At 47.5% G+C, this 143332-nt stretch overlaps 1 protein-coding gene across 2 annotated transcripts; it reads right to left on the bottom strand.

The window, feature by feature from the left end:
• Positions 1-62558: 62558 nt before the first annotated feature.
• RUNX3 (RUNX family transcription factor 3) lies at positions 62559-105475 on the bottom strand. 2 transcript variants are annotated; one of them, XM_043995294.1, is made up of 6 exons: positions 105203-105475; positions 102447-102603; positions 90358-90462; positions 72867-73006; positions 69183-69184; positions 62559-65804 (listed from the first exon to the last, which is right to left on the bottom strand). In XM_043995294.1, exons 1-6 carry the CDS (start codon positions 105473-105475, stop codon positions 65264-65266), a joined length of 1218 nt encoding a protein of 405 aa, XP_043851229.1. In that variant the 3' UTR covers positions 62559-65263. The 2 variants fall into 2 exon arrangements, with proteins under 2 accessions (XP_043851229.1, XP_043851228.1); XM_043995293.1 differs by lacking the exon at positions 69183-69184 and having other exon boundaries at positions 62559-65787; positions 72854-73006.
• Positions 105476-143332: the final 37857 nt, after the last annotated feature.

Genomic DNA, 143332 nt, shown 5'->3' with positions numbered 1-143332 from the left:
ACTTGAGACTTACGAGCTGTGTGACCCTGGGCAAGTCACTTAGCCCCCATTGCCCCGCAAAAAAAAAAAAAAAAAAAAAAAAAGAGATAATAGGTAGAAGGGAAAAAAGGGGCTGAGAGATGTGGGCAGGACCACTGCCAAGGGAGTGGGCCCGACCCGACCTGTTCGTGAACTGATCGACAGTCAGATCTAATGAGATTTCCTTTTTATGAGATTGGCTTAAGGCCCTAAGGACTGACCCATATGGCAGCCAGTGGTGAATACAGGTTTTGAGTTCAAGTTCAATTAGCCCAAGGTTTATCGAAGGCCTCTAGGCTCTGAGGAGGAGATGCATTTTATTAGAATTATGAAATTTAGGGTTTGAAGGGACATTTGAAATCTTCTTGCTCAATCCCACCTTTAATTCTTTTTTAATTGGTACCTTTCATTTTTACCACACAGACATTTCTGGATAAACATCAATTTCACTCCGTTTTCGGGCCCCATTAAGCCTTCCCTTGTAAGAAAGAAAAACAACAGTTAAGCAAAAGCAAAGGCAATCAACCCATTCGACAGATATGCCACGCTTCACACCCATAGGCCCCAACTCCCAACGCCAACCCCAACTTCTCCTGCAAAAGGAGAGAGCTAAATTGTCTTAGAGTTTAATCTTTGTTTTATTGTTCTTTAGATGTACATTGTTGTAAGTCATTGTGAATGGATGGATGAAAAAGCATTTATTAAGCACTTTTGTGTATGTTGTTTTTTTGGTCATGCACACTTCTTCTGGCTCCATTTTGCACATTTTCCCATTTTTCACTGAATTCCTCATCTTTGCCTTTCTTCCTGGGTGATAAATTCCATTGCTTTCACGGAATGTGATTTTCCTAATGGTTCCCTAATCAATGGACACCCACTCTCTTTCCAGTTCTTTCCTACCATAACAAGTGTTTCCATGAATGTCTTGCTATATATGGGGCCCACTTTTTCATGCTGACCTTCTGGGGGCTCTCTAGGTAAAACTGGTTTAGTCCCTTCCATAGCATTATTCCAAAGTGGTTAAACCACGTCACAGCTCTGTCAACAAGGCCTCCATATTCCCATCTTCCCACAGCCTCTCTGAAATGGACCCTTTCTGTTTTGTGGTCACCTTTGCCAGTTTGCTGGACACGATGTTAAACCCCAGAATAGTTTTAATTTTCATTTCTCTAATTATTAATGATTTAGAGCTGATTTTTGTAAAGCTTCTGATGGCTTATAATTCTTCTTTTGAAAATAGTTTGGTTATCTACTCTGATCCTTATCAACTGTATAATGGCACTTGGTCTTATATATTTGTCCAGCTCCCGCATATTTACAGATAAGGAAATTGAGGCCCACAGAGAGAAAGTGTAATGTCGCTCAGCTGGTAAACTTTTGATCTAGGATATTATTACAAAACACTTTCTTTCCAATAATGTCAGAGCTGGGAGGGGCCTAGAACACAGAATGTCAGAGCTGGGAGGCCCTTAGAACCCAGAATATCAGAGCTGGGAGGTTCTTAGAACAGAGAACGTCAGAGCTGGAAGGACCTTTAGTGAGCATTAAGTCCAACTCTACTCACAGCTGATCAAAAGGTCCAGAGAGTGAAAGTAATGTGCTAGGCTCAGACAGTCATTCAATGTCAATTTGAATTAGAAACCAGGGGTTTGCTGCCTCAGGGGACAGAGAAGACTACTCAGCGCTCAGATCAGAGGCAATTAACCTCAGAAAGACAGCCCGGCATCTACAAGTAGAGACTCAGAAAAGAAAGTGTCTTGGTCATAAGGACTGCCTGGAAAACCAAAGCAGGAGATGAGATGAGAGCTATAATAGAAATACCTGGAAGGGGACCTGGAGAAAACGGGTCCACCGCCATGATGCTGAATTCTGAAATCTTCCTCTCTGAGCAGTCTCCCGGCCTTTCGTTTCTTCCTGTGCCTCCCTCCTCTGAAACCTCTTCTTCCTCCTTATGTCAGCCTTTTGTCCCCGCCATCTGTCCTCATTCTTCCAGGGAGAACACTGCCCGGAGCTCACTTTCATAATCCTGCGGTTCACAAGTCCTCCACCCCTGCATCCCTCATCTCTTGTCCTTCTCCCTTTCACACCCAGTTAATTCTCAACCTCGAGTCACCCCAATCCTCCCCCTTCTCTGCTCCCACTCTCAAGTTTCTGAATGCTATCGCAGGAAGAATTTGTATATCATGTTGACTGGGTTCCGAACAAATTCGTGTTGTTGAACGTTAATCCAGTCCTCAGTGTTGTGATGCAGACATTTTTATTCATCTTTTTATTTATTTATTTATTAGTGAGGCAATTGGGGTTAAGTGACTTGCCCAGGGTCACACAGCCAGTAAGTGTTAAGTGTCTGAGGCCAGATCCGAACCCAGGTACTCCTGACTCTGGCGCGGTGCTCCACCCACTGCGCCATCTAGTTGCCCCTATTCATCTTTTTAAACAGACCATTGATCCTTTAAAAATCTTTTACATCAGCCCCTTCCCAATCCTTCCTCCCATCCCATGGCACTTCCTCACCTACTGTGGCAGGACCCTCCCTTGTAACAGAGCAATTCAGTGAAGCAAATCAAGGCAGTCTATTGGCTTTGGGAGACCTCATCTAGGGGCCACACAATTTATCACCTCTCCCTAAGAAAGGGTACTGTGCTTTACTATCAGTCCTCTGAAGCCAAGAGTGGTCACTGACTTCATGGGTCAGAGTTCCGATGCCTCCCTCCCTCCCTCTTCCTTTTTCTTTCTTTCTTTCTTTCTTTCTTTCTTTCTTTCTTTCTTTCTTTCTTTCTTTCTTTCTTTCTTTCTTTCTTTCTTTCTTTCTTTCTTTCTTTCTTTCTTTCTTTCTTTCTCTCTCTCTCTCTTTCTTTCTTTCTTTCTCTCTCCCTCCCCCTCCCTCCCTCCCTCCCTCTCTTCCTTCCTTTCAAATGGGGGACAGTAAGAGACAGAAGAGAAGGCAGAACATTTCTGGCATAAGAAACAAGTGTAAAAGTGATTGGAAGTGTATGTTTGTGGGATTGATATAAAAAGTGGTGACAAAAGTCAAGGGACTCTAGAAAAATTGGAAGGAGCAAAGATACTTTCAGCTTAGGGATAGGGTTAAGTAAGGCTTTCCTGCATTATGTGGCACCCGAGCTGGGCCTCTCTGCCTTAAAGAAGAGAAAGGTATTGAAACAGATGATGGAGTGAGTTGCATGTATGGGATGGATTGGGTAAATGCAGTGAGCCCAGAGAAGGCAGCATCAGGTGAAGAAAGAGCCCAATTTCCCTAGACTAGAGTGCGGGAAGGGGAGTTGTTTTGAGTAACGTTGGAAAAGCCATTAGAGCTAGAATGTGGGCAAGCTTAAAGGCCAGGCTGAGGAACTCAGATTTTGAGGCAATAGGGATACATTAAAGGTTTATGAGCAGAAGAGTGACGTGGCCAGGCATGCAATAGGAAGATGATTTTGGCACCTGTGTAAAGGGAGAAATTGGAAGCCAGGAGACCAGGTCGGAGGCTGTTGGGATGAATCCGATGAGTGATGTTGAGATTGCCAGGTACCAAAGGGCACCAGCAATAGGCATGGATCATCTAGCTCGCCCCCCTCCTCCCTCCAGTTTCCCCAACCCTTGGAGAAGCTCCCAAGCTTTGGGTAAGTCAGTCTCAATGCAGGGTGAATACAAACCACCCACTAGGCAGGAAAGGTTTCCTCAACCTGCTCCATATGCCTGCTGACTCCCTCATTCCTCCTCTCCCTCCTCAAGATTAATGGCTCTGTTTGGGATTGGGCACTCCTGGGGAAGGTGAGACATTCCTGCCTGTGTTTACCTTGCTGCTCTGGGCTCAGGAGGCCAGGGAGCTTGGAAATCTCCTAGATCGTTTCGATGTCACAGCATGACGTTGTCAGATGGAGCGCTGTGACCCGTTTGCTGCCTCTGGGAAGAATCCCTCACTGCCCCTTGTAGTTATTGGGTCTTGGGGTCAAGGAAGCAGCAAGTTTATCCTGTAGCCTTGCCAAAGCAAGACTGGCTGCTTGCAAAAGAGATATTTAGAAAGGAATAGGCAGGCCTGAACAGAAGAACTTGCTAAGCCTTTTTCATATGTAACCAGGTGGAGGAGGCTTTAGGGGGTGGGGATGGGTTGTGGTTAAGAGACTTTTTTCCTACACATATGGTAGCTTATGGAAATCACTCCTTTTGGAAAGTACTGAGACTGTGTGGCTATGATATTTTTGGAAAGTGTGGGAGAAGACCGCTGAACTTATGAACATTGGTCAAAGCTGAGACTCGGGGTGGGCAATCTAGGCACTTCCTTAGGGACCAGCAGAGGGCGGGGCATGAAATGAGGGATGCTTTAAAAATATCTTTTTCTAAATGGATGTATTTTAATGCCAGAAAATCCTGCTAAGTCCCATGTGCTATAGCAAGGGCTCAAAGTCTCTGTGGTCAATCACTCACAGAAAGTGTGCTGCCTCCCTCCCCTTCTTGTCATTATCTTCAAAGAGAAAAAGAAAATCAAAATTGAAGAGCGTCAGCTCTGATTGCTACAAACACCATTTGGGAAAGAATTCTTCCTTGAACCCCTGGGCCCAGTGCATTTCGGGTGTCAATAATAGAATGTCAGAGCCAGAGAAAGCCTGAGATAATAGCACACTGCGACATCAAATGCCAGGGTTGGAACTGACCAGAGAACACAGCATGTTGGGGCTGGAAGAATCTAGAGATTAGAATCTAGTCCAACCCTTTTACTTTGGAGACAAGGAAACGATGACTAGGACATTGTGAAGGGACTCACTTAAGGTCACACAGCCGGCCAAGGACAGTTTATCTGTTCTTTCGATGACTCCAGTCTAATCCAAGATCCCTTGTGCAGTACTTATTCTCTAAAAGGTCTGGGATGGAATGGAACACTGGCTGCTATTGGAGGTAGAAGATGCAGGTCTGAATGCCATCACTCACAGGAGCCGTTGGACCTTGGGTGAGTCTTGGAGCCAAGGACAACTCCCTGGGACAGAGAAATTGCAAGTCCTCCAGGGTATTTGAACGTATGTTAGTTCTAGAGGAATATTTGAATAATTCATAGTTCTGTTGGGGGGGTGAGGGGGGGGTTGCAGTACTCTTTTTTTTTTTTTTTTTTTAGTGAGGCAATTGGGGTTAAGTGACTTGCCCAGGGTCACACAGCTAGTAAAGTGTTAAGTGTCTGAGGCCGGATTTGAACCTAGGTACTCCTGACTCCAGGGCCGGTGCTCTATCCACTGCGCCACCTAGCCGCCCCTGCAGTACTCTTTTTGCTGATGTAGGTCAAAACTTTTCTGTATCATAAACAATCTTTGGTAGAAAATTTCACTGCCTTATGGACATAAGTAGGCTGGTCTTAAAAAAGCTAACTCCCTTCTTTCCTTGCTTCTTTCCTTCCTTCCTTCCTTCCTTCCTTCCTTCCTTCCTTCCTTCCTTCCTTCCTTCCTTCCTTCCTTCCTTCCTTCCTTCCTTCCTTCCTTCCTTCCTTCCTTCCTTCCTTCCTTCCTTCCTTCCTTCCTTCCTTCCTTCCTTCCTTCCTCCCTAGCTCCCTCCCTCCTTTTCCTCCCTATATGAGAGGCAACAGGGCATGGTAGATAGATAGATAGATATAAAGGAAGATCTGGGTTAAACATTTGCCTCTGACATATACTGGCTGTGTGACCCTGAGCAAGTCACTTAACTTCTTAAGGTTCTAGGCAAGTTGCGGAGGGTATGCATCTTTAGAGCTTGCTTGTATTTAGTTCTTTATATGTGATCTCTCCCATTAGACTACCAGCTTCTCAAGGGCAGGGACTGGCTTTTGCCTTTCTTATATCTTCAGTGATTAGCACATAGTAGGCATGTAATAAATATAAATGTATTGAATGACTGACTGAAAAGCTGTCAACCAGCCTTGACAGGGTAATTTCCTCACCCAAGAATTCCTACATCAGTGAAATCCCAGGTCCAGCACTATCCTTCTATTTTGTATTACATGTGTCTATCCATTTGTTTTTTCTTTTTTTCTTTTTTTTTTTTTTTTGGTGGGGCAATGAGGGTTAAGTGACTTGTCCAGGGTCACACAGCTAGTAAGTGTTAAGTGTCTGAGGTTGGATTTGAACTCAGGTCCTCCTGAATCCAGGGCCAGTGCTTTATCCACTATGCCACCTAGCTGCCCCCCCCCCCCTCCATTTGTTTTTACCCAATACAATGAAAGCTCCTTGAGAGCAGGCACTGTCTCATTTTTGTCATTGTATCCCTGGTGCCTAGCATAGTGTCTGGCATATAGTAGGTGATTAATAAATGCTAGTGGAATGGAACAAGAAGAGATGTTAGAGATGATCTAGTGACACCCTGTTTTTCAGAAAAGGAAAATGAGGCCTAGAGAAGGAGCGATAGACCTAAGTCCCCACAGCTGGGAAGTAGCAGAACCGGGATTTGAACTCAGGACACCTGGCTGTGGCCCTTGGCCTGCTTCCATTCAGTCTGCCGCCTCTCCTTCTATGAAAGGTGCTTTCCACGAGAGCTGCAGAAAAGTGTTCCATTTTTCAGAGACTTGACCACGTGTGGTATGTTTTCTTTCTTTCTTTTTTCATTTCACGTTAAAAAAGGCTCTTTTTGTGCATTTTGGACCCAGTTTATCATATTTCTCCGGGTCTCCACAGACTCCTTCTCACTAGACTTTCCGGAGTCGTCCTTGTTAGTGGGAGCACTGCCTGATTCATTGTGTGAGGGAGATTTAAGACTGCCCATAAACTACTCCTCTCTGCGTTGGGTTTTCTTCTTTTTTTTACCCCCTTCCTTGCTGGGCCCCTCTGAGCCCCCCTGCCCCTCCCTCCCTCCCCTCCACCCCCACTGCCATCCCCTTTGGGCAGATCCATAAAGGAAAGTATATTCACCGTGGAAGAGGAAATGACCATCAGGGCTCTTTTGACCCTTTTATTGGGAGGGGGGGCGCCTTAGAGTTAGTGATGCTTTTAACCTTTCTCAAACCCACCCTTTAAAAAAAGCAACACGTTTTCACCTTCATAACTTTACCCTGGGCTCCGATCTTTGAGAATCAAAGGACATTGGGAGAGGCAAAGGGATTTCACAGAAATCCTTGGGAATTCAAGGATTGGTGTGACTGATGGGTAAACTGAGTCACAACACCCTCCTGGTTAGCTGGACCTTGCAAATAGTGACTCTCTTTCATAGCTGGGGTGAGTCATCGTACATGCCATTAGTGGGTTAGACTAGAGCATGGAGCAAAGGATCCCCAAGGAAGGTCCTCTTCCTTCAAGGGTCCAGAATCACAAAGTATTAGAGCTGGAAGGGGTCTCAGACTCCTAGAAACCTGGGATTTTAAACAGAGAGCTGGGAGGGGACTTAGAGGTCATCTTGTTTTTCTGCAGATGGGGAAAGTTAAGGCCTAGATACTTTAAGTGACTGGTCCAAGGACACAGGCAGGAAGTAAGAAGTGGAAGAGGTGGGATTTGAACTCAGGTCCTTTGATTCCAAATTCAGGGTTCTCTCCAGTTCACTTCCCTTCTTCTCCAAGGGGTGACAAGAATCTGTACTTCTACAGCACGTTAACCTTTACAAACCGCTTTCCTCAAACTGTCTTTTGATGTGTAAGTATGTCAACATTTCACAGACCAGAAGACTGAGGCCCAGTCACCACTGTGTGGCGTTATGTGTCATTACATCTGGTCCCTTTTAGGTTTTTGTTTATAAGGCAGATTTATTTTAAAATGCCCTGTGTTCATAGTAATTCTGCACTTGGAAAGGTAGTGATAAATGATTTCTTGACCATTTGATCAATCCAACTTCCAACTCACCTAAGTTGTCTTCCTAAGGTTCACATCTCACCTACTCACCAACTTCATACATTCCCTATCCCCTTCAGGATCGGTTAAAATCCGCAGTCCAGCATATTGCTTATGCCCCCAGTTAGAGAGCAAAACTCTCCAACAATTGACTGGGGGGAGTGGGAGGAGGCAAGCTCCTGACCTGACCTGTGTTAGAAAGGTCTCCCTCTCTGGTCTGGCTCCTGTCATTGCAAACGAAGGGACGCCAGGGAACCCAAGGACGGGATCAGCCACAGATGATTGTGAGAAATTATATCTTACCGATGTGGTTTTTTTGTTTGTTTGTTTTTTAGGGAGGCAATTGGGGTTAAGTGACTTGCCCAGGGTCACACAGCTAGTGAGTGTTAAGTGTCTGAGGCCAGATTTGAACTCAGGTCCTCCTGACTCCAGGGCCGGTGCTCTATCCACTGTGCCACCTAGGTGCTCCCCGATGTGTTCTTTAATAGAATACCCACAATTAAGAAACGTAAGAATTATTAAATTAATTAAAATAAGAAGCCCACAATTAAGCAGAAATAAGGAAGAGATGGTGTTGGGACTGACTCATTCCTGCTCTCTGGTTTTCTCAATAAAAACATATACACAAAGACACAGGCACACACAAGGTCATGGCCTTTTCCATTTGTCCATTTGAAACCAGTCTTCTGGTTTTGGAGACTCACACTGGGACATCCCCAATACTGCCTTATTCCTTTCCTTGTTCTCTCCCCAAAATCCATCAAAACTCATCAAAACCTGAAAAACCTCCACCTACCCTCCTGTCTGAGAGTTGATGTTAGGTTACTTTCCCTCTTCCTAACCTGGGAAGAATGACTACCCCCAGGGGTAGTTAGTTACATATCGATATCATGTTACATTTGTTGTGGGAAGGGGCAGCTAGGTGGCACAGTGGATAAAGCATCAGCCCTGGATTCAGGAGGACCTGAGTTTAAATCCAGCCTCAGACACTTGACACTCACTAGCTGTGTGACCCTGGGCAAGTCACTTAACCCTCATTGCCCCGCAAAACAAACAAACAAACAAACAAACATTTGTTGTGGGAGCAGGGTTGATCCCTCCTGAACAATAGGGACTTCCTGGATAACTTGTGATTGCAAAATGTAAATAGTAGGATCCTTTCCTAGTCCCCCTTAATGCTAGAGTTTTCCCCCTGAGATTAGCTCCAGTTTATCCTGTATACCTCTTGTTTGTTCATAGTTGTTTCTGTGTTGTCTTCCCTGTTAGATTGTAAGCTCCCTGAGGGCAGGGACTGTCTTATGCCTCTTTTTGCATCTGCCTGCACTTAGTACAGTGCCCAGCATGTTGTAAGCATTTAATAAATGTTTGTTGACTGATTGGAAAAGAGACAAAGAGGTATTCCCCAATTACTTTTCTTCCTTCCTTCCTTCCTTCCTTCCTTCCTTCCTTCCTTCCTTCCTTCCTTCCTTCCTTCCTTCCTTCCTTCCTTCCTTCCTTCCTTCCTTCCTTCCTTCCTTCCTTCCTTCCTTCCTTCCTTCCTTCCTTCCTTCCTTTCTTGTGGGGCAATGAGGGTTAAGTGACTTGCCCAGAACCACACAGCTAATGTCAAGTGTCTAAGGCTGGATTTGAACTCAGGTCCTCCTGAATCCAGGGCTGGCACCTTATCCACCACGTCACCTAGCTGACGTAGACCAAGGAGGTATTGATGTTTTGCCCCTTTTGCATTTTGAGTGAATTCATTTTCCATTTTGTAAGGAGTGCGAGACTTTGTGTGACTTGTACCTGGAGTTGCCTATTCACAGACTGTAAAGGGTACAAATGGCCCCTTTGCAACGTGTAAAGGAATTGCAAAGAAGTGTTTCTACTGTGTTGCTGATTTAGGAGTTTTGAAGAAGTTTCTTTATCCACTGGATGGAATTATAGGGTGGCTAGCTACTGGCTATTTGAAGGATTAGCCACTCCCCTGTGGCCTTTAAAAAGCAACTCAGCCTGTTCTGACAAGACATGCTCCAACTCAGCCATTCTCACTAAAGTCATCGTCTCTGACAGTTGAGAGAGTCATCGCTAGGAGCTGAGAGGAAAGTCACTTATAGAGAAAGAACCCAGCTCTTGAGAGGGAATTAATCTTCAATCTTCCCATCTACCAGAGTGCAATGGAGGTGAGAGTGAGGGGAAGGGAAGGAGTGATCTCCCTGCCCCTCTACCCCCATCCCCATCTCCAAGTTGCAGAAAAACAACTCACCCAGTGGGAGACGCCGTGCCCACTGGTCAAGAGAAGCAGCTGAGGGGTCAAGTTTAACAGGAGCAGGTCCAGGGCTCAGTTTGCCAAGGGAGACCAGAGGAATGACACGGCTAGGGGGAGCAGCATGAGGGCACCAAGGGAACAGAAGAGACAGTGGGGCTCTGACGTGTTAAAGATGAGTTTCGGGGCAGCTAGGTGGAACAGTGGATAAAGCATGGGCCCTGGATTCAGGAGGACCTGAGTTCAAATCCGGTCTCAGCCGCTTGACACTTACTAGCTATGTGACCCTGGGCAAGTCACTTAATCCTCATTGCCCCGCAAAAAAAAAAAAAAAAAAAAAAAAAAAAAAGATGGGAGTTTCTTCGGCCATGGGTATATGCATGCACCTCTCTCATGGTGTGTTCCCTATGTGTGTCTAGGATGTGGATTTGTGGGAGCGAATGCCCCTACTCTAAATCTATGGGGAATGTTTGGTTACTAGTGCCCCTACAAATGCCATCTCTCCCTCCTGACTTCCAGTCTCAAATCTCTAGCTGTTTTTTAGACATTTTTTTTTTTGTGGGGCAATGAGGGTTAAATGACTTGTCCAGGGTTATACAACTAGTAAGTGCCAAGTGTCTAAGGTCCGATTTGAACCCAGATCCTCCTGAATCCAGCGCCAGTGCTTTATCCACTGTGCCACCTCGCTGGCCCAGATATTTCTAACTGGATGTCTCATAGACATGTTAAACTTGACATGTCTAAAACAGAACTCATTGTCTTTCTCTACAAACCCACCTCCTTTCCTAACTTCCTCCCAGGTTCCCAGGCTCCAAACCTCAACCTTTCACTCTCACTCCCTCATAGCTGATCTGTTGCCAACACGGTCAGTTTTACCTTTATGATATTGCTCATATAGCACTCTTCTCTCCTCTGACGCTGCCACCTCCTTGGTGCAGGGTACACCACTTGTCACTTCACACCTAGGCTATTTCTTTTTTTATATATAATTTTTTTTTTAGTGAGGCAGTTGGGGTTAAGTGACTTGCCCAAGGTCACACAGCTAGTAAGTGTTAAGTGTCTGAGGCCGGATTTGAACTCAGGTACTCCTGACTCCAGGGCCGGTGCTCTATCCACTGCGCCACCTAGCTGCCCCACACCTAGGCTATTTCAATAGCCCCTTGGTTGGTCTCTCTGACATGAGTCTGTGCCCACTCCAGTCTATCCCCCACTCAGCTGTCCAAGTCATCTTCATAAAGTTCAGGTCTGATTAATGTTCCTCCCCTACTCAATCAACTTCAGTGGCTCCCTATCATCTTCAAAGCCCTTCATGACGGCCCTTCCTGCCTTTCCAATCTTCTGACACTTTACTCCCCTCCGGGTACTCTGCATTAGTGGCACAGACCTCTGGGCTGTTCTTCCAACAAGATACTCTAATTCCTAACTCTAGGCATTTTCTTTTTTTTTTTTTAATTTCTTTTTTTTTTTTTTTGTGAGGCAATTGGGGTTAAGTGACTTGCCCAGGGTCACACAGCTAGTAAGTGTTAAGTGTCTGAGGCCGGATTTGAACTCAGGTACTCCTGACTCCAGGGCCGGTGCTCTATCCCCTGCGCCATCTAGCTGCCCCTACTCTAGGCATTTTCACTTAGTGTCCCCCTTATGCCTGGAACTCGCTTCATCTCTGCCTCCTAGATTTCCTGGCTTCCTTCATGTCTAAGCTAGAGTCCTCCTCTTTAAGAAATGTTTCCTGGTCCCCCTTAATCTCAGTGTCTTCCCTCTGAGGTCCCCTCCAATTTATCCTATCATTTAGTTTGTTTGTACATAGTTATTTTCCAGTTATTTCCTACATTAGAGTGTGAGCTCCTTGAAGGTCAGGGATTGCTTCTCAACTTTTCTTATATCTCCAGTGCTTAGAGCTGCTCCTGGGACATAGTACGTGCTAATACATGCTAGACAACTGACTGATCTCTGTAAATGCTTTTGTTTTGAGCCAGCTGTATCCTTTGGTTGACTATTGAAGGTAAGTACATCAGTGGGAGTTTGTGAGCCAGACTTTTCTGAGAGCAAAACCACAGAATACCCTGACCTGGGTTAGTTATCTGCCAGGGAACGTAAACCTTTGATATGAATTGGGGGTACCCTGGAGGGAGCACTATGTATTTATTAGCCATAGTTTTTCAGCCATTGCAACCCCTAGATCTTTTTCAAACAAAGTGCTATGTGGAGGGGGCAGCTAGGTGGTACAGTGGATGAAGCACTGGCCCTGAATTCAGGAGGACCTGAGTTCAAACCTGGCCTCAGACACTTAACACTTACTAGCTGTGTGACCCTGGGCAAGTCACTTAAGCCTCATTGCCCACAAAAAAACCAAAAAACAAAAAAAAGTGCTACATTGGTGAGCTTTCCTCATCCTATACCTATGAGGCTGGTTTTTTTCCAACCCAAATATGTGTTTTACAGTTGTTCAAGTGATACTTCATCTTATTCAATTTGGCCTGATGCAAGTCTTTGGATTTCAAGCCCAGTATTTTTTTTTTGTGAGGCAACTGGGGTTAAGTGACTTGCCCAGGGTCACACAGCTAATAAGTGTCAAGTGTCTGAGGCTGGCTTTGAACTCAGGTGCTCCTGAATCCAGGGCCGGTGCTTTGTCCACTGCTCCACCTAGCTGCCCCCGCCCCCAGTATTCATCTTGTTATGTCATGGTGCCTTCCATCTAGAGTTGGTCTAGTGAGCTTTTTTTTAGTGGAAAGAACATTGAACTTGACATCTGGTTTCTATTTAAGGGTTGTCCTTTTCTCTCAGAGGCAGGGTGACATAGTAGATGGAGATCTGGCCCTAAACTTAGGAAAACCCGGGCTGGAACCCTGCCTCTGATGTGTTTGGGTTGTGTGACCATGGGTGGGTCATTCAACTACTTTGGGCTCTCCGCAGCTCTTCAAGCTAGAGAAGGTACCAGTCCACATTTCTATGAGGACTTTCCTCATTCTGTCCCCTCATGGTTCTTTAGGGAGATATGGAGACGTTAGAGAGGGTCCAGAGGAAGGAAGTGAAAATGACTAGAGAAGGAGGCAGCTAGGTGGCACAGTGGATAAAGCACTGGCCCTGGATTCAGGAGGACCTGAGTTCAAAGCCAGACTCAGACACTTGACACTTACTAGCTGTGTGACCCTGGACAAGTCACTTAACCCTCATTGTCCTGCAAAGAAAAAAAAAAGACTTGAGAGAGCTAGAAATGGGATCTTTTGGAAAAGGCAAAAGGAATTGGGTGATTCATTCTAGAAATGAGACTGGGGGAGATAGAAGATCAGCGTTGAAATCTACAAATGTGAACAAAAAATGTCTCCATCTGTATTCCGGGCAGAATGGGAAATGAATTGAAAGTATAGTAGCATCAAGGATATGTTAGGGCTGAGCTGGGGGTTCCAGAATGCTCTTCCAAAACTGTAATAGTCAGGGCAGCTAGGTGGCAACATGGATAAAGCACCAGCCCTGGATTCAGGAGGACCCAAGTTCAAGTCTGGCCTCAGACACTTGACACTAGTTGTGTGACCCTGGGCAAGTCACTTAACACTCATTGCCCTGCAAAAAAACCAAACCAAACCAAACCAAAAACACATACACACACACAAAACAAAACAAACATAAAACAAACAATAGGCACCTTTTACTGAAAGGGCTTGGCTATGCCCACCGAATCATGGGTTCATGGGTGTAGAGCAGAAAGGGAGTTTAAAATCCGTCTCATCCAGCCTGCTCATTCCACAGGTGAAGAAAGCAAGGCCTGTAGGAGGCAGTAATTTGCCTGAGATGACAAAGGTGGCTGAGCCTAAGCAGAAGTGGGATTTAGACCAGATGTTTTTTGAGGTCTTGAACCCTGAGGGGTCCTTGGCCAGTGAAGTATCCGCTAATGGATGCTGAGTGAAATAAGCGGACCTGAGAGAAAAAATTGTACAATATGGTAAAGAAAAAGAACTTTAAAAGTCTTAAGAATGCTGACCAGTCATGAGTCCAAAGGACTGATGCTTGAGCCTGCTCCTCACCTCCTGAAAAAGAGGTGATGGACAGAAGAGAAAGAATGATATGTGACTAACGTAGGAGTATGTTTTCTGGACAACACATACGGATTGGTTTTTTTTTTCCTTTCCCTTCCTTTTTTCTTAATTGGGGAGGATGGGATGGGAGGTAAAGCAAATAAATAATTGTTAATTAAAAATAAAATAATTTTTTAAAAAAGAATGCCTTGAGAGACAGTGAGTTGTTTCCATCCCCAGAGGACATCTTCAAACCAAGGCTACAAGACCATTCGTTGGGTACACTGTAGGGAGGGTTCATTTGGGTTGAATTAAATGACCACTCAGTTCCCTTCTGACTTTAATTTGGTGGACCTCTAATTCTATGGAGAATTATTTTGTAATGCAAAAATCACCCAATCTTTTAAAAAAGATAAACACCTTCATATGTATTGTGGTTACTTAAATAATGGTAAAATAAAAACCATCTGTTAAATCCTTTGTCTGTCAGTCAGTCAACAAGTGTTCATTAAGTGCCCATTTTGTTCCAGGCACAGTGCTAAGTGCTGGGGATACACAAAGAGGCAAAAGACAGCCCCTGCCCTCAAGGAGTTTACAATCTAATGGAGAAGATGACATGCAAACAAATATGTACAAAGCAAGCTGTGTACAGGACAGAGAGGAAATAAGTAACAGAGAGAAGGCACGGGAATTAAAAGGCCTCGGGTGCTGTAGGTTCTGTTAGGAGCCTTAAGTATCTTTTTTTTTGTGTGTGTGAGACAATGAGGGTTAAGTGACTTGCCCAGGGTCACACAGCTAGTAAGTGTCAAGTGTCTGAATCTGGATTTGAACTCAGGTCCTCCGGAATCCTGGTGTTCTATCTACTGCACCACCTAGCCACCCCTCCTTAAGTATCTTTTTATGTAAAATGAGGAAGATCTTCTAAGATCTTTCTCGGCTCGAATATTCAAATTCAAGCACCCATCACCTCCTTCCTGTCTAGACCAAAGCTTCCTTATTAGTCTACCTGCCATCAGTATCTTCCCTTTCCAGTTCCCCCTTGGCCCACCTGCCTAATGCATATTCCTAAAGTGCAGATCTGATCGTATTCCCCATCCTTTCCACCTTAAATAACATTCAGCAGCTCCCATTGTCTCTGGGATAAAATGCCAAGTTCTCAGCCTGGCACTTAAGGCCTTCTGTAGTGTGACTTCCCATCTACCTTTCCAGTATGACTTCCTATCCTCCTATAGGCGTTCTTTGCTCCCTCCAGACTCCTGGACCTTCCCCACCCATGACTTTCCATTTCCCGACCCCAGCCTATGCATCAGCTGTTCCCTCTGACAGGGATGCCCTCCCTCCCTCCTCCCCTTTTCCTCCAAAGCTCCATTCAGATACCAGTTCTTATGTGAGGCTTTTCCTAATTCCCCAGAGCTAGTGTCCCTTTCAAATTACTCTTTATGCAGCTTATCCCATTTACTCACATGTCTTGAGATTGGCTGAGGGAACTGGTCCTGATCCCTTGGGCTAGTCTGAATGGAGTGATGGGGGGGGGGACCGAACCCTTGAGGAGCAACTGCTTGGAGGGGAGGGAGGGGGAGGAGAGTGCCTTGGCCTTGGCCTTGGCCTTCCCTTCCAGTCTTCATCATAGGAGGATCTTGTGGGCTTTGAAGGGTCCAGAAGAATTCTGACTGCCCATCTTCTCATCGACATCCCAGAACAACTGGTAACACTGTTTGCCTGAGGTATTAAAGACAGACTGCACAGAGATTCAAAAGCTACAGTGGAAAAACAATAAATACTCCAAACAAGCAACAAACTGCTCCAAGCTGAAGGGAAACGTGTTAAGGAATCCATCCTGAACCCTAAAAGCTGTGAGTTACACTTTGCCACTGTGATGAAATAATGGGATTTTGCAGATACTCAAAGACCCACCTGGAGATTAATCTAGACTGATTGATCAAGTGAGAGTGATTGACTGCTGATTAAGCCTACTTCAAGTTAACTGGATTGTAATCACACCTGGCTAGCCCTTAAGAAGGTATTGGTCTCAGAAGCTAGACTGTGAACTCAACTTGAGAACACCTTCAAAGCCAATGGATTTGGATGATGCCAACCAATCAGCTTGAAGCAGTGTGTAAGGACCGCCTCTGTTCCAGACCTATAAAAAGCTTCCACAATCAGCTTGCTGGAGAGTTCCTGATTAAAGCAGGCTGGTGGAGGAAGACTCCTTGTGAATACCTCTATGCTTTAATAAATGTTTAATGCCCAAAGACTGGTGCTGAAGCTTCTAATTTAAGGCGACCACAATTTAGATTTTAAACAACACACCACATGTGGTCTCTAAGCTTGAACCCACTTTCCCTACTTGTAGGAGAATGTGTCAAAGACTTTTTTGGGGGGGAGGGGGGGAGGCAATCAGGATCAAGTTATTTGCCCCCGGTCACACAGCTAGTAAGTGGCTGAGAGTGGATTTGAATTCAGGTCCTCCTGATTCCAGGGCCAGTGCTCTATCCACGGTGCCACCTAACTGCCCCTCAGTATGCCAAAGACTTTTGGGGGAATTTTTGTTCTAGCTGTCCTTGCTATGACACCTCAGTAACTAGTCCTTTCTGAAAACTTTGTTGTTGTTGTTTAGCCTTTTTCAGTTGTATCTGACTCTTCATGACCCCATTTGGGGTTCTTGTGGCAAAGGTACTGGAGTGGTTTGCCGTTTTGTTTCCTTCTCTAAACTTTTAAAAACTGAGTCTGGCTAACTAATTGATAAATTGTATCAGGAGGCAAACTGGTTGGGGCTCACTCGTCAGATGTATGTATCATTGTCAAAGCAGCCTCCAGCTCCTTAGGGTTATCCTTCATGGAGGGTGGGGGAGAAAAACATTTCTGTGAAATTTTTTTTAAATAGAGATGTTAGGGGCAGCTGTGTGGTGCAGTGGATAGGGCACCGGTCCTGGAGTCAGGAGGACCTGAGTTCAAATCCGGCCTCAGACACTTGACACTAGTTGTGTGACCCTGGGCAAGTCACTCAACCCTCATGATGCCCTGCCAAAAAAAAAAAAGATTGGTATGTTATATCCATTGTCTCTTTGGATTTCCCCCATCAACCCTCTTGGTACATAAAACAAAATTATCATTATCCCCCTTTGCACAAAGCTGTCCCTCATGCCTGAAATGTCCTCCCTTCTTGCCTGAACCTCCCTCAGCTCAGTTCAGGTGGTTCCCCCTTCAGCAATCTTTGCCTGATCCTTCCTCTCCCCATTTTGTATTTTTTTTTTTTTTGTGGGGCAATGAGGGCTAAATGACTTGCTCAGGGTCATACAGCTAGTAAGTGTCAAGTGTCTGAGGTTGTATTTGAACTCAGGTCCTCCTGAATCCAGGGCTGATGCTTTATCCACTGCACCACCTAGCTGCCACCTTGTGTTTTGTTTTGTTTTGTTTTTGGTTGTTTTGTTTTGTTTTGTTTTTTAGTAAGGCAATTGGGGTTAAGTGACTTGCCCAGGGTCACACAGCTAGTAAGTGTTAAGTGTCTGAGGCCGGATTTGAACTCAGGTCCTCTTGACTCCAGGGCCAGTGCTCTATCCACTGCGCCACCTAGCTGCCCCCTTGTGTTTTTTTTAAAGCTTTGTGCATACTTTGTCTTTACTTATCTCTGTAGAATGCAAGTTCTCTGAGAGCAGGACGGGTTTCACTTTCATCCTTGTGGACAGTTGTCTAGAGGTAGAGTGCCTGAAATGTAGTAAATAGGTGCTTGATGAATCCTTCTTGAATTTGAATTGAATTCCCATTTAACAAATGAGTAGCCGGAGGTTCCGCAGGGCTGAAGAACTTAAGATTCCATTTCTGGAAAGGGACAATCTGGACTTGACATTCCCTCTGCCTTCTTCCTGTCTTCGAACAGACGGAACCCAGGGCTTTTCCCACTGTATCCAAGGCCTGGATAGCTCTTGAATGGAAATGGTTTGGGGAGAGCTGAACTGGGCCAGATCAAAAGCCGCTTTTTTCCCCCCCATGAGCCAAAATCTGTATCTCTGCCACTCCTAACCCAGGGTACTGACCGCTCCTTTGTGATTGTTATTATAGTGCCTTCCATCGACACCCCAAAGGTATGGCACAAGATCCGGGAGGTGGGGACGGTTGAGGCCCTGTGCTCCCACCCCCAAGAGGGATCCAGGCGCCAGGCATATGGGCAGGATGCTTGGCAGCTGGGTAGCATGAGGCTGGGTAGGAGGCCCCCTCCGTGCATTTCCAGGCCCTGGGGCTGGTGCCAGGCACATGGCTGGAAAACAAAGGTGAGCTGGGAGCAGGGGGGAGGAACCTGCTTCCCATTAAGAACACTCATCTGTCTTCCAGAGGCTGAGCCTGGAAGGGCCGGACTGGCACGGTGGGAATCTCACACCTGCCCTTTGCAAAGGAGCCCAGTGTTTCGGAGGCAGGGGGGCCCTGCCTAGCTGGGCCCTGAAGTGCTTTAAGGGCTCCACAAAGTGTGAAGATATTTATATGGAAACAGGGCCTTCCTGCTTTGATGCTGAGTGTAAACAGGCTCTGGGTCTAATGGGCCGGCCTGGAATTCCACCTTGGCATCCTCTCCCGAGCGCTCTGGGCACCCGGGGAAAGCTGTCGTGGCCTTTGCCATGATTTCCCAGTGACACCGTGTCAAGTTTCCCCCCAGAGGCCCCGTAGAACGGGGCCGTTTCCCGTGTTGGTCCCTAACATTCTTTCCTATGCCTGGCGTTTGAGGCCGTTTGGAAGAAGGAGGCTGAGTCTCTCAGCCTCTGCTTCCCCATTGATGAAAAATCTAAAAATAACAAAGCTCAGATGAAAATTAGGAGAAGGAAGCGATCAGGGCAGCCATGCCAGTCATCCCTACCCATCAGCTTTTCTAAACAAATTCAGTTGGTGGGAGTGAGACCTTGGGAGCCCAAGGATGGGGTGGGAGGAGGGGAGGGAGGAAACTGAGGCTGGGGACATTGTGAGGTAGCTCCTGAGGAGGACCCAGCTTTGGATGGGAAGAAGAAGAGCAGCTTGGGCTTGGGGGGAGTTCATGGGGGCAGCTTCTGGGGGTTGGGGGAGCAAGTGAGCAAGAAAGATCAGCAGTTGGGAGCCTCCTGTTTTTTAACTAATTTTGGTTAATTTGGCATAAAATCAGTTGCTTCAGAATAGCTGGAGGAATATGAGTCCTAGAGCTACCCTGGAAATTTAAAACAAACAAACAACCCTGCCCATCCCAGGCTACTTAACGCTCGGAAATCAATATCTGCCAACTTTTTTTTTTTCACCTATCCACCCCTGTCTGCCACATCAGCAATGTTTGTGATCCTTTAAACACTTTATTCCATTAATAATACTAGGAGGGACAGCTAGGTGGCGCAGTGGATAAAGCACCGGCCTGGATTCAGGAGGACCTGCGTTCAAATCCAACCTCAGACACTTGACACTTACTAGCTGTGTGACCCTGGCAAAGTCACTTAACCCCAATTGCCTCACCAAATAATAATAATAATAATAATAATAATAAGTAGTAGTAGTAGTAGTAGTAAAAGAAGAAGAAGAAGAAGAAGAAACATTTTTGTAGAACTTTAAGATTTGTGTATTTTGTTATTCAGCTGCGTCTGACTCTCAGTGACTCCATTTGGGGTTTTCTTGGCAAAAAACGATGGAGTGGTGTGCCACTTCCTGCTCTGGCTCATTTTACAGGTGAGGAAACTGAGGCAAACAGGGCACAATGACCTGCCTAGGGTCACACAGAGGCCAGATTAGAACTCAGGAAGATGAATCTTCTTGATTCCAGTGCTCTACCCCCTAGATAGAGCCAGCCAGCTAATCTTTGTACATTTATTATTTCCTATATCTATTCTGTAGAACTTTGAGATTTCTATGATATAAAACTTTATATATTTATATGCTTATTATATTGCATTTATGTTTCTGTATGATACCTATTAACATAGAACTGTAAGGTTTCTATGATATAAAATTTTACATATTTATGCTTATTATATTTATATGTTTCTATTCTATAGAACTTGAAGATTTGTAGGTTTATTATCCATCCTTACACCAACCCATTTTACAGATAAGGAAACAGAGGCCCAGAGAAGCTGAGTGGCTCGCCCAGAGTTACACAGCTACTGAGTATCTGAAGCAGGATTTGAGCTCAGGTCTTACTGACTCCAAGCCCAGTGCTCTATTCATTTGCCACCATATTATCTCCTTTGAGCCTCAAAATTCTCCCATGAAACACTGTGAAGCAGGGGGTACGAGGGTCACAACGCTCATTTTACAGAGGATGCCCAGAAGTTGAGAGAATGGAAGGGATGGCCCAGGGTCCCACAGCTGGTGAGCTGTGGCCACTCCTCCATGCTGGCTCTCTGCCTCCTCATTTTGGGGGCTTCCTCGACTGCCTCTGGAGTCTCCCCGTTTCCCTTGGGAGTTTTGAACTCCAAATACAGATCCCTAAGTCGATCTGTCCTGGTGGAGAGATGGAGAGGGACTGAACCATAATAGAGATGAAATAGATGTCGTTCCCTTGGGAGCTTTGCTGTTCACACATCTGAAGGAGTGATTTCCTCTCCATACATCTTCCTGCTGCCTGTCCTCTTGTGGAGGAGCTCTCATTGTTACAAAGTTCTTTCTTGAGATAGTTGTAGGCCTATCTGTAAAATGAGAGACTTGGGCCAGACAGCCTCGGAGGCGCCTTCCAGTGCCTTCCAAATCTATGATCTCTAGGATTCAGATTTGGATATTCAGAAGAAAACTGCCTCTCTCTATTCCATCTACTGCTTCTATGTCTGTCTCTGGGGACAGAAGAGCAGGACTAATCCCTTTACCACAGCCTTTCTAAACAAATGAATGAATGAATTGGCATTTATTAAGGGTTTTTTTTTTTTTTTTTGCAGGGCAGTGGGAGTTAAGTGACTTGCCCAGGGTCACACAGCTAGTAAGTGTCAAGTGTCTGAGGCCGGATTTGAACTCAGGTACTCCTGAATTCAGGGCCGGTGCTTTATCTACTGCGCCATCTAGCTGCCCCCATTTATTAAGTTCTTACTATGTAAAAAGCACTTTGTTAACAATAATAGCTAATAATAGATGCCATTAGCTTTGAAAAAATGCTTTACACACGTTATCTTATTTTATCCTCACAGCAACCCTAGGAGGTAGGTATTATTATCATTTCCATTTTACAAATGAGGAAATTTTGGCATAGAGAAATCCTGATAGGCTTATGGAGGTCAAGTGACTTGTCCAGGGTCACCTAGGTAGTCTGTGATTGGAGGCAGGATTTTGAACCCAGGTCCTCTGGCTCCAGAGTTGATGTGTTTACAACTATTTCAAGAAAGAACTTTGTAACAATGAGAGCTACTCCACAAGAGGACAGGCAGCAGGAAGACACATGGAGAGGAAATCACTCCTTCAGATGTGTGTGAAACCTCATTGGGTCCAAAATAAAGGAGGCTGTTGGGTTAGATGATCTCTAAAGTCTCCCTCGGTTCAAAATCTAGCATTCGGCACTGGAGGACACTCAAGACTCCTTTGAGTTTGGAGATTCTGGGAACCTGTGACTGAGAAGAGAAGCTAAACTGAGCTCTGTGTGTGCTTAAGAGGCCAAGGGGGGTAGGGGTGGGGGTGGAGGCCAGAGGAGCTGCAAATGAAACAAATCCTCCTGGTGTTTGCAGAAGGAAATGAGACTGGATTGAGCAGAAGTTCCAGAGTAAAGCAGTAAGTTTAGAAAAATACTTGGAAAGGGCCAGGAGAATGAAGTAAGTTTTCTAAGTTGATGGGGTGGGGGTGGGGGGGGATTAGCAGTGGAATGAAGACATTGAAGGACTCTTTCTGCCACATCTCCTCCTGCCAGCCCTTCTCCAAACAGACAAACAGTCCAGCATTAAGGTATATATGATAGAACTAGGGAAAAATGAGACCTCTAAGGGGCTTGGGCATGACTTGTATGAATTGACTTTGGAAAATTTGAAGGAAATGCATCAAACCCTTGTATCAGAGCCTCCCTCCTGATGAGAGGCCTGGCCATACTTCATAAATCTTTCATTTCTCTGGCAAATTGCTCCTGAGGTGGAATTTGGGCATGCCAAAGGGTAACCACCAGTTCCCCTTATAAGCACACAGGCTCACAAGGCTTAAGGCATAGGTCTGATCCACAAGTTAAAGGGTACAAAAATGACTCATTTCTGAGGTCACAGAGAATCAAGAGTTACCCCCTCCATCCAGTGGACCACTCCTGCCCAGGAACCTGTACAGTCCTGGAACCTGGGTGGGGCCTCAGCTATGGGGAAGGTCAGGGCTCACTCTTCTTCACTGCTGCCTTCATACACTGCTCTTCAGCTGGCACCTGTTCTCTGGTCAATGCTTTACTGCTTTGCTATCGCTATCCTCTACTCATGGCAGATGTTAGAAATAGTTCTTGCAGATAGCCCTGTCCTCAGATCTATTTTATGGCTCCCTTATGTTTGGATCTTCTCCAGAAGGTGGTGCTAGTTACCCCCTTTCCGGGGATCAATTCTCAAGAACCTGGTGCAGGGGAGCAATTCCTGAGGTTTCAGCCAACAGAGTTAGATCTTGGCCGCCTCTGGAATAATCAAACATTTCAAGCTTATTTAAACCTCCCTATATCCAGGTCCCACTGATCACAAAGGGTCTCTTCATGTGGCTATGGGGACACCTCTTTCTTGGACCGTTTAAATGGGTGTCTTTTGTCTGCTCTTGGTCAAACTTCTCATGAATCTATCCAGTTTATATCCTTCTTCCCCCAAAGCCTGGGCTGCATGCCTTCTGCTTGCATCAGCACCTCCCACTGAGTCATTTGGGGGTTTGGAGAGGTGCTCCTGACCTCATTCCATTTGTCTTTCTATCTTCTATCATCCTCTGGGAAAGTGGGGTCAGGTTAAGAAAATAACTGTGGGCTAATTTTTAAGATCTTCTAAAAAGAGAGGAGGGTGTAGGAGTTGATGCCCCAAAGCCGATGTTCCCCCCACCCCAACTTGCTACATGTTTCCCTCTCCAAACCAAACTCAAAACCATTGTTCTCTATAGGTGTTGTTTTCATTAGTGGCAGATGAGGGGCCTCTGGTGATTATGAAGGCCATGGATTCTTCTGATCCACTGCTTTGTCTCTGTCACCCTTAATAATAATAGTTTGCCTTCATTTTTGAATTTTGTAGAAAAATGTTTTTAAGTAAAAAAATAAAAGTTAAAAAATTTTTTTAAGCATTGATACCTTTTGTTTTTACATAATTTTCATTTCCCAATATGTCCCTCTTCTTTCACTTAGAAAGCCATACCTTATAACAAAATATATTTTTAAAAACATAGAAGTTAAAAAGTAGTTCAGCAATCTAATCTGAAAGTATATGTAGTCTTACATATCCATAGTCTTCCACTTCTGCAAAGAAGGAAGGAAACTGAATTCTCATATTCCTTCTTAGAGCCAAGTGTGATCCATTTTAACTATACAATGTCCAATTTATTTTTTGTGGGTTTTATTAATTTCATTTTAAATGGCTGTAGCCACATTGTTTTCCTGATTTGCTCTGCATCAGTTCATATAGCTCTTCTCATGCTTACCCGTAGTCTTCACAGTCATTGGGTTTTGTTTTGGTTTTTTTTTGGCCCAGTAACATCCCCTCACATCCATTCCTTTGGCCCTTCCCCCAAACAGTGGGAAGCTACTTTATTTCCATATCTCTGCACCTACAAAAAGCTCCCCTCTCTATAGCTGGACACTCTATAGAGGGCTCTTCACAAATCTCCAGGGAGGCAGGTCATGTAAATATCACAATCAGAGAGTAGGGAGGGAAATCAGCAGCCACCTAGTCCAACCAGACACAAAAGGAATCTCCACCATAATATACAAAAGCAGTGATCACTCTGCCTCTGCTTGAAGGGAGAAGCCACTGTCTCTCTAGGCAGCACCTTCTGCTTTGGGATAGCTCTGCTTCTTAGGAAATTCCTCCTGGCTCCTGGTCTCAACAGTCTTCTTTGTAACCTCTCCTTTATCACTGCTCCTGGTTCTGCCGTCAGGGCTGCAGAGTATGAGTCTAACCCCTCTTTAATATAACAGCATCTGAGAGAGCACCAGCCCCGAGGATGACTGTCATGTGCTCTCTGAATTCTCTGCAGGTTACACTTGAATCTACAGGTTAAATGTGCCCAGTTCCTTAAAATGACACTCTTATGTTGTAGACTTAAGGCTCTTTAGCATTCTGGTGGCTTTCTTCTAGGACGCTTGTGAAACTGGCAATGTTCTTCTTCAACTGTGGCACCTAGAACTAAACACAGATGGTCTGATAAAGGTGGAGCATGGTGGTGACTCTCACCTCCTAAATCCTGGAAGCCTCAGCCCCAAATCAGAGAAATTTTGAAGGCTTCCATACCTCACTCCTGCTTCAAATTGAGCTTGTGGTCCATTAAGACCCCCAGAGCTTTCTCAGACAAACTGTTGTTTAACCATGATTCCCCTGTGTTATACCTGTGATATTGATTCTTTTTGTACCCAAGTACAAGACTTTACATTTATTTACTATCATTAATATAGCAACATACCCATTTTTTAAATGAACAAAACTGACAGCCAAAGTGCCTTGCCTACAGTAATATAGTCAATACATAGCAAAAGCAAGATTCAAGCTGAGATCTGAGTCCAGTGCTGTTTCCACTATACTAAAAACTTCCTTCCTTTCTTCCTTCCTTTATTCTCCCCTCCCCCCCCCCCCCCCGACTCATTTTCCCCAGGAAAGTCTCTTTCAGGCAGGCCTCTGAGGCCTTAAAAATTTTTATCTCCTCATGGAGTCTTGGCATACATGTCTTTTGGGAGGGGATTTTAGAGAGTCTGTTGTTACTCTGGAAGAGGTCTCTAGGAGCAAGATTTAGGGCCCTAGACATTTTATGGAAGAGCAGAAGTAACAAGTCATCCCAGAAGGCCATCTTACCTCTTTCTGGAGTTCCCCTACCCCTATCCCCACCAGGGAAGAAAATCCTTTACTTCCTTAGAGTCTCAGATTCTTTCCCCACATCTTGCTTTGTGATGGCTTCTTTGTGAAGACTTAATGGCAGGTCATCGAGACACTTCTATTTGACTGGGGGTGGGAGAGCAAGAACAGTTGTTCCTTGACCCATTTGTAGTCTAAACTTGAAGATGATGCCTGATCCCTCTCAGCCTTCTCTGCTTTAGAATGTAAGTTTCTTCAGATATCTCTGATAAAGGCCTCATTTCTCAAAGATGTAGAGAACTGAGTCAAATTTATAAAAATACAAGTCATTCCCTAATTGATAAATGGTCAAAGGACATGAACAGGCAGTTTTCTTTATAGAAATCAAAGCTATCTATAATCATATAAAAATGCTCTAGATCACTATTAATTTTCTTTTGTTAATAATAAACTTTTTATTTATACTTTTGGGTTCCAATTTCCATCTCTCTTTCCCTCCCTGAGGCAGCAAACCATCAGATATGGGTTATACATGTATGATTATGTAAAACATTACCATATTTGTCATTTTGTACAAGCAAACTTGATTAAAAGAAAAAAAAATGAAAGAAAGTGAAAAATAGCTGCTTCAGTCTATTCCATCAATATTAGTTCTTTCTTTGGAGGCGGATAGTATGTTTCATCAATAGTCCTTTGGGATTGTCTTGAATCACTGTTGGGAATAGTCAAGTCTAGATCACTATTGATCAGAGAAATTCAAACAACTCTAAGGTATCACCTCACACCTATCAGAGTGGAGTTGTGAAAAGATCCAATCATTCTGGAGAGCAATTTGGAACTATGCCCAAAGGGCTATAGAACTGTGCATACCCTTCGATCCAGCAATACCACTGCTAGGTTTATATCCCAAAGACATCCCCAAAAGAGAAAAAGATCTATTTGTACAAAAATATTTATAGCAGTTCTTTTTGTGGTGGCTAAGAATTGGAAATCAAAGGAATGCCCATCAATTGGGGAATGGCTAAACAAACTGTGGTATATGATGGTGATAGAATATTATTGTGCTATAAGAAATGACAAGTGGGGTAACTTCGGAAAGGCCTGGAAAGATTTATATGAACTTATGTATAGTGAAGGAAGCAGAACCAAGAGAACATTGTGCATAGAGACAGTAATATTGTTTAATGAAGATGATTTAACTATTCTCAACAGTAAAATGATTCAAGACAATTCCAAAGGACTATTGATGAAACATACTATCTACCTCCAAAGAAAGAACTGATATTGATGGAACACAGACTGAAGCAGGCTCTTTTTCACTGTCATTTTTCTTTTAATCAAGTTTGCTTGTACAAAATGACAAATGTGGTCATGTTTTACATAATCATACATGTATAACCCATATCTGATTGTTTGCTGCCTCAGGGAGTGGGGAGGGGAGGGAGGGAAATAAAAATAAAAATTGGAACTCAAAAGTATAAATAAAAATGTTTATTACAAAAAAAAGAATGTAAGTTTCTTGAGGGCAGGTTTGGTTTCCCTTTATATTTGTATCCCTAGCATCTAGCACAATGGATAACTCATATAGATACTTAATGTTTATTGACTGAATGTTTGATTGCTGGGGCTAAACAAAAGAAATCTAATCTTCTTCCAGGGGCAGCTAGGTGGCATAGTGGATAGAACAGTGAGCCTGGAGTCAAGAAGATCTGAGTTCAAATCTAACCCCAGACATTTAGCTGTGTGACCCTGGGCAAGTCATTTCACCCTGTTTGCCTCAGTTTCCTCATCTGTAAAATGAGCCAGATAAGGAAATGGCAAACCACTCCAGTATCTCTGCCAAGAAAACCTCAAATAGTGTCATGAAGAGTTGGACATGACTGAAAATGACTGAACAAGGGGGCAGGTAGGTGGCACAGTGGGTAAAGCACCAGCCCTGGATTCAGGAGGACTTGAGTTCAAATCTGGCCTCAGACACTTAACACTTATTAGCTATGTAACCCTGGGCAAGTCACTTAACCCTCATTCCCCCCCCCAAAAAAAAAAAGAAAAGAAAAGAAAGAAAATGACTGAACAACAATTTTTAAAAAACCTTATTACAGGATAGAGCACCGGCCCTGGATTCAGGAGTACCTGAGTTCAAATCCGGCCTCAGACACTTAACACTTACTAACTGTGTGACCTTGGGCAAGTCACTTAACCCCAATTGCCTCACTAAAAAACAAAAAACAAAAAAACAAAAAAACCCCACCTTATTACAGATCTTCAAATATTTGATGATGGTCTGTCATGTCACTTTCCCTGATATGAACTGATGGTTTACTCAGCAACCCAGTCACGCTCCTCTAGACATGCTTCATCTTGTCAATGCCCTTCATGAAATGTGGCCTTGAGGACTAAATATGGTCCTCTAGATGTGGTCTGACCAGGGCAGAAGATGGTAGAACTCTTGCCTCACTCATTGCAGACACCAATATGTAGGTCTGTAGCAGGATTGGATTCGAACCTATAACTCTGGACTCCTGAGTCCTCTCCCTGGGTATCTCCTTCCTGACACTTTACCACTAAACTCTCTGACCTTGGTCTAGCAATGGTCACTTCTGGGAGAAGAGAAATTGGCTCAGTTGATCCCACAAATTGTGTAGCTGGTAGAGCATTGGATTTGGAGTCTGGAAGCCCCGAGTTCAGATCTCCATCTCAGACCCTTACTGGCTGTGTAACCCTGAAAAAGTCACTTACCTTTAGAAGCCTCAGTTTCTTTATTTGTACAATTAAGGGGATGGGCTTTCTGGCCTTCTAAGTCTTTTCTATCTCTAAATTTATGATTTAGGATCTTTTCACTTAGGGGATATTCATTGGGTCCATCCTCACACCAGTTCCCACAAACCTCCATCACCTGGAATACTGCCTGAGCTCCCATAAGGCCCCAGATTCCCTCAGGGATCTGATGTCTCTAGAGAACAGGAGCATCCAAATTGAAAGCAGATGTCAGGCCCCCTGTGAGCTGGGGTTGAAAACACATGCTAAAGCCACATTTTCTTCCCCTAGATGTCCCACGGGGGGAGAAGTCATACACCCCCTGATTTTATAAGGAGCTGAGGTTCAGCTTCCTCTTTCATCCCAGGTCCTGGCTTGCCTGTGAAATTCACCAGCCTTCCATGATGAGCTGATAGCGGGAAATGGCCCCGTGGGTGGGCGGGCACATCTCCTCCAAGTCCTGCCCTCCCTTTAACTTCTGTAATTGCTTTCATGCCAGGCTTCTGTTGGCTTCCGCACTCTAGGCTCTTATCTGTACCTGGGGCTCAGGCTGGGCACTCACTCACTGTAGGGTCTCAGGCATGCCTTCTTCTCTACAGGGTTGTGAGTTTCCCCTTTTCAGGTACTCAGCCTTCCAGCTGCCCTGAGGAAAGGGTATTTCACAGAAAGCCAGAGATGCTACTTCCCCGTGTCTATCTGTAGGAGACTCCTTAGGGTCCCATTAGATCCATTAGGTTTCCCACCTGGACCTCAGTTTCCTTCTCTGTGGAATTGGAAGTGTCGACTAAGTGATGTTGGAGATACCTTAGAAACTCTCCCACTATGTGTTCTAGGATTACAGAATATGAGAGCTGGAAGGGGCCTCAGAGTTCACCCAGTCCTGACCAAGCACCATGTCAGCCTGGGGGTCATCCATCCCTTGCACGGAGACCTCCAAGTCTTCCTTCCTCTCCTCCCCCCCTAGGGCATCTGCTTCTGGCCTTTCCCATTCATTCCTTATTTTTGTTGTTGTTGAGTATTTTATTATTTTCCAGTTAGATATAAGGATAGTTTTCAACATTTGTTTTCAAAGGATTTTCTTTTCTTTTCTTTTTTTTGTGTGGGGCAATGGGGGTTAAGTGACTTGCCCAGGGTCATACAGCTAGTAAGTGTCAAGTGTCTGAGGCCAGATTTGAACTCAGGTCCTCCTGAATCCAGGGCTGGTGCTTTATCCACTGTGCCACCTAGCTGCCCCTCAAAGGATTTTTAGTTCCAAATTTTCTCCTACCCTCCCTTCCCTCCCTCCTCCCCAGGATACAAAGCAATATAATATAGATTATAGATGTGCAATCACATTAAACATATTTCTGCATTAGTCATATTGTGACAGAAGAGTCAGAACACAAGGGAAATACCTCACAAAAAGAATTTTTAAAAACCCAGCCCCAAAGTAGAAACAGTATGGTTCAACCTGCATTCCTAAACCACAGTTCTTTTTTTTTTTTTTTTTGGATGTTGAGAACATTTTCTATTATGAAGTTCTTTGAAGTTGTTTTGGACCATTGCATTGCTGAAAAGAGCCAAGTCTGCCACCATTGTTCATCACATGTTATTGTATACAGTGTTCTATTGGTTCTGCTCCTCTCAGTCATCATCAGTTCATGTAAGTCCTTCCAGGTCTTTCTGAGCTCCCCCTGCTCATCATTACTTTTCACATTGATTTTTTAAAACTTTGTGTTCTAAATTTTCTTCTTCCCTCCCTCCTCATCCCTCCCTATAAAATCCAACAATTCAATATGTCATACATGTGCAGTTATGCAAAACATCTTCTCATTAGTCAGGTTGTGAAAGAAAATAGACAAAATACCTTTAGAAAGAGGAACTAACAAATAAAATTATACTTTAATCTGTATTCAGACACCATCAGTTCTATCTCTGTTGATGGTTTGCATTTTTCATACGTCCTTTTGATAGCACCTCGCTCATCATTTCTTTCATGATTACTATTGTTAACTGTATTACCCTCCATCTTAATCCCTCCCCTTGATATTTACTCTATTATCTATCTTCCTTCACCCTATCCCTCCTTGAAAGTGTTTTGCTTCTTATTGCCCCCTCCCTAAATCTGCTCTTCCTTCTATTGCCCCACCCCTTATCCCCTTCCCCTCCCACTTTCCCACAGGGCAAGATATAATACTATCCCCTCTTAAGTGTGTAAATTATTCCCTCTTTGGGCCAATTCTGATGAGAGTTAGGCTCACTCACTTCCCTACTCCTTCCCTATCTTCCCCTCTAATCCCTAGACTTTTTCTTATATCTTTTATGTGAACTACTTTTTCCCCAATCCACCTCTCCCTTTCCCTTTCTTCCAGTGCATTCCTCTTACCCCTTAACTTTATTTTGAAGATGTCATCATGGGTCAGCTAGGTGACACAGTGGACAAAGCACCAGCCCTGGACCCAGGAGGCCCTGAGCCCACACCCATCCCCAGACATAAGCCATCCCACCCTGCCTGCTCCACAGAAAACAAAGATAAACCAAAAAATGCTTTACAGATATCATCCCTTCGTGTTCAATTCACACCTGTGCCCTCTAAGTATATTCCTTTCAGCTGCCTTAATACTGAGAAAGATCTTATGAGTTAGGAATATTATCTTCCCATGTAGGAATGTAAACAGTTTAATCTTTTAATATCCCTCATAAATTCTTTTTCCTATTTACCTTTTTATGCTTCTCTAGGATCTTGTATTCGGAAGTCAAATTTTCTATTCAGTTCAGGTATTTTCATCACAAATGCCTGAAAGTCCTCTTTTCCATTGAAGTCCCACTTTTTCCCCTGAAAGATTACACTCAGTTGTGCTGGGTACGTGATTCTTGGCTGTAGTCCCAGTTCCTTTGCCCTCTGAAATATCATATTCCATGTCCTCCAGTCCTTTAATGTAGATGCTGCTAGATCTTGTTTTATCCTTACTGTAGCTCCACAGTATTTGAATTACTTTTTTCTAGCTGCTTGCAATATTTTCTCCTTGATCTGGGAGTTCTGGAATTTGGCTATACTATTCCTGGAGCTTTTCCTTTTGGTATTTCTTTCAGAAGGAGATTGGTGGATTCTTTCAATTTTTATTTTACCTTCTGCTTCTAGAATATCAGGGTAATTTCCCCTGACAATCTCTTGGAAGATGATGTCTAAACTTTTATTTTGGGTATTGTTTTTCAGGTAGTCCAATGATTTTCAAATTATCTCTCCTGGATCTGTTTTCCAGATCAGCTGTTTTTCCAAAGAGATATTTCCTATAGCCTCTTTTTTTTTTTTTTATTCAGTTGGATTTGCTTTACTGTGTCTTGGTTTCTCATAAAGTCACTAGCTTCCATTTGTTCAATCCTAATTCTTAGGCAATTATTTTCTTGAGAGAGCTTTTCTATTTCCTTTCGCATTTGGCTTTTCAAACTGTTGACTTTTTTCTCATGACTTTCCTGCATCACACTCACTTCTCTTTCCATTCTTTCCTCTGTAAAAAAAAAATAATAATTAGCTAATCTATCCTGGAAAAATTTATATAACTGTACTTACATGAAAAATTATAACTATATGAAAAATTATAGGTTTAGAAAAATTATAATTGGGCCGTAAGTCCTGCTGCGGTCACCATTCAAATGTGAAAATATTTTTGATGACTAGCCTAATTTGAGGGGGCTAATATGACTGGAGGACTAATTCTGAGACTCTTGACTAACTGTCTATCTGACTGCTATTAACTTAGAATGGCCGTTTATAAAGTTCCACCACACTGCTCCACTCCCAAATTGATAAGCAAAAGATTAAGAAGCCTCTCAACTAAATAATCAAAGCAGAGTTTATTTATGAGATACTATTTAAAATTAAGAATACAGGGAAATAAAATGTACAACCTGACTATGTTCCTGTTCCAGTGCTTCCACCTGCTGCCCCTGGAACTTTTTTAATACAATAAGGGTCATAGCCACCTCTTGCCTTATCCTGTCCACCCCCCTGAACCTAACCTCCAGGTCTATATATATCTTTCTTTTCTCCACTCAAATCTCGGGGCTTTTTGCACCCACACACCAAGCTAATCTGCCAGTCAGGGCTGCAGCTGGGGCTGGGGGGGGATGCTCAAGCTAGTGCTCCCTCCCCCCCAGATGTCTGACCTGGCATCTTGTACAGCCCACGGGGCTTTTTGGCTCAGCTGAAGCAGAGGGGGAGGGGCATCAGCACTTCCCACACAGAAGAGACCCTGAGGGCCTAAGGCTTTCTAATCTCAGCCTAAAGGTAGGGTCCCCAAATCAAAATAAATTTCCACACCTCCATCTCTCTAAATCTTCCTTCTATTTCTCCAAAGTCCCTTTTGAGTGCTTCCGTGGCCTGAGACCAATTCATATTTTTCTTGGAAGCTTTGAATGTTGGAGCTTTTACCCTGTTATGATCTTCTTCTGAAGGTGTATTGTGGTCTACCTTTCACCCAAAGAAGTTTTTGATGGTCTGCTACTTTCTCTGCCTGCTCATCTTGGCTGCCTATTTCTCGGCTTTTAACTCCTTCCTAAAGTGTATTGCTGCTTCCAGGACACACTGCTCTGAGCTACAGCATGGTCCAGGGGGTTATTGGCCTTCTTCTCAGCCTTCCTGGCCTGTGCGTAACCATGGTCTGCTTTCTTTTTGACCCAAAAACAGAAGTCTGATTGAAATCTGATCTCAGTGGTCAGAAGCTTGGCGTACCTGTGCCCCTCCCCCACTGGGCCACCACCATGAGCCCACTGGTTCAGAACCAGGGTGCTTCACCCCAACTCCAGCAGAGACTGCCTCCACTTCACCCCAGCCTACCATCGAACCCCCTCACTAGTCTGCAATCTGAGCCTCAGAAGCTGCTGGTGCTAAAGATTCTGAGGCGCTCTGGAAGCACTGTCTGTTCCTGGCTGGGTCTGATCATATGCTGAGCTGTTCAACCTGATCAGCAGGTGATCACAATTGCCCTATTTTGCTGAAAAATAGTCTCACTCTGTTCTTGTATGCATTCGACTGCTCTGGGTTTTTTTTAACAGCATAATTTGAGAGTGAGTGGATGGGCTTATCTGGAGCTTGTGGGAGCCACAGCCTCTCCTCCACCACCTTGGCTCCTCCAGGATGATTCTTTCCATTCATTCCATGTTGGAAGTGCCTGACCAGCTCTCTGGTCTATGTCCAATTAATTAATTAATTAAATGATTAGTTTATTTAATTTTTTGTGGGGCAATGAGGGTTAAGTGACTTGCCCAAGGTTACACAGCTAGTAAATGTCAAGTGTCTGAGGAAGAATTTGAACTCAGTTCCTCCTGAATCCAGGGCCAATGCTTTATAACCTGCACCACCTAGCTGTTCCCCTATGTTTAATTTAATAACTCAATGTCTTAAGTTCAAAAGGTGCTGCTGAGGAGATGGGCGTGCAAAGATTTTGACTCACCTCAGTATCCTATGTTCCTAGAATCATATAGTTAGAATTTAGGGAAATCAGTAGAGAGCATCAAGTCGATTCCACTCCCTTTCTGTATGGGAAGACTCAGGCACAAAGGTATGTGACTTACCTGAGGTCACACAAATAGTAAATAGCATAGCAGGGATGTCAATACAGGTTATCTCACTCCAAATCCATCACCCTTTCTGTGGTAGAGTGGTGCCTATGCTAAGGTTCTTTCTACTCTCTAACATCCTGAGTTCTATGGTTTTTTTCTATCCTCTGACATTTTGTGTAAGGTTCTTTCTACCTTCTGACATTCTCGGTTCTAAGATTATTTCTAGCTTTTGAGATCCTGTGTTCTACGGGTCCTCCCAGGGGTGACATTCCAAATTCTAAGGACCCTCCCAGCTCTGACATTTAAGGCCCCTCTCAGCTCTGGAATTCTCTGTTATGAGAACCCTCCCAACTTTGACATTCTCTGTTCTAAGGTTCCTCCCACATTTGCCATTCTGTTTTCTAAGGACCCTCTCAGTTCTGACAGTCTATACTATAAAATCCCTCCTAGGTTTGACATTCTCTGTTCTAAGGTCTCTTCAGACTATTCTCTGCCCTTCTAGCAGTAACATTCTTTGTCTCTCCAGAATGCCAACCTGTCCTTTTTTGCAGAGAGAAGCTCACTCTCAGGGGAGATTATTTTAAGAGTTTGCAATGACCTGGGCACTTAAAAACATGACACTCAGTTTTGATTGATCTCTTTTGTTTCTATATACTTACATTTCCCAACATCAGCCTCCTCCTCTCTTTCCCAGAGAGCTATGCTTTATAAGAAAAAACAAGACACAGAAACAGTTCTGCAAAATAACCAACATATCAAAAGAGTCAGATGTTATATGCTGTGTCTCAGACCCACAGTCCTCCACTTCTGCAAAGCATTCAGGAGGTCATGGACCCACAGATCTGAAGCTAGAAAGAAACCCAGAGGTCTTCTTGGGCAATCCCCTCATTTTACAAGTGAGGAAAATGAAGTCCAGAGAGGGCACTGATTTGTCCAAGATCCCACAGGTAGGAAGTAAAAGAAAGAGCCAGAATTTGAACCCAGGCCCTCCAACTCTAAAGTTAGGACTCTTTTGCCATATCACTCTTTTCTAGGTAGCCATTCTTGGTCATTATATTTTCATAGCATTTAGCTTAATTGCTATGTTGTTGGTCTTCCCATTTACATTAGTGTAGACATTATGTCTACTGTTTTCAAGGTTCTGCTTTGCATCAGTTCAATTAAGTCTTCACATGCCTCTCTGTATTCTAGGTGGTGCAGTGGATAGTAGAGCACTGGTCCTGAAGTTGAGGACCTGAGTTCAAATCTCACCTCAGACACCTAGCTGTGTGACTCTGGGTAAATCACTTAATCCCAATTGCCTTAAAACATCTGGGACCTGTGGGGGGGGGCAGCTAGGTGGCACAGTGGATGAAGTACCGGTCTTGGATTCAGGAGGACCTGAGTTCAAATCCGACCTCAGACACTTGATACTTACTAGCTGTGTGACCCTGGGCAAGTCACTTAACCCCCATTGCCCCGCAAAAAAAAAACAAAACCCAAAATGAAACAAAACAAAAAAGAAGCAAATTGCACCACAGAGGCAGAGCTAGGCTTAATCATGACAATCTCCCATTTGGGAGAGAATCTTAGGGTAGACCCAGCTTTAGCATTCATATCAATCAATCAATCAATCAATATACTTTGGGGCAGCTAGATGGTGCAGTGGTGAAGCACCAGCCCTGGATTCAGGAGTACCTGAGTTCAAATCCGACCTCAGACACTTGACACTTACTAGCTGTGTGACCCTGGGCAAGTCACTTAACCCTCATTGCCCTGCAAAAAAAACCAAAACCAAAAACCAAAACAAAAAACATCTGGGACCATCTCCAATAGTCCTGGTGTATATATTGCCACTGGACCCAGATGACTCTGAAGGAGAGAGTGAGTTTGCTTACTTTGCACAGCCCTCCTCTTAAATATAATTCACTGCAAGTCATGATATCACTCTGATATCATGGTCCTCTTTGAGAATGAAGGACAAACAGCAACGATATTTCTTATAGCATATCAATATTTCTTTTTATTCATGGACCACAAATTTTTTTAGCCATGACTAATACAAAGCTTTTTAAACTGTGGGTCATGCCAGGTCACGTAACTGAATTTGGGGGTTGTGAAAAATTTGGCAACAGTGAAAGGTTATGTATTTTATGTAGCCAGGGTCATGTAAAAATTTCTTGGGCATAAAGGGGTCAAGAGTAGAAAAAGTTTAAGAAGCCATGCCCTAGTCAGTGAAGTGGGTTTTTTTTTGTTTGTTTGCTTTTTTGTTTCAAGTTCTTTTTTTTTTTACTACAAAAAAGTGCTGCTATATAAATATTTAGTATATTAGAGGCCTTTTTTTTTGATCATTAATCTTTTCTGGATATTTGCCTAGAAAAAGGATCTCTGGATCAAAGGGTATGAACATTTTAATCCACCCCCTTTTTTTGCATTATTTCAAATTACTTTCCTGAATGTTTGGACTGATTCACAGTTCCACCAATGATGCATGAGTGTGCCTGTCTTTTTTTTTTTCTTCAAGATCTGGGTACTTCTGAGTCACAGGCAGGGCTCTGAATCGGGCAGAACTGTCTGTTTGTTCTGCTGTCTGGAGGTTTGTGGAGCCCCTCCAGTGACTCAATTATTTCCACTGGAGAAAGTGAGTACAAAGCCTGTTTCCATCTTGACTTTTCTCTTGCTTGGTTTTGAGGTCCAGGAAAGTAATCAGAATGCCTTTCAACTTCTCTTTTGCTTCTTTTCCCACATTGGTGTGGGGCAGTGGGGTAGGGAACAGTGTCTTCAGATGAGGCATTCACCCAACACACAGGGTTCCTACCTTTTTTAACATTTTTAAGAACCATGAGGGTGGGATGGAAGGAGCTCTGAGCTAGGAGGAGGTGCTAGACAAGGAATTTCACTTCTCTGAGCCTTGATTTCCTCATTTGTAAAATGAATATAATACACCTCTCTCCCAAGTCCCCCCGATCCTCAGCACATCATAGTGTTGTAGAAAGAGCCTTGGACTTTGAGATTGAGAAGACAGGGTCCTTTCTGGTAGAGTGTAAGCTCCCTGAGGGAGCATGTCCTTGGTATTCCCAGCCCCTAACCCAATGCCAGACTTTACTGTAGGGCTTTATAAATGCTTGTTGATTAAGTGGTTAATTAGGCAGTTCATAAACTGTGTTCCCCTGGGCCAATCCCTTCACCTCTTAGACCATGCATTTCCTTATCTGTTAAATGTAGATAAACACTGCAATCCAAGGAGGTTTGGAGAACCAGATGAGTTTGTGGTTAAGCAATATTTTGTAATGTATATCAGTACAGAAAGTACAGTCACAATGGTTATAGGTGCTTGACCCTCCTTCAGATTGGGGAAGCATAGATCAGGGAACTGGATGGGGCTTTGAAATGGTAAAACATTGTCCCCTGAAGTCAGAAAGACTGGGGTTCAAATCTCACTTCTGATGTTGACTGCTGATGTGACTTTAAAGAATTGTGCCTGTCATTTTGAGGGCCTCAGCTTCCTCATATGTAAAATGGGTTGCACCAGATGGCCTCTGAGGTCCTTTCCAGTTCCAGAACCAGGACACAAGAGCATGGAATATTAGAACATGGGATGTCAGAGCTGGGAGGGTCCTTAGAACTTAGAATATTTGTGCTGGAAAAGACCTTAGATATCATATAATCCAGACTGCTCATTATATATAAGAGGTAACTAAGTTCCATTAAATGACATGCCCCATTAAGAGAATGGGTTTATTCTGCCTCCTGACCAGCCCTGACAGTGTTTGAGCAGGCTCCATCTCTCTTGAATGGTGCATCTTTTTGAGATGACAATATCTGTTGCTATGGACAACCTGAAGGCAGTGAGGATCAAGGCAGCCACTCAGGGAATCCAGCTCCTTATACTAGCTTTCAAAGGGAATTAGCCCAGAGGGAGGTTTGGGTTGATGGAATGGCTTGTGTCTGCTGACCTTGTCCTTAGGTGCAGAGGTCAGTGACTACCCAGACTGTGAGCTCCCTGAGGGCAAGCACTAGTTTCATTTTGGCTTTTATATAACCATGTCTGGCACATAATAGATACTTACCAGTTGGCTGATTTGTTGGCTCCAAATTCAGGGCTTCAACTTAAACACACTACCTGGAGATTGTCGGAGAAGTCCCTGCCCTTTTCTGGGCCTCAGTTTCTCCATCTGTAAAATAAGGGAAGATTAGACTAGATACCTCTAAAGTTTCTTCTAGCTCTAAAAAGTCTTATGATCTTACACTAGGCCTTCCCCTCATTTCAGAAAATTTGCTCCTTATCTAATCTCTCCACCACCCCTCCTCCAGCCAGAAATGCATTATTGCCTACTTTTTTGGAAGGGAGACTTTAGCAATTCTCTTTCCTTGGCTGCCTCACCTCCTTTCCCCACCATCTCGCCCCTAGGCCAGGTCAGATTTCTCCTCCCATCAGAGCAGGAACGTTCTTCCGGACCTGGTTTCCAAATACTTTAAAGCCATTGGATTCCTTTCGAGGCCTTGGCTAATGGAGCTGCTGCCTGTGGTCAAGGCAGTTCCATTCTCTGTGGGTGGAGAGGCATCTCTCCATTTCTTGGAAAGTCACAGCGGTGAATCCCCACCCCTTTTTCTCCTCCTCCTTTTTCTTTGAAACATAACTATCTTTCAGCAGAAAGTCGAGGGCACCTGGGGTGGCCAACATTTGTATCAAAGTGCCTGAGTCAGCCCTTCTTGCCTACTTGTCTTCCTCTACTCCCAGGTGGGTCCCACTTGGAATCTTCCTCTGGAAGGGGAGGGGGGAGAGGGAGGCCCACCCAATATCTCTTGGCACCAGATGTCTCATAGTAGCCTAGGGGGGTTATAAATATAACAGCAACTATGTTTGGTGCTTGGGTTGCTGTTTTCTTCCAGAGAGTAGCTCTCAATTCATTGGAAGTCATGTCACTGAATGTCCCCCCACTGCTCCCCAGACACTGGTTATCAAGGAATAATTCTGAGCCAATATCATGGATGAAAGCATAGAGTCTGACCTCCCGACGTTTTGTTATGTCATAGAGCAGGAAGAAAGGAGGAAATAAATCATAGAATCTCAGAAGACGAAGAGACTTCAGAGATAAGATCATAGATTTAGCCTTTTTCTTTTCTTTTTTTTGGTGGGGCAATTTGGTGGGGGTTAAGTGACTTGCCCAGGGTCACACAGCTAGTTAGTGTCAAGTGTCTGAGGTCAGATTTGAACTCAGGTCCTCCTGAAGAATCCAAGGCCGGTGCTCTATCCACTGCACCACCTAGCTGACCCCAAGATCATAGATTTAGAACCAGGAGAAACCTTAGGTTTCATCCAGTTCAACCCTCTCATTGTTTTTTGTTTGTTTTTTGTTTTTTTAATAGATGAAGAAACTAAGGCCCACAGATGGTAAGTGATTTGCCTCTGGTCACATAGGTTAAGTAAATCACCAAGCTAGGAGGAGAACCCGAGTGCCCTCTTTCCAAATCTAGTGCTTTTTCCATTGAGCTCTGCTCATCTAGTCCATCCCTTACTGGATTCTCTTCTCTCACAAACCCTCTAAGGGGTCACTGGGTCTCTGCTTGGGGACCACCAGTGACCAAGTCAGAGAAAGCACAGGGTGGCTAAGCTTCGTTTTGTGTTGATGTTCATTTTCCAGGTGAGCTTTTAGAAGCCTAGCAATGAGGTGGCCACCATTAGATGGGGCTATCCAGATGGCAGCGGGGGACATTTTATTTCCCATGTCATACCTGCTGTTCTCTGCTTTCCCTGGGTATTTTTCTTCCTTCCCTCCAGTTTCTTCCTGACCCTCATTAAATGCCCTTTATCCATAGGCAAGAGCCCTTCATTCAGTTAAATTTAATAGAATTCAATGAAGCACCTACTATATGTCAGGCACTGTGCTAAACTGGGGCTACAAATAAGAAAAAAAGGCAATCCTTGCCATCTAATGGGGAAGACAACATGTAAAAAGAAGCTGAAAGGGTGGAAAAGTGGGCATCAGAGGTGCCCCAAGAGGGGTAGGGAGTATATGTTGTTCCAAATTCCAAGCAGAGCTGCTGATGGCAATGGAAAGTTGCCCATATCTTACCCGATGGCCCAGATTCCTCTCTTGGACATTTTGAAAAACTTTTAGCCAGATCTTCACTTTCCATATTCTTCTTTACCTTCCGAAACTCTATCTTCAGTTGGCAATGGAGATGAAGACACCTACGTCTCTCAATTTCCTGCCAGGTCTTGGTAATTTCTGGAGCAGGGACTCTAAACATGGGGCCTGTGAATGTGTTCTGAAAAATAATTTGATAGTGGCATTTCAATATAATTGATTCCTGTGGGTTTTATTGTATGAATTTAAAAACAATTCTGAGAAGTAGGGCGGTGTCCCTAGGCTTCACTGGACTGGCCAAGGGGGCCAGGTTTCTCCCGCAAAAGTGAAGAATTTCTTTCCTAGAATCTCTTTTCAGAGTCCTTTTGAAGGTGATGTTCATTCCCGCATGGATCTCCAGAAGGGGATAAAAAGCACTAAACACAGTGCTTGGCACATAGTAGGTGCTATAGGAATACTTATTCCCTTCCCCTTCTCTCCCTTCCCTTTTCCTTCCTCCTTCTTTTTCTTTTTTCTTCCCCCTCCCTTTCCCTCCCCTCCTTCTCCACTACCTCTCCCCCTTTCCTTCCCCCTTAGTCTCCCTTCCCCCTTTTCTCTCTCCCTTCCCCCTTCCCTGTCTTCTCCACCACCCCTCCCTCTTTCCTTCTTCCTTGGGCTCCTCCTTGTCCTTGTCCCTACCCTCTCCCTTCTTTTCCTCTTCCCCCTCCCTTTCCCTCCTCTTCATCAGGTTTGTCATGCTCAAGATATTCTTTGCAATATCTTGAAAATCACCCTGGGAAGGCAATTTACCTCTTGACTATCTATTATGACAGTAGAAGGAAGGTGATCTTCAAGGAGAAGGGACTAGCAGTTGCTGGCACAGGCTTCTTCCAGAAGCATTTGAATTGTCTTTTATTTTGTGGGGCAATGAGGGTTAAGTGACTTGCCCAGGGTCACACAGCTAGTAAGTGTTAAGTGTCTGAGGCCAGATTTGAACTCAGGTCCTCCTGACTCCAGGGCCGGTGCTCTATCCACTGCACCATCTAGCTGCCCCAATAAACATTTTTTAATTTAAAGTTTTGAGTTCTGAATTCTATCCCTCCTTCCCTCTCTCCCCTCCCCCCTCCCCGAGGTGGTAAGCAATCAGATACAGGTCATACATGTATGATTATGTAAAACATGACCATATTAGTCATTTTGTATAAGAAAACTTGAATAAAAGAAAAAAAAATGAAAGAAAGTGAGAAATAGCCTGCTTCAGTCTGTGTTCAATCAATAGCAGTTCTCTCTTTGGAGGTGGATAGTATGCTTTATCATTAGTCCTTTGGGATTGTCTTGGATCATTGCATTGCTGAGAATAGTTGTCATTCACAGTTCTTCATCGAACAGTAGTATTGTCACTGTGCACATTTTCCTGGTTCTGCTCACTTCACTATGCATCAGTTGAACTGAGTCTTTTTTTTTTTTTTTTTTGCGTGGGGAAACAGGGGTTAAGTGACTTGCCCAGGGTCACACAGCTAGTAAGTGTCAAGTGTCTGAGGCTGGATTTGAACTCAGGTCTTCCTGAATCCAGGGCCGGTGCTTTATTCACTGCACCACCTAGCTGCCCCCAGTCACACCCAGTTTTAAAGGAAGCCAGGGTTATCAAGAGGTGGAGGTAAGGAGGAAGAACATTGATGGGAGGGAACTGAGCATCAGAGAGGTGAAGGGATTTGCCCAGAGTCACACAGCTAGCTAATAATGGAGCAAAATCTCAAACCCAGAGTTTCTGGCTTTGAGTCCAAAACTCTCTCCGCTAGACCACACTGCCCCTTGTACAGAATACATTTATTATAAGTTCGAGAACCCAGAGTCTGTGCAAAGGGGCCAGGTCCCTTGCCCTCCCACAGCTGTGGTCCAGCCCTGGCTGCTTCCCCTCCCTTCTCCCTGCATCCTGGCTCTGGGTGTCTGCTCCTGCCATCTCTACCTGTGGTTTGGCAACGGCCGTGGCTTCTAAGCTGTGGATTAATAGTAATAGGAGCCACTCAGGGCCACAGAAGCACTGAGCTCCTACACTGGGCTGGGCTGGGTCTCAAAGGAACCTTTAACAGTTGTCCATTCTAGGCCCTGGGCCTCAGGCAGCCTCATATAAACATGTGGATAAAAGGTTCATCACTGTGTCCTCACAAGCTATGGAGCTTGTGACCATTTGGATGGGATCTTGATGAGCTGATCTTTGTACCAGGTGCAAAGAAATGGATGGTTGAGAACATGAGTGATGGAATGGGTCAGAGACGAGTTTACCCAAATTGTCTTCCATAGAATAGGATTGGGTATCTCAAGCTGGACGCAAACCCAGAGATCACCTAATCAATTCTCCTTGTTTTAACAAGGAGGAGGCTAGAGGTCAGAGAGGGTAGGTGATGTCATTCAAGGTCAGGAAGTAAGTGGAAGAGGCAGGACTTGAACTCAGACCCTCTGACTCCAGAGCCAGCACTCTGTCCACTGTGTCCACACAGAAGCCCTTCCCAGAAGAGTCATTCACAGCATCGTCATCATATAAATCTTTATTTCTCTGGATCTCTCAGGCTTACAAGCACCTTCTTTGTGACTATCCTGGGAGGAAAGGAGGGGATGTGATTCCGTTGCTTGTACAGATTTGTTCTTATGCCAGTCACAGTATCTGGTACCTAGCAGTCATTTCATAAAGCCTTTTTGAATGAATGAGTAAAGACTCAGATGATCAGAGACTGGCCTGGGTTAATATACCTCCCACTAGGCCTCACTACCTCTCATAATTCTGACCCCGAGTTACAGAGAAAAGGTTACTTAATATTCAGATTTTCTCTGCATTAGAGGGAAAGGGTGTAGACATGTTTCCATCCAGAATGGCTAAACTATTTTGGAAAAGATAGGCATCCTCAGCTATCCAGAATGACTCATTGTCCAGTGAGTACAGATAGTTGAGGATTTCTGGTTTTAAGTATTTTTCCATTTAAAAATATAGTTGCGGGGCAGCTAGATGGCGCAGTGGATAAAGCACCGGCCCTGGATTCAGGAGTATCTGAGTTCAAATCCGGCCTCAGACACTTGACACTTACTGGCTGTGTGACCTTGGGCAAGTCACTTAACCCCCATTGCCCCACAAAAATTAAAAAACAACAACAACAACAAAAAAATATAGTTGCACAAAGTCTCTACACTTAAACAGAGTCTCTGCACTTAAAAAAATAGTTGCTTTTCCCCCATAACTTTTTTTTGGGGGGTGGGGAAATGAGGGTTAAGTGACTTGCCCAGGATCACACAGCTAGTAAGTGTCAAGTGTCTGAGGTTGGATTTGAACTCAGGTCCTCCTGAATACAGGGCCAGTGCTTTATCCACTGCACTACCTAGCTGCCCCTCCCTCATAACTTTTTTTGGGGGCAGGGTGAGGCAACTGGGGTTAAGTGACTTGCCCAGGGTCACACAGCTAGTAAGTGTTGAGTGTCTGAGGCTGGATTTGAACTCAGGTCCTCCTGAATCCAGGGCTGGTGCTCTATCCACTACAGCACCACCTAGCTGCCCCTCCCCTGTAACCTTTTGAAATTTTTTGAGGTTACTTTAAAGTGGATGATGAAGAATGAAGAGAGAAGGCAGAATCAAAAGAACAATGCCTTCAGTGACCACCCAAGTGTCTATGAAGTCGGTCGGGAGAATCAAGTTCAACAGCCAACATTAGGGCCTTAGGTTAAAGCTGCTTTCTTGTCCACTCTCTGACCAGGGGGTTATGCTTGATAATTGGGTTTGTTGTGTCTGTTGTATCAAAACAAAATTTTAAACAGTAAAGAAAGTGAAAACCAATTCTGTGAGACAATAAATCTATAAAATGGAGGCTTGGGATTAGATGATGTCAGAGGTACTTTCCAGTTCTGACAGTCTGTATTATAACATTCTGTGTTCTAAGGGCCCTCCCAGCTCTGACATCCTGTGTTCTAAGGGCCCTCCCAGCTCTGACAGCCTGTGTTCTAAAGGCTCTCCCAGCTCTGACATCCTGTGTTCTAAGGGCCCTCCCAGCTCTGACATTCTCTCTTCTAAGCATCTTCCCAGCTCTGACATCCTGGGTTCTAAGGGCCCTCCTGGCTCTAATGTTCTATGTTCTAAGGCCCCTCCCACCTCTGACATTCTCTGTTCTAAGGATCTTCCCAGTTCTGACATTCTATGTTTTAAGGGCCCTCTCAGCTCTAATGATCTGTGTTCTACCATTTTGTGTTCTGAGAAGAGGGTTAGTGCAGTAGAAAACCCTACTTGCAGAGGTGAAGGGGCACATCTAAGGTCCCCTTTGACCTGCCCTTTCTGGATCCCATGAAATCCTCGCTGGCCCTGCCAACCCCTCATTGGCCCAAGGTCCCAGATGGGGTTGACCCAGGCCGCAAGAAAACATCATAATGTTTTTAATAAAACCTCAGAGTCAATAAAGGTAACCGTTCCCCTTTGCTTCTCACACCCAACCTTGCTGTTGACTTTACAGCTTATGTGGAACCAAGTGGTTGAGCTGGTTATCTCACTCCCATGGAGCCTGGGGAGATAGAAGATAGAGAGGCGGGGGCTGTTTTATACGAAACAACAACAAAAAAAGAAACACACGCGCATGCACACACACCCATGCACACACACTCATACACGCCATCAAAAGCACACACCAGCCCCTGGAAAGATTCCACCATCAGGCAGAATCAAAGCCCCATTCAAAGTGACAGAACTCCTTACATTCACTGTTTAATGAAAACCAAATTTCTCTTGCCTCTGAGTATTTCCAGGGGGACGCTACTGAAACAGACCGATTTAGAGAAATTGGCTGCCCTGGCCTGCCACCAATAGGGCCTTACTGTGCTCAGATAGTTTTATGATAATATGGGCCCCGTAGTTTTATAATTTTAGGCCTTGGTGATTTGGGCCCAAGTTATTTTCATTGAACAAGAAACGAGAGACGGGAAAGGGAATGAAAGTGCTACCTCGGCAGTTATTCCCACCATGTCTATATATCCAGGCATGTGTTGATGTAACGATTGGCAAGCAGGAGGGTGGGTTACAGTATCCACCTTTGTACCTACATCCATTCGTCAAGGTGGCTGTGCCCCGATGGGGGGATTCTTGGGAAGGAAGCATCCATTTATCATGAACAAGGAAAGGCCAGGACTAATAAGGAACCTGAGAGAAAATATGGGGGAGGGCTTCCTAACCTGCAGCTCCTGGACTTGTTTGTAAAATATTGTGATAACTTCCCAACCTTTTATGGAGTTAATGAGTAGTCATGGAAGCTAAAACCCAGCTTTTCTGGAATTCTGAGTCTTGTCATCTACTTTCCCTTGGAAAAAAACTCAGCTTGGGTCACTATAATGGATAGAGAACCAGCCTTGGAGTCATTAAGACTTGAGTTCAAAATCTGCCCCTGAAATATACTTGGCAGTGAGACCTTGGGCAAGTCACTTAACCTCTGTGTCCCAGGCAAATCTTAAAAACTGCAACCTAGGGCAGCTAGGTGGCGCAGTGGATAGAGCACCGGCCCTGAAGTCAGGAGGACCTGAGTTCAAATCCTGCCTCAGACACTTAACACTTACTAGCTGTGTGACCCTGGGCAAGTCACTTAACCCCAATTGCCTCACTAAAACAAACAAACAAACAAAAACAAAAACTGCAACCTACAAAGCAGTTGCTGACGCATTGGTGGAGGAAGCTTTCCTCCTAGGAGTTCTGACAAAATCACAGATTTGAGTAACACCCCACCCCCCCCAATTACACACAATAACAAATCCCCCCTCTACCTTCTTTTCTCCCTCCAAAGGTTGATAATGTTGTCATAGAATACTAGCTTTAGGGCTGGAAGGCCCATAAGAGGCCATCTAATGCAACCTTCTTTCATACATCAGGCCTAGCGAGGCTAAGCAATTACCAGAGGTGATATGGAAAATAAACATCAGAGGAAGATTTGAACCCAGGGCTTCTGACTCCAGAACCAGAACTCTCTACCATTGTCAAGGGAATATAGGAATGCTTGGAATCGGTTGCAGACTTTCAAGTTGGGCATCAAAATTTACTATGGCCTTCCACCCTTATTCTCATAGTCAAGACATTCTGAGTTAAAATCTAGCCTCAGACACTTACTAGCCTGGTGACCTTGGACTAGTCACTTAACCTCCACTTGTCTCAGTTTTCTCATCTGTAAAATGGGGTTATCGGAAGGATCAAATGAGATAATCGGTGTAAAGCACTTAACACAGTGCAGGGGACAGAGCAAGAGCTTCATAACTGCTTGTTTCCTTCCTCTCTTTTTGGGCCCTCAGAGCAGCTTCCTAATTGGTCTTCATGCTTCAAGTCTCTCCCTGTCCTACTCCACCCTCACATTGTTCACTAGTAGCAGGAAATCACTAAGTGATTCTCCCAAAGTGTAGATCTACCCACCTCACTCCCCAATTCAATAAGTTCCGACGGTTCCTCATTGCTTCTAAAATCCAGCATAAGCTACTGTTTGGCTTTTAATTTCTTTCATAAACTGGGCCTAAACCATTTGACCTTTTCCAAGTCATTATGCATTAATCACTTTCCTACACTTTATGATCTAGACCACAGAGTCTTGCTATTCCTCGCATGTGACACTCCATCTCCCACCTCCATGCTTTTGCACTGGTTGTGCAAAATACATTCCCTCCTCATCTCTGCCTCTTGGAATATTTTGTTTCTTTCAACACTTTGCACAAAAGCCACCATGTACAGGAAGCCTTTCCCGACTCTCCTTGATACTAGTGCCCCCCTCTCTCCCCAAGTTCCTATAGTCTCCCTGATAGAATGTGAGCTCCTGGAGGTCAGGGGCTTTAAAAAATTTTTTTTTGTTGTTTTTATAAGCCTAGTGATTAGCATAGTGCCTGGCACATAGGTATTTGATGAATGTTTATTGATTGGTGGCACACGGTAGGTGCTAAACAAATGTTTTTTGATAGGAGACTCATAGTAGGTGCTTAATTAAATATTGATTGGTGGCACACAGTAGGTGCTTAACAAATGTTTTTTGATAGGAGACTCATAGTAGGTGCTTAATTAAATATTGATTGGTGGCACACAGTAGGTGCTTAACAAATGTTTTTTGATAGGAGACTCAGTAGGTGCCTAATTAAATACTGATTGGTGGCACATAGTAGGTGCTTAATAAATGTTTTTTGATTAAATTGATCAATTTATATCCTCAGGCCCAGCAGGGTGCCCTACATAGGGCAAGCACTCAAGAAGTACAGGTTCAATTGAACTGAGCCCATGGTAGGTCAGAGGTGTCACCTCCAGACTTCTTTCCCTTGTCAAGGGATACCTGCTTGTGGTCCAGGAGTTGGACTTTCCCTCCAACCAGAGACTCTCACGCTGGCTTCAAACTGCAGAACAGGAAGCCAGGAATCCAGCCCCCCTGCCCCTCTCAGCCCCAGACCACCCAGATGCCGGCTGTGGGGTCGCTATTACCCCCTTGGCCCAACCTGGCCATCCCCAGCCTGTCTGGGTCGGAATCTACGGGGCATCACAGGTTTCCGCTACCGGTGTGGGGAGGAACAGCGCCGGCTTTCATTTGGGCCCCCCAGGCCCCATCACCTCTTTATAGCCCATTGCGTTTATGACTCAGGAATGAAGTTGCTCAGTGGGTTTCACCACACGTGATGGCCAAAGTCCCTAGGCCTTTGGAGCTGTCAGAGGAGGCCGCCGGGTGACAGGCAAGGCCAAAAACCAGGAAGGGAGCCCCAGGAGCCTCCGGTGCTGGGGGTGGAGGGGGCCTGGAAGACCCCCAGCGAAGTAGGAGGCCAGGAGGGGTTGGGGCTGGGGTGGGGGGAGCCAGTCTGTATCCAGAACAGGGCAGGGGAGAATAATCTGGTTATTACGGTTTCTGAATGAGCCTGGGGGGAGAGGGACTATAAAGTTCTTTCTGCCCTTGGCCCACCTCAGCTCCTGACTTTCAGCAGCAAAACAGTGCAGTGTTTCTCTAATATTTTTTTTCCAGACCCCAGGGCCTCCTTGCTTACTTGAGGAAAGGTAAAGACACCCCCCTTTCCCCCACCAGAAGCAAAGCGTGCTTCCTGGAGAGCTGCTTTGGCCTCCAGAAATCTGCTGTGAGAGGAGGAAGGGCCGGGAGAAGGCTCCGCTTCAGCTGGGAGAGCAGGCTCAGCAGCAGCCCCAGCAGAATGAAGGGAGGTGAGGTGGGCTTCTGGGAGCCAGAGGAAGAGGCGGTAGACCGCCACGGAATGGGCGCTGGCCTAGGAAGAAGGAAACCTGCCTTCTAGCCTGGGCTGGATGGAGATGCAGGGCAATGACATCTCCTTCTAGCCTTCCCCCAACCCCTTCTAAGCACTGATGCCAGGGTGCTATAGGGGAGAGGGCACTGAACCGGGAGTCACAGGCCCTCTACCATTGACTATCTGGGTCACCTCTCTCTGGGCCTCAGTTTCCCCATCTATAACAGACTAGAGGGCCTCTAAGATCCCTTCCGGCTCTCAGTCTATGACCCTGAGGTCCTTTCATACCAAGTAGGCCCAATCCATGCTTTGGCTAATGGGGAGAGCCACCCAGTGTCCTACCAGGCTCTGCTATATCCTCCATGCCAAGCCTGATTTGTCACTTAACACCTTTCACTAGGGACCAGTGCTCTGCCTCCTTCCCCAAGCCCTTAGTTTTTCTGTAGAATTTTACTAGATCACTCCCTTCCCTCTCTGCTCCACTGAGTATTTGGTACATCCATACCTCTCTTCAAGAGGTAGCTAAGATGGCTCAGGGGATAGAGAACTGGCCCTGGAGTCAGGAAGAACTGAGTTCAAATCTGACCTCAGACACTAGCTGTGTGACCCTGGGCAGGTCACTTCACCCTGTCTGCCTCAGTTTCCTCATCTATCAAATGAACTGGAGAAGCAAATGACAAACCCCTCCAATATCTCTGCCAAGAGAACCCCATATGGGGTCACGAAGAATTGGACACAATTGGAGAATTATGACTCTCTTCCCAGTCCCACTACCCTAATTCTGAAGGGGCCCAACCTCTTGCCACCTTCTTATCCTGTCCATGTCTCTAGAAACCCTACATGGAAGATTTACCCGGTCTCTTGGAATTCTTCCTAATTCGAGGGTGTGCGCACACATCCCATCCCCATAATTAATATCATGATTGGTATCACTACTAATTAAAGTTTCACTATAATAATAATAATAATAATAATAATAATAATAATAGCTAGTCTTTATGTAACACTTTAAGGTTTGCAAAGCACTTTACAAATATTATATGATCTCATCTGACCCTTACAACAACCCTGGGTTGAGGTTCTTATTCTCTCCATTTCACAGAGGAGAAAACTGAGGCAGACAGTGGTTTGAGTTACTTCCCAGCTCGGGGTCAGCTGGACTTAAGCTCAGGGTTACTGACTCCAGGTCCACGGCATGAAGTTCAGGGATATAGACAGAATGGTGGTGACCTCCACCTTGCTCTGGGCACCACACTTCTAGAAGGCGCCCATCCAGAGGAGGGTGACTAGGATGGTGAAGGGCTTTTGAGATGCTCCCAAAGGAAGATCAGCGGGAAGAGCTAAGGATGCTTGGCCTGGAGGAGAGAAGATAGGGGTGGGGAGGAGGGATGTCTTCCAGGATCTGGAGGGCTGACATGTGGAACGCATTAGTGGGAAAGGGGGTGAATTCTTAGATGACCTGGGTTTGAATCTTGGCTTTGCCCCTTGGGCTCCAAGACCTTGAGTGAGTAAATCACTGAGGCTTTTAGTGCCTCAGTTTCCTAATCTGTGAAGGCATGGGGGGGCAGGGATTGAATTAAAGGACCTCTGAGACAGGCATCTAAATCTATAATTTATCAACTAAGAAGCATTTATTGAGGCCTACTGTGCACCAGACACGATACTGGACAATAGAGATACAGAGACAAAAGTAAACCAATTCCTGCCCTCAAAGAGCTTCTGTTCTATTTTTGGTGAAAACATGCACATATATGTAATTCTATAGCAAATAATGGCAAGGCAGTTTAGGGAGGAAGGCAAGGGTGTGCTGGGAAGCATTTAATAAGTGCTTAAGTGTTTTCTTTGGGAAAAATTGTATCTTGATACACTTTTTGTTTGTTTGTTTTGTTTTTTAGTGAGGCAATTGGGGTTAAGTGACTTGCCCAAGGTCACACAGCTAGTAAGTGTTAAGTGTCTGAGGCCAGATTTGAACTCAGGTACTCCTGACTCCAGGGCCAGTGCTCTATCCACTGCGCCACCTAGCTTCCCCCTACCTTGATACACTTATAAGTTTAATTTGCATCATTACCATTTTCTACATTAAATCTTGAGTCTAGATACTCAACAAAACAACAGTTGATTTGTAGCATTTGTCAGTTTCTGAGCTTCTGCTCACCCTGACAACTTTAACCACTGGCTTTCCAGTATATTCCTGGAGGGAGGTGATTAACGTTTGCTGTTATTGTCTTGTTGTGTCATTTCAGTCATGTCCCATTCTTCGTAATCACATTTGGGGTTTTCTTGGCAGAGATACAGGAGAGGTTTGCCATTTCCTTCTCCAGCTCATTTTATAGAGGGGGAAACTGAAGCAAACAGGGTCACACAGCTAGCATTTGGGGAAGGGGATAATCAGGAAGGGCCTCTCCTGTATTTGGCTTCAGGGGACAGAACCAGGACAAATGTGTGGAAGCTGTTTATTGATTGACAGGAAGATTTGTGATTAACATAAGGAAAAACTTTCTAAAAACAAGAGCAGTCCCAAGGTGGTGTGGGCTAGTTTAGGAGTTCATTCACCAAATGTTTCTTTTTTTTTCCAGCTCATCAATGTCCTTTTTTTTTTTTTTGGTGGGGCAGTGAGGGTTAAGTGACTTGCCCAAGGTCACACAGCTAGTAAGTGTCAAGTGTCTGAGGCCAAATTTGAACTCAGGTTCTCCTGAATCCAGGGCCGGTGTTTTATCCACTGCGCCACCTAGCTGCCCCCAGGAGTTCATTCAAATCAGTTCAGCATAGTTCAACAATCTAGGCTTTGGGGAGAGAAAACCCAAACAGTCCTGGATCTCAAATTGCTTCCATTCTATTGGGAGTGGGATGGGGGAGAGAGAGTTGGTGTGGATAGTAAGCACAAAGTAATTATTAAGTAACTATTTGGGGGTGGGTAGGGAGAACCCCTTTTCTCCCCTTAGAGAGTATCAGGGAAGGCCTCACGTAAAAGGAGGGTGAGTTTTGAAGGGAATAAAGAATTAATGGGGGGGGGGGGAGGCAGCTAGGTGGCACCAGACCTGGAGTCAGGAGTTCCTGAGTTCAAATCCAGCCTCAGACACTTAACACTTACTAGCTGTGTGACCCTGGGCAAGTCACTTAACCCCAATTGCCTCACTAAAAAAAAAAAAGAATTCATGGGGGGGCGGGTGCAGCTAGGTGGTGCAGTGGATAAAGCACCAGACCTGGATTCAGGAAGATCTGAATTCAAATCCGGCCTCAGACACTTGACACTTACTAGCAGTGTGACCCTGGGGAAGTCACTCAACCTTCATTGCCCCCCCCCCCCAAAAAAAAAGAATGAGTTCAGGCTAATGTTGAAATATGTTTTGCATGATCTCGCTTGTATAATTGAAATCAAAGTGCTTGTCTTCTCAAGGAGAGGAGAGGGATGGGAAGGAGAGAGAATTTAGAACTCAAAATTTTTACAAATGATTATGAGGTTTTTTTTACATGTAATTAGGAAATATTTAACAAAATAAATAAAAATCATTTAAAAATAAAATCTTAAAAGAAAAAGAATCGAGTTTCTTTTCACTGGAGGTTGTAAGTTGATGAAAACTTATTGAGGATATTATAGGAGGGATTCTGAGTCAGATATGAGTTGACCTGGATGGTTTTCAAGGTCCCTTCCATTTCCTTCTCCAGATCCAGGTGGGGAAACTGAGGCAAGCTCAGACTCAAAGAGTCTCTGATTCTAATAATGCCATGTTTATATAATGTCTTAATGGTTATAGACCACTTTGTACCCACTATCTTGTTTGATTGCCTCATCTGTCCTCTGCGTTAAGTGAGTGTAGGGCTATTATCCCCATGGGGAAATTGCATTGACAGCTCCTGAGATCCCATCATGCTGTAGAGGTGAACCTGGGTTCTTAGAGGTTCTGTTGACAGAACACAGGCTCTGGTAGGTCTCTGTTTGGCTGATGGCCAAGGACCAGACTCACTAAGTTGGAGGGAGCTGATCACCAAGCTAGTTTTGGGGTGATACACTATTTTTTTTAGCCATGAAAACGCATAAAAACCATTCCCTAAGTTGCAGGCAGGTTGTGATCTACACTAGTGGAGGGAATACCCACATTAATGAAATCTCTGAAAGATCCGTGAAGAACTGGGAGTCAGAGGCCCTGGCTCTGCTCTTTAACCTGTGTGAGCTTGGACAAGTCATTTCCCTTTTCTAGGGATTCGTTTCCTTCTCTATAAAATGAGGGGATTGGACTAGATGACCTCTGAGTTTTCTTCCAACTCTAATTCTATGAAATATGATGAAGGCAGAAACTAAGGCTCAGAGGGATAGGAATTTTGGTGAATTTTGGAACTGGTTGAATGGCCAGACTCAACAAACATCATAAGTTCATAGACCTAGAGCCAAAGGGACCTTAAAGACCAGCCCCATCATTTTACATATGAGGACCTGAGGTCTAGAGAGGACAGGTGACTTGTAGGGGGTCACTCAGCTGGTAAATGTCTGAGGTGGCATTTGAACCCAGTTATTCCTGAATTATGAATGTTTCAATATAAGCTTGGAAAGAAATCTCTAGTGGAGCATGCCATGTGCTTGACCCTAGATGTTGGACTTACCCAATTTGTAATGTCATGGAGCTGGAAGGCATGACATGGTGGACGACAATGAGGCCGTAAAAAATAAAAATAAAACAAAAACATGCAGGAAAACTGGGTCAAATGTAGCATGATGTAACTTAGTAGAGTTTGATGTGTAATTTTCCACTTGGGTTAAAAACCAATTTCAGAAGCACAAGGTGGAGGAAGATGGTGATTCATCTGATAAAGAACCAAGATATATTAACAGACTGTTAAGTCCAAGATGAGTTGACCGTGTAATATGGTATCCAAGAAGGTGAATATAATGAGACAGCATTAAGAGAGGCATGATATCAGGGCAGCTAGGTGGTGCAGTGGATAGAGCACTGGCCCTGGATTCAGGAGGACCTGAGTTCAAATCTGCCCTCAGACACTCTACACACTTACTTGCTGTGTGACCCTGGGCAAGTCACTTAACCCCGATTGCCTCACCAAAAAAAAAAAAAGAGAGAGAGAGAGAGAGAGAGAGGCATGATATCCCAGAACAGAGAGGTGGGAGGCCTGATGAACTCTGCCTTTTCTAGACCCCATCTGGAGGACTGTGTTCAGGACTGAGGTCAGGGTCACATGGGAGGAAAGACATTGATGGGCTGGAGGGGCTAGGGAGGAAGGGAGCTGCAGTGGTGAAGAGCCCAAGATCCCACTAGCTGGAGACTGGCTGAAGGAACTGGGTACATTTGGCTTGGAGAACAGAAGCCTTGGGGGAAGTGTGATAACTGAAGGGCTACTGTGAGGAAGATAGATTGAACTAGTTCTGCTTGGCCCCAGAGGACATGTCTGGGAGCAATTGGGTAGACGTTGCCAAAAAGCACATTTCCGTTTGATGTAAGTAAAAACTTCTTAACAATTTGGGGACAACTCCAAAAATGGAACGGGTTATCTCAGGAAGGACTGAGCAACCTGTCACAGGGGGTTATCCAAAGGCTGGACCGCCACTAATCAGACAGGCTGGGGTAGGGATGCTTCTTCTGGCATGGATCGGACCACTTGGCCTCTGAAGCCCCTCCCAACTCTTTTATTTTGTAATTCTACGAATTCTCCTCTCCCGGCTTCAGTTTCCTCCTATATTAAATGAGGAGTTTGAAGAAGATGATTTCTAAGGTGCCTTCCAGGTTCAATATTCCATGAATTGGAGAAAATACACACAGCAGTCCCGCTTAAGCTAAGGCTTCCAAGGGGAAGAGCGTTGCCTTGTCTGGGAAGGGGTTGAATTTCTGCAACTAGGTTGGGTACCTTATGGTTTCATTCTAGTCATATCTCATCATTTGTTCAGCTATTCCCCAAATGAGAAACCTGGGAAAACTTCTATGAACTGATGCAGAGGAAAATAAGAAGAACCAGGTGTTGTATAACAAGAACAACATTGTGACTTTAGAACGACAACAAAAAAAGACTTTAGAATTCTGATCAATGCGATGATCAGCCATGAGTCCAGAGGACCAATCACAAAGCAAGTTCTCTACCTCCTGACAGAGAGGGGATAGACTCGGTGTGCAGAACGAGATATGTTTTTGGATGCAGCAAGTGTAGGGATTAGTTTTGCTTGGTTATGCATGTTTGTTACAAGAGTTTGGGGTTTTTTGGAGGGGGTGTTGGGAGAGGAGTGTGAAGCAGAAAGAAATACATGTTAATTGAAAAAAATAATTTTTTTCTTTTAGTGAGGCAATTGGGGTTAAGTGACTTGCCCAGGGCCACACAGCTAGTAAGTGTTAAGTGTCTGAGGCCGGATTTGAACTCAGGTACTCCTGATTCCAGGGCCGGTGCTCTATCCACTGCGCCACCTAGCTGCCCCCCAAAATAATTTTTTTAAAGAGAAAAAAATTGAGTTGAGTTAAGGTCTTACCCTTGATGTCCTCCAAGGAGAGCTGACTCCAGTCCACCCTTGAGAAGAAAGCAAGATGGACCAACCCTCTCATTCTGGGGATGGGGGTGGGGGGGGCAGGCAAATACCCTACATTGAGGTCCCATTCCAACAACTACTCTTTTTTTTTTTCTTTTTTTTTTTTTGCAGGCAATGGGGGTTAAGTGACTTGCCCAGGGTCACACAGCTAGTAAGTGTCAAGTGTCTGAGGCCAGATTTGAACTCAGGTACTCCTGAATCCAGGGCCGGTGCTTTAACCACTACGCCATCTAGCTGCCCCCAACAACTACTCTTTAGAAATGAGCAAACCATGTTTCAAGTCCAGCCAAAGTCTGACTCCCTTAATAGGTGGTTTCTTGATGGCCGTAAGCCTGGGGAAGGGTATTTAAAGCAATTCTGAGGACATAGACTCAGGCCCTCCTGGAATGACCCTTAATGAAAAATGATTTCTCTCTATGGGAAAAGTGGGAGCGGCCTCCTCCCAGTTCAGGCTGCCCCTTTCAAAGGTTCGGAGGGGATTCCTGGCAGGATGTGGGTTGAGGGTTAGAAGTGGGTTTCTTTGAATGACTATGTTTGGTCTAGTTGCTAGTACACAAAATGACAGTGTAAGGTGGGGCTGGGGGAGAGTCAATCATTCTTTTTTTTTTTTTTTTTTTTTTTTTTTTTTGCGGGGCAATGGGGGTTAAGTGACTTGCCCAGGGTCACATAGCTAGTAAGTGTTAAGTGTCTGAGGCTGGATTTGAACTCAGGTCCTCCTGAATCCAGGGCCGGTACTTTATCCACCGTACCACCTAGCTGCCCCATGAGTCAATTATTCTAAGACCTGGGGCAGCTAGACAGTCCAGTGGAGACAGCATGGGTCCAAGAATCAGAAAAACTTGAGTTTGAATCCTACCTCACAGATTCACTAGACCTCGGGCAGGTCACTTAAACTCTCAGTCTTAGTTTCCTCACCTGTAGAAATGAAGGAATTGAGCTTGATGACCTTTGAATGCCTTCCAGCTCTAAATTTAAGATCCTATGACCCTGAGCTAATGGAAGGAGGGAAGCAGTGGCCAAGGGGGATTACTGGTTTCTCTGTCATGGCTGCAGCTGCTACTCCCTCCCCACCACTGCCTTTCCTTGGGCACTGGGAAGAATTGGCTCCCACCCCGGACTGGGCAAAGGGGAAGACTAGCCTTTCAAGATTCGGTTAGATTCCATCTTCTCCAGTAGCTTCCCCTGATCATTTGAGCCCAAAGTAACTACTCGGTTTTCTGACCTTAAGCACTTCCCTCCTACTTATGAAATCATAGAAATGGGAGACGCAGAGATGGGAGAGATCTTAGGTTTTTATTTCCTACTTCCACGGTTGAAGACACTGGAGAAAAGAGGATTTAGACGGAATAAGAAAGGAGAAGGAAACTGAAGGGGAGTCGAAGGTCTTTACCCTAGTAAACTAGGTCAAAAGTTGAATTTGGGGAGGGAAAATCTGGTGACGTTTAGGAGATATTGAAGAAACCCCTAAAAAGAACGATCTCTAGGTCCACATACTGGACCGGATTCTACTTGGAAGAGGAGCAGGAACAAAGAGAGTTAAGGAGCATATAGAAAGATTAAGCAGGATAAAGGAGTAACCTGAAGAGGAAGACTCAGGAAGGAAAAGGAGAAGGTAGTTCACAAGACAGGGCTAGTTAATTAAGAAAGGAAACTTCAGAGATTAGAAGACAGGGCTCATTGAGAGAGAGTGGATTGCTAGGTGGGGCAAATTTATGAAACAGGGAGGAGGAGGAGGAGAAGCTCCAGGGAAGGTGGGTATGGAGTTACCCAGACTAAGGAAAAGAAGTTGACTGGGGGAGTCAGGTTATTAAGAAGTGATAATTAATTGCAAATGTTTTAGCCAGCTGCTTAGGGACAAGGTTCAATCACTCACAACCAGTTAAAACAAAACCAAGGGGGCAGCTAGGTGGCATAGTGGATAGAACACCAGTCCTGGATTCAGGAGGTCCTGAGTTCAAATCCGACCTCAGACACTTTACATGAACTAGCTGTGTGACCCTGGGCAAGTCACTTAACCCCGATTGCCTCACCAAACCGAACCAAACCAAAACAAACCAAAACCAAGGATAAAAATCTCAATCATTGTAGAAAGTAGGAGAAACTGCCGTGACTGTCATTAAATGTGAAGATGCTTGTATTTCCACCACAGTTGAATGACCATCATCTACGACCAAGTGTAGACTGATCTCCCTCTTGGAAAAGGTGAAGGGATCTAAAGAATGTCTCTCCACACTCTAGGTTGTTAGTGATCCTAGGGAGAAGCATCATGGGATTTGGACTCTGGACCATGACTTTAAACTAGAGGGATGACGAATTCCTAGTCAAAGATGGAATCTATTCTGACAAAGGCTTGTGATACTGCATTAGCTAGTGACTTGAAGATCGAATCAAAAGGGATTTAAGCTAAAATGGAGGATGGAGAATAAGGAAGGGAGAAAATCGCTTATGTATCTTGCCCATGGAAGACACCATAGAGTATAAAAAGAGAATAGCATTTGAGACACATTAGAAGTCCACAAGAGAGAAACTCCAAGGAAGAAGCTAGTAGGAAAAACCCATGGCCCCAGTGCTTATGCAAATGTCTGGACTATATGGTCAAAGTTGAAGTAGAGACGGGAGGAATTATAAGTTCTAACTCAGGTAGGCAAGTTTTACCTGATAGGTATCCTAGGGGCTGAGTGGTATGAAATCCATGGCTTTGGATGGGCATGTCTTGTTCAAAAGAAATACAATAGGTTAAGAGGTATGGGATGGGGTAGCAATCTATATTAAGGAGGTATACTCATGTGAGGAAATCCTGGAACATGGAGTAAGTCAGGGAGGGCGAAAGGACATAGTGTGACTGAGAGAATTTGGCAAAGAGAAACAGAATTGGAAATTCCATTATGAACCTGATTCTAACTACTAATAGGTTTATGGGGTTGAAATAATGGGGACCCTGTAGGGAAGTGAACATTCCTTCCTAGAGATTGTGATAGTCGGCCATGCACCCTAGATCTTGGGAGAGCATCTTTGAAAGGATTCTTAGGAAATAGTTAGCATCCCATGTATTAAAAATGCTATAGGGGAAGTTAGCCCAGGAGGGATGAGAGATGCTCAAGAATGAATTTTGAAGACAGAAAGGAAAAACAAAATCCCAATAAGGAGGCAAAATGGGATATGTCTATAGACATCAAGGTGTATGCAAAGGGAACTTCTCAACTAATTCTCATCCAAAAAAGAATATACAGAAGATGAAAGGCCAAGTAACAGAGGATGAAAATAAGAGTGGCAGACCCCTGAAAAAATAGTGTTAGGAATGCTAAAACTCAGAATCAGCTAAGGCTGACCAGAGCCATCAGAGGACAATTAAAAAGAGTTTTAAAATTTGTATCAGGAGAAAAAGAGAGAATCAAAGAAAGGCCAGGACTGTTGCTTGGGGTGGACAGAACAATGCCAATAGTACCAGAGAGAAGGTCAAGTTGCTAAGTTTTGATTTTGTTTTTGGTTTTTCTGCATTGGAAATTTCACAACAAAAGTGACTAATGGAGAGCTGATACCAAGAATGTGCTGAAGCCAGCTCAAATTGACCAATTGTTAAATTTTCATTGTGAGCATTTACTTGTCAGAAATTGGCAAAAGCTAGAAATTAAAGCTTAATGTATTGTCTTGTTGATTGTCTAGATTTAAGAAAGCAATGTTAACAGTGCATATTAAACTTAAAAGTGCGCCAGGTGTACATTTTTGGAAAGCTGATTGTTAAACCTTTACTAGCATACCCTTGGCTGATAACCAAGAGATATAAAATGAGGGTAAGAGAGTACCAGGCTGTCCTTGATGAATTCAAGTTCCTCTGACCCAGATGAACTATATTCTCAGGTACAGAAAGAACTGGCAGCTGGGACTGCTGAGCCACTACCAGTGATTTTCAGTGGTGTGTGTGTTGGCAAATGTTTAACAATTATCCTCTGGGGGAAAATGTTACTGTGACATACTTTAAAGTTTAATCTGCATTATTAAGACTTTAATTAAGTTATTAAGACTAGACTTTCTTGAATCTAGGCAATCAACAAAACAATAAATCAAGCCCTAATTTGTAACATTTGCTTGCAAGGTGTAAATGCTCGAGCTGAAAATTTAATAATTAGCTCTTGGGAGCTGGTTCAAGTTGGTCCTGTCACACCCCTAGTGACATCTGAAAGTTCATAGAAAATGGGGGCAGTGCCACAAGACTGGAGACAGACAAATGTCCTAGTTTTCAAAAAAATGAATAGAACATCTGCCAACTATAGGTCAGTGAGCTTGAATTAGATTCCTGCTAAAATTCGAGAGCAAATCAGTAAAAGAGTGGTTAGTGACTGTCTAAACAGGAAGAAAGGGAAACAATTATTAAGAACAGGTCATGCCTTGCCTCATTTTATGACAGAATTTTTAACCTGGTAGATAACAGGAATGTTATGGGTATGGTTTATGTAAATTTTCAGCAAAGCTTTTGATACCTCAAATAATTTTTTGCATGGAGAAAATAGAAAATATGGATTCAATGATAATACAATTGGAGGGTTATGGAATTCATTGGAAGCCTGGACTCAGAGTTAATGGTTTAATATCAACATGGCAAGAGGTCTCTAGTGCAATGCTCTGGGGATCTGTGCTAAGCCTTGTGATGTTTCAAAATTTTTTTATCAACGACTTGGAAAACAGCATAGATAGTGTGAGCACCAAGTTTGCAGCTGACACAAAGGTGGCTAACATAGTTGCTCCAAAAAGATCTTCAGTTCCATATTTTCCCTTTTGGTCATCTTTCTGTTAGACTTGTCTAAAATTGAGAAGGGGATATTGAAGTCTCCTTTCACTATTGTGTTACATTGTGTCTATGTCTTTTTGAAGCTCAGATAATGTTTCCTTTATGAATTTGTATGCTAAAACATTTGGTGTATATACAAGATCATTACTAATATTGACCATCTATAGTTCCTTTCAGCATAATATAGTTTCCTTGTTTATCTCCTTTTAATTTTTGCTTTGTCAGATAATGATATATATATCATGCGATTGCAACTCTTACTTTTTTTGGATTCACTTGATTCATGGTAGATTCTTTTCCCCACTGGTCCAAAAGGATCTTGACAGGTCAGAGCATTAGGCTGAATCTAATCATGTGAAACTTTTTTTTTTTTTGGCCAGGCAATAAGTGTTAAGTGACTTGCCCAGGGTCACACAGCTAGTAAGTGTCAAGTGTCTGAGGCCAGATTTGAACTCAGGTCCTCCTGAATCCAGGGCTGGTGCTTTATCCACTGCACCACCTAGCTGCTCCCAATCATATGAAACTTAATAGGGGTAAATATAAAGTGTTACACTTGGGTACAAAAAATCACCCCACAAGTACACAATAGGAAAGGCACGGTTGCATAGCAGCTGTTCTGAAAAAGATTTGTGGGTATTAGGGGACTCTAAACTCAATACAAACCTAGAGTAGGATATAGTCAACAAAAATGCTAAAGGGATCTTGGACTGTATTAAGAGGGGTGGAGTTTCTAGGAATAGGGAGGTAAGAGTCCCATTGTCCTGTGCCATCACCGTACTTCATCTTGTTACTGTGGTCAGTTCTGAGTGACAGCATTTAAGAAGGTCATTGATAAAATTGGAGAGGAGGGAAATTGGGATGGCAAAGGGCCATGAGGCCTATCAAATGAGGATTAGTTGAAGGAATGCATCGTCTTTACCCTGGAGAAGGTAAGGCTGGGGGGGGGGAGGGGAATGCTAGCGGGCTTCAATGACCTGGAGGACAAGATCAAGGAGAGATGAGGTAGAGTCAGCACAACGGGGGAAGGTTGCCATGAGCCCAATGGAGTTCTGAGGCAGGAAAATCTTCCTAATGATTAGAGGGGGGGGCCTGCCTGGAGGTCTCCAAACAGCATAAAAGACCATTTCTGAGGCTTGTTATAGTGTGGGTTCCTTCTGTGCAGAGCTGGAGCATATGGCTTCTGAGGTCCCCATTCTCACATTCTGTAAGTCTGTGAACAGTGAATGTTGGTCCTAGGAGGGCCCTTAGAACACAGGATGTCAGAGCTGGGAGGGCCCTTTAGAACCCAGGATGTCAGAGCTGGGAGGGCCCTTAGAACCCAGAGTGTCAGAGCTGGGAGGGCCCTTAGAACACAGGATGTCAGAGCTGGGAGGGCCCTTTAGAACCCAGGATGTCAGAGCTGGGAGGGCCCTTAGAACACAGGCTGTCAGAGCTGGGAGGGCCCTTAGAACACAGCATGTCAGAGCTGGGAGGGGCCTTAGAACACAGGATGTCAGAGCTGGGAGGGCCCTTAGAACCCAGAGTGTCAGAGCTGGGAGGGCCCTCAGAACACAGAACATCAGAGCTGGGAGGGGCCTTAAGACACAAAATGTCCTGGGAGGGACCTTAGGAAAAGGGGAAAGAGCACTGGACTCTTGTATCATTTAATCTGAGCCTGACCTCTGGCTCTGACAGGTCACCATTTGATCTGAATTGCTGTGTGACCCTGGGTAGGTCCCTTAATTTCTTTGATTTTGTTTCCTCATCTGTCAAATGGAGATGATACTACTGGTCATTTTTGAAGAAGCAGGTCTGGAGAGAAGTGACCCACCCAAGGTCTTACAATGATTCAGTAGCAGAGGTGAGATTTGAACCCATAAACAAAGGACACATGTTGACCATGGAAAATGTAGACCCTGCAGTTGTCTAATACATTTGGCCATGCTCTTTCCATGTGGAAGGGAGACTAAACTCCAGTGGTTCCACGATTCTTTAAAAAAAATTATTATTATTATTTGTGGGGCAATAAGGGTTAAGTGACTTGCCCAGGGTCACACGGCTAGTAAGTGTCAAATGTCTGAGGCTGGATTTGAACTCAGGTCCTCCTGAATCCAAGGTCAGCTCCTTATCCACTTCACCACCTGGCTGCCCCAGTTCCATGATTCTTAACTGGCCTTGAAGAGGACAACTATCTTGAACGTGTGTTGGGGGAGAGAAGGTGGGAGACCTTTTCCAACATCAACTGAAACCAAGTACATTTCATGAGCTTCTAGTGGGAGCGGCAAGGGCTCCTTCCCCTAGGACTGTACATCACCCCGAGATGGTTACTACGCCTACCCCTCCCCAATCTATCATTGTACACATCCCTGCCCCTCCCCTACCCCATTGCTTTCTGAAGGCATCCAGCTCTTGATGTAGCCCATAGTCATAAGGAAATTTGGAACCTCCTATTAAACCCTTCCTTTAAAAAAAAATCTTTGGGGAAGCTAGATGGCGCAGTGGATAAAGCACCGGCCCTGGATTCAGGAGTACCTAAGTTCAAATCCGGCCTCAGACACTTAACACTTACTAGCTGTGTGACCCTGGGCAAGTCACTTAACCCCAATTGCCTCACCCAAAAAAGAAAAAAAAATCTTTGCTTTGCACTGCTTCCTACCTGGAGCTAATGGCAGACTCCAGTGGACCCTGGAGTCTCTACCCTCCACCCCTTCCCCACCCCAGCCTGGGGTAACAGGCTATAGAGAAAGAGTTGGAAGAACATGATTAGGAGGTTTAAGGGGAATGGGGAAGATAAACAGCCTAGGGGTGAGGGATAAATGGACTTTTGTGGTCACCGAGTTTTGATTTAGGGCCTGATCCCTACAGGGCCTTGGAGGGCCCATTTTAAAAGCATGGGGACAAACACAAAGGTGAATCCAAGCATCTCTAAGAGGACATCGAATTGCTCTTGGAAGTGCCTGCCTTTCTCTGCTCTCCTCTGAGCTTCTGGTTGACAGTGAGTCGGGGCTGTCTTCCTCTGGCTCCTAACAGCTGGGCCTCCAGGCCCTGACTGGCAGCCAGCAGCTGCTTAGAAAAAACACCAGGGACATCTGTGGCCACTTCTGTTTATTCATGCAAGGTGAGAAGCAACATGGTAAACAGAATGTGGGATAGAGGAGCAGTCTGGGAGGCCGGGGGTGGTTGGGTGTCAGGTGTGCATCGGGGTCATCTCACCCTGCTCTCTCTGGTTGCCCAGGTGGGCTGCTCTCCCGTTCTGGGGGAGAGGACATCAAGGGTCCCTGGTACAAGGGAGGAGGGCCAATGCTGCGGCCCCTTTCCCATACAGAACACATAGGTGGGGCCAGAGGCTACGGGCTCAGGCTTTTTTTTTTTTTTTTTAGTGAGGCAATTGGGGTTAAGTGACTTGCCCGGGGTCACACAGCTAGTAAGTGTTAAGTGTCTGAGGCTGGATTTGAACTCAGGTCCTCCTGACTCCAGGGCCGGTGCTCCATCCACTGCGCCATCTAGCTGCCCCAGGGGTTCAGGCTTTTTAATGAGTTAATTGACTGGTTTCTTCTCTCTTAGTTACCCTAAGTGACCATTCCATTCAACTCTATTACACCAACTGGCAAAATCACCCCGAATTTGCCCTAAGGGTCAGTGGGTAGCACACACACCTATTAACACACACACAAAGAATTTTCTGACAGGTTGTTTCAATGATTCAGAATTATATTATTATAACAAGTACAACAAAATCGGACTTTACCATTAAATAGTACAGAAGGCAGACCCAGGTTTACCGTACAAGCATTAAAAATACTCCGGGCACTCAAGCAAATGACAGTGCAAAGCCTATTTTAGCCGCCCAACAAGGGATGGGGGCTGGAGGTGGAAGTTTTCAAAAGACACGGGGGCAGGGGGGGGGGAATAGGGTCAGTATCTGGGTGTGGGGATCAGGGTCTGCTCCTGAGACCCTGCCTTGGCTGATGGCAAATGGAGGTGGGTGGGCACCATGTGACTAGGAAGGAGGCACAGCCTAGTGGGAAGCATCTGGTGTCCCTGGACCCCTTACAGCGGGTCAGCAGTGCCCGAGGGCTCTGGCAGGAAGGTTATCAGCTTGGGGGATGGGGTGGTCCTTGGGACAGAGGGGGTGTAGAGCTGTAGATTTAGATGATTGAAGAAAATAGGATCATGGAGAAGGTGGTGACTGTGCCTTCCCCAGTGAATAGAGTAGGAAGATAAACGGGAGAATTTACGTGACCTCTGCATAAGGGCTCCCTGGATCTATAGGAAACCATCCTAAAAACAGAAGGCCAAGTGCTTGGTGGCAGGGGGCATGGGCAATCCCATTGCAGCAAACCCCAATACAACAAAGGGCCTTTTTTCTCCTATTAGGAATGATTTCCACATCCCAGGAAAGAATTCAAAGTAATAAGTGCTTTCTCATCTGCTTACAGCAAACCTGAGGCAAAGAACAGGTTCTATACATGAAGCTTCTTCCCCAACAAGTCCTTTTCTATAACAAAAGAACCTGGTGCTCACAGCACTGTAGGTAGGAAACAGAGACCTGGGTCATAGGAAACTTGGGGGGGGGGCGGAATGTCAGGGCTGGGAGGGCCTTTAGAACACTAGATGTCAGAGCTGGGAAGTGCCTTAGAATAAGATGCCAGAACTGGGAGGGGGCTTAGAACACAGGATGTCAGAGCTGGGAGAGGCTCGAGAACAGATGTTAGAACAGGGAAGGACCTTAGAACCCAGAATGCCAGAACTACAAGGGGGCTTAGAAGAATGTCAGAGCTAGCTGGGAACTTCTCAGACAGAGTGACAGACTGGGAAAAGACCCTTAGATCCCAGAATGTTGCAGGGTCCTTACCATCCAGGGTGCTTAGAACAGAATGTAAGTTCTGGGGGCTCCATCAGAACACAGAATCTGAGAGTTGGTGGAGATGCTTAGGTATCATGAACATAATGGGATGACGGCCATCCATTATTCCAAGGAAGAAAGTGAAGGCAGGAGAGGGGAGGGGGAATGTCTAACCTCATGCTAATCCCATGTTCTGCGTGCCCAGCCAAGGGGAGCCTCCTGGCCTCCAGTCCGGGATCTCTGCTGCCTCCCTGAGCTCTCGCCCACTTGATGCTAGGGTTTAAGATTGCTAACTATCCTTTTGCTCCACACCCCTCTTGGCTCCACTCTAGGGAAAACTTCACCCAGCTCCCTCTCCCTACAATGGAGACCTCAGAAGTGGCAAGAAAGGGGAGTGAGTGTGGCTTGTTGAGGGCACCCTCCTTGGTTCTGCGCCTTGGGACTCTCTTCCCAGAGGCTCCTAGTTGCTCCTTCACACCAGGGCCTCCAGGAAGGCACTCTCCTTGACGTTGTGAGATGCTCAGAGGAGGAATGGCTGATCTGGCAGCGGTGGTAGCCCAGAGCCCACTGAGAGCCAGAGCAGGGTCTGCAGGTGGTGCTTTTGAAAAAGGGGGTGTCCAGCCAAAGGACCTGTGTGTAGCCCTACAGGGAGCCCTTCCCACCAATCACCTGTTTTGACTCTGTCTTAAGGGAGGAAGTCCTGGGCTCAGTATCACTAAAACCTGGATCTCCCTAAAGTCACAGTCCTGTGCTGGTCTTATTCTGTCACCTCTAAGTCCCATCCCAGGTTGTGAAAGAGGGACAGGGTCCGGCAGGGATCAGGAAGGTGTGGGAGGGTGTTGGGGGACATCATCTGGCCCTCAAAGCGTGAGGAGACATGGAACAGGAGCACAAAGCTAAGCAGGTGGACGGCTTTCCTGGTGTCTGACGGTGTTCTCTTGGGTGTGTCACTCTCTGTCTTAAGGAGTCATTCTTTGGTATATAGAATTCAGACCTTGCAAAAGGAACAGGGAATAACAAAGCCTGAGTTTGTTTTGGGAAGGAAGGGGAAAGTTTGCCTTCTCTTTGAGGTCTCAGGCTGAAATGGATCACAGAACATACGCAGAATGCCGGAACGGACCTCAGAATACAGAATGTTGGAGCTGCTCTATGAGGCCTTGGAGCCAAACAGAATATTGGTGTCAGGAAGGGACCTTAGAACACAAGATACGGAGCTGGAAGTCATTTAGTCCAGCTCCCTCATCTTACAGAGGAGGAAACAAGCACAGAGGGGGATGGACTTGGCCTGAGGTTACAGAGCACCTCAGGTTTTCCAGGGCTTCCCATCCCACGGTGCTTTGGTAGTTTCTTAGAACACGGGTCCTATGTACACAGCAATCAGCAGCTGAAACTCATGCCCACTCTTGCCCCAACCCCTTGGTCTGACATGTTGACAGCGGGGCCTCCTTCCTTCCCGGGGTCTTCCCTTTGGCAAGGAGGGGCCCCTTCTGGTGTGGCTGTCCAAGCCCTGCCAGGGACGCTCCCTGGGGAGCCTCGGAGTCAGCTCTGGGACCGGATGACTCTGGGGAAGCTGCCTTGGGCCCCGTCCTCCGTGGCGCCCATCAGTAAGGCCTCCACACAGACTCGTCCATTCTCCCAGGGGTGCTCATGGCGGTCGGGGAGTTGCTGTGGCTGCCATCAGCTTCGACGCCGTCGCTCTGGCTGGCCAGGCTGGGGTTCATGAGGTTGTTCCCCGCTGCAGCGCTGGTGCAGGAGGAGAGCATGCGGGTGGGGGAGCGCTCCCCGCCGGCCACCATGGAGAACTGGTAGGAGCCAGAGGAGGTGCCGTAGTACAAGTGGTAAGGGGATGGGTTGGTCTGGAAGGGCCCACTCTGGTTCTGGGTGGAGCCCGGGTAGGGAGGGGGCAGGTAGGTGTGGTGGAAGCGGGTGGCTGTGGGCATGCTGCTCATGCTAATGCCGCCGAGGCCAGTGGGGGACGGGTTGGCTGTGTAGGAGAAAGCTGCTGACATGGCCCCGGGGTAATGCATCCTGGGGTCAGAGAACCTTGGCTCTGGGAGGCCCGGCAGGCTGGAGAAAGAGCGGTCAAACTGGCGGGGATCCGAGAAGGGACTTAAGTCGGATGTGCCTGTGAAAGGAGAGAGACTGATCAGCACAGCACTGAAGGTCACAGGCATCAGGACTGTCATCAGGGGGCACGCAGGGAGAGGAAGAGGAGGCCTGGGGGTGGGGGAGGGCTCCAGAGCAGCAGACAACCTGAGAATAACACAGCGCAAGAGCCAGACATCATGGACTGTAAGAGCTGGGAGGGCTTTTAAGACACAGAATGTTAGGGCTGGGGGTACCTTTGAACAGAATGTCAGAGCTGGAGGGGCCTTAGAACATAGGATGTCAGAGCTGGGAGGGGTCTTAGAACATAGGATGTCAGAGCTGGGAGGGGTCTTAGAACATAGGATGTCAGAGCTGGGAGGGGTCTTAGAACACAGAATGTCAGGGCTGGGAGGGGTCTTAGAACACAGAATGTCAGGGCTGGAGGGGCCTTAGAACACAGAATGTCAGAGCTGGGGGGGGGGGCTTAGAACACAGGAAGGCTAATTCATAAGACTCTAGGACACGGGATGAGGATAACGCCTCCCAGCGTTGAGGACCCAATGAGATACTATTTGTAAAAAGTGCTTAGCACAGGGCCTGGCACACAACAGGTACTCTCTACATGCTTATTCTCCCCTCCCCCACGTTCCCTTCCTCCCTCCGTCAGAGAATCCGCGCTCTCTGAAGGCAGAGGCTGCTTCGTTCTTGATTATTTCCGTTAAGGGCTACAGGGTGGGCCAGAAGTCACGGAGATTAAATCACTCCTTAATTTTTGTTTTGAATACACGACACCATCGCATCACCTACAGTACATATAGGAAACTGATTTATAATATTACATGGCACAAATGGCAAAAAATAAAGAAACTATCATTTCCAAAGGTCATTAAAACAAAGGAGCCCTTAGTGCTTCTGGCCCAGCCTATGGTAGGTCCTTAAGACATCACTGCTAACCACCTGTGTGCAGGACCCCTAGAATGTTCTAGGTTCCAAACACTGAGAAAACGACCGACCCAGGTCATTTTGGTGCAGGAGTGCTAGATGGAGAACGAGAAGATCCGAGTCTGAGCCCCAGCTCTGTTGCTAACTTGTCCACAGTCACACAACTGGTGGGTGTCAGAGATGAGATTTGAACCCAGGGCCCTTAAGAGACCATTTAGCACAATGCTCCCATTCCGCAGACATGGACAGTCAAGGCCAAAGAGGGCAAGTGATTGGCCTGACCTTACATGGTGAGTTAAGAGCAGAGCTGAGATTCAGGCTCGGGCTTCCTGACTTCTGGGGGTTGGGTTTTTGCCTCCACACATCAAACTGCTTCCCTCTTGGTGTGTTTTACTGGCATGGGAGCTGAGGAAACATCTTAAGACCCGTCACTGGCCAAAAGAGTGTGGGCCCAGAGCCCTCTCCATGCCCCCTGCTCCCCCCCATATCCGAGCAGTGCCAGCTTCATCGACGTTGCTCACACGCCCTTCCCGAAGTCGGTCCAAGGGGCGGCCCCTGGAAACCCGAGATGTGGATCGCTGCTGTCGGGTGGCCAATGAAAATAGTGGAAGGAAATGTTTATTTTCTTCTCAAAATTGCCCTGGCTGCTGTGTTAACTGAATGAGCCCATTGAGCTGTAAGAATTTCTCTGTGGCGGGGCGGTACCCTGGGCCCCATCCCCCAACTAAATGGGACTGGAGGAAGGCCGAGGTGCCTGGGCCGCCAGGGCTCTGCCCCCCACCCCCAACTTGAGCAGGCCTGGCTGCCTCCCCCACCCGCCCAAGCCCAGGGCTGCTGCTTCCTCCAGGAAAAGGGAGAGGGGCTGAGGCCCCCCAGTGCCTGGGCCTGCCTGGTGGGTGGGAGAGAAACAGAAGCTGAGCCGGGGGCTCCCAGCTATTAATAGATGAAGAAGGAAACCCCAGAGGAGGAAGACCAGCTAGAGGTGGGAATGTGGGAGGCCAAGGGGAGAAGAGAGGGATGGCCCCCCAGCAGGGCTAGGCTGGGGGTGGGAGAGGAAGGGGAAGGGCTGGGTGCCGCCCCCTCAGGAGAGAGTGGTCAGAGTTTGGGGTTCAAATCCCAGCTCATATGGCACTGTGAGCACAGCATTAAATCTGCAATGAGAAAAGTTGCTTCTGAAATCCACGTGTCACTAACCACCTGCGTGACTTTATTCAAGGCACCGGATTTAAAATGGTGGCAACTCCTTCCCAATTCTCTACAGTAGGCAGAAGGTGGTCCTGCTGGGGGAGCTCTATAACCTGGCCTATTAAGGGCCCTCCCAGCTCTGACAGCCTGGGTTCTAAGGGCCCTCCCAGCTCTGACAGCCTGGGTTCTAAGGGCCTTCCCAGCTCTGACATCCTGTGTTCTAAGGGCCCTCCCAGCTCTGACAGCCTATGTTCTAAGGTCCCTCCCAGCTCTGACAGCCTGAGTTCTAAGGGCCCTCCCAGCTCTGGCAGCCTGGGTTCTAAGTCTCTTCATCTCTGACAGTTTTACCCCGTTAGGTCTCCTTCAATTCTGATACTCTGTACCCTAAGGAGGGGTTCTGAACCTGTTCTGCATTACGGACCCCTGTGGCTATTTAGTAAAATGTAGAGATGGACCCCTTCTCAGAATGATGATTTTAAGTGTATAAAATGAAATCCACAGGATTACAAAGGGCCCCATTGTGTTAAAATCAAAAGCCAGTTTCAATAACTCCTTCCCTGGATGTCTTTAAGGATCTCTGTTCTACAGTTCCTCAAGCTTGTCACATTCTTTCTTCTGAGCGCCCCCCACCCCCAGTTCTGAGAGCCTCTAGTTAAGATCCTGCCCAGTCCAACATTTTCTGTTCTAATTACCTTCCGTGCTTTGCAATCTGGCTCAGTGAACTCTGGCCATTCCTGGCTGAGGCCGCTGAAGGGAAGAGTGGCTATGCCACTCTCCATCCCTTGCCGGGCTGGGCCCTGTGCCTGGCTGGTGCCAGGCAGAGGGGAGAAGGAAAGGGAGGTGGTATGTGCCGGGCCTGCAGGGCCCTGTGGCCAGCTCCCTGCTTGAATGAAGGGGAGCCAGAGCTCTCCGGTCTCCATGTGTTCATTCCACACAGTGAGCTGTTGCTAAAGGCCTAGTCTTACGAGGAGTGTGGCATCCTAATGCCAGGCTTCCTTGGGGGTTCTCACCAGGCACGGGGCTGACTGATGCCAAGGCACGGTTGGCAGGAATGAGGAGACTTCTCAGCTTTGGTGAAGGAGACCTCTGAGGCTACTCTGCCTTGAATGAAAATCCCTGCTCTGAAATCCCCGAGTGGTCATCCAGCCTCTACTTGAAGTCCCCTAAGAAAGAGGAGCCTAGCACCTCCGAGGGGCCCATCCCATGTTGGGAGAACCCCCACTCTGCTCCGGAGCATCTGCTGGCTCCAAATGGGTGATTGGTCCTTCCGGGTGGCCCCCAGGAGCAGCCACGTATCTCTACCACGGCTGAAAGGGGCTGCTATCCGGCCCTCTTTGGTCCCCCTAGTTTATCTGAGCCAGGCTCAGTCACCAAGGCCACGGGACAAGCTCACAGTCAACTTGCTTCCTCCCCCCAAATTTGCCCAACTTCCTTCCTCTCCCAACAGTCTTGTCACTAGTGCTGTCTGAGGGGCAGTAGTTCTGTCCTGAGAAATAGACGTTTTAAGTCAACAGGCAGCCAAGACAACAAAGCCTTCTGGCTGGACTCTGCCTCTACTGGCAGCCCAACACCTCCTTCTCAGAGGGACCAGGGTACAAAGAAAAGGGGGAGATGTGGAGGTGGAAAATAAGTCAATCAGCAAGGATTTAATAAATATATTAGTCACTGGACTAGGCTCTGGAGAGGCAACAACACAAACTAAACAGGTCCTGTGTTCAAAAACATTCCATACCTTGGAACACAGGATGTCAAAGCTGGGATGGCCCCTAGAGCACAGAATGTCAGAGCTGGGAAGGTCCTTAGAACACAGAATGTCAGGGTTGGGAGGACCCTTAGAACACAGAATGTCAGAGCTGGGAGGACCCTTAGAACACAGAATGTCAGGGCTGGGAGGACCCTTAGAACACAGAATGTCAGGGTTGGGAGGACCCTTAGAACACAGGATGTCAGGGCTGGGAGAACTCTTCGAACACAGACTGTCAGAACTGGGAGGACCCTTAGAACCTAGATGTCAGAGCTGGGAGGGGCCTGTGGATGTAGCACGTACTGTCTCAGACTTGTATAAGCTGGTCAGTCAGGGCTAGCCCTCTGGCCCCCTCCCTCCAGGGCACAGGGCATGGGTCTGCCTAGTGCTTTTCCAGGCAGCAGCAGTACAGGTGAGGAAGCCAAAGACCTGGGTCTCATTCTGGCTCCCTCTGCCCCTTTCTGCCTGTGGCCTCCAGGGACTTTAAGGTGCACCTTAATCCACATTCCTGCAAAGAGAGAGATGCCTTGGCAGGAGCCGTGCTCCTCAGAAATCGCCTCCCAGTCGCCTTTCACAGGAGTACAGGGGGCCATGCTGAGAGCATGCCCCACACAAGGCCTCAGCTTCAGAGGGACCAGTGACTCCATCAGGAGACAAGCCAAGGATCGATGGAGAAGAGGCAGGAACATCTGCTTGTTCAGGTGTCCAACATATTGGGAGTAAAGCGTTTGTTTATTTACCAGCTATAACTTAGGTGATGGTTTTATAAGTCATATAAAATAACCAGATCAGAGGAAAGTGAGGACATTAAAAAACATACACATACACAAACATATACACGCATAAGCGGTCTATGTGCCAAGGGCTCTTGGAACATCCTCTGACATCTTCCAAATTTCCAAGAACACCATCTGTGTTTGTATTCCAGGTTCTCTGGGCCCTTCTAGCTCGGATATTCCATCTTCTAACTTTCTAGAATCTTTAGACTCATTCAGCAACAAAGACTTATGTTCTGGAGTCTTTTCCAGCTTTCACATTTTATGTTCTAAGGTCCCTCCTAATGCTGTCATTCTGTGTTCTAAAGTCTAGAATATTCCTGAAGAACTGTTGAGTTTGTGGCTTTGGATTCTGAGCCAACACAGTGCCTGATCCATCTGAGACACTTAAGAAAGGTTTTTTGAGTTGAATCGAATTGTACCTTTCAACTCTTGACATTCCAAGTTCTAAAGTCTCTTCTTGCTCTGACATGCTTTGTTCTCAGGTCATATCTAGCTCTGATATTGTATGTTCTAAGCTCCTCCCCACTCTGATATTCTGTGCTCTAAGGACACACCTGGCTCTGACATTCTGTGTTCTTTTTTTTTTTTTTTTTTGGTGAGGCAATTGGGGTTAAGTGACTTGCCCAGGGTCACACAGCTACTAAGTGTGTAAAGTGTCTGAGGCCGGATTTGAACTCAGGTCCTCCTGAATCCAAGGCCAGTGCTCTATCCACTGCGCCACCTAGCTGCCCCTGACATTCTGTGTTCTAAAGGCCTTTCCAGCTCTGAGGCTCGCAGGGGCCTAAGTCCAGTTCTAAATTGGAAAAGACCTCTAAGATCACAGAATTCAACTCCCTCATTCTACAAAAGAAGAAGCTGAGGCCTAGAGAGGGAAAGTTATTTGCTCAATATCACGCAGGTATTGAGAAACGGAGGTACCTTCTCCATCACCGTAGGCAATGAGGTAAGATGTGCCCAATGCTTAGCACAGTGCCTGGGTCATAGCAGAAGCTACATAAACACTCTTCCCCTTCCCCCTCAACCAGGGCCCTCCTGCCACCCTGGGCACTTAGCCCTCTGTCTCCAAGGCTCTGGGGCTAAAAGACTCCCCTTTGAGTCCGGCTTTCCTTCATCCTGACAGTAAAGAAAACTTTCCTGATGCCTAACCAGGGTGTTATCAACTCTTGTTGGGACCGTTGCCCTCCTGGCATTTGGAGAAGTGTGGCAGGCTGTGCCAGGGGACTCCATCGGAGCAAGCAGTGGAAGTTCCCAAGCATCACTTTCCCCCTGGTGCCCTCCATTCCCCTGGGGGTGCAATCCACATTGGCAGGGACTCCATCTAGGCTGCTCAGGATCGGCACGTCCCAGTATCTCTGCCAGGCCTGCTGGGGTGGCATATGCCATCCAGAGCCCAGTGTTCTTGGAGCTGGGAGATCAGGGTTCATATCTTGGCGTGGACAACCTGGCCTGCTGGGTGACCCGGGGCAAGTCACTCAGTGAAATACCCTCACCATCCCCCTTACCCAGGGATGAGGGAGAAGGCTTTTGAACCTTTCATTTTCCCTGCTGCTTCTGGCTTATCTCTCCCTACCCCCTGCCACTACTCCCCAGGCCACCCTCCCCACCGCCTGCCCAAGTCCTCTTTCTAACACCCAGCTAAGCTCAGATCTCTTTCCTGTTCAAAACTTTTCTGTGGCTCCCAGTGGCATTCAAGGCCCCAGCCACAATCTGGCTCCGTTTGTCTGACCATGTTAGTCTTCCCTTTGGGTCTTCCACCTTCCCCTGCCCCCCATTTTTACCCCACCTACGCCTTTCTCAGTCCCTTTGCTTCATGCTGTTCCCCATACCTGGAACGGTTTCCTCTCTCTGCTCCTCTTCCCCAACTCCCAATCCTTCTCTTCTGAAGCCTACTTTGGGGCATGGCCTCTTATTTTACAATGCCCCCCACTACCTTGTAAATATTTCTATATCCTTGTGTGTATTCATACTCTCTGATAGAATGGAAGATCCCTGTTGCTGCTGTTGAACCTACTCTTCATGACCCCATTTGGGGTTTTCTTGGAAGAGATACTGGAGGGGTTTGTCATTTCCTTCTCCAGCTCATTTTACAGATGGGGAAACTGAAGAAAACAGGGTAAGTGACTTGTCCAGGGTTACACAGCTAGTAAGTGTCTGAGGCTGGATTTGAACTTATGAAGAGGAGTCTTCCTGCCTCCGGGCCTGGTGCTCCATCCACTGTGCCACCCAGCAGCCCCTTATCTTTAAGGGCAGGGCAAAAGTATTTATTAAACTCTTACTATATTCCAGGAACTAAGCTGTGAGGATACAAATAAAGATGAGAGCACAGCCCTGCCCTCAAAGTCCATTCAAAGCAGGATCAGCCCTCATCACACTTATTTTCCTTCCAAATCCCAGGATCCAGAGCGTGGGCCTTTCCCCTGTTCCCTCCCTCTACCTGGCATTGGCCCCTGTACCTTGTGCTGTAGCCTGAGTGCTGAAGTGAGTGGAGCTGGCCAGGGAGCCCCGGGGACTGGGAGTTGTTGGCATCACTCGCATCCGCAGCCGGTCTGGGTCACCGAATCGATCAGAGAAGGCCTTTGGCTGGTCTTCCATTTTCTGCCTGTGCCCTGAGAGAAGGGAGGAAGAGTCTGTCAGGACCACGTCCATCCCCCTCATCTCTTGCCTCTATTTACCCAGGGGAGGAAAGATTTTACAACCTCCCCTGTGACCCTTCCAGGAAGGGTTTCCCAAGGATCTCACTGAAAGGTCTCCATCTGATGTGCCCACACTGAAGAGCCAAGATGATAGAATGACAGCAGCATCAGGTTTGGTATTTAAGGACCGGGGGCTGGATGAAGGTTTCTGTTTGCTCTAAGTTCTATATTTTGGAATACAAGCAAAATCTGGGGAGGCTGGGGGAAGGGTAATGCACTTTGGTGGCTATTACTAGCTCCCTAAAAAGATGAGAATAGTTTAATTCAATCAATATTTATTAAGCTTCCTCTACTCTTCTTTGTACACTGAATATACAAAGACAAAAGCAAAACAATGCTAGCCTTCAAGAAGTTTATATTCTATGGTGTGTGTGTATGTGTGGCTTATCAGCAGGGCCAGGACACAAAGTCAGGTTCTCAGATTTTGAGTCCAGGCCTCGCTCCACGGTACAATCCCACCCCCTTTTCTTCTTTTTTTTTGTGGGGCAATGGGGGTTAAGTGACTTGCCCAGGGTCACACAGCTAGTATGTGTCAAGTGTCTGAGGCCAGATTTGAACTCAGGTACTCTTGAATCCAGGGCTGGTGCTTTATCCACTGCGCCACCTAGCTGCCCCCCACCCCCTTTTCTTGGGAGATTGTCCAAGTTCAACCCCTTTACGTTAGAGGTAAGAGGGGAAGGGTCTTGGCCAAAGTCACAGAGTGGTATTGGTGGCAGAGCTGAGAGCAGAGCCCAACTGGACCACCCTCCCTCTAGGGCTGTGCTGCATGTAAAGCCCATTGTAAGCCGGCTCCTTACTAGCTTTCCAGTATTCTCCAGCTCATTTTTACAGATGGGGAAACTGAGGAAAACAGGTAAGTGACTTGTCCAGGGTCACACAGCTAGTAAGCGTCTGAGGCCAGATTTGAACTAATGAAGTCTTCCTGACTCCAGACTTGGAGAGTGCTGTGTTCACATCCTATAGGGGAGAAGAATGACAAGCTGGAGCCCATCTCAGCAATGAGGAAGGGGTGGGGGACCTGGCCATTTGAGGATCAATTCAAGCACATGAGCTGGTCAGTCAGTAAGCATCTTTTAAGTACCTACTATATGCCAGATACCGAGCTAAGGGAAGAGGATACAAAAAAAGAGGCTAATGACAGTTCCTGTCCTCAGAGAGCTTACAGTCTAATGGGAGAAGAGAAGACAGGAGGCCCGGTTTATTGTCTTCTTACATTTGAAGGGGCATCATGTGGAAGAGGAAATCGGTGGCCCCTGGGATGTCACCCTGGACCCCGATGTTGTGACAAGTTGTGACAGGGGCTTCTAGGAATGCGATACTGAGCTCAAGTGAGGGTGGCCTACCCTCCAAGGGCGACCTGGGGTGTCTGAAGTATTTTAACAAGTAGCAGAGAGGAAAATGGTCTTATTTTCTATTCAGGAGGAAAGGGAAGAAGGAGAAGCAACAGATGGGCCCCCAGGAAAGGGGGTTCTGTATTCAGAAGCTCAGAGCGTTCTCTTAGTCATCAACCCCTTCCTGGAGCCTCATGTTTCTCATGTGGAATATTAAACATTGATTAAGCATTATTTGAAAAGGCAGTGTGGTACAGGAGTTAGTGTGGTACGGTGGAAAGACAGCTGGACTTGGAGTCATGGGCCTGGAGTCAAAATACCTATTCTGTCACTGACTACTTGGGGGTCCTTAGGTGAGGCACCTAACCGCTCTCTGGGCCTCAGTTTCTTCATCTGCAAAATGGGGGGCATTAGACTAGAGGAACTCTAAAGTCCTTTCCAGCTCCCGGTCTGTTTCAGAGCACTGAACTGGAGGCAGGAAGAGCCAGGTTCAAATGCTATCTCAGATCCTTAGTAGCTGCATGATGTTGGGAAAATAACCTCTCTAAGCTGCACTTTCCTCATCTGTAAAATGGGGGAATGATAGCACCCACATCACAGGGCTCTTGTGAGGTTCAAATGATATACAGTAAAAAAAAAAGGTACTTGGTAAACCTTAGGGCCCTATACAAATGTGAACTGCTACCACCACCATCACCACCACCTTCCAACCCTTACCTATCATCCTTGACAACACCCACTTCCACCTCCACCTCCCTCTACCACCATTCACCACTATTACTATCTACCATCACCACCACCACCACCACCACTGCTATTACTGCTACGTGCTAGGCACTGTGCTAGGTCCTAGAGATACAAATATAAAATGAGAAATGTTCCTTGATATCAAGGAGCTTAATGCTCTATTGAGGGGAACACAGTATACATAGGTGAGTAAAAATGCTAAGTCATTTCCAAAGGGAGAGGGTACTAACTGGGGGAGATTGGGAAGGGCTTTGAGCAGGTGACCCCAGAGCTGACATTTAGCTCTAGTCATCTAGTGATGGATCACACTCTGGAATCAGAGGACTGGGCTTCTGCTCTCACCTCTGATGTCTCTTATGTGTGTGGCCCTGGCCAAGTCACTTAACCTGCTCGTGGCCTCGGGTAATTCTCTAAGACTATAAGCTTCCGAATAGTTGCCAATGTACTTTGGATGAGGGAAGTTTCTTCAACAAGAATTCCTTACACCGAGGATTCTTAACCTGGGGTCCACAGATTCAAAAAAACCACACCATTTTGATAGTTTTGCATAAGTTACATGTATAACTTAGATTGAATAGCCTGCCTTCTTAAAGGGGGGGAGGGAGGAAAGAGGAGAATTTGAAGCACAAGATTTTTAAAATGGACATTAAAATTGTTTTTACATGTAATGGGGGGAATTCTAAATAAATGAAAAAATAAAATTTAAAAAACCATTTTGATCATTGTATCTCAATATCATTGATTTTTTCCCATGATCCTGTGGATTTTGTTTTATGCATTTTGGAACTTTCTGAGAAGGATTTCAGAGGTTTCACCAGACTTGCCAAAGGGGTCCATGACACAAAAAAGGTCAAGAACACCTGTGCATCAATAAGCTCCTAGGTCTGACCCCCCCCCAATGATGAGTTTAAACAAAATAAACAGGATGAAAAACAAGTTGAGGTGTTCATTGCCCGGAAGCAGTCTGCCTTCTCCTGCCTTCCCTCACACCTGGGATGCCATCCCTTACACTATATGCTGTAACATATAGGTGCAGTGGATTCAGCGGGCCTGTGTTCAAATCACACCTCTGACAGGTGTCGTCACCTTAGGCAAATCACCTAAGTTCCTGGGTCTCAGTTTCCTCAACTGTAGAAGAGGGGAAGGGGGTTGGCCTCTGAGGTCTAAATCTACAATGTGGCCAAGCTAGGATTCAAATCAAAGGAAAGAGTATTGGCTCTGAAGCCAGAAGTCCTGAGTTCAAATCCTGCCTGTGGATTAATAACCTGAATAACTTTGGGAAAGTCGGTTTGCTTCTCTGGTCCTCAGTTTCCTCAACTGTAAAATGAGGGAGTTGGATTATAATGCATCTGAAGTCCCTTGCAGCTCCAGCTGGATCGTCCTAGGATCTGACGACCAAAGCCAGGATGATTTTTTCCATCCCAATATCATCCCGAATCTCCTTGCTCTGATGCTACAATGAACGAAGCCCCTTGCCTCCACAAGGACACCCCTTAGATAGGGGAGCAGGTGAGCAGGTACAGGGGGGCAGGGGAGAAGAGCTCCAGTTAACCCAAACAGAAGGTCTGCTGCCATGGGCTGTGGTGAACTGGATCTCCGGGCAGAGAGGAAGAGGATGGGGGAGGAAGAAAGGAGTGGGGCTCGGGGGTGTCAGAAGAAGCCAACGAATCAAGGAGAAATCCCCCTCCCGGCCCGGCCCGGCCCAGGGGAAGGGCACCTTCTGAGGCCCAGGATAACGCATCCTCCCCTCATTTGAAATGGGCTTGCTTACGACATCAGGTCACGCCGTTCTTGGCCCTCTCTGCGGGACCCAGACACACACTCTACTGTCTCTTCCCAGCCTGAGGCTGCAGGGGAAGGGGCTGGGGGAGGGGGTGTCGCAAGAGCGATGGCTCATCAGGAGATTTCTACTAACTGGAAACCATTTGGGGAAAGCTGGATGAAACCAAGGAAAAAGTAAAGAAAACAACCCAAGAACCTGCCCTGATCCTTTGACTGGGTTCCAAAGGCCACAGTGACCTGGGATGCAGATGAATGTTTGTGTCTTTCAGAAAGCGGGCCTAAGAAGGCGCGCGGGGAGAGGTAGACCTGGCACAGAACAGGATGGGAGCTGGAAGAGCCTGGCTCAGGAGAATCCTGAGCCCTGGAGGCCATTAACCACCGGATTTCTGATCAGAGGATGTAGGTTTGAATCCTACCTGTGACCCTGAGAAAGTCCCTCAAATTCTCTGGCATTTCATCATCAGGGAAACAAGAAGAGTCAGCTCAGCCCTGGATCCTAATGATTATTACCCTCTGTGATCACTGAATCTGATACTCTGGAGGGGGCAAGGAGATTTGGTTGGGTCTGAATGCGGGGACTGAAAGAAAACTGGTGCTTTTCCCTCACCTTAAACAACCACAGCTATTTCCATATTGCCCTAGAAATGTTACAAGCACTTCCTGTTACCTCCTCCCATCCTCAGAAGGTGAGGATAATTCTGCCCATTTACAGTTATGAAAACTGAGGCTTGGCTTGGAGAACCAAAGTATAATAGGAACACAGAATCTCAAGAGACAGAAGGTGCCTTTTAAAAAGTCAACTAGTGGGGGCGGCTAGGTGGCGCAGTGGATAAAGCACCGGCCCTGGATTCAGGAGTACCTGAGTTCAAATCCGGCCTCAGACACTTGATACTTACTAGCTGTGTGACCCTGGGCAAGTTACTTAACCCCCATTGCCCCACAAAAAAAAAAGTCAACTAGTCCAACCAGTAGCTGATCCCAAATCTCTTCTATAACAGGTGCCCACAAGCGGTGGTCCAGCCCGTATCAGAAGACTTCAGGCTGACATTGACAACTCACTCTATCACCAGATCCTAATTCACCCACCCAGATTATCTGTCAGCTAACTCATCTCTTCTTCTGGTCTACAAAGACAGCAAGGGGGACTGTGCTTCAAGTACAGGACAAACCCACTCACTGCAACTGGCCCGAAGCCTTTTCACCATCGGAAGCACTATGTCTATAACATCAAATGAGGGGGCAGCTAGGTGGCACAGTGGATAAAGCACCGGCCCTGGATTCAGGAGTACCTGAATTCAAATCTGGCCTCAGACACTTGGCACTTACTAGATGTGTGACCCTGGGCAAGTCACTTAACCCCCACTGCCCCCACAAAAACAAACAAAAAAACCCCATCAAATAAGACAGCATACTTAGTAATGCATCATATATGCAATATTTGTTATGATAGAATCCATTGTTGATCTTATTAGCATAAAGTAATGAACTATGATAATAAGTAATAAAATAATTATGACAGTCAATTGTTAATCTTATCAGTACCAAAAGGTCTGCTGGAAAGGGGAACGACTCAACTGGGCAGGGAATGAAAGGGTCAGCTGTTCCTGGATGTCACGCCACCCAAGGTCTCATTTCCCAAAGGGAGATGGCTAGGGAAGGCTGGACTTGACCCAAATCTTCAGATTCCCCATCTCCCCCTCCTCCCCCAAACCCCCACCACAGTGTTCTCAATGTTAGCATCCCAGGCTGGTTCCCATCCATCCTCTTGCTGTCATCTCTTTTCTGGGGACTCAGAGATGAAAGAATGACCCAGTTCCTGTCCTCAAGGGGCTTACACTTTTAACAAGAGGAGTAAGATGTACATGCAAATTAATATGATACAACACATAGTGTAAAGGGGCAAAGGAAAGATTCGGACAATGTGCTGGAAGAAAATATGAGGAGGGAGAGAAGGAAAGTGGCACAAATTGGGCCTTGATGAGACGGCTTCAGCTGGCAGAGAAGGGGAGGGGGAGTGTTCTACACATAGCAGGACAGTGTGACTGGGACAGAGAGTGTAGGAAGGGGAACAGTTTGGAACATGATGCTGGAAAGGTAGCCTGTAGCCAGCTCATGGAGGGCCTTGACTACCAAGCTAAAGTATATAAGTGACAGGGGGCCACCGAAGGTCTTAGAGGAGGGGGGTGCTCTGGTCCAGTTGTTTTGGCCAATGTGTGAGAGGAGGGGAGAGGGAGGGGAAGAGGGGACCAAGAGACAGACAGACAGACAGACAGACAGAACAGGGAGAGATAGAGATGGGACTTGGTACAAATGCTTAGAGAGTGGAGAGAGGATTATGGAGATGGAGAAAGAACAGTGAGAGGCAGGAGGGGAGCCAGGAGAGAACAGTGGCATAGAACCCAAGAGGAGTGTGCAGGAAGAAGGGGTTGGTCAATGGTGTCCCCAGTGAGTTAGAGAAAGAGAGAGACAGAGACAGAGACAGAGAAAGAGAAAGAGAGAGAGAGAGAGAGAGAAAGAGAGAGAGAGAGAGGGCACAATAATATATACATGGTCCATGGTCTATGGCATAGTATGCTGTTATGTTCAGACTGTGTCTCCTACAAGAATGTGAACTCCTTTTAAAAAGATTTTTTATTATTTTTTTGCAGGGCAATGAGGGTTAAGTGACTTGCCCAGGGTCACACAGCTAGCAAGTGTCAAAGGCTGGATTTGAACTCAGGTCCTCCTGAATCCAGGGCCAGTGCTTTATCCACTGTACCACCTAGCTATCCCTCAAGAATGTGAACTCCTAAAAGGAATGGTCTCTGCTCTTGACTTTATTTTGTGCATCCACAGAGTTTACTTAGTACATTGTCCAGCCCACGTTAAGTGCTTGCTAAATATCTGCTGACTGACTTAAGATATCCCTTAACCTCTCTCTGAGCCTCAGTTTCCTATTCTGTGAAATGAGGCCTTGAGCTCTAAATTCCCAATCCTATGTTTGTCGTGCCCTGCTCCCTTCTCCCACTGGCAAGAGCAGCTTTGAGGAGTGGGATTAAAAGGCAGATTCCCCAGGGCTCAGGAAGGAGTGGTTAGCGAGAAACCGTAGGCAGAGAATGTAGGTTAACTCTAGCAGTTTGGCAACAGAAGGGGAGGAAAGGTGGGCAGATAGGGCTTAAGGAGCTGGCAGGGTCAAGAGAAGATGGTTTTGGGTTTGTTGAGATTTATTAGGGTAAGGGTAAGAAACTAGTTGAGAGTGTGTTGAATATGCATGAGAGAGAGGGGCTGGGCCAAGGTCAGGGAGGGACAGGATCCAAGGGGCAAGTGAAGGCACCATCCTTGGCAAGAAGGGCCAACTTCATCTGCTGAGGCTAATGGGAAAGAGGATGAGTGAAGAAAGACAACCAAACAACTAGAGAGGAGAGCACCCAGAGGGGACGGCTTCTGCCTTCTGAGTAAAGGAGGAGGTAAGGTCTCCGATGGGGGCTCGGAGGATGGAGCTGGTGGTAGAACAGGGCAGGGCTGATGCTGAGGGCTTGAGGAAGCAAGAGAAAATTTGGAACAATGACTACAGGGAGAATGCAGGGCCGGCTGTAAGCAGCCAGCAAAGGAGGAGTCGAGCTGGGGCTGGGATCTGTGTCTCCTGATTCCACAACCTTCTTTCTGAGCCCCCTGGGGCAGGAAATAGACCCACTTAGGGCCCGATGTATTGATGGTGAGACCGATGTCTACTAGTCCTGGGGAAGGCCTGGGGTCCTCATGGCTTCTGGAAACAATCCCCACCTCAGGGAGAGGATGGTGAGAGGCTGGGTGATTGCCTGACTCCAGGGGCCTTAGGGGACAGCACCCTATGGTTCCTGCAGGTGCCACTGAGTGGGAGGGAGGGCTTACTCTGAAGGTAGTCATGGAGGGCAGGGAAGGGAACAAGCAGAAGCCAGAGGTCCGGATGGAGGAATTCATCTCCCAGAGCCTACTTGGCTGGAAGTAATTTCCTGCCTCAGTTCAGGGGCTCCCTCAGAGCTGAAATGATTTGGGGGTGGTGGTGGTGGAGCGAGACTTCTTTAAGACAAGAGACCATCTCGTCCCCACAGACTGAGGGCAGAGACAATGTTTCTCCATGGGGGAAGAGAATTCTCCAAGGATAAAGATGTTCTACCCCTCAGATTTGGATGTTCCTTGAAGGTACTGAGGTCATGACCTATTTACCCCATAAAATAAGCCTCGTGCACCATCTTTACTCGACTTCCCCAGGTGAATAAAAACACCATGTGGTGAAACACAGACACCTAGGTCCAAAGGGATGAGGCAATTGGGGTTAAGTGACTTGCCCAGGGTCACACTGCCTTTAGATGAGGATGGGCTTTAAAGTCTAAAAAGTGCTTTCCTCACCATAATGAGTCCATGATAGAAATACTCGAAGACAAGGAAAATGAAGCTCGTAAGGGGAAGGAACTTGCATGGGATTTAACGGCTGGTAAGAGGCAGGATCCCAAACCAGGTCTACTGACTCTCTGGCTGGTGTTCTAGGCACCACCCATTGGCCTCTCTGGCAAGAGATGATGGTTGGGGGTGTTACTGTGGCGATGGGGTTCCAACACCTCAAGGATATAATAGGACAGGAGATTTTAACCAGAGGTTGTGAACTTGTTTTAAAAATATTTTGATAACTGTATTTCAACATAATTAGTAACTAAAATAGCTAGCATTTATATAATACCTACTATGTGTCAGGAACTATGCCAAGTAGGCACTTTACAAACATTATTTCATGTTATCCTTATAATAACCCAAGAAGTACGGGCTATCATTATCTCCATTTTCCAATTGAGGAAACCGAGGCAGGTGTTTCGGTGACTTGCCTAGGGTCACACAGCTAGGAAGTTTCTGATGCCAGATCTGAACTCAGATCTTCCTAACTCCAAGCCCAGCTCTCTACCCACAGAATCACTGACCTTCCTTGTAACTGGTTAACTTTGTGACCTCGTTTATTTTATGAATTAAAAAACCTCATTCTGAGAAGAGACCCATGGGATTTCTGATTGCACCAGGAGCCCATGGAGAGTTTTTGGGGAGAGATTGATACTGTCGCAGGCTCGCAGATTGAGAGCTAGAAAGGAACTCAGATCCCTTACTTTACAGGTAAGGAAATCTGGGCCCAGAGAAACTGACTTCCCTAAGGCTACACAGGGTCAGGATTCAAGCCCAGGTCCTCTGACTGGATGCCAGAACCTAGAAGGGGCACTAAGCCCAAGGTAACATCTCTAGGCTATGACATTGTTGCCATCTTTCCCCCACAATTCCCCTTTGAAGTCAATGGGGGCTTCAGAATCAGGGACCCAGGACAGTGACACAGAAAGGCAGAGGATCATCAATCAGTCAACCGAACACTTCTTAGCTCTAAGCATACACAGAATGGTCCTTGCCCTCAGCAGGTTTACGTTCTGACTGGGGAAATAACACATACATATCTAGACACATACAAGAAGCACACAGAGAAGAGGAGAAGGGATCTGAGAGAGGAAGGTCAGAGTAAGTGGGGTGGGGGAAAGGCCCCCTTTGAGCTGAGTCTGGTAGTAGCCAGGCAGCAAGGAGGTGGTGGGGAGGGAGCAGAGCAGACGTGGTCTGGTGGGCAGAGTCCAAAGAACTAAGTCTGAGTACTCCCTAGCTGTGTGGCCTAGGCTGAGCCCACGTGGTCTTTGAGTCTGTCTGCCCCCCTAAAAATGGGGCTAATGACAGTAAACCCTCTCCACCCTCACAGAGAGGCGGGAATCAAGGACTCTGAAAACCTTCAATCACTCACACAGAAACCTCACCCATGCTGACTCCGGTCCTATAATCTGGGGGCTCATTATGCAGTAAGAATTAGATTAAAACTGGAAGGAATTAAGAGGAATTCTGGATGGACCAAGGAGTTCCCAAAGCCAGCTGGAGAGGAAGTGACAATGCATCTGAGCTCAGAAACCACAAGTTTGTTCTCCTGGGGTTGGGGTCACCCAAACACCAAACAGGCTGGGGAGGGGGAAGGCTAGCCAGGAGGCGGCAGACAGATACACCTAAACGGGGGGAGTGGGAAGACCAGCCAAGGACTGGATGAACTGCCAGCAGGGAGGAAACTGGACAGTGGTTTGGAAGGAAGCACCAAAGTGAATGAAGGGGAAAGGAAATGGAAGGTGTGAAGCCTTGGGAAAGGTCTCACATGTTTGACATCCCTGAGGAGGGGTAGAAGAGAGCAGCTGGAGGGATGGCTCAAGCCACCTCCCTGCTCTTTCTAAGTAAACTGACTTGTGCAGATCAGCTAGTCAAGTCAGTCAACAAGCATGTATGTATGTATGTGTTTATTTATTTATTTATTCATATATTTATTCATTTATTCATTTTTGGTGAGGCAATTGGGGTTAAGTGACTTGCCCAGGGTCACACAGCTAGTAAGGGTCAAGTGTCTGAGGCTGGATTTGAACTCAGGTCCTCCTGAATCCAGGGTCGGTGCTCTATCCACTGTCACCTAGCTGCCCCTAACAAGCATTTATTAAACACCTACTGTAGTCAGTGGAGACCCAACATGCAAATAACTCAGTATGAACAAGATCTAGGCTGGATAAGTGGGAGGCAATCCACAGAGGGAAGGCACCAGCATCACCAGGGATCGGAAAAGGCTTCTGGTAGAAGGCTGGGTTTTGGGCTGGGACAGAAATGAGGAGGCCTGTCTGGAGGATAGACCTATGGCAGGCTGACATCTCTGTTCCGATGCTGGCTCTAACTACTCTGCGTTCTAAGGTTTCTACTCGACCAACGTACTTCGGACAAGGTTCTCAGCACCCTTCCATCTCTAACGTTCTGTGGTTCTAAGGCCCCTCCTTGTTTTAAGTTCCCTCCCTGCTCTCACCTTCCATGTTCCAAGGTCCTTCCCAGTCTGAGATCTGGGCTAGAGCCACCATCCCCCACCCCCAGGGGTATAAAGTGAGGTCCTAGGGTCACTGCCCTTTATTAAAAGTATGACTTTGGGGCCTGTCATTTCCCCCTCTTGGGGCCTCATTTTCCTTATCTGCACGAGGAGGCTGGATTAGATCAGAGGTTCTTTTTTTTTTTTTGAGCTGAGGACCCCTTGGGCAATCTGGTGAAGCACATGGACTCCCTTTGCAGAATCATATTTTTAAATGCATAAAATGAAATACAGGGGCAACTAGGTGGTGCAGTGGATAGAACACCGACCCTGGAGTCAGGAGGACCTGAGTTCAAATCCAGCATCAGACACTTGACACTTACTAGCTGTGTGACCCTGGGCAAGTCACTTAAAATTGCCACACACACACACACACACACACACACACACACACACACACACACACATACACGAAATATATAGGATTACAAAGGAAATCAGGTCTATTGAGATACAGAGATCAAAATGTGTGTTAGAAAACTCAACAAATGCAGAGGCTCCAGGTTAAGAGTTTCTGCTCTATATTAAAATACCAATGTCCCAGCCTGTCCCTGAATGCCAGCTACCATTGGGCTTTGGTTTTATTTCCCATAATTCTGCTTTGCACGTTCTCTGTTCCAGCCCAAATGGATTACTAATTTTCCCATGAGCTTGGCCTTCCGTCTACTGCCCCCTCTCCAGTGCCTCCTGCCCTCTGCATCTCCCTCCCAGGCTCAGGTGCCACGCTTTCCCTTCCCCTACCTGGCTGTCAGGGTCCTCTCCTTCAAATGACCTTGGATTGACTCACCTGCCTAGATGGGATGCGCCCCTTCCTCGAAAGACGGAGGCTCTTTGAGCAGAGCCTGTTTCATCGTTATCTCTGAACCCTCAGTGCCCAGGCTCCACTCCACTCCTCCATCCCCCTACATGCTTTGCTGGCTTCCTGCAGGCTAAAATGCCACTGTCAGAAGCCCTTCTCCTCATTCTGGGCCCCCCCCCCCACCTCTATTAAGCAGCAGAGGGAATTAATGCATCCTTCAATTTAGCCTCTAAAACTGTATTGGCCCAAGGCGGTTTGCTTGTCATCTCTTCTATTCAACTGTGAGCTCCTTGTGGGCAGGAATCCTCTTTTGCCCTTCCCTATACCCAGTGCTTAACATAGCACCTGACACACAGTCGGTGCTTAATAAATGCTTATTGTCTAAAATATGTTTGCAGAACTGAATGGAAATGTTGGAAAGACAAAACATAACACAGAATGAGATGGAAGGGACCTTAGAACAGAGAATGTTAGAATTCAGAGATTTTAGGACAGTCTAAGAATTGAGAGGGGCTTGAGAACATGGAATGTCAGAGCTAGGAGGGCCATTAGAACAACGCTAGGAGGTAGACACTAGGGAATGAGAGGGGAGAGAATTGAGGGAAGAACCTCCCTAGGAACCCCAAGCTATACATACAGCCTAGTCCCTGGGCCTCTTCCTGCCTCTATTATCTGGGGAGTGCCAAGCCAAAGGGAGAGGGGAGGGGTTCCCTGCTCAAGAACACTAGGGGGAGCCAAGATCTTTGGCACATCAGGACAAGAGAAATGCTGAGACTGAAGTGTCACAAGCAGGGCTGGGGCCTCAGGCCATTTCTGTCATTTCTGCCTGGAGAGGCCCTTCCCCCTCTCTCTCTCTCTCTTCCACTGCTGACCCCCACCCTCCTTCGAGCCCTGCCAGGCCCACTCTGCTCCCCTCAAGTCTGAGGACAGCACAGTTTCTTTCTGGTAGAGCTGAGGCAAGCCCTCCAGAAGACCATGGGGCGGGCTGGGCCTGGCCCTCACCTTCCCCACGACCCCCCTGGCCAGCCCCCCAGCAGAGATGCTCTCACCAGTCCTTCCCAGCCTCTGGGCTAGGCGGAAGGACCTTCAGGACGGGGGGCCTCTGAGTGCCTGTGAGTGCGACTGATTATAATTAATTAATTATATGATATTGTATGTTAATACAGGCCAGGTGCTGGGCCCTTCCAGGCTGTGCACACAGCCCTGATGTCTTCTCTGGGCTCCGCTCCACACCTGGCCAGACGGCCCCTCTCCCTCAGGGGCCCCAGGGAACCAACAAGTGATTCCTCTGCTCTAACCCGAGGCTCCCTCTGGGCCTCTCAGTCACTCTGGGCACCAAAGCCCACTTGCCACTGATCCTACCATCCTTCCTCCTTTCACAGCCAGGGGAACCCCAGCTCCCTCCCCAAGGCCTGCTGTCCCCCAGAGGACAGAGCCATAGGTACCAGTGCAGGTGGACAGTCAGCACAGGCTGTCAGGGGTCAGAAAGTAAGGACCCCCAAGCAAGCCCCCTGCCCCAACAGAGGGAATGCAGCCAGACCTGTCAGAACTGGAAGGGCCCTTAGAACCCCGAATGTCAGAGCTGGGAGAACCCTTAGAACCCAGAATGTCAGTGCTGGGAGAGTCCTTGGAACCCAGAATGTCAGAGCTGGGAGGGTCCTTGGAACCCAGAATGTCAAAGCTGGGAGGGTCCTTGGAACCCAGAATGTCAGAGCTGGGAGGGTCCTCGGAACCCGGAATGTCAGAGCTGGGAGGGTCCTCGAAACCCAAAATGTCAGAGCTGGGAGGGCCCTTAGAACACCAAAAGTCAGAAGTGGAAGAGCCTGTCAACATAGACAAAATCAGACCTAGAACTTTAGAACAGGGAATGTGTGAAGATCCTGTTCAGCTGTAGCTCACTCCTTATTTAACAGAAGAACTTGGTATCCTCAGGGCTTTGCTGTGTTGCTTGTGCCCCAGTTCCCACAAGGTCCTTCCCATCTGTTATTAGAAAGCTTCTGGGACTTTCCCTGGGGATTCTCAGAGAGATGCTGGGTTCCTCCCCAGGCCTCTGCAGAGACCGCTCTGGCTGGGATGGTTCCTCCTCCTTGTGGGCCCTGAGAGATGGGGAGAGGGGGGAGGGAGAAGCTGTTCCCCTCTGAGGTAGTGGCTTTGCTCCCGGCTCCTGGCTGACTGCTGAGGCTCTGGGGGACAGAGGGAGGGGGGGAAAGCTGGTGGACCCCTGATAAAGGGACGCCCACCTGAGAAGAAAATTCAGAGTCCCTGAAGGTGGCAGCCGGCAGCTCTCCAGAAATATGCAAACTTCAGGCAAATCCAGTCAATAACTGGCAGGGTTCATGGGCAAATCCCAGCTATCCTTTTTTCTATGTGCTTAACTGACTAAGCTACAGGCCCTCTCTGAGCCTCATTCTCCTCCTCTGACAAGGGGCTGGCTGGCCCAGATGTTTCCTGAGGTCTCTTCTGTGTTGTGATTCTAGGCCTCTAAGAGGTCGGGAAATCAGAAGACTCGGGTTCAAATCCTGATGAGACACCTACGAGTTATGGGATCTTGGGTAAGTCTCCTGACTTCTCAAACAGGGACAATAAGTGCCTATGGCTCTACCTATGGCAGAGCTGTTCAGTGAAGCTAAGATCAGATAACCAATGACAGATGCTTCTGTGAAACTAGGAGAATAATCCAGGTCCTGAGCTGACCACAGAGAAGGGGACTCATCTCCAGGAGCAGCCCACAAGCCTGGAGTGAGGGAAATGGGAGAAGGCCAATCCTCTGCCCCAAACCTCTGACATTCCATCATGAGTGAGTCACTCCTTTTGGTCAAGCATTGTCTTTTCTGGGGCACTTCTCTGCCACCTAAATGACTCTGAAGGGGACGCAGACCTTGATGTGACCTAGGTGAGCAGGAAGTGTGCCAGCATTTGCCCAGAGCTGGATCCAGAGACCAGAGGGTTTGGACTGAGCACAGGACAGGGGAGGGAAAGAGCTTCTACTTCCTGGGATGGATATGAGGATGGGGGGAAGAGTGGAGGCTAAAGACGGTGACCTGCAGGAGACAGTGGACACAGAATGACAGAGCCGGGAGGGGCCTTAGAACACAGACTGTCAAGAGCTGGAAGGGAGACCTTAGAACATGGAATGTCAAAGGTGGGAGAGAGCTTAGAACACAGAATGTCAGAGCTCAGAGGGCCCTTAGAACACAGACTGTCAAGAGCTGGAAGGGAGACCTTAGAACATGGAATGTCAAAGGTGGGAGAGAGCTTAGAACACAGAATGTCAGAGCTGGGAGGGCCCTTAGAACACAGACTGTCAAGAGCTGGAAGGGAGACCTTAGAACATGGAATGTCAAAGGTGGGAGAGAGCTTAGAACACAGAATGTCAGAGCTGGGAGGGCCCTTAGAACACAGACTGTCAAGAGCTGGAAGGGAGACCTTAGAACATGGAATGTCAAAGCTGGGAAAGAGCTTAGAACACAGAATGTCAGAGCTGGGAGGGACCTTAGAACACAGAACATCAGAGCTGGGAGGGCCCTTACCTCTCAAGTTTATTCCACTCATTTCACAGAGAGGGAAGTAACTTGTCTAAGGTGACACAGATGGCTGAGATGGCAGCCCAAGTGGACACCAATTCCAGGCACCACTCATCTCCACCTCAGTGATGATTTGTGGGGAGCTCCCTCCTCTCCCTGAGGCAGGGGAAGTGTGGTATGGGAAGTGGGACGGGCAATAGCAAAAGAAGTCATGGAAAAGGAAACCCTTATAGGGTGCAGGTGTATTTCTAGACTGTTTTCCCCTCCTGTTATCCATCCCTCCTTAGAGGCTTCAGGCCCAAGACAAAGCACTCTCCCCTTCCCCTCCAACCTCATCCTCTGCTGCTAGCGGTGGTGTGGGCTGGAGAAGTAACCAGAGTTAGGCCTTGGGGTCCTGCGTTCACCACTCCAGAGCACACCCCCACCCCATCCTTCCTGCCCCTTTCAAGATAATTCTCTGGCTTTAAACCTGCCTATTCGTGGAGACCAAGGCTCCAGACTGCTGAAGCTCGAGCCCAGAGAGACCAAGGGTTTTGCCCAAAGGTATACATAGCCCAGTGGGGACGTCAGAGTGTTGATGGGGTAAGGAAGGCCTGGGAAGATTGCTCACAGTCTATCAGAGACAGCAAGGGTTTTAGAGACCCCTAATCTAGTCTTTTTTTTTTTTAAATGGAAAAAAAAACCCACCAAAAACAAAAACGAAGACCAAGAAACAATCACCTTTTCCACTGGTAGAGAGGATCAGTGAACAGAGAGCTAGATCTGGAGTCAAGAAGATCTGAGTTCAAATCGTGCCTCGGGCACTCACTAGCAATGTGACCCTGGTCAAGCCATTTAACCTCTCTGCCTGCCTTAGTTTCCTCATCTGTAAAATGGGACTAATAACCTCACTTACCTCCCAGAGTTGATGTGAGGAGCAAATGCAGTGATATTTACAAAGAACTTAGTGCAGAGCCCAATACATAGTAGGTGCTGGATAAATATTGGTGCCTGGCACACAGTAGGTACTATATAAATATTAGCTCTTATTAATAACAACAAAGTTCACTACAAACCTGAAAGCACTGTATAAATGCAAGCTAGAGTTATTAATGCTTTTAAAGTAAGTAATTTATTTTATTATTATTATTTTTTGTGGGGCAATGAGGGTTAAGTGACTTGCCCAAGGTCACACAGCTAGTTAAGTGTCAAGTGTCTGAGTCCGGATTTGAACTCAGGTCCTTCTGAATCCAGGGCCGGTGCTTTATCTACTGCGCCACCTAACTGCCCCCCAAAGTCATTTATTTTAAATTACAGATTTGTCGATGCCTCTCGTTTTTTACATGCTACTCATTTCAGGATATATGGCCTGATCCTTGCCCCACCTTTCTAACAGAAAAACAGCTAAGCAAAACCAACCCAGTGCCCTCACTTGACAGCATGTGTAGTGTTCTGCACCCACAGTCCCCCACCTCTCCCAGGGCTGGCGGGAGGTCTCCCTGCCAAAGTCTCCCTGGTGCTCACACAATTGCTCCTCGTGTAGATCAACCCCTTCATTTTATAGCCCGGAGAAGTTAAGAGAGCTGTCCAAGTTCACTAGAGGCAGGATTTGAATCCTGATTCTCTGACTCCAGGGTTTTTTCCTACTGCCCAGCATTCTCTCTCTTGAACCCGGGGTGCTCTGCACCTCCTTTTATCCACATCTAGTAGTGGAGTTTGGTGCCCTTGCCTGGGGTAACGCAGGTAGTAAGTGGCCCGGTTGGATGCCTTTCCCACCGGGCATGCCAGCTGCTTTCTTGTTCCTTTTGTTTCCCATTCCCTCCTTAGCTCTGGGCCCACAGAGAAAATTCTGGTCCCGATGGGTAAAACAACCTCCTGGAAAGTTAGTGGCAGAGCCAAGATGCCAAGAGACGTCTCCCGGGCTAGTAGAAGGAGTCTGCCCCTCTAGAAACTCCTCCCACTGCCAAGATTGAAGGGCCAGCCACTGGCCTCCCAGGCAGGGGGCTGCTCTGCCCTGTCCACCAGCAGAGGGGTGCTGAAAGAGCCCTGCAGGGCTCCTGGGCCCAGCTGCAGTTGGCTGCATAACGGGCAGCCTAGGAGCCCAGGCACTCTGCGGCCAGGCTAGGGGCTCATTCCCGGCCAGCCCTCCTCCCCAGCCCCAGCAGCGCTTCATAAGCACTTACTTCTCGGCTCTCGAGGCCCATCCACAGTCACCTTGATTGCCCGATGATAGGTAGCCACTTGTGTGGGGTTGGTAAACACTGTGATGGTCAGCGTGAAGCTCTTCCCTGGGGGCGAGAAAAAGGGAGGGGAGAGACAAAAATGAGACCAGGGAAAGGTGGTAAAGAGGTGAGGATGGGGCAGGAAGGAGGGGACAGGGCACAGGAGGTGGAGGCGCAGAATGCTGGGTGAGGAGTCAGAACATCTGTCCTGAGGACTGTCCCTACCCGGGTACAGAATTCTGACCCTGGCCCCGTCTCTCTGAGCTGCTGGGGACAAGGGAGAACTTCTGCCCTGGGCCATCCAGTAGTGAGACCAGGGTCATGGATGAGTGCCAGAGGGGACTGACAGGGGAGGAAACTAAGGCTCAGGGAAGCACGCAGGGAATGACAGAGACAGCATTCCAACTCGGATCCTATGACTCCAGGTCCAGTTTTTCTTTCTGTCACATAGTGCTGTCTCCTGAATTCAGGGACCTTCCCCTCCTCTTACCCTCAGCCAGCCACTGACCAGGGCCAGGAGACCTTTAGGCCTGCTTTGGCTGATGGTGGAGCAGGCACCCATGGAGGGTACACTTATCTTCTCTGGCCTTAACTTCTTCCTCTGTAGAATGAAGGGACTGGACTAGACTGTCCCTTCCAGTTCTAATACTCTATGATTGAACACAGAACATGGACTAAATATAGTCATAGGATGTTCCAAGGGCCCTCCCAGCTCTGACATCCTGTGTTCTAAGGGTCCTCCTGGCTCTGACAGTCTGTGTTCTAAGAGCCCTCCTGGCTCTGACATCCTGTGTTCTAAGGGCCCTCCTGGCTCTGAGAGTATGTGTTCTAAGGGCCTTCCCGGCTCGAGAGTATGTGTTCTAAGGGTCCTCCCGGCTCTGACATCCTGTGTTCTAAGGGTCCTCCCTGCTCTGACAGTCTGTGTTCTAAGATCCCTCCCAGCTCTGACAGTCTGTGTTCTAAGATCCCTCCCAGCTCTGACAGTCTGTGTTCTATGGGCCCTCCCGGCTCTGACAGTCTGTGTTCTAAGATCCCTCCCAGCTCTGACAGTCTGTGTTCTAAGATCCCTCCCGGCTCTGACAGTCTGTGTTCTAAGGGCTGGCTCTGACATCCTGTGTTCTAAGGGCCCTCCCGGCTCTGACAATCTGTGTTCTAAGATCCCTCCCAGCTCTGACATCCTGTGTTCTAAGATCTCTCCCGGCTCTGACATTCTGTGTTCTAAGGGCCCTCCTGGCTCCAACAGTGTATTCTAAGGGACCTCCTGGCTCTGACAGTCTGTGTTCTAAGGGCCTTCCCGCCTCTGACATCCTGTGTTCTAAGATCCCTCCCGGCTCTGACATTCTGTGTTCTAAGATCCCTCCTGGCTCTGACATTCTGTCTTCTAAGGGCCCTCCCGGCTCTGACATCCTGTGTTCTAAGGGTCCTCCCGGCTCTGACATCCTGTGTTCTAAGGGCCTTCCCGGCTCTGACATTCTGTGTTCTAAGGGTCCTCCCGGCTCTGACAGTCTGTGTTCTAAGGGCTGGCTCTGACATCCTGTGTTCTAAGGGACCTCCCAGCTCTGACATCCTGTATTCTAAGATCTCTCCCGGCTCTGACATTCTGTGTTCTAAGGGCCCTCCTGGCTCCGACAGTGTATTCTAAGGGACCTCCTGGCTCTGACATCCTGTGTTCTAAGGGCCCTCCCGGCTCTGACATCCTGTGTTCTAAGGGCCCTCCCGGCTCTGACATCCTGTGTTCTAAGGGCCCTCCCTGCTCTCAGATTAAAACTTAGCTCTCCTCAGACTAGTTGACATGGACACTGGACTGTGTGAGCTTACTCTGCAGTCACAGCCCCCTTCTCCAGCCTGGCATCCCAGCCCCCAGCCATCCTTCCTCTGTATATCCCCTTAGCCAAACAGAGTAATAATCTCCCCAAACCCAACCTGACACTGCCTGCCTTGAAGGTACCTTGGTTCATCCTTTTCCCTCTTCCTGTTAGAAGGCTGTTGGCCCTTCCAGGCCCAGCTCAAATTCCTCCACCTCTAAGGACAACCCCAGCCCGCAGTCATCTGTCCTTCCTCTGAACTCTGAAGGCATTTGGCCCACACTGTCTAGTTTGGTAATTGATCTGTGTGTGTGCAGGTCCAGTCTGGCTGGATCGCAACCGGCCTGAAGCCTGGACCCTGGTCCTCTTTATCTTCACGTGGGGATGAACACAAGGAGAACAAGGAATTGTCGGTTTGTTACCTGGCAACTACAACACAGGAACTTCAAAGAACCTTGGAACCTTAGAACACAGGATATCACAGCTAGGAGGGCCCTTAGAACACAGAATGTCACAGCTGGAAAAGACATATGTGTGACTCATAACGTGAGAGCTAAAAGGGACGTTAGGACTGAGAGTGTCATTGCTGGAAGGGATCTTAGAACAGAGAATGTCAGACCTAGAAAGTACCTTAGAACAGAGCTTTAGTGCCAGAAATCACCATGGAACATAGAACTTCAGGGATGAGAAGAGGCCAGAACAGCAAATGCCACAGCTAGGAAAGACCATCAAGAGGAAATGACTTGGGCAGGACCAGCCACAGCTAGGACCCATTACCACCTGACTGCTAAATCCTGTGCTAAGCACACTGCCCTGAGCAAAGCCACCTGGGGGATGAAATCCCTGCTTCCCAACAGGGCCTCATAGTCAGAACCTGTCTGTAAGTAGGCTATCCTGGACCACTGGACACTGGCCTTTCAATGCCTTCAATAACCCAGTTTTTGCTGAGGCCCCAGATGGACAGCAGCCCTTCCCTATCACGTAAGCCCACAGTACTTTGGGAGAAGATAATGGGAATAAGCATTTAGGAGCTTACTACTTTGCTAAGTGCTTTACAAATATTATCCCATTTGATTGTCACAACTCTGGGAAAAGGTGCTATTATTATTACCCCCATTTTACAGTTCAGGAAACTAAGGCTGAAAGAGTAACTGACTTTCCTATTTGAGGAGGACCTAAAAGGTCACATAATTAAGTGTTTGAGGGTAGATTTGAACTCAGGTCTTCCTGACTCCAAGCCCAGTGCTCTGTGCACCATAGTGCCTCCTAGCTGCCTTGATCCGATTTTCTGGTGCCTTCCCACACCCACTGCAGGTTAGATTGTAATTTCTTGCCAAACTCATGCTGGATGTTCACAGATGCCTATGCCATGTACACAATGATTTTTTGGCTTCCCTGGATAGTGGTAGCCTGGAATTTCTATAATTAGCAGGTGTCTGCTGTAAGGCAGTGTGTGAAATACATAGCTGAAAGTCAAGTCTACTTCAGGACAGCCCGGTATGAAGATATTGGTTTGAAGTTAGAGTCATTAAACCATGATGCTATGGCGAAAACTCTAGGATCCTGGATTCTTAACCAATTAGAAAGCCTGAGGAACTACTGTTTCTGACTTTTCTCAAATACAAATGTTTGGTACATCCAAAAAAAGACCCTTGTAAACAGGCTGTCTCACTGATGACTGGACTGAGAAGGCCTAGGTCAGGGAGGAAAGTGAATACAATCTTTCCCGCACATGGGTAGAAAGTGGGAAACTGAAGATAACCAAGGGGTTTAACAAATAAGAACATGACTAAAAATGTAAGTTAGAAATGGAGAGAGATCAAAAAGAGACACAGAGAGAGAGAGAGACACACACACACACACACACACACACACACCCTGAGAGAGAGAGAGAGAGAAATCAGAGAGACTGCATTCTCATTCCATTAGCAAGAAGAGCTACATAACATGAAGGTTCAATCTCCCACTGATTTTCATTTGTTAGGGATGGCAGTGATCATTAGTCTCATTTGACATATTTCCTTGCCGTGTGCCTCCGGGCTAGACTGTGAGGACACAGGAAAGCTATCATCTTGTTAGTGGAACTGTCCACCAATGCTATCTTTCTGGAGAACAATCTGGTGATTTTCAATGGAAAGTGTGAATCTCATTTTAACCTTTGACTCAAAGATCCTTCTCCTAGGACTAAATCCTAAGGGCGTCATTGAAAGAAGGAGGAAAAAAAGGCAGGTGTGCATATATATATGGCTATGTGAAAATATTTAAAAATCCCTTCTATTTGTTATAGCAAAAAATTACAAGCAGCCTATATACCCCAAGATTGAGGAATGATTGGACAAACTGTGGCCTAAAAAACCAAGCTCAGACAAACAAATAAATAAATGACAAAAACAACAAAAAACCCCCAAAAAACCATGGCCTACCAAAGGAGCCCAGGAATTAGATCTGGAAGCTTCCTTAGTAATTAGCTGGTCCAGGGGCAGCTAGGTGGTGCAGTGGATAGAGCACTGGCCCTGGATTCAGGAGGACCTGAGTTCAAATCCGACCTCAGACACTTGACACTTACTGGTTGTGTGACCCTGGGCAAGTCACTTAACCCCAATTGCCTCACCAAAAAAATAAAGTAATTAGCCGGTCTGACTCATCATTTTACAGATGAAGAAACAGGAGGTGTTTGCAACACATATCCAGACAGAGAAGGGCCCTGCTCCAGAATTCCAAATCCCATGCTCTTCCCATGAATCTAATGTGATAATATTGCACCAGAAGGAAAGACAAATATGAGGAACACGAAGATGAAATTACTTTATATGAAGCAACGTAAAACAAAGTGAGATGAGAAAAAACACTATATGCAGACTATAGTTTTAAAATGTGATAAGGACAGTCAGTTGACAGGAATTTATCGAGCAGTCTGTCAGTCAATCAATAAGAGGCAGGGGAAGGGAGGGAAATTATAGAATACAAATATTATATGTTATTAGCTATTCTATAAATATGATATATTATGCAAATCTAATACTATAATATTGTACATTATATAAATATAGCATTGCATAAATATATGTTGTACATTATATAGCACACATTAATTATATAGAGTGTTTAATATATAATTATATGTGATATAACTGTAATATATGTTACATGTTATATATTTATAAAGCATGTACTATGTACCAGTCACAGTTCTAAGCACTTTACAAATATTATCCCATTTGATCCTCGCTACAACCCTTCAAGATAGGTGCTGTTCTATTATTATCTCCATTTTACAATTGAGAAAACTGAGGCAAATAGAGGTTAAGTGACTTGCCCAAGGTCACACAGCTCATGAGTTTCTAAGGCCAGACTTGGGCCAGGCACTGTGCTAAGCACTAGGCATACACTCCAGACAGTTTCTGCCCTCTGGGAGCTTAGAGTCTAATTGGGGAGACAATATGCAAACAATTGTGTAAAAATAAGACATATGTATGTGTATATATGTATAAATAATATATATATACATATACAAGATATATATTAAAACAAGATATATATATATATATATCTCCACTGCATCATGTTGTTGGCCATTAATGGTAATAATTAATATTAATAACTATCATTAATACCATTAGTAAAATAATAATCACTTCTCTATAAAAAGATCAGACGTGGCCACAGGAAAACTTTTGTATAGAATTATTTTGTTTAGAATTCGCACATACACACACATGTATATATGTGTTTGCATGTTCATATGTGCATAGATGTGTGTGTTTGTGTGTGTTTGTGTGTGTTTGTGTGTATGTATGTGTAAGCATCAGTGTGTGTACTGGAGAGAGGGCTGACCTTAGCGTCACTAAGACTTGGATTGAGTCCCACTTCTGACACACATTGGTTTCGGGACCTTGGGTAAATCACTTTACTTCTCAGTTCCCTGGGCAATGGTTGAAGACTAAATTACAGATAAGGTGCCAACCTGCATCAGTGGAGGGGGTTTCCACAGTGGGAGTTCCCCATATTGATGAAATTCCCCAAACCCGAATATATTTACAAACATAATTGCTCCTTCTAGCATGCTCTAAAGAATCTGGAATTGGTGGTTTTAAGCGCGATTTTTCTTATTTGTTTGATTGATGGTTATTTTTATCGTGGAAAACCGTTTTTATTTTTTTGAGGTTTGTTTGTTTGTTTTTAATCCAGAGGAAGGAGAGACTACAAGGCATTTGTCAGTGCCACCAAGTCTAGGTCTCTGTGGAAATTCAAATCTGAAATTACTCTTGAGTCCTTAGGCAGAATCAATTTAGAAGCTGAATCTTCCCACCCTCTTTCTCCAAACCAGAAAAAGACTTTTTCTACAGGTTAAAAACACAAAAGATGCTAGCTAGGCAGGGTAGCAGAGCAAGTGCTGAAGTCAGGAAGCCCTGAGTTCAGATCCAGGACTCAGACCCTTTACTAGCTCTGGGCATTTCTGTCTGCCTCAGTTACCTCATCTGTAAAATGGGGGTGATAATGGCACCTATCTCCCAGGAGTGTTGTGAGGACCGAATGAGATATTTGTCAGGTGCTTTGCAAACTTTCAAGTTCTATATAAATGCTAGCTATTGGCTATTAATATTTTTAAAATTTCAGGGGAAGTCCAGGTGACTATTTCTAATAAAAGACTCAGCATTTTCTACCTGCCCTGCTCCATCCCCATCCTAGCCTCCTTCATTCTACCCATCCATCCTCTCCTCAGATTGGGGCCAACTTAGATTTTCATTTGCATCCCTGATTTTTTTTTGGTGAGGCAATGAGGGTTAAATGACTTGCCCAGGGTCACATAGCTAGTAAATGTCAAGTGTCTGAGGTCGCATTTGAACTCAGGTCCTCCTGAATCCAGGCCCTGAAGAACTAGAGCCCCAAAGGAGGGAAGCCATGTGCCCAAAGACACAGATGGTAAGCACCTGGGGAGGGATTCGAATCCAGGACTTCTGACTGCACCATTCACTGTATCTCGCCTGTGGCTGCGTCTCTCTCAATGAGCATTTGTTCATCTGACCTTCCTCCCAAAGGGGTCTGTCTATCCTTCGCTCCCCTGCTGTCTCCTGGAATCTGGGATTCTATTAGGTAGATCATCTTTGCTTTATTATTTTGACCACTGGTGGGGGGTGGGGTGGAGAGACTCAGGCCCTGATCCCTCTATAAATCAGCATGGGAGCTTGAGATCTTTTTCTAATCAGAGTCAATTTGCCCCCTGTGGGTAGCCTGGTATCACCCCCCCCCAACCTCAACTCCCAGGAGCTCACCCAGACTCACTGTCAACTAGGGGACCCGGTGAAGAAAGCATGAAGTCTGGAGTATGGAAGACTCAAGTTCAAATTCAACCTCAATCACTCAATAGCTATATGACCATGGCAAGTCACTTAACCTCTTCCTGTCTCAGTTTCCTCATCTGTAAAATGGGTGTAATAACAGCACCTCCCTCCCAGGGTTGTTGTGAGGATCAAATGAGATATCTGGAAAGTGCTTTGCAAACCTGGTCACTATTAATGGCTGTTAATGATAACAATTAATTTTAATAATTATCCATGTCAATGACATCATTAAAATAATAACTTCTCTGGGATTCAGATTCTTCATCTGTAAAATGAGAAGACTGGATGTGGTGACCCTTAGATCTAGGAAATCTCTATGGTGCTTTTAAGGATCTTGAAGCACTTTTTTTATGAGGCAATTGGAGTTAAATGACTTGCCCAGGGTCACACAGCTAGTAAGTGTAAAGTGTCTGAGACCAAATTTGAACTCAGATCCTTCTGAATCCAGGGCTGGTGCTCTATCCACTGTGCCACCTAGCTGCCCCTCGAAGCACTTTTCTTACAACAGCCCCACAACGAAAAACAGTACCAAGATTACATCCCTCATCTCACAGACCTCAAATGGAGGTTTAGAGAAGGGAAGGTAGCACAGTGGTGTTAGAATTGGGACCTGGGCCTTCTGACTTCACCCCCAGAATTCTGTACATGACCTGGGGTAACGTCATGGGATCATCAGCCTCTTTTTACAGATGAAGCCCAGGGAGGTAGAACAATCTGCTTAAACTCACACAGTAAAAAACGACAACAATGAGGCAGAGGCAAGATTTGAACTTGGGTCTTGTACCTTTAAGTCCAATGCTCATTCTGCCACACCCCCTTTCCTCTCTCTGGGACATTTCTGTATGGGCTGGTAGCTTGCCTCCTTGTCCCCTGTGAGATTCCATCGTGAGTCACTGCCCATTTGCCTCATCCCTATAGAGATGGGTGGGGAAGCCCAGGCTGAGACCCCAGCTCCTGTCTAGCCTTCCCTTCAGAGGGAAGGGCCTTGGGGCTCAGCCACCCTACCCCGGGTGTCAATCATAGACTCCCTCTTTCAAAAGGGGAGTTTCCCAATCTGTAAAATGAATCTTCCTCCACATGGCTGCCCAATGCAGGGCAGGCACAGGGCTGGCCTTCTTACTCATAGCTGTAACCCTTCACCTCTCCCACCTACCCAGCTATTTGCATCTCCTGGGATTTCCTGTTTCTCTCCCCCTCCCCCACCCCCTCCCCCCCAAATCACATCTCAGTCCTGGAGTCAGAGAGAGTTGGGGCTAGGAGGGTCTTCATTTGAGAGGACAGGAAGCGAAGGCCTGGGGAGGGTCAGAAATCTGAGTTCCCTAACTTCTTCCTGGTCTAATCACAGATTAGGGACCTCAAAGGCCATCGAGGTCACAGAGCTGGCAAAGCATCATGGGTGAGACCTGACCCAGGCAGGTAAGCTTGGACTGAGCCCCCACGCCTCTTTCCTGACCACAGCAGACTGCCTAGACCACCTTCATGGACTGGCCTAACTGGAGCCAACTGACCCTGGTCAGTGAATTTCCCTCCCTAGTGGGCCTCGATTTCCTCTTGTGTGACATGGGAATCACCATCCTTGCCCTGCCTCTCTCTCTCTCTCTCTCTCTCTCTCTCTCTCTCTCTCTCTCTCTCTCTCTCTCGAGACTGAGGTAGGGATTAGATGGGGTAACAAAAGCAAGGACAAAGTTTCCAGATAAAGAAAGAAAGGAAAGAAAGAAAGGAAAGAAAGGAAAGAAAGAAAGGAAAGAAAAGAAAGAGAAAGAAAGAAAGAAAGAAAGAAAGAAAGAAAGAAAGAAAGAAAGAAAGAAAGAAAGAAAGAAAGAAAGAAAGAAAGGAAAGAAAGGGAAAGAAAGAAAGGAAAGAAAGAAAGAAAGGAAAGGAAGAAAGAGAAAGAAGGAAAGAAAGAAAGAAAAGAAAGAAAGAAAGAAAGAAAGAAAGGAAAGGAAGAAAGAGAAAGAAAGAAAGAAAGAAAGAAAGAAAGAAAGAAAGAAAGAAAGAAAGAAAGAAAGAAAGAAAGAAAGAAAGAAAGAGGAATCCACGTTTGGTAGCACTAGCAAATTATTACTAAACATCACACTATCTTCTCCATCTCGTTCCTCTCCTTCCCCCTCCCCCACAACCCCCAACAACCTACCCTGAAGCTTTTCACAAGTCACTCATAACTAGGGGACCGTCAGATGCATAAGGAAACTAACTTGTCTCTATCTGCTGTCTGGAGTACAGGGTGGGGGTGGAAGGAGAGAAAGAAATAGGCAGAGGCTCCCCATCAGCCGCTAAGAGAGAAATCCTCCGGGGGTGGGGTGTGTGTGTGTGCGTGCGCTTTGGGGTTGAGGCTCGGGGCTGGGGTTTACAGTATTATCGGTCCTTCCGCCCAAACAAGATCGCTGGTGATGGTAACTTCCTGAACTTCTTGGGGTTGGGGTGTGGGGGGATGTCTCTGGTCTGCAGGACTCATACCCTGTTCTGTTCTTGGCTATGTGTGTGTGTGTGGGGGGGGGGGTAGGTGAGAGTGGAGATGCAAGCAACACCTGGGAATAAGGAGGGGTGGGGAGAGCGGATAATTCCCAGGGAATGAAAGAAGGGAGGGCTAGGGGAACTTGGGTGGGTCCTTCCCACATGAGGCCAGGGGAGTGAGTGGAGAAGGGAAGGGGAGGAGAGGTGAGAGGCTGGTGGATAATGCAGGGAGAAAGAGGGAGAGGGCATCGATTCATGGGTACACGGGGAAGAGGAAGGGAAGGCGATTGGTCTGCGGGTGTATTGGGGAGAGGAAGGAGAGGCGAGATATTCGTGGGTAGGCTAGGAGAGGTCATTGATTTGTGGATACAGGAGGGAGAGGAGGGAGATGAGATGAATTCAGAAGGACTTGGAGAGAGAAGAGTGATTTGTGGGTCCACCATGGGAGGGGACAGAGAGGTGAGTGACTCCCGGCCTGTAGCAGAGAGAGGTGAGCAATCTGAGTGCATGAGGGAGGGAGCAGAGAGAAAGGTGAGCAGTGACTGGGCACGAGGGGAAGGGAGCAACCTGTGGCTGCAATGGCTGCAAGGGGCAAAGGAGGGAGAGAGGATTGGTGTGGGCATATAGGGGAGAGAGAAGGAATTTGAAGGTAGGTGGAGGGAGATGAGCCCATCGAAGGAAATGTAGGAGGGGACAGACAAGTGAGCTATTTGTCAGTGTAAGGGGGAGATGAGCCCATCGGTGAATATGTGAGAGGGGGCAGACAAGGGAGTGATTTTGGGGAACATGAGAAGGGGAGGGAGAGGTGAGTGATTTGTAAGTCCACCAAGGGAAGGGACAGAGAAGGGGACAATCCCCCCCCCCAACCGGCCCTGAGAGCCACTGCTTACTAACCCCCTTGACACACATCACTTCACAAGCAGACAGGGCCACCAGCCTCCCTTTGCACAGTCAGGCCCAGAGAGCTTTGAGGGGCAGCCTCAGGCAAGGGGAGGGGTGTCTAGGATGAGAGTACCCCCACCCCAAACCGTTCCACCTCGTCTAAAACAAGGGCACCCGTCAGAGCCAGAGAGAGAGAGAGAGAGAATGCAGAATCCCAGACTGGGGCTCAGATTCGGTTCCACACAGTTTGGAAATTCAGGGATGAAAAAAAAAAATAAAAGAGTCTAACAGAATAATTTAGCGCAGCAATGAAAGCTTAATTCATAAAAGAAAACATTTTCCATCCATCAACCTGTAACCAGTTAAGGGCAGTGTTTGAAAGAAATCTGCGACCGGGAAATCAGGCCAGCAGGAACAGGAAACGTCTGAAAGAATGTAAACTATTCCAGTTTCATAAAAAGCACGAATAAACAGTTATTACATGCAAATAATGCCCTGGTTTTAATTAATGCCGAAAAGTCAAAATATGTTTGACGTTTGGATGTATACATTTGAATAGTTAAAGAGGAAAAATGCAGCCCAGATGCCCGTTAAACGAAAGCTTGGCCCTCTCTAAAGAATGAAAGCCTTCCCCCCATCCTTGTTTATTGGTGATGAAATGCACAATTCTGTTTACCGAGCATCAAAACGCTCACAGTTTATACAGAATCAGGGAGGGGATGGCAAGGAACACCACTGAGTTTCTTTACAGAGCCGGCTGGCTGGCTGGCTGGCTGGCTGGCAGAGCCTGGCCCCTGGAGGGACTGGATGGAAGAAGGGCATTTGCCCTGCTAATAATCCGCTACCATCAGCACCAAGTCCCTCGCCTCCCGCTGTCATCTGTTGTCCTCCCCTTGAAGTCATCTTCTGAGGCCCCGGGCCCCTACCCACTGCTGAGGAGACGATCTAAGTCCTGGAGAGGTTTCAGATCTAAACCGCCTGTCACCCACACCGAGTCTGGGTCTCCAGAGCCTGCCCGCAGAGGCCTCACCACCTCACAGGCCCTGAGGCTTTTCACCTTCTCGGCCATGCCCCGGGACCCACCATCCTCCAGAGGCGGTCCCCGCTGTTCCTGGAAGCTCTGCCTCCCTCGGGCCCTCTCAAATCTCTCGATTGCTCCTGGGTGGCTCATCTGCCTGCACCCCCCCACCCCCACCTATTCTGATATGAAAGCAAAGCGGCTGCATTGGGAGTCAGAGGAGGTGGGCTGGAATCCTAAGTCTGCCATTTGCTACCTGGGTGGCTGTGGGCACTCTCTGAACCTTTCCTTCTGCGGCTTGGTTTTCTCAAGGGCGTTTGGATGAGATGATCCCAGCTTGGCAGCTGATGGGTATCTCAGCCCGCGTCTTCCTCCTGTCCTTCCAACCTAAGAGCTCGTCCAGCATCCATCTCATCAAAGCCGTTTCCTTTTGGGGACCCTGCGTGTCCTGTGTCGTCACTCTCGCCGCCATGCTCAGCAAAACTTCCCCCCGGCATCTCAGCCTTCCCACCCCCCCAATTCCAACCAGGAGAAACCCCTGTTTCTCACCTCGGCCACTCCGGCCAACGAATCGAAGGTCGTTAAATCGGGCCACCTGGTTCTTCATAACGGCTGAGGCATTACGCAGTTCGGCTGAGTAATTCTCATCATTGCCGGCCATCACCGTCACCACAGTGCCATCTGGGACATCCCCCAGAGCCACCACCTAGGGAAAGGTAGTGAGGCAGGGGAAAAGAAGCATTTAGGACAGACTGGGGAGAGCCCCTTAGAGGAAAGAGAGTTGCAGCCCTCAGAATTCCCACCTGCTAATGGGGAGCATTTTATGGGGGAAAATCCCTGGACTGGGGGTCAAGAGGTATGGGTTTTGGTTGGGGCTCAGTCTCGCATTTATTGCTTGAGGTTAAGGTTAACCTCCATGGGCCTTGGATTCACCGTCTGTAAAATAAAGGAATTGGATGAGATGGTGTCTGAGGTCTCTTCCAGCTAAAACGAGGGCAGTCTTTAAGGTCTCTGCCTAGTGCCAACATTCTCTATTTTAAGGTCTCTTACTAGCTCCAACATTCTCTGACCTTGGGCAAGTCTCCCTCTCACTGTCTTCATCTATACAATGAGGGGGGTGAACTAGATCATTTCAGAAGTCCCTGTCTATTATCTATCCTCAGGTCCTGGGACGTTTTATTAAACTATTCAAGGGGTCTATTGAAGATTTAAAAAACAAATCTAAAATTTAACCCCCCCAAACAATATCCTGTCCCTCCTACCCCTTTATCTTACTCCCCTCAAACTATATAACAATAAATAACAAAAAGAAAAACAAAACAAAGAATGGGAGGGGAGGAGGTGGCAAAGAACCCAGAATTTTGGATCAATATACTGGCAAGTCATTTTCACTCTATAAACCTCAGTTTCCTCACTGGTTAAAAAAAAAAAAAAGTGGGGGTGTGGTGGGAATAACACCCACACTAATCAACCTCACGACGTTGTCAACAAAAAGCATTTTTATCAGTTACAAAGTGTTCTCTTTCCTCCTTCCTCTTTCTTTCCTCTTTTCTCTTTCCTTCTCTCTCTTTTTCTGTCTTTCTCTCTCCCTATCTAATCAATCAATCTATCTATCTATCTATCTATCTATCTATCTATCTATCTATCTATCTATCTATCTATCTATCTATCTATCTATCTATCTATCTATCATGAGTCAACTTGCTGCTAGGACCTTGCTTAGCCTACACTCCTGCACAAAAGACAGGCAGGGAAATAAAGAGAAAAATATAATGCCGCTGATAACACAGAAACTCTAGGTAATTTTTAAAAAATGTCCTCCTTGAAGCCGTTAGGGCGAAGGGTTCAGTCTGTCCCTCCGGCACTTCAGTCACAGTGGCTGCAGAAAGCGGGCTTGGTTTAAGCTGCCAAGTGCCTGGATGGGCGGATTTTTGGTTTGGTTTGGTTTTTTTAGAGAGGGGGGTAGATCATGGGAGGGTAGAGTCTTTCCTAATCTAGAACCTTTTGAACTAATGGTAGGAAAACACAGGGGTCTTCCCAGACGAGGATGCACCTGTCGGTCCAAGTGAGAAAAAGAGGGGAATCGCATTCCCTGCAGCCCACTAGACACAAATGACCCGTTTGTCCGGTGCCTTCCAGCTCGGGAGACGCCCGAGGAGTCGGCTGCTGGGGTGGGAGCCCGGGGAACCAGTCCCTAACGTGACTGCCGCATTCGGAGACTGGGAATCCAGATGGAAAAAATTTCAAGGAGAAAATTTTTTGGGGTCTGATTAAAAAGGCCAGATTTCCTGTCAGCATCTTGTCTTCTTTTAATTTCAAAAGATTCCTTTTAAGCCCTGAATGACAGTGCAACCCACGATGGGGCGATTCAAGTCACAGTGGCCTTCCTCGCCTCCTCTCCCTTCCCCTCCCCCACGGACTGCCACTCCCTCCCCCCCTGACGCCCCGTGCATTTTGCAGGATTTTCAGATGTCACCCCAAGAGAGGGGCACAGTCTCCCCTTTTCCCCCCAACGTGGGATTACTTAATCGGGCAAGGCCCCACTGGGTCAGAGATCCAACCAGGTGGAGAAGCACCCAAGCGGCAGCTTTTGTCCCCCCCACCTCCTTCTTCCTCCAGCCCATCTTCACGATATGTGTGATCGAGCTTCATGCCAATTTTTTTTAGGGGAAAACCGGCTGCTTTCATTTTATCGCTGCTTCTTTTTTAAAAATTAAAAACGAAGAAAGCGAAACAGTTCCTGCCGCCCAGTTGCAGAGAAAGATCCCTCCAGCTGACAGCGGAGGGGGGTTCCCACGTCTCAGCTCGGGGTTTGCAGGGATTAAAAAAATCCAGGGATTCGGCTTGGGGCGTGGAAGGGGGCGACACCCTAGCCGGAGGCACCAGTGGGGTGCTCTGCCAAGGGCCCTAAATTTGCAGGCAGACCTGCGTATGAATTCCCTGCCCTGCTCCTTTCCGGCCTGTGACCTTGGGGGAGTCACCTCAACCTTTGTGGCCCTCTGTCTATAAAATGGGTGACGGTGGGGAGAGGGAAGGAGTGACCCGAAGAACCTCGGAGATCCCTCGCAGCCAGCCCTCCCTAAATCTCTCTTAAAAACCCGGCTGCCGCAACTTCCTCCAGCCCCAAAACCATAACGAAGCAGATCCTGCGAAATCACCAGCGGCTCCCCCAGGGTGGGGAGGCCGGTCGTGGGCCGCCGGGCCGCGCGAGGGGGGCGGGGCCGCTCGGACCGGCGGAAGCCGTCGGGGCGGCGGGTCCCGGGCCGTGCCGGGTCCTGCCGGGGCGGGGGGCGGGGGGCACTCACCTTGAAGGCCACGGGCAGCGTCTTGTTGCAGCGCCAGTGCGAGGGAAGCACGGAGCACAGGAAGTTGGGGCTGTCGGTGCGGACCAGCTCGCCCGCGTGGTCAGCCAGCACGTCCACCACGGTGCGTACCTCGGGCCGGGCGCGCCCGCCGGGCCCGGCCGCGGCCGCCTGCGCGCCCAGCGCCCCGCTGTTCTCGCCCATCTTGCCGCAGGGGAAGGCCGTGGAAGGAGGTGTGAAGCGCCGGCTGGTGCTCGGGTCTACGGGAATACGCATAACAGCGGGAGTCAGGGCGCCGTGGCCGGCGGCGGGCAGCGGCGGGGGACTGCGCGGCAGGAGGCGCGCGCCCCCGAGGCTCACGCGGGCTCCTCCGGGGGCCGCTCTGCACCGAGGGAGGGGAGAGGCGCCCGAAAGGAGAAGCGGGCACGGCCGCCGCGGCCCGGAGGCGCTCAGGAAATGCGCCCCGGGCGGGTGCGCGGCGCCCGAGGGGAAGCCCCGAAGGGGGACCCGCCGCCGGCTCCCGGCGCGCTCGGGGAGGCCGCCGAGCGGTCCTCAGCCCACGGGGAGCGGGCCGAGGGGGTGGCCGAGCCCGCCTCGAGGGCGCGGTCGGTCCGGAGCTCCCGAAGGGCCTCCCCGGGGCCTGCGGCGCTCGCCCGGTGCGCGCGCCCTCCTCGGCCCCTTCCCGGACCCCACCCGGGCTCTTAGGGCAGCATAAGTGCGTCCCCTTCGGCAGGTCTGCCCCTACGCCCAGAGACGGGGCGGCGGCGACGGAGCTGAATTCCGACGGCGGCAGGCTGAGTCTCGGGGCCTCTCTCCCGCCGGGTACCGCCGGCCGGAGCTCTCCGAGCCGCCAGCAGCGTCCCCTCCCCCGCGCTCCCCGCTTCCCACAGACGTTTCGCCGACTCTGACACCAGCTAAAAAAATATATAATCAAGCGGCGGCGCCGCAGCCACCCGGGGAGAATAGTTACCCGGGGGCCCGCCGAGGGGCGGGGCCGGCCGGGAGCGACGGCCCCAACGGCCAATCCGCGTCGCCTACTGGGGAAAGGCTTTACTTAAAAAAAAAATTAAGAAAAGAAACCTAGCGCGGAGGGGGCGTGGCCTGAGCTCGGCTGGCCCCGCCCCCGGCCCGGAGGGTGTTGGAGCACCGAGTCGGGGAGCTGAGGCTCCTCGAGGGTGAGATGAAGGGGGAGGGGGCTGTTTGCCCTATTTATTTATTTCTTTTCTAAACGACCCAGTTAAAACTCGAGCTTCCGAAGTCCCCGGAGGTTGCACCGCTTCGCTAATCCTCCTTTGCTCCCACCCCCCCCCACCCCACCCCCTTGCTTCAGTTCCCCAGCCCGGTGGGGCCGTCTGGGCCCCGGCCCGGTCTCCTCCGTGAGTTGCCTAGGCGCTCGGGCCTGGAGCGAAATTTCCCCCTGCACCCAGGCTAGGCTCCTAGAGACCCCTCGGATCCGACGTGGCGGGGAGTTAAGTGGCCGCAATTAGCGGCTGGGGCTAGAAGCTTCCGCCCACCCTCCCCGACGCCCCAACCTACTCTCCTCTCCCCCCCCCCCATTTCATCCCTCCGTCCAAACTCCTCAAAGCTCTATCCTCTCCCCTTCCTCTCTCCGACGCCCCAACCTGCTCGCCCTCCCCATGCCCCCAAGAAATCCGCAAACCGGTGGCAGGGACTGTAGCAGCCAGACAGGGGCGGGGCGCGAAGCAAACGAAATTTCAACAAGTCGCTGTTTTAAGGCTTGCTTTTTCTTTGGAAGCCGGCAGCCGGGACAGAAAAGGAGACTCGGGAGATGGCCCGCCCCGCTGGGGGCTCTGCAGGCCGGTGCCCTGGGGCGTCAGCACCCGCTCTTTTGCCAGGGGACATCATGGTGATCCGGAAAAAAGCCCTTCCACGGAAGGGAAAAGGAAACGGGCTTTCCAAGGCCACCCGTTTTGCGGCCTTGGGTCGGGGCTTCGCTTCCTGGTGTGGGGACCCGTCCTCCTTATGCCCTAGGAGGACCCGCTGGCCCTAACCTCGAGACGGCGTTCGCGGGGCCCCCGGCCAGACTGGGCGAAGGGTTGGCTAGGTTAACGCCCTTCGGTGCGCCCAGGGCGCTGTAGACGAACTCTCTAAATCACTCAAGACGACACCTGGTAGGGCCACCGCCCTTCCCTTCGTTAGCCGGGAATAGGAAGAATTGGGGTTGGGAGCCAGAATGACCCAGGTCTTTGCTTCATCTGTTCGCTAATCTGTTGTAATCACGTTCTCAGAAGACAAACTGTCCGTGGAAGGAACCGGACCAGTTTGGTGAGGGGTCGAAAAGAGCAAAGGCCGCGCGTGCCAAGTCACCAGCCTTTAGTAAAGGGAGTTTTGTTTGTCGGTTTTCGGAGGAAAGGGGAATTTCCTCTCTCCAGACGCTTTTGGGAGCTAGAAGAGAAAGGGGAATCTCTATAGGGCGGCCTCACCTGAGCGCAGACGCCCGAAGGAGGCCGCCCATTCCCATTTGTCCAGTTCAATCCGCCGTACTAAGGCCGGTGTGAACGCTGCCCGCGAGCCCCAAGCCTTCTGCATTTTTCCTGGGCCCGGGCTGCGCGGAGAATGGAGAGAAAGTTTACCGGAAGGCCACAGTGGCAACTTCGCGTTCCCGCCTGCAAGGGCCTGAGGGGAGAGTGGTCAACGTGGCTCTCGGTTCTTAGACCCTCGGAGACTTGCCGCCTGTCTTCAATCCCTCCCCAGCCCCAGGGTCGATCTTCCCGGTAGCCTCTGAATTACGCTTGGTTGCAGTGAATTGCCGGGAGAGAGGGGAAAGTAGTAGGCTCAGCCCTCCAAGGACCAAACCAGTCACTGATCGTAGAGGCCGGGGGAAATAGCCCAGGATTTGGAGGCAGCGCATCTGGTTTAAAATCGTGACCTTTCTGAGCCTCATTTTCCCCACCTGCAAAAGGATGGGAATAAACTAACGAGCTGCTCTTTGAGGTCTAGGATCCAATGCTATTTAGTTTCTTCTCTACCTCCTGCGCCGGAGATGGCTCGGAGGCCAGAGCCTAACCCCGAGGCTGCCTGCATTCGAGCTGGGCGCAGCAAACCCGGATCCCAGGTGTCTTGTAAAGTGCGGGAGGCCCGCTGGGCATTAACCCAAGCAGCTCCGGCTCTGGGTGGATTCGGAAGGCGCCGAAGACCGTCTCGTTATCAGTACCTTCTTTAAGACGGGTTTGTCTCCTCTCCTTCCCGCCTGCTCCGCCTTGGCACCAGGGGCCTAGGTACATAGACCTTAGAATTGCAGGGAGGGCGTTGGGGGTGAGAGCGGGACCAAAGTCACTCGGGTGCTTGGCCAGGGTAAAGACCCCTTCCAAAATCAGTCAGGTCTTTGCTCGGCCTCTAGCAAGCCCTGCGTGGTGCACAAACCCTGGAGTCTGAAACCAACCGGATCGCAGCCCACCTCCGAGCCTCGGTTTCCTCTTCCGTAAAATCACGGAAGCTCCGAATAGAAAAGGACCTCAGGGTACCTCTGGTCCAACTCGGATCTGAGCGGGAGAACGTCACGGACAAGGGATTAGTTATTCCGTCTCTGCTGAAAAACCCGAAACTCCCTCTCTTCCAGGGCAGCCCCCTGCCAGTTCTGGCTGGATATAATGCTTAGGGAGATGTTCCTTAATCTCGCGGCCACCTCTTCGCCCACCTCAGCTTCTTGCCCTGCGGGGTCCCCAATGAAGTAGTGTAATTGTTAAGGCACTGGACGTCCCTTCCTTTGTTCAACCACTAGGGAAAAGGGTCACCGTGAGAATATGCGTCCTGTCCTCTCTTCTTTCTGCATTTCTTCACATGCCACGGCCTTAGCACAGTGCCTGGCATGTAATAAAGCTTGATAAATGCTTGCTCCTTTATTTCCTTCCTCTCCCCATCCGACGTTAGGAAAACCTGAGTTCAAATCCCGCTTCAGCCAACCATTTGGCTGGGTGATACTGGGCATTACTTAATTAGCCAGTCTCGGTTTCCTCATCTATAAAATGGGGATAATAGCACCTCCCCCTCGGGGTTTTTGCAAGGATGAAATGAGATAATATTTGTGCAAAGCGCTGTATAAATGCTAGTTATCATTGTCATACTTAGCATCTGGGTCACCCTCTTCTGGTTGCCCTCCAATTTGTTAATGTCCTAACAGTGGCCCCCGAGGACTGGCCACAATACTCCCACTAGCTGGCCACTGAGCGAGGGTGCGACTGTCTGGACTAGTTCCCGAAGCCTGACATATCTCGCCTTGCCTCTTCACCGTGTCCAGTTGGCCTAACGGTCCCTCCCAGCTCCTGGATCCCCGGATTCCAGGATCCCGAGTATACTACAGTGAGACCCGGAGAACTGGGGAATTGGGAACAGTTTGGGTCGCTAATTGTGATGTGCCCCGGCGGACACGCCTTCCGGTGCCTTAATGATCACGTGACAAATCAACTAGTATAATGATTAACCTATAGGAGAGAGCCACAACCAGATTTGTCAGGTGGTCCCTTGCCTTACTGCGTCCAAATCGCTTTCACATCAGTATGCAGCGACCGACGGCTCAGGGAGGAAGGCCGAGCTGAAGTTGTTATCCCCATTTTTAAAAAGCGGAAACTAAGCCCCACCCCTCAGTGAAATTAATTGCCCACGGTCACACAGCGAATTTGTGCGGCTATGGTCCCCTTGGTTCCCAATGCAGGACTCTTTCCACGCGTGCAGGCGTGCACACAAGGCCCCTCATCCCCAGCAATTTCCCCGGAGAAACCCCAATTTTAATTTGATAGGAAAAACACCGCTGGGAGAACAGGCCTGTCGTCCAGAAGCTTTACCCCTTTTAATATTTTCTTCATTTCCCATTCTATGTTATTTCTTCCAGGCTGCAGCGGCAGCTGCTCCTTGGTTTCTCCATGCATCAGCACCACCTGAATACCTCATTTCTATCTAGTTCACCTTTCTGTGATGCCTTCTAATGTACATAGACTTTTTTTCCCCCAATGACCCGCAAGGGTAAGGAGCCAAAGGATTCCTAACCCTATTTTGCACGAGAGTCAACCGAGGCTCAGAGAGGTCAAGCGACTTCTCCAAGGCAGAAAGTTTCTTGTTTGGAACTCATGTTCCAAAGCACCAGCTTTCCTGACTGCATCGGTAGTCATTCGGCTGGCTTTTCCAAACGTGCGGGGAAGTTACAAAACCCATTTCTCAAGGTCGGGCTGAAGACTGAGTAGGGAGGTGGGGTGCAGAGGGGAAGGAACAGAGCATACAGGCCACCCGGGGTGAAAAGAAGCCTCTCCCCCTTCTGGTAACCGCGGGGGGTGCGGGGGAGGGGAGGAGTATGTCTGTCTCTGTCCCATTGCATCCGGGACAGGAGAGAGAAACCGCAGCCCTCCGAAGAGCAGGCTGGGGAAGCGGCTGGCCTGGAATCCGCACCTCTCTCCCTCCCTTTCTCCGTCGGTTGGGGCTCCCTCTGACCCTAGCCCGGGCAGGAAGAGCCTGGGCGGGACCCAACCGTTACCGACTCCCGTTACAACCGCTAGTTGGAGCCTGCGTCCCGTCTATGGCTATTCCCCCCCCCCCCCCCTTATGCGCCTCTTGCGCACAGATGTGTCCCAGCTGCGGCCGGCACTGTCCAGGCCTAGGCAGCTGCTACTTGGGGCGGACCTGTTCATTCTGGCCCCAGGAGAGAAGCGTACGTGGCTCTCATTCCCCCCTCCCGAAGACAGGCAGACACCCCTGTGCCTCACCGTCGAGGATGGATATACACAATTCTTACTCACTTTCTTGACAGTCTTTTCCCCTATGGGTCTGCGAGCCTGACACCCTTCCTCAACCTGCCTCGCTGACTGAGACCGGTCTTTCTCCCTCCCCAAACAGACCGACGCTCCTGGTCCAGACCTCACCCCATCTGGATAGACACCCTTCTGCCACTCAACTCTATCCGTAACTCATCTCATCTCTGCCCTGTTTAAACTGTTACTGCCCTTTCTTTTTCCGAGCTCCAGGTAGAGCATGTTGTTGGATCTCCTCCTGAGAAATAGAACCCCCTCCCTCTCGCCTCGCTCCTCTTCCTCCGGGGGACGGGTCCGGGTTCCTAGAGACTGGCAGGCCTGCTTCTCCAGCAGATAACCCAGCGGGTCAATCTAGACTCGACCTTCTCCAGGTGCCTAGAGTTGTGCAATATTCTTTAATGCCAGGATCGATCCGCGCGTCCTCAGCTCAGTTTATGGTCCCTCAGGCCAGCAACGAACGTTTAGAAAATACCCTACTATGTTCGAGACTGCGTATACAAAGAAAAGCAAAAGCAGTCAGCGTTCTCAAGGAATCTTCGTCTGTCTGATAGGCTGACAGCAAAGAAGCCTGCGCTTAAAACCGGCGTGAGGGCGGCTGTTAACTGTCAGGCTTAGCCGGGTGCGGAGGCTTTCAATCACACACACATACACACACACACACACACACACACACACACACACACACTCACACTCACTCTCGAAGACCAACTGGACGGGTGTGAATAGGAACCTGAGTGGGTGTGGGTTTTTTTTTTTCATATGGACCTGCGTGGGAATGCATGTATTGTGTGAGCCCAAGAGTGTGTCCGAACTCTGTTCTATGAGCCTGAATGCCGGTTAAAAGGTGCGTGGCGTGATGGGTGTATGTGCCCTGGGAATATGGGTAGATGCAGATCGTGTGAGCGTGCGCTTGTGTGAGTTGTGAAAGGCTGAAAGAGTGTGTGTGTGAATATTAAATGTAAGCCTGAATGTTCTGTGTGTGAGCCTGTGAGTGGAAATGGGAAGTTGTTTGAGATGTGTGTCTTGGGGGCAGCCGGGGAATAACCGAAGGACGGTGGCGGACACGTGCACGGGTAGGGTCCACGGAGAGCTTCACACCCCTCGGGCCTAGTGGACTCATGTCAGGGCCTTGCTCGTCCCTGAGAACACGGGGGTCTGAAGAAGGGGTCTATGTCCAGCAGTCAGAAGGGTTGAGCTGGTTAAGTGACAGCTCTCCCTAAGCGCCACGTGTCCTTCTCTAACGGCCTCCCTCCAGTTGCCTGGAGCCGGGGGCCGACTCCCTGCCCTTTCTCTGGCCCCCCTGGCCTTCCCGGGAACCGGCTGAGGGTGGGGTGGAGTGCGGTTTTCCTAACCAATCAGCTTCGGCGCCCCTCCTCTCCTTTCTCCGGGAGAGACCTGACCTTCCTTCCTCCCTTGGGGCCTTCTTTTATCCTTCCGGCTGCTGCCAACTCTACCCTCTTGCCCTGCAGCCCAGGCTAACTATGCATCTCTTTCTCTTCCGTGTCTGAAAAGACTGAAAGTGTCTGTAGTGACCGAACTGAAACTCGCGTATAACGCAGCCTCCTGGGAACAGACTGACGATGTCCTTAGTGAAAGCGAGGAATAAAGGGTGTCCGAGCTGGAAGGGGTCCTAGATTAGATAAGGGTTCCATTAGAACATCGAATATCAGAGATGGCAGGGGCCCTAGAACACCGTGTCGGAGATCAAGTCTAATCCTCTTGTTTTACAGGGGAGGAAACTGAGGCAATGAGATAAGTGATTTGTACAAAGCCGGTAGCGGAATCGATGACAGACTAGAACCCCACTCTACCTACAGCGTGTGGGGGAAGTCATTCCAGTACATATCTTCCCAGAACTGGGCTCCATTTCAGCATGCACCTCAGGGTTTCATGCTTCCCTTCCTGCCTCAATCCCCAGGAAAGGATTCGACTTTATTTCTCATCTCTTTAGCAACTCTAAACTCATGTCCTTGGTTTTACCTTCCAGCCAGACTCAACTCTTTTAGTTTAGTGATGGAGAAGAGAGGAAAGCCTTGGGTATCTGTAAAACCAGGCAGTGACTGCGGGTGTTGGTAAGGATCGCGGGAACGGATCTCACGCTATTTCAATTCTCTGGTTCATGATTTTAGAACTGAACTGGACCTTAGATACAATCTTGTTCGGCGCTCTACTTTTATAGTTAAGGAAATTGAGTCCCAGAGACGTTAAATAACTTGCTCGAAGTCATAGCAAGTAGGAAGGGTCTCTCGGAGCTGGAATTCGAACCTAGGTCAATTGAATTCAAATTTAGCAATTCTTTTGAGCGCACAAAATACACTTCAATGCACTCCAAGGGCTCCCGAAGTCATTTTCCCTAATGCAAAAGTCCCTGCGTGTCTCTCCCGCAAACCCAGCCTCTCACTGACTTGGTATTACTAAAGGCGGGGAAAAGAGAAATCCCGGACAGCTGAAGTACTAAAGTCCCCTCAGGCCTTAAGTTCTAAGTTCTAGCATTGCACGCTTCTAAGGCCCTTTCCCAAAATGACAGTTTATGTTCTAACACTCCACGTTCCAAGCTGAGGCTTTCCTGGCTTTCACTTGGTGAGTGTTTCTCAGCGCTCCCTAGAGATCTGCCCCCGGGGTCCAGTCGCAACCCGACCTAGGGTCTCACACTCGGACTTTCCCGCAGGCAGCTTTAGAGCCCGACTCCCGGCCGAGCCTGAGGCCCGTGGGAGTGCTTCCCACGTGTGCTATGCGGCGGTCGCCCAGGCCCTGGGTGGGATCCACACGTTTCCAGGGCCGGGGGGGGAGGGGAGGACTCCTGATTGGAAACGGTTTCTATAAATATTCTCCTCACGGTTCATTTTTCCGGAAAGTTGTTATTTTTCCCCCCTCTCCCCAGGTTATATTTAGCCCGTCAGTTATTTTCAGCGGCCGCCGCTGAGCTCAGCGGCCGGCCCAGCTCCCAGCGGAGCCGCCCCGGAGGCTGCTCGGGAAATGTCCGATCCCTGCTGGTCTTTGCTCAGCCCTGGCCGCCGAAGTTGGGAGTCAGGGTCTCTAAGATTCCGATGGCCTGGCCCGTAAGGTCCAGAGAGAGCCCCTGGGGGCGTAAGAAGCCTGCGTGAGCCCAGCGAAGCTCATAGTGGGGAGGAAGACGGAGGGGGACAAGCATTTATTAAGCGCCTACTATGTTCCAGGCGCTGTGCTACGGACTTTATATATCTTATTATCTCATTTGATTCTCACAACAACCTTATGAGGTAGGCATTAAATAACTTGCCCAGCAGCTAGATGGCGCAGTGGTTAAAGCACCGGCCCTGGATTCAGGAGGACCCGAGTTCAAATCCGACCTCAGACACTTGACACTTACTAGCTGTGTGACCGTGGGCAAGTCATTTAACCCCATTGTCTACAAAATAAATAAATAACTTGCCCAGGATCACATAACTAGTATTAAGTGTTTGAGGAGGAATTTGAACTCATCTTCCTGTCTCCAGGACCTAGCTACCTTCAGTGGCACCTCAGAAAGCATCCATCCAACTCTACTTAGATCCGACTAAGAGCCAGTCCTCTCTACAACATCGGAAGGGGGCAGCTGGGTGTCGAAGTGGATAGAACACTGGTCCTGGAGTCGACGACCTGAGTTCACATCTCACCCCAGACACTTATTAGTTATGCGATCCTGGCAAGTCACTTAATTCCAATTGCCTTAAATATCTAGGACCGTCTCCATTCGTTTTGATGTATATATCTTGTCACTGGACCTAGAGGGCTCTGGAGGGAAGAATGAGCTTGGTGATCCTGCATAGCCTTGCCGCATTTAAATCTATTTCGCTGCAAGTCATCATCTTGCAAGTCATGGTCCTCAGTGGCCAGACTCTGTCTGAAGAACTTCAGCGAGGGAAAGTCCCCCTCCTCCCCTCTACTGCCTAGCCCCCTTCACTTTTGGGACAATTCCCTGATTGTTAGGAAGTTTCCACACTGCAACCTTGAATTGGCTTTTCTGTATCTTTCGCCCCCTGTTACTAGTTCTGCCTCCTGGGGTCAAGGAAGAAAGTCCAATCCTTCCAATTGAGAACCTTCAAATACTTGAATATAGGGGGTGTGCTGGCTGAGACAGAGAGCTAGACTCAGAGTCAAGAAGATTGGGTTCAAATCTCTCCTCAAACTTCTATTAGCTGTGATCCGTGAGTAAGTCAGGAACTGTGTGTGTGTGTGTGTGTGTGTGTGTGTGTGTGTTACTCTCTCCCTCCCTCCCTTCTTGTCTGTCCGCCTCCCTCTCCGTCTCTGTATTTCTTTATCTCTTCTCCTCTCTTTCCTTTCCTACCCTCTTCTTTCTCTTCCTCCCCGTCTTTCTCCCTCTCTCCCCGTCCCTTTCTCTCAGAATCAGTTTCCTCCGTCATAAAATGGGGATGATATTAAGTGCCCTTAATCCTAGGATTGGTTTTGAGGATCAAATGAAATAATGTATGTTACTTTGTAACCCTTAAAGCTCTGTATAATTGTGAATTATTATGGTTTTTAAGAGTGGGGTAGGGAGAATCTTTTCTGCTCCGGGTTAAAAATCTCCGTGGGGAAACTTAAAGAATGCAGGAGTCGGAGTCAAAGGAGGTGGGATTCCGTTTATGTTCTGGCTCTACCGTTACTTACTAGCTGTGTGACCTTGGGCAAATCACACCATCTCTATCTATGAACCTGTTTCCTTAACTGTAAAAGATAGGGCTTGGACTAGCAGGGCTCCAACGATTTCTTCCAGCCCGGTCGGCGGAAGGCGAGCAATCTGCTCTGGGTGCAGGCCCGCAAAGGGACAACGCTGCAAGGTTCTTTGAGCTCGGACGTCCCAGACTCGGGGACTCCGACACTCAATGCACAGGGCCGAGGGTCTGGACTTGGAGGACCTGTGTTGGAGCCGAAAGGGATCTTCATGCTCATCAACTCCAATCCCGGTCGTTTTACAGAACAGGAAACAGACCCAGGGAGATTATTAAGTGATTTGTCCAAGGTAGTAAACTGCAGAGGTGAGATTCGACTCAAAACGCAACACGCTCTCTAGTGTACGCCAAGTCGCTTCCCCTCAGCTTCTCCCGATGTAAAAATGAGGAGATTGGATTAGATAGGATATCGGAGATTTCTTTCTATTCGAAATCCTATGATCCTGAGGCTAGCTGGCGGAAAATGCGTGCAGCTGCAGAGCCGAGGATCTATCCTGGTGCCGGCCTCGTCCAGTCTTCCAGCTAAACCCCGAGGTGGGGCCCTGGTGATGTCCAACCAGCTGGCAGCACGAGCGTTCCATTGGCTCGGAAGCGCTATTTCTCCAGGTCCTCCAGCCGGCCTCTCTCCAGAGAGCTCTCTGGGGGTGGGGCTCAGGCCGCAGGTGGCTGGTGGTGCTTCATTCCCGGTTCCTCTTTCATCTTCCCTTCCCCCTCCCCGCTTCCTGCCTCCCCCCTTTCCTGGTTCCCTGACCCTTGGTGTTCGTGTTCAGACCAAAAGAGGAGGTTGCCTATACTGGGGATAGAGGAAGAGAGGCTTCGAGTCCGAGGAGTAATCCCCAATTGGAGAGGGCTGGGGGTAGAGGGAAGAAAGGGAAGATCGGGTCAGGATTCTATCCCCACACTAGGCCAAAATGCAGGGACGCTGGAGTATCCTTCAAAGGGCTGCAAGATAATGCTGGGTTTAGGTGGGGGAGGGGGTGCTCTGAGCTCTCTCTGGTGGACCCTAGTGAGGGAGGATGTCCCAAGAGGGCAACAGGGGTTTATACAGAAGAAACACGCAATAAAAAACCAGTGGAAGGCATCGGGGTCTTCATTTGTAAAGAGGAGAGGGTTCCTCTCAGCAGACATTCAATAGTTTCAAGGCCCTCCCAGCTCTGCCATTCTATATCTTCGCATTCTGTGTACCCAGATCCCTTACTTTGCTAATATTCTGGGATCTAAGCCTCTTGCAGCTCTGACATTCTATATTCATGCATTTTTTGTTTTGTTTTTGTTTGTTTGTTTTGTTTTGTGGGGCAATGGGGGTTAAGTGACTTGCCCAGGGTCACACAGCTAGTAAGTGTCAAGTGTCTGAGGCCGGATTTGAACTCAGGTCCTCCTGAATCCAGGGCCTGTACTTTATCTACTGCACCACCTAGCTGCCCCCTATATTCATGCATTTTACCCTATACTAAGGTCCCTTCTAGCTTTAACATTCTGGGATTTAAGGGTCCTTTTAACTCTGATATTCTGTGTTCTAAGGTTTCTCCCAGTTCTGGCATTCTGTGTTCTAAGGGCCCTCCCAGTGGACATTCTGTGTTCTAAACTCCCTCTCACCTCTGATAGTCTGTGTTCTAAGAGGACTGCCACTTCTGACATTCAATGTTCTAAAGCCCCTTTTAGGCCTGACATTCTGTATTCTAAGGTCCTTCTCACTACTGATATTCTGTGTTCTAAGCTCCTTCGTAACTCTGACATTCTCTGTTCTAAGGCCCTTTTCAGGTCTGACATTCTGTACTCTAAGATCCTACCCAATACTGACATTCTGTGTTCTAAGGTTCCCTCTAGCTTTGACAGCCTGTATTTCTGTGAATAAGTTTCCTTTCCCACTTAGAGTTCAGTCAGGTACTGACTGAGTGGGTTCAGAAATGGGGGAGGAAAAGGGTGATAGAGCAATGAAGACACCTGGTTCTTCCTGAAGGCAGAAAAAGAACTTTAACCAAGCATTCTTAAATTACAGGTGACTTTAGGGTTGGTTCGAGATACCAGACTAAATACCTTGGAGCCTAACAGTAGCCTCAAACATAGGCATGTTATTGCTATTGTTATTGTTGTTAGTGTTATTATTGATGTTGCCCTGGGCTCTGTATAATTTATGTAGAGAGCTCCCTTCCTGCACATCAGTGATTTTCCTGCAGTTTATTTATTTAGAGAGTTGTCCAGGGGCACTCCCCAGGGATTAAGTGACTTGTTCAGGGTCATACGCAGCCATCACGGGTTATCAATAAGGGTTTTCCTGACTTTGAGGCCAACTCTCTATGAAATCCCCCTCCTCATCACCGTTACTATCATCAAACAAGTCCTTGTTCCCCAACTCTCTGCCTCAGCAGCAGCCAAGCCCCTCTTCTCATAGCACTCTGGCATCCCAGCTGAGCCACACACATACAACTTCTTTCCCTCTCCCTTGGGAAAGAGACAAGAGGAGTGAGCCCAGTTCATTTTAATTCCACAAACATATGTTGGGTACCTAATATGTACAAAGCGGCCTTGTAGGCTGTGGTATCAAAGCCCTAGCTAAAATTTGACCTACTCCAGGAAACCTTTCCTAATCCCACTTAATCCTTTGGTTGAGTATTTCTAATTCATCCTGCCTGTATCTTATTAGTGCTGATTTATCTTACTGTTGTCTCCCCCTTCAGACTGTGACCTTCTTGAGGGCAGGAACTATCTTTGGCTTTTCTTCATATCCCCAGCATAATCCGCTGGCACAGAGTAAGTGCTTAAAATGTTTTTTGATAGATTGATTGAAATGTGTAAAGCACAGTACTGGGTACTTGGGAATATCCAGATGAAAAATAGATATGGTGCTGGACTCAGGGGGTTTCCATACCAGTATAAGAATAATATACTTCAGGTAGTATGGTGTTATTGAAAGAGTGTTGGAGGGGAAGTGGGGAGAAAGACCCTAGGTTCTGGTCTTGGAGACTGGATTCGAACTCAGGTCTCCTGATTCCTGATGCTTGGATAGACCTCTGTGAGGCACAGTTTTGTCCGCTGTAAAATGGGACCAGTAATATTTTGGCCACCTCTATCATAGACTACTTGTGAGGAAAACAAACTAGAACATATATGAGCTATATGTAAATATGAGGTATATGCACAAATAAGTAGCAAATTAGGTAACTATGTAGGATACTGGAAAGTCAATGAGATGGAATTCGGATCCTGACTCAAACTCTCCCAGGTGATCCTGGGAAAGTCTTTTACCTCTCTGGGCTTCAGTTTCCGCATCTGGACTTAATGGCCTCTAAGGTCCCTTCTAGCTCAATCCATGATCCTTGACAGTGTGATAAGGGCAGGGGAAAGATACAACAAGATATCCAAGGGAATAGTCACTTGCATCTTTGATGGCCATTACCCATCCCCCAAACTGGAAATACCTCTCCAAGGTTACTGATGGGCTTTTTTTTTTTTTTTTTTTTTGGTGAGGCAATTGGGGTTAAGTGACTTGCCCAGGGTCACACAGCCAGTAAGTGTTAAGTGTCTGAGGCTGTATTTGAACTCAGGTCCTCCTGAATCCAGGGATGGTGCTCTATCCACTGTGCCACCTAGCTGCCCCATTGATGGGCTTTTAATCATAAATCCAATGGCTTTCCCCATATTCCTCCTCCTTGATCATCCCAATCTCCTAAATAGTCTCTCCTCATCAGGATTTTATAACTGTTCTCTCCAGGTTCTTTTCCTACCCACCTGGACCACTCCTCTTCATCTCCTTTGCTGGATTATCACACCTGTCCCACTCTCCAAATATAGGTGTACCCCAAGGCTCTGCCCTGAGACTTCTTCTTTTCTTTTTTTACACCCTCTCTCTGTACCCTAGTGCCTGGAACCGCTAGATAATTCAGTGGCTAGAGCTAGTCCTGGAGTCAGGAAGACTCATCATTCAGAGTTCAAATATGGCCTCAGACACTTCCTGGGCAAGTCACTTCATCCTGTTTGTCTCAGTTTCCTCATCTGTAAAATGAGCTGGAAAAGGAAATGGCAAACCAGTCTTTGTCAAGAAAACCTCAAAATGGCATCATGAAGAGTTAGACATGACTGAACAACAATAATCCCTAATGCCTAGCACAGAGCTTCACACATAATAGGTGTTTAATAAATGATCACTGGATGGGTGGGATTGGAATCTGGGAGGGCTTCTTGGAAGAGGTGGCCTCTGAACTGGGCTCTGAGAAGGAGGTGAAGAGGGGAGTGTGTTCTGGTGGGGGAAGGGAGGTGGGGGAATATTTTTGCAAATTCACAAATGCTGAAGGGATTAGGACCATGGAAAGGGTGATCATGATGGGGAGCACTGGTGGGAAAATGAATTTGGAGGCAGAAGCTTTGGTTTTGGGTCTCTGCTCTGGCACCTAGGTGAATCTGAATAACTAATTTCCCCTTTTCTCTCTAATACAAAGCAGCAATGCTATGGGGTCTTTAAGGCCCTGTCCGGCTCTGAATCCATAGGCATTGTTAATACAGAATGTGCTGCATTTTCCCCGTAACATCCAAGTATCTTTCCCCCCCACCCCCAATTTGGTGTGTTATGTCTTGGGTTTTTTGTTTGTATTTTTAAACAAATTTTAGTTGTTAATTAAAAATAGTTCACTTAACTGTCAGTTTCTTTAGTTTGATCAAGAAAAACCATGTCCTTGATGCCTCAGATTTCAATAAATGTTCACCTTAAAAAATTATAAAATTCCCTGGGTACTTCCTCTAATGAAGTGTATGGTGTACACATGGGTCTAAATCCTTTCAACAGAGGGAGATAAGGATGGAAAGGGAGGTTGGAGGCAGGTTCTGGACAGATACAAGTCTAGAAGAGGCAGGGCCAGAGGGAGGGGTAGGGCGACAGGGCATTCAGGGCCATGGGGAAATATTCTCTGGCACCCACCAGAGTCATCATTGGAAAGAATGGACCGATGAAATACTTTCAAAATCCCACCCAGACATTCATGAGCTGTGTGAGCCTGGCCAAATCACATAGCCTCTCCAGACCACAGTTTTCTTATCTGTCAAACTAAGGGCTGGGCTCTATAGTCACTAAGATTCCTTCTAGATCTAGAGCTCCAACTGGACCTGGATGTGGTGCCCATCTGCAGTATATGAGGGTCGGAGGACAGACCAAGAGAAAGAAAGGAAAACTGCCCAGAGACAAGCATCTCCAGGTTTGGAAATAAGTTGGAGGAAGACTCATTTGCCTTCCCTCTCTTCCTTCCTTCCTTCCTGCATGCCTGCCTGCCTTTCTTCCTTTCTTCCTTCTTTCCTCCTTCTCTTCCCTCCCTCCCTTCCTTCCCTTTTTTTGGTGAGGCAATTGGGGTTAAGTGACTTGCCCAGAGTCACACAACTAGTAAGTGTTAATTTTCTGAGGCCGGATTTGAACTCAGGTACTCCTGAATCCAGGGATGGTGCTCTATCTACTGTGCCACCTAGATGCCCCTTTCCTTCCTTTCTTCCTTCCTTCTTTTCTTCTTCCTTTCCTCCCTCTCTTCCTCCTTTCTTTCTTCCTTCTTTCCTTCCTTCCTTTCTTCTCTCCCTCCCTCCTTCCTTCCTTCCTTCCTTCCTTCCTTCCTTCCTTCCTTCCTTCCTTCCTTCCTTCCTTCCTTCCTTCCTTCCTTCCTTCCTTCCTTCCTTCCTTCCTTCCTTCCTTCCTTCCTTCCCTACTACCCAGATGCTTAAGCCCCCTTTTCCAACAGATTCAGACCTCCCCACTCTCAACACAGTGCAGATTGGGAAGGCAGGGGTAGAATGAGGCCTTGGGTCTCAAAGGCAGGCTTCCCTGTTACCTCCGGTACTGTTTTGCAAATTCCCCAAATCCTACTCACACCATGTATCCCTGAAACAAACAACCTGTGTCTTGTTCCTTTCCCTCATTCCTTCTCCATGAAAGTTAGTGTCCAGACCTGGTATGACCACATCAATCCAGCCAGCCCCTCTGAGCCTGACCCTCAAGGACCCTCAGAGGAGGAAATGGAAAGAACGCTTGACAGAGTCAGAATACCTGGGCTTTGGTCCCACCATTGCTGTGAGCTGCAGCCTTAGAAAAATAATTTTCCCTCTCCAGACCTCAGTATCTTTCTCTCTAAAATGAGGGAGGTGGACTAAACTGGATTTCAGGCCCCTTCCGGCTCTGAAAGCTTGTGTTCTTGGGTTCCTGACAGCTCAGGCGTTCTGTCTTCTAAATTTTCTTCCACATCCCAGTTTTAACATTTAGCACATCTAATATTCTCTTCCAGCTCTGACATTCTATGCTATAGAGCCACTGCTAGCTCAAAACCTCTGTGTGATAAAGTCTTTCACATCTGTGATATTCATCGTTCTAGGGACCCTCCCAGCTCTGATATTCTATACTGTAAGGTCTCTTTCTAGCGCTAACTTTATTTTAAGGTTCCTCCCAGTTCTGACATTCTGTGTTCTAGGGTCCCTCCCAGGCCTGACATCTTGTGTTCTAAGGTCCCTCCCAGCCCTGATATCTAGTGTCCTAAAGGCCCTCCCAGCTCTGATATATTCTGTGTCCTGAGGCTCCCTCAGCTCTGACATTCTGTGTTCTAAGGGCCCTCCTAGCACTGACATTCTGTGTTCTAAGGGCCTTCCCTGCTCTCACATTATCAGTTCTCGGGGCCCTCCCAGCTCCAAGCTCTAGTACTAAAATTCTGTGACCATCCAACACTGCTTGTCAGTTTTCAGAGAGGCCTTGCACTCCCTCCCCCTCATGTTTCCCAGCAGCCTCTGGGCAGAGGAAGGGGGGAGCCAGGATCTATGGATGAATGGCGAAGAATAGAGGCCAAGCAGCCCAATTGGGTCTCTGACCACATGTCCCACATGGAGTTTCTCCTTGTCTACATTTCTGGGGGAAATCGGTCCATATTGACTTGTGGGAAATGCATTTCAGAGCTCTTAACAGATCAGATCTGGCTCCCTGTGAGCCCTCTTGCCTGGCTCTGTTTTAGCAGAGGTTAATAGCCAGTGTCACTTCCCTCCTCCCCTTCTTTGCCCACCCCACCACCAAGTACAGACCTTATTGGAGGAGGCCCGATATGGAATGGCTCCAGGGTCTCTGTCAGGGAGGGCACCAGTCCTTTCCCTAGGAACTGGCCCAGATGGCTCCCCCTCCCTCAGGCAGCCTCCTGGGCTTTAATTCAGTAAACTGAGGTTGAATTGCAGCAACACTAGCATTAACCTCAAAGAAATTCCCTTTCGGAAGTTTCCCATTAACAATTCATGGCCCCCCAAAGTTCCAAGGTCAACTGGAGAGGCTTTGTGGTACAGAAGAGGGAGCAGGAAGCTAGGAGTCAGCAGGCCTAGGCTCTGGTCCCAGCACTCATGTTCTGTGTGAAGTGGGACAAGTCAATTCCCCTCCCTAGGCCTCAGCTTTGAAGGCCCCTTTCAGGCCTCGCATTCCATATTCTAAGGTTCCTTAATAGCACTGACACATAGGAGGGTCCTTAGGACATAGGATGTTAGGGCTGGGAGAGGCCTTAGAACCCAGAATTCCAGAGCTGGGAGGGCCCTTAGAACACAGGATTTCAGTGCTGGGAGGGCCCTTAGAACCCAGAATGTCAGTGCTGGGAGGGCCCTTAGAACACAGGATGCCAGAGCCAGAAATACTATTAGAATATAGAATGTTGGAACTGGGAGGGACCTTAGAACACAGAATGTCAGGTGTGGGAGGGCCCTTAGAACCCAGGATGCCAGAGCTGGGAGGTTTCAGAACACAAGATATCAGAGCTGGGAGGACCCTTAGAACAGAGAATGTCAGGGCTGGTAGGGCCCTTAGAATACCAAATGTCAGCAGGACGTTAGAATGTCAAATGTTAGCACACAAAATGAAAGGACCAGATAATGTAGCATATTAGACTCTAGAAGGTATCATGTTAAATATGAATGAGAACGCCATGTCACGCTATTCATTCATTCAATCAAAAATAAAATGTATTGTTTCCACTTTGTACGGTACCCTCTGCTAGATGCTGGGTGAGGTGGTAGATGTGTATAAAATTGGGCTCCTGGTATCTAAGAGGAGAGAGAGAGAGAGAGAGAGAGAGAGAGAGAGAGAGAGAGAGAAATGGGGGGGGGGCAAAGTTACTTGTCCAAGGTCAAAAGCATGAATTTGGCACAGTCGGGGACAAAATTTGGGTCTCTTTGGCCTCCTGACCCTTGGTCCTGCCCAATTTTTTCCCGCTCTAGCACCCTGACTCTCCCTTCCTTCCTTCTACCCAATCCATATTCCAGTCCTGATTTGTACCTTTCTCTCCCATCCTTCCCAAAGCCCTCAAAAGCCCATCTCCTTAGGGAAGCCTTCCTTGAGTAACCAGCCCTGAAGTGGAGTGGGGAGAGACCAATTCAAGGTCATGAAGCATTTAAAGATGGCTCCCACCTAAAGGCTCCCCGCTTCTTTGGCTTTCCTTGGGTCTCTCTGGAGCAGGCCAGAGCTACACTGCAGGGGTGGGAGTGTGAGAGTTGGGGGGGCGCAAGGAGAACAACACTGGCCTGTCCTTTGCCCCCTGGCCCAGCAGGTTGGCAGGGTTGGCCAATCTCCACGGCCCAGTGCGGGCTCCATTAGAGTTTTTTTCCACCTCTCTGGAAAGGGCCTAATGACTGTCAGCCCTAGTGGAGCCATAATTAATTTCAGAGGCTGATTGCTTGGAGGAAACAAGGGGGCTTTGCCCTTACGCGCAGGAAGATTACAGCTGCATTTCATGTGGTTGGCCAGGAACGCAGTCCCCCCTTCCCCCCCAGCATTCCTGCTAGCAATAAAAGCCACATGGCTTTCAAATGTCGCCCTTGAAAAACACACACACACTCACACTTGTGCTTGGGCACACACACATGCACTCTCTCTCACACACACACACACACTTGTGCTTGGGCACACACACATGCACTCTCTCTCTCTCACACACACACACTTGTGCTTGGGCACACACACATGCACTCTCTCTCTCACACACACACTTGTGCTTGGGCACACACACATGCACTCTCTCACACACACACACACACACACACTTGTGCTTGGGCACACACACATGCTCTCTCTCTCACACACACACACTTTTCGGAAAGAAATCAACTAAATTTTTTGTATACATGGCATAAGATAAAAAACTAGCCCTACAATGCTCCAAGAACAATGGGCCTTTATGTTTTGGTTTCGGACTGGTCTCAAGAGAGCTGGGGCCGGCCACAGAGTGCCAACTTGCCAGCACCCACTTTGGGCATAGCCACCTAGCCCTGGGGAGCAGAAGGAACACTTTTGGACAACATGGGGTGAGTGGAGGCTCATGGGTCACCCTGGTGTGGGATCTTCGGGGACCCCTGTCTTGGATTCGGATTCTACCTTGAGGATTCTCCAGGTGGATTGGTCAATGGCTGGATCTTTACTGAGCTCCAACTGTGTGTCCATGGTGGGGGGTAGTAGCAGTGTGTGGTACCACAGACTCAGAGGGAGATAGAACAGTTACACTATCATTGTCTCCTGTATGACTGGAGAGACAAGACTTTGAATTATAGAAAGCCCTAACACAGAACATCTCAGCCAGAAGGAACCTTTAGAGATCATTTAATCCAACCCCTTCATTTCACAGTAGAGAAAACTGAGGCAGAGAGTGGTCACACATCTAAGGAATGTCAGAGTCAGGATTCCCTGCTTTCCAGTACTGCTTTTTTTCAACTGTGACCTATCCTTGCTATTCTCCTCTTCTCCAAACCTCCCCCCGACCCCAAGCCAGCCAACCTTCCCTTCCATTCTTCCAAAAGCTCCCAAAATCTCTCTTCTACCAAGAAGCCATCTACAACTTACTGGGAAGAGGAGCTGGAATACTGACAGACTTGCTTCCTAGGAAACCTTTAAGAAGGAGGTTTCAGAAGCAGCCGAGGGATGGACTAGATGACCCCTAGGGTCCTCCTTCCCAGAAGGTTCTGTCAGCTTATGACTTTTATCTGCCTTTCCATAGTTCAAGACTTGCCTCCAAGGTCACCACTTTCATGAAGCCTTCTCGGACTCCTCCCAACCCAAGTCCACACTGATCTCTCCTTCTGTGCACTCATGACCCTTACTGGCTGTGCCACTGCGATGCCCCTTTGTTCCACTTATAGGCTCTCCATCCCTGTGTGTCCAATGAACAACTAAATGTGTCTGGGCACTAAGGCACAACCAAAATGAATCTGCTCCTACCTGAGTGGGTCAGTGAGTAAGAGTAGAATTGGGGTGTGCTTGCTGGCCGGCTCGGTAATTAACACCAGGGAGGCTGAGAAGGGAGACTGGGAGAGAAAATGTGGATGGCTCAACCCACCTTCTGCAGAAGGAAGTCCAGGAACACAGCCTGATGGAAAGTCAGGAACACCTCTCTCTCTCTCTCTCTCTCTCTCTCTCTCTCTCTCTCTCTCTCTCTCTCTCTCTCTCTCTCTCTCTCTCTTTCTTTCTTTCTTTCTTTTTGCAGGGCAATGAGGGTCAAGTGACTTGCCCAGGGTCACACAGCTAGTAAGTGTGTCAAGTGTCTGAGGCCGGATTTAAACTTGGGTCCTCCTGAATCCAAGGCTGGTGCTTTAGCCACTGTGCCACCTAGTTGCCCCCCCCCATATCTCTCTTAAATGGGAAGGATGGCATATTTTGAATAGTTTTTAATATCCTTCAGGTGTGGTGGTGAGGCCTGTATCTGGGCTCTCTGCCCTTATGGATCTATGTGGAAAGTAGAGAGAAGCAGGTGAGGTCTGAGCCTTTAACCCCCTTTTCTGGTGAAGGAACCAAATTCTTGAAGCCTGAAGATTTCTCCATCAATAAGGCCATCCTAAAATTTGCATCTTAGCTCTGCCTTGCTGTGTGTCTGTGGGTGAGTCACTTGCACCCTCTGGGCTTCAGATTTCTCCTCTGTAAAATGAGTGGGTTGAGACTCAGCCTTTAAGGGCCCTGGTCATTCTGATGGGGGAACAATAGCCACCACAAAGTTTGGTGTGTGGTCATCTCTGAGCATGAGCTCAGTTGCTAAACCTCAGTCTTGAGAGCTAGAGAATTCTCAGAGAATCTATCAGTCTCATCTACCTTCTTTTGCCGATTCTGCATTCTCCTCAGGGCCCCATTTCCTCCCCAGGACACACCCCATTCCCTCCCTTGAGTATTCCAGCCCAGAGAATCAGGGAATACATCCTCCTGTCTAACTGAATGGCTTCCCGCTTTGGTCTTAGCTCTTCCCTTGTGCCACCGTCCTCAGTGGAAAAGGTGAAAGATTCCTCCTCTGTTCTGAGACAGTGCCCCTTGACCACACTGGAGATAATTTGATCCTAAGAGGTGAGAGTCTGAAGGAACTTGAGAGCCTAGGATGTTAGAGATGGATGGGCCCTTAGAACATAAAATGTCCTATTTGGAAGGGACCTTAGAACAGAGAAAGGCAGAGCTGGAGAGGGCGGGATGGCCCTTAGAACAGAGAATGGTAGATAGGGGTGTTGTCTTAAAATATGAAAGAGTCTAACTTGGGAGGAACCTTCGACCATAGATTGCCTGATCTGGGAGAGATCTTAGAACACAGAATGTCCGAGCTGGAAGGAAGTTTATAGAGCATCTCTTTCAAACATTTCATTTTATAGATGAGGAAACTGAGGTTTGGGGGATGGTGAGGCTTCCCCAAAGATACCCAGCAGAATTCGTGATGGGGTCTAGGTTGGAACCCAGTTCTCTGGGCTCCCCGTCCTGGGATCTTTCTACAAGGTCTCTCTAATTGGGGGCCTCAGCCAGCCAGTCTCAGGCTTTTTCTTCTCCAAAGGCTGTGGCCCCGGCCCTGGCCCCTTTAGTTTTCCTTCCCCGGGGGTTTCTGGCTGCCCAGGCAGTGGCCCTATTGGGCCACCGTCTCCTCCCAGCCCCCTCCCAGGACTTGGGAGCTCTGGCTGGAGCCCTTATTGTGCCATAATTACCCTCATTAGAGAAACACCTCTTCATGGCGGAGACACCTTTCCTCCCCCTTTTTTCCACTCGCATTAGGGCCGGGTCAGTGTTTCCGTAATAAACCCTTCTTTTTCAAGGGGCTATAATTTGGCTATAAAACTGCCAGAGCTGCCGAATGGGGGCAGTGGGGACAGCCCCAGTGGTGGTGGTGGGCTCTGTGTGTGTGTGTGTGTGTACAGGGCGACAGATTCCAAAATAATATGCATTTATAAAAGTCCATCTGGCCCATTTTCCCAAGCCCTGAGATATTAGGGGGGCACACATAGGCCCGCGTGCCTGTAAATATGCACATGCTCATAAACACATACACACACACCTGTAAGCATGCACACACCTGTAGACGCGCACACATATGCATCAGCACAGTCTGGCATACAGTAAGTGCTTAATAAATGCCTGGCGACAGGCTGAGGACACTCTCAGAGGATGGGGGGGGGGAGGAGACCTGAGGGGTCCTTAGCAATCATCTCATCCAACCCCCCCATATTTCACAGAGGAGGAAATCCCTTTCAGTTCTACCTTACGGAAATCTCTGTGTGTTTAACAGGCAGCCCAGAGAGGTTACGTGGCTTTCTCAAAGTCACAGCAACAGAAAGTTGAAGGCTCCCAATCTGATGCCCATCAAGTGTTTTTTTTCTACCTTATGGCGTTGCTTTTTGTAAAGCCACACCCTCATCAAACACCTGTAAACACCTATGCTTGTCATCACTTATGTGCTTTTAAATTATATACAGAGAGTCACAGGCACATTCACAGAGTGCGCACACACACACACACACATTTAGCAGAGTCGGTCGCGAATCGAGTGTTCCTCCCAGAGGCAGGATGCCCCAGGTTCAAATCCTAACTCTGACAGTAGCCGGGTGACCGTGGCTAGGTCCCTTCATTCTCTCAGCCTCTGGGTCCTCATCTGTAAAAGGGGAATAATGGCATCTATCTCTGGTGGGATCAGGAAAAACACCTCAGCAGTTGACACCCAAATTATGCTCTGCAGGACACCAGAGATTTTAACGGGGCAAGGAGGGAACCCTTGTGCTGTCTCACACAGCCATCAGCAGACTCAAACGAGGCAATGGAGGTTAAACACTTGGCAAAATTGAAATCCCTACATAAACGTTAGATATTGTTATTATTATCATCACCAAGAGACATACCCAGGAATAGGATTGAGAGCTGGCAGAGACTCTAGAGCCCAAATTACCCAACTCCCTCACTTTACAAATGGGGAAACCGAGGCCCAGAGAGTCTAAGTTACTTGCCTAGGGTCACACAGGTAGGTAATAGAGGAGGTGGGGTTTGAACTGGGGTCCTCTGACTCTATTGAACAACCCCGCCCCTTGATGATGCTAACACGGATAGGCGGGGCAAATCTGTGGACCTAGAACATCAACTATCATACTACATACCTCTGCAGACCTAGAATAATCAGCATAATGCCATAAATATCTATGGACCCAGACCGGTTTCATGCTATATGTATATATATATATAGATATATGTAGATAAGCACAAATATATGCCTAATACATAATACATGCATCTGTATATATAATTTTTTTGGTGGGGCAATGAGGGTTCAGTGACTTGCCCAGGGTCACACAGCTAGTAAGTGTCAAGTGTCTGAGACCGGATTTAAACTCAGGTCCTCCTGAATCCAGGGCCTGTGCTTTATCCACTGCACCGCCTAGCTGCCCCCATGCATCTATATATTTTTGAGTCATTTCAGCCATGTCTCTGTGACCCTCATTTGGGTTTTTCTTGGCCACAATACTAGAGCAATTTGCCACTTCCTTCTCCAGCCTGTTTTACTGATGAGGAAAATGAGGCAAACAGATAATGTCTGAGGCTAGATTTGAACTCAGGTTTTTCTGACTTCAGGCCTGGCACTCGATTCACTATGCCACCTAGCTGCCAATACATAAAAACCCATTTATTAAGTGCCTATTATGGTCAAGGCACCAGATGAAGTGATCGAGATACAAAGAAAAAAATGAAACCATCCTGTCTTCATGGAGATTCTGTTCTTGGGGGCAGGTGAGTACGAAGTAGGTATAGAGTCACACAAGGACACATGAGAAGGAGAGAGCTGGCAGGATCAAGAAAGGCACATGAGGAGGTGGCAGGAAGCCAGGGATTCTAAGCGGGCAAAGAGGGAATCCTTGTTCTACAGACAAGGCTTGGGGTTAGACCTCTGGGGCCCCTCCTGTGACCTTGTGATGTCCATTCACTACAGGGCCCAGAACCAGGATATGGTGGGTATATACAGAATATGTATAGATCATATATGTGCATGTATATGGACAAGGGCGGGGTTTGATCCCAGTGGGGCAATATGTAGCTGGATTCGAGGGCTGTACCCATTAATAACCATGCTCAAGTTACTTGGGACCTAAGGAGATATTTGTGGAAGCAGGTTGTGGCAAAAGAAGAATGACAGCCAGTGGATTCCAGAGCTGGGAGGGCCCTTAGAACACAGGATGTCAGAGCTGGAAGGGTCCTTAGAACATAAAATGTCAAAGTTAAGAGGGGCCTGAGAATGTTAGAAGAGAAGGGAAAAGTAACATGCATTTATATAGTATCTACTATATGCTAGATGGGTGGTGCAATGGATAGAGTGCTGAAGTCAGGAAGACCTGAGTTCAAATGTGGCCTCAGACATTTCCTAGCTATGTGACCCTGGGCAAATCACTTCACCCAGTTTGCCTCAGTTTCCTCATCTGTAAAATGATCTGGTGAAGAAAATGGCCAACTGTTCCAGTATCTCTGCCAAGAAAACCCCAAATGGGGTCATGAAGAGTCAGACGAGACTGAAACGACTGAAGAAAAGCCAGGCACAATGTTAAGTACTCTTTACAAATAGCATCTCCTGGGGCAGCTAGATGGCGCAGTGGATAGAGCACCGGCCCTGGACTCAGGAGTACCTGAGTTCAAATCCGACCTCAGACACTTAACATTTACTGGTGTGACCCTGGGCAAGTCACTTAACCCCAATTGCCCAGCAAAAAAAACAAAAACAAAAAAAACCCAAACAAATAGCATCTCCCTTAAGGGTATTAGAAGAGCAGTTCTCAAACTTTTTGCTTTCAGGATCCCTTTACATTCTTAAGAATTGTTGAGGACTTTAAAGAGCTTTTGTTTATGTGGGTTATATAAATAACATCCTAGGATTATGTTGGAAATTGAGTGGGACCCCCGAAAAGGTCTCAGGTCCTTGGACCACCCTCAGAGAACTACTGCTGTAGAACCTAGGACATGAAAGGTGAACATGTGGGAGGACACAAATCCTGTCGCAGAGGTTCTCAGACTTTTTGGTCTCAGGAATACTTTAAGATTCTTAAAAGTGAGTGAAGCCACCCCCCCCCCCAAGCTTCTGCTTATGAGGCTCATTTCTACCAAAATTTACTGCATTCAACCCTAAAGCATCTTAGTATCATGATGAAAATGGCTGACACTTCTCAGACCCCCCAAAAGGGAAGGGTTCATTCTGTGGATTGAAATGCAAGCCCAGAGAGAAGGGCTTCATGCTGAAACAAACACAATGCATTAGTGGTGACCAGGACTAGTGGGTGGGGAGGCCTAGGAGCAGCAGGGAGTGGCCCACTCCTCCCTCTCCTCCTCTATACCCTGCCCCTAGGGTTGGTGGAGAGAAGAGGGCCTTGTCTGTTTTTGAGCAGTGAAAATCCAGGCAAGGTTTGAAGAGAACTTGTTGGTAAAGGGCACAGGGCTGGGGCTGAGGCGGGCCGCCTGGTCTACCCCTTATTGGAACAGGGTGACAGGCCCAACTGATCCTCCCGGGTGTTCCAGCCACAGGGCCAGCCAGGTCCCAGGCAGGCTGCCGGCTTTTCCAGGTGCTGGGACACCCAGGGGAGGGAAAAGCTCTTTCATGTGGGATCTGGGCAGGCGTACCACCCACCAGGCAGCTGAAGCCAAGATGTCCAGGGCAGGGTGGGAGAAGTCTCTAGGAAATGGAGTCCCTCTCTAATCCAACTACCTCATTTTACAGATCAGGAGGTTCCCACTCAGAGAGAGGCAGAGGCTTGCCTGAGGTCACACAGCCAGTGAGTCGCCACAGAGCTGGGATTAAGCACAGGTCCCTTGATACAATGATCATCCTCCCCTCCTTCTTCCCTCCTCCCCCCCCCCCCCAGAACAAAGCTGGCCTTGTGCCATGGACCAGAACTCCTCATCTCATAGTCAGTACTCCCTTTTATATCCCTCAGGGGATTTACTTGCCGTGTGACCTTGGGCAAGTCACAAGCTCTGTCAAACTGGGGATGATATTATGAGTTCCCTCAGAAGGAATCTTCAATCATGAATTGGAAAATACTTGGCAAATTAATGTTGCTGCTGTTGCTGCTGCTACCACTACTACTACTACTACTACTACTACTACCACCACCACCACCACCACCACCACCACCACCACTACTACTACTACTACTATTTTACTAGATCTATGATTTCATTGGTACAGGGCATTCCCAGTAAGGAAACACTTTACAGGTTGGTACCTGTCCTGAGACAAAGAGAAGCTAAGGGACACCATGTCAAAATCGGGACTTGAACCCGAGTCTCTTGACTCCCAGGATGGATCTATCCAATGTTTTATGCTGCCTGTTGGTATTGCACCTATTATTATTAGAAGGATCTGCTTGTATATCAGTGGGGGCTGAACAGCTTATAGTGTGTGAATGTAATAGGATAGTATAAGTGCTATGAGAAATGATGAATGTGAAGAATACAAGGAATTATGGGAAGACTTCCATGAGCTAATGCAGGGTGAAGACGTAGGAGAATGATGTATACAGTGGCAATAATAGTGTAAGGGGAAATAACTTGGGAAGATTGAAGGATTATGATGAGTGAGACGATCCCCTAGGAGTGATCCCCATTTCTTTGCAGAGAAATGAGGGGCTGTAGGTACACAATGGGTCTTTTTTTTCATATGGTCCATGTGTGAATTTGTTTTCCTTGACCACAGACGTATGTTACAAGGGAGGGCTTCTATGGAGGAGGGAAGAGCTGAGAGGAAGGAGTCAGTAAATAGTGAGAAAGGTGCAAAGAAAAAAGAGGAAGAAGAGAAGAATGTCAAGGAAATGTCTAAAAATACACAGAAGAGAGTAGGAAAAAAGTTCAGAGGGGGACACGGATAAGCAGGGGCATACTGGTACTATTGAGGGGCAGGTAGGTGGTGCAGTAAATAGAGTTCTAGGCCTGGAGATAGGGAGACTCATCTTTGTGAGTTCAAATTTGGCCTCAGATACTTCCTAGCTGTGTGACACTGGGCAAGTTACTTCACCCTGTTTGCCTCAGTTCCCTCATCTGTAAAATGAGCTGGAGAAAGAAATGGCAAACCCCTCCAGGATCTTTGCCAAGAAAACCCCAAATGGGGTCATGAAGAGTCGACACAACTGAAACAACTCAACAATGACCACAATCAGTGCTATTATGTTAAATTTAATAAACTTTTTTTTTTAAAAAAACAAGCTCTATGGAAGAGATTCATGGTTTCACAAACAATCCCCTTTTTCATTTTTTTCTGTACATAGGAATGTGCATTTTTGAGTTCATAATAAAAGACAATTTTTAAAAAAGGCCCTTGACTCTTCCGCCCCAATAACTCCATCACCCGTGCCTGTCATGGTGCCTGAAAGTCTACCGTTAGAAATCTTGTCCTTTGGTTCTTCAAAAGTCTCTCATGGGGACACATAACACATGGAGAGACTGGATCTTGTGGCAACCTCAAGGTCGTGCGACCTCATCTAGATAAGGCCCAATAAGAACAAGCCCATGTAGGCAACACCTGTGTAGACAATTCCTCATGGAGATCCTACCCCATGGAGACATAGCCCATATAGAAACTAACACGAGACACCACCATGCATTGTAGACAAGCCAATATAGCAGACATCCTGTGTAGACACTGCCAGTGCAGGCCCTGGCCTCGAGAAGAAATGAACTCATGAGACAGACCCATGGACACGCGGTCTGAAACATACGCCGCTTCCATGGAGACAAGACTGTGTAGATAAAGCTCGTGGAGGTGGTGGCCAGTGTAGACATTGCTCCACAGACATAGAGCCTACACTTGCAGATGAGACAAAGCTTCGGAGACACTGACCAATGGAGCTCCCCTCATAGGAAGACCTACTTTGTGCAGACGCTGCCGGGCAGGAGGCAGCCCCACATTGACCCTGTGCCCCAGGCTGGGGGACGAGAGAGAGAGAGAGAGAGAGAGAGAGAGAGAGAGAGAGAGAGAGAGAGAGAGAGAGAGCAAGAGAGCTAGCTTCATCTTTATTCCTCTGCCTTTGAGACTAAATAGAAACCTCTTGGACTGGCATTCAAGGCCCTCCACCCTTGGCTTCTAATCTCCCTTTTCAGCCCATTACACCCTTTGCCAAACTTTAGATTTGTGTGACCTTGACCAAGCCCTTCTCTAGGTCTCATTTGTCTTCTATGTAAAATCAGGAGCTTAGACTATCAAGTGTTCTCAACCTGGGGTTAATAAATTCCTTCCTTCCTTCCTTCCTTCCTTCCTTCCTTCCTTCCTTCCTTCCTTCCTTCCTTCCTTCCTTTTTCTTTCTTTCTTTCTTTCTTTCTTTCTTTCTTTCTTTCTTTCTTTCTTTCTTTCTTTCTTTCTTTCTTTCTTTCTTTCTTTCTTTCTTTCTTTCTTTCTTTCTTTCTTTCTTTCTTTCTTTCTTTCTTTCTTTCTTTCTTTCTTTCTTTCTTTCTTTCTTTCCTGTGGTAATTATTTCAGTATAATTGGTCTTCTTCACAACCCTATGCATTTTATTTTAGGCATTTAAAACCATTAGCCTGAGAAGGGATCCATAGGCTTTCCCACACAGCCCAAGGGGTCCAGGACTCAAAAACATGAAGACCCCTTGGATTAGATAATCATTAAGGTCTTCAATGCCTCTGGAATTTTACATTCCAAATTGTGTTCCCTCTGTCATTCCAAATTCTGAGGTCCTTCTAGCTCTGCTATCACTTCCTTTAGGGCCCATTAAAAATCTCTTCTCTGTCTGGAAGCCTTCCCCATCACCATTATTTTTTTGGAGGAAGTCAGGGTTAAGGAACTTGTCCAGGGTCACATTGCTAGTAAGTGTCTGAGGCTGGATTTGAACTCAGGTCCTCCTGACTCCAGGCCTGGTGTTCTATCCACTGCGCCACCTAGCTGCCCCCCTTAATTCTAGTATCTTCCCTATGTTACTTATCTCCTATCTATCCTCTACATGCTTTGCTCTCCATAGATTTGTTTGCATGTAGTCTCCCCTTATTAAATTGTAAGCTCCTTGAGGGCAGGGACTAATTTTTGCCTCTTTTGTATCCTCAGCACTTGGCACAGTGCCTTGTTTACTGATTGATTGATCTCATGTTCTTAAGTCCCTTCCAATTCTGTCATTTCTGTTTTTAGGTCTCTTCCCCCTCTGACCATCTATATTCTAAGGTCCCCTCCCAGCTCTGACATTCTCTGTTCTAAGGTCCCTCCCAGCTCTGACTGTGTACTAAGCCCCTCCCCCAGCTCTGACATCCTGTATTCTAAGGGCCCTCCCAGCTCTGACTTTCTGTGTTCTAAAGGCCCTCCCAGCTCTGACCTTCTGTGTTCTAAGGGCCCTCCCAGCTCTGACCTTCTGTGCTCTAAGGGCCCTCCCAGCTCTGACCTTCTGTGCTCTAAGGGCCCTCCCAGCTCTGACCTTCTGTGTTCTAAGGGCCCTCCCAGCTCTGACCTTCTGTGTTCTAAGGGCCCTTCCTGCTTTGATATTCTGTGTTATAAGGTCCTTCTACTTCTCAGCAGATAAGCAGTGCAAGCTCAGGGTGAGGGAGAGAGTGGGGGAAGAGGAGGGGAGAGGGTGTGACTAATGCCGAGTCAAAGGAAGAAAGAATGGCTAGACAGGGAGCTTTGGAGCAGCAGACCCTGACGTCTGGGTCTTGTCAGGTGGTGGGGGAGTTTTATGTATGGTGGGGAAGGAGAGCAAGCCCCCTTGGAGCTCCTCTGACCTCTCTCTGACCTCAGAGGAAGGGCGGGCAGTCTAGGAAACTTATTTTTAATAGGCTAAAGAGCAAGGTGGGCATGGAGATGCCTTTGTGTTAGTGGGCCCTGGGGGACCTTGCTGATTTGCATCCTTCCCCACAGGGACGTGTGGGCTCTACTGAATGCTCTCAGACAAGCCGCTAACATCTGGGAGGATGCTGGCTGGAGAGTGGGGAGCAGATCTAGTGACGAGCTTCCGGTCCAGCAAAGCACCCTATGCTGGTTAAACATGGAGTGTTGGGGATGAGGGGACCTGAGCTTCTACTGGCTCATCTTACAAAAGAGGAAACTGAGGCCTAGAAAGTGTAAAATAACTTGAATGAACTTGACTTGCTTAAAGTTATACAATGAGTTAGTGGCACAGCTGGGTGAGCTTCCTGGCCCCCTGACTCCCAGTGAAGGGCTCTGGGTATTAGTTTGATGCTTTCCTCAAGAGATTCAGCTTCTCCTCAGCTCCATGACCTTCTGACTAGTCCCAGGTCTCCACACCCCAGTCTCTCTGCCATCTGAATCCCAGCTCCCTGCCAAGATCTCCCCCTGCCCTTCTAAACCAGGACTGAGACAAGCAGCTCCACCAAAGATCAAATAATGGAAGGAATGAATTCAAGGTTGTATAGCCATGAAATTCTAGGCTAGGGTTTCTAGATCTGATATTCTGTGTTCTAAGGGTCCTCCTGATTCTGACATTCTTTATTCTAAGCTCCCTTCCAGTTCTGACATTCTAAATTCCTGGGCATTCTCTGAATTAAAGTCCTTCATAGCTCTGACAATCTATGTTCTAAGCTCCCTCTACACCCTGACATTCTCTACGTTAAGGTTCTCCATGGCTTTGTATTTCTGTGTTCTAAGCTCCCTTCTGACTCTGACATTCTTTGTTCTAAGGTTCGTAGATTATGAGAATTAAAAGGGATTTGATAATCTTTTTTATTTAATTTTTAATTTTTTTTAAGTGAGGCAATTGGGGTTAAGTGACTTGCCCAGGGTCACACAGCTAGTGAATGTTAAGTGTCTGAGGCCGGATTTGAACTCAGGTACTCCTGACTCCAGGGCTAGTGCTCTATCCACTGTGCCACCTAGCTGCCCCTGATAATCTGACTATCTCTACCTGTTGTCATTTAATTCTTATTCTTCTTCTCCTCCTCCACCACCACCATCATCATCTCCGATGAGGAAATTGAGGCCCAGAGAGGAGAAGTGATTTCTCCAGGTTCATATAGTTAATGACATAATGAGATTCCAACCTGTTTTCTGACTTCCAGTCAGGTGCGCTTCCTACTTCCCCACACTGCCCTTTACACTTAGGACAAGTTAAGCCCAGGGAGGAGAGAATGGTCTTCTACATGCTGCTGGTCCAAAATTTCATTCCTAGGATGGTCACACCTCTGGTCATGAGGGGAAGTTGGTGCTTGGAATGTACGATGCACAAGAAGCCTTTTCAGCTTAGGGGGACCAGCCCGTAATTGGGCACTGTTGGCCTGACCTGTGGTGACCCAGGGTCACCTGCACACTACAGTGAGGCACTGGGGAAGGATGCCAGTGAGGCAGGCTTCTATGAAGAAGTGTCTCATTACTGGGCTTTTCAGTCTAGCTAGGAACACAGGACACCAGCCAGGAGAGTTGGCTTTAAGAATCTCTCAATGGTCTCCCTTAGTCCAGATTGGCCTCCCAAGAGAGGCTGGGTCTGAGGACAGGGCTCTGTCCAAGGTTCTACTTAAAAGCCTGAGACTTACCTTAATGAGACTGTTCTGTGACTTCCCTCTGCCAACCCCAAGCCTTGGCTCTGATAGGGATCCGTGGGGAGGGCAATATTGTGTTTATATAAATTTAGGGCTGTCGCCAGATAGTCCAGCTTCTCAGGTCTGAATCTGCCCTCCAGGGGTAATTTCTAAACTTCTCTTAATCTGAAGAAGTTTCAGCTCTTTCCAGACTCCTCATATGGGAAACCCCCTTGACCAAATTTGGGTCACGAAACCATCTGAGGTCAGAGGGCTTGATTTGGGGGAATTAAACGATGTATGTGCATCTGTTCCTGGCTTAACTGAGCTGGGGATGTGAGGCTGGGGAAGGCAGGTCAGCTGGGAGGAGCTGGGGAGTTGAGGCCAGGAAAGGAAGGCCAAGAAGGGGAGAGTAGAGAGGAAATACCCAGGACGAGATCAGCGAGGTGAGGCTGGGAGGCAGATCAGACCAGGAGGTGGACAGCCCCAGGTGAGGGAGATGAGTTCCTTTGGGTAAAGTGAGTCTGGGAAGGGGAGGTCAGAGAGCTGAGGATGCAGAGGTGAGGCCAGCAGAATGGGACTGGCAGCAGAGACTGCAAACTGAAGCCAATAAGTTGAGGTTGAGGAGGTGACTCTGGCCTCATGACAGACCAGAGGATAAGGGCGTGGGTTCGAAACGTGGGACTTTCCTCAGCTTGCTCATGACCAGCTGGCCTAGACCAGAGTCCCATGGGAAGGGGGCTGGAATCTGGTGCAGAAGGGATGGAGGGGGTTTTGTGCTGGGGGTCTCCCTAGATTCTAGGTCCTGAAATGTCTAACAATCAAGGAATCCCAGAATGTGAGAACTAGTGGGAATCTTCAAACAGGGAGTATTAGGGAGAGAATAAACTTTAGACACCACCTTGTCCAACTCTCTCAGTTTACCGAGAGGAAACTGAGGCCTAGAGAGGGAAAAGTGATTTTTCCAAGGCAGTGAATTAGGGAAAGACCTTCAACTCTGGTTCCTGACTCCCAGGCCAAGAAGGCTCTTTTCTCCTCAGCCAATAGGAGCCCAGTGATGTTCCTCATATACTCCCAGGAGGCACAGAGGTGCAAAGCTGATTTCTCTACCCCTGCAAAAGACATAAACCCCATCCCAGTCCTGGTTCTGGGCCATGAAACTTAGAGATGGGGGGTCACTGAGTGTCCCCCCCCCCCACCCTCAGCTTTACCTCATCTTAGTTTCCCAGACCTCAACCCTATCTCTGAAATTAAGCTTCCTCCCTACTTTATACCTATGAAACAAGAAATAGTGACCTTCTGCTTTGCTCTCCACCTATCCACACTCTACCCATCATTTAAGACAAGGCTCAAATCCTCATTCTTCCTGGAAGCTTCCTCCGCACCCAGACCCATATTACTACCTTCAGATTGTACAAGTGTGTCATAGTTTAAACCCCACACCCCATCCCCAATTAAGAGTGTCTTGTAGGACTTTAGAATTGTATGTCAAGTATGACTATGAGTTTCTAGAGGGCAGGGAAGGGAAGAACACGTTTATAAAGTACCTACTATGTGCCAGGCACTATGCTAAGCACTTTACAAATATTACCTCATTTAATCTTCACAACAACCCTGAAGGGAAATGCTGCTATTATTCCCATTTTTCAGTTGAGGAAACTGAGGCAGGCAGAGGTTAAGTGACTTGCCCAGGGTCACACATCTATTAAGTGGCTGAGGCTGGATTTGAACTCAGATCTTCCTGACTCCTAGTCTAGAACTCTATCCGCTGTGTCACCTAGCTGTCCCCGCCCCAGAGGGCTAGAGTCTTGTTCTCTTGTCTCACTCCCAAAGCACCCGAAATAGGCCCGGGTATACAGCAGGGGCTTAAGAGATGCAGAAAGGAAGGAGAGCACCCTAAGGTAGTGGAAAGAATGTTGTATCATAAGTCAGGAGACTGGGGTTCCAGTTTCAGCTTCTGCCCTAGCTTGTTGTTTGGCCTTGAGTGTGAGTCACTCAACATTTCTGGGTCTCAGTTTCCTCATTTGTAAATAACCTGTGGCCCAGAACCACAGTTCCGAGTTTTTACAGAACAGATTCAGTCCTGGGACTATCTACCACAAATAATTTTCTTTGACTCTTTCTCCTATCCACTTTCACCTGGGAACATCAATATTGTTCAGAAAGTCTATGTTCTAAGTTTCCTTGTAGCCCTGACATTCTGTGTTCTAAGGGCCCTCCCAGCTCTGACATTCTGTGTTCTAAGTGCCCTCCCATCTCCGATTTTCTGTGTTGACTCAGATCGGAGCCTGTGAGTGCTGACTCACAGAGGGTCATGCCTATGTCATCTGTGATCTGTACTCCAATCCCAGACTGACCCCTGATCCTCTCTGGATCCTGATTGGACACTGACCACTAACCTGGATTTTCAACTCAGATCTGACCCAGCTCCAGAGTCAGTCCCCCTCACCTTTCACAAAGACTAAGCTAGAACCCAGGACACACGCTTAACCTTCATCCTGGCCAGAGTTTGAGCCCAGGTAGGGGGCACTGTTGTCAGAGTCAGATATATATAAGACATCAAGGTGCTGGGTAATAGCTAGGTACTATTAGTTATTATTAAATAGCCTTTTCAGGTTTGCAAAGAGCTTTTATGGATAATTTCTCACTTGATCCTTCCCAAAAGGCTGTGAGGTAGTGTTACCATTGCCCCCTTTTACAAATGAGAAAACTGAGGCCGAGCCAGGTTACGTGACTCACCCGGCCATACTCACTGCAGCTGGTGAAGTGTCTGGAGAATACTGGATTTGAACTTGGGTCTTCCTGACTCCAAGTCCAGTGTTCTATCTACTCCATGTCAAGATGTTTCCTAGTAAGCATTTACCCTGTGCAGATCACGTGGTCTGGTTGGTGGAGATTCAGAGATTAGGTCAAACATAATCCTTTGCCTCCAGGGGTATAAAGAGTGGAGTTAGGACCTGGGACAGTCCAGGGGAAACATGGGTAAGAATAGGGGAGGGGAATTCCCTCTAGTTGAGACAGAAAGTCCAGACCGATGAGATCCCTTCACAGCTCCCCCTGTCCCCACTGTTATAAACACACTTTGGTATAGCACCCAGGGATGCTACACAGGAGTGAAATGTCTTTGTGTGGGTATGTTTATGTCTGTGTGTGCCTCTGCCCGTGTTCATGTATTTATGTGTATGTCTTGTGCCTGGGCCCCATTAAGGGTGGATGTGAGAACATATGCATGTGTGAGTGTACACATGTGTCTCTGTGTGTAGATGTGAGTATGCAGCTGGGTGGTAAAGTGTACAGAGCTCTGGGGCTGGAGTCTAGGAGTTCAGATCTGGTCTCAGACGCATGCTAGGTCACTGAATCGCCACTTGCCTCAGTTTCTACATCTGTAAAATGGGGATAATCACAGCACCTACCAGGATTGTGTAAGATCAGATAACGTTTGTAGTGTGCTAGTACACAGTAGGTGCTTAATCAATGCCTACTCACTCCCTCTTCCCTTGTAATTGACTACCTTGTTTTATTTTTTTATTTGTGCTGTGTCTATATGCATATATAGACACAGACACACATATTTATTTGGAATATATGCGTATACCTATCCTGTATTTAAACATACATTTATTCTGCACATATAGACACATATATACATGCACATTTATTCTGTGTGTGTGTATATATATATATGAATACCTGGACATATCCATTCATGTATGTTTCTGTATAAGCACCTTGAGAGAAGGAATTATTTCTTTTCTTTTTTTTTTTTTTGGTATCTCCTTCCCAGAGTGTCTTTCATGTCACCCAGAAGGTATTTAATAAATGCATATCGATAGATTGCTGAGTATTTGTAGACATGGGTATATATGTGCGTGGATTATGTTGACTCTCCATGGGAGGAATTCAGGAATAAGGCTACAGTAGGGCCTGGATGTTGAATCTGGGACCCTTGGAAAGGTGTGCGCTTTAGTCATCCTGAGGGGGGATCTATGGGGCCCCCCAGGAGCTGCCCAGGAGCCCTGGAATCTCAGGGCAGATCCTGGGCTCACTCCCCATCGTCAGGCTGCAGCCGTGGGTGCCATGGCCAGAGCAGGAAGGCAGGCAGAGCCTCTGTGGAGGGGAGGGTGTGGGGGAAGAAGGGGACACATTCTGAGAACTTTCACATGGTTCCCATTGACGGAGAAGCCACTTCCTCTGTCTGTGATCTCCCGCCTCCTCCTACAGAAAGCCACCTTCCTCTCCACATATCAGCCCACGAACCCTCCCCAACAAACACGCAAATAGACTTGCACATGCCCTCTCATTCCTGTCGTCAAGTGGGGCTGCAGACATTGCCACAGGCATGCAACCCTGAGAATAAGCACACATGCACACACACACACGCATGGCTGCTAACACACCCGACCTGCATTACAGAAATGCATCTATGATTTTTGTGCTCTTGGACAAATGCCAAAACCCAGATGTGGGGGTGGCCCTGCAGAGCTTTCCTGCAGGGGAAAGGGGTGTATCCCAGAACAGATGCTCTCTCAGCGGTCGCCAAGGTAGACAGGTAGACTCCCAAGGCCCTAGAACCCTAAGAGCTCACTCACTTGAATAACTTAGAATACCGGAATGGGAAGGTACTGTGGAGTACTGAATGTTGGAGCTAGGAGGGTCCTTAGAACACAGAATGTCAGAGCTGGGAGGGCTTTGAAAATGTAGACGATCAACTGAAAGGGATCTGAGATCATAAAACGTTAGAACTTTAGGGGAGAGAAAATCTGCATGGAGAGTACTTCAGCACTTAGAATATTAGAGCTGGGGGGATTCCTTGAATCAGAGCTCCTACATTTTTTTTTTTTTTTGGTGAGGCAATTGGGGTTAAGTGACTTGCCCAGGGTCACATAGCTAGTGTTATGTGTCTGAGGCTGGATTTGAACTCAGGTCCTCCTGAATCCAAGGCCAGTGCTCTTTCCACTGCGCCACCTAGCTTCCCCTAGCTCCTACATTTTTTATGGAATCAGGTTTAGATTTGATTATTTTGACTAACATTTATCAGGCTATTAGTCAGTACGGCGCCCTGCCCTCATGAAACTCACAGTCTATCGAGGAGATCGGGGACACCCAGATAACTGTGATATAAATTAGGGTGTGAGAAGTGCGTGAGAGAAGGACAAAGTCTTGGGAGGGCAAGAGAGCTTCAAGAACTCCCATCCAGCTGGGGGTGGGGGCAGGGAATTAGAGGAAGTAACATTTGACCTGGGCCTTGAAAGACGTCAGATGGGGGGGGGGACTCTGAGGAGCGCACTTAACTAGTTCTTCATTCATTCATTTAACAACCATCTTTCAAGTGCCTGCTGTTTGTAGGGCACGATGCTGCCTGCTAAGAAAGATGGAGACGGAGAAGGCACGATGGTGAGCCTAGCTGGGCTCCCAAGCTAGCATTCCCAAGGAGCGGGTCTATTGGAGGCAGGGCTGGCTTCTGAGCTCACCCAGACCCACCTGGGTTCCTCTGCACCTGTGCTTGCCATTTCTCAGAACCTCGAGGCGGTTGGGGTAGCAGGAGAAAGCTCAGGGATGCGGGCTCAGCTCCCAGATCTGACACCTGCTGGCTGCTTAGTCTTGCTTAACCTTTCAGGCCCTTGGTTTCCCCATGTTTACAAATGAAGGGATTGAATTTTCCCATGAAAATACTCTTCCAGGGGGCAGCTAGGTGGCGCAGTGGATAAAACATTGGCCCTAGATTCAGGAGTACCTGAGTTCAAATCCGGCCTCAGACACTTGACACTTACTAGCTGTGTGACCCTGGGCAAGTCACTTAACCCTCATTGCCCCTCCAAAAAAATACTCTTCCAGTTCTGACATCCCACGTTCTAAGGGCCCTTCTAGCTTTGACAGCTTTTGTTCTAAGGTATTTTCTAGTTCTAATATGCTACCTTTAATGATCCTTTCGGCTCTAATATGCTATGGTGTGACATGTCATGTTCTCAGGCCTTTC

Source organism: Dromiciops gliroides, chromosome 3, assembly GCF_019393635.1.
Source record: "Dromiciops gliroides isolate mDroGli1 chromosome 3, mDroGli1.pri, whole genome shotgun sequence".
Lineage (NCBI taxonomy): Eukaryota > Metazoa > Chordata > Mammalia > Microbiotheria > Microbiotheriidae > Dromiciops > Dromiciops gliroides.
Note: the sequence above shows the minus strand (reverse complement) of the source record. Positions and strands in the feature narration are given on the sequence as shown.

Coding starts and splice junctions, on each gene's coding strand:
- RUNX3 (XM_043995294.1), bottom strand. CDS start 105,475: ATGCGTATTCCCGTAGACCCGAGCACCAGCCGGCGCTTCACACCTCCT. Junction 102,604..105,202: donor CGCTGCCCGTGGCCTTCAAG/GTGAGTGCCCCC, acceptor ACCTTTCCCTAG/GTGGTGGCTCTGGGGGATGT. Junction 73,007..90,357: donor TGGGCCTCGAGAGCCGAGAA/GTAAGTGCTTAT, acceptor CCCTTCTCTCAG/GGCACAGGCAGAAAATGGAA.